The sequence below is a fragment of the Vanellus vanellus genome (assembly GCF_965231255.1).
Source record: "Vanellus vanellus genome assembly, chromosome: 1".
NCBI classification, from domain to species: domain Eukaryota; kingdom Metazoa; phylum Chordata; class Aves; order Charadriiformes; family Charadriidae; genus Vanellus; species Vanellus vanellus.
The window spans coordinates 91801821-91945999 of record NC_138905.1 but is presented as its reverse complement, the minus strand read 5'-3'; the positions used below and the strand labels follow the sequence as shown (position 1 = coordinate 91945999).

Here is a 144179-nt window from a genome sequence, read left to right as displayed (position 1 = left end):
TAGCATGGAGTCCCATCTGCATGTAAGCCTCTGGCAGAAAGCAAGCCTTTCCCTCATTGTGCTGGGGGTCTGTAAGATATCCGCAGGCCAAGGAGGCTATTCCAATTTTATGAATTCCTGTAAGACTCAGTGGATGCAAGGAAGTTGGGGTGACTTTTAGACAGTGGGCAAAGTTAGTTGCATTGACTCAAACTTTTTCTTTAGTTGCCCTAAGTATCATCAGAGCTTACAGCTTTGCAAGGAATATGTGAGGTACTAGGATTCACTTCTGGTTTATTCTCTTCCTCTTTCCTCCTCCTGTTTCAACAGGGTTTGGGGCTTCTATCTTAAGGTCTACTGCATTGTTGGTTTTGGATTTTTTTTTTTGTGAGGAGGAACAGTTGTACTTTGAGGAGAGGACTGGACAAGGGACAATGGGCACAAACTAGAACACAGGAGATTCCATCTCAGCATGAGGAAAAAATTCTTTACTTTCAAGGTGACAGAACATTGAAGCAGGTTGCCCAGAGATGTTGTGGAGTCTCCTCTGGAGATATTCAAAACCTGCCTGGATGTGTTCCTGTCCAACCTGCTCTAGGTGAACCTGCTTTGGCAAGAGGGTTGGACTGGATGATTTCCAAGGCTCCCTTCAAACCCCTACCATTCTGTGGTTCTGTGAGAGGTCAGTGGAATGACAGACAAGTCTTAGTTCCTGTAGGAGTTCCGTTCATCTCAGACTAGCTCCTGTAAAGTGTTTGCTTCCTTCAGACAGAAACTTAGGCCTTGGAGTCAATGATTCCTGTCCAGCAGCATGCATCCTGGCTCTGCCTACACCTTCAGCCACCGAGGCCTAAGAGGACAGCCTTGAGATTAGCCTTGCCTAGCTTCCGCGCTGCAAGCTGTGAGTGTAGCCTCAGGCACAGTGGAATCATGACTCCCACCACATGTGGGGCCACAGGCACCCACATATACTCAACATGATACCTTGCTGCCAGGCACAGCCTCCAGAGCAGTCCCACGGATGGACTGTGAAGGAACCACAGAGCCCAAAGCCAGGCAGGGTGCAAGGCATTTGTGCTTCTTTGCACAACTCGCTTTCACTGAGGAATAGACAGGGCTTGTGTCAGCCCTTGCTCCTGCCTTTATCCCATGGGTACAGAGCAGCGATGTGTTCAAAGAAATGTTGCTGGGCTCTATTCCCGGATTCATCTGTATGCTAGGGATGATTTCCCCAGTGGTTTTCTTCTCCAATGCTGGTGAATCATCCCCCCACCAGATATGACGTATCCCAGTAGCTTCTAAACATGCTTTGGAAGAGCATATTTTCTGTCTTTGGATTATGCCAGATGGCGTCAAGTGATTAGTGAGTTTAATATAAGAAGCTTCCCGGAGGAGGAAACTCCTAGATCCCACTAGAGGGTGTTCACCACCCCTCTGGTCTTTCCCTTCCCAAACTTCAAATTACAGTAGCTGAGCCCCTGCTGCACAACTGAGTCCTCTGCTACTCTATCAATACACTCTGAACATTTTTCAGGAGCAAAGTGGAAAGCATTTCCAGCAAATGCTTTTAATGTCATTTTGTTTGCCAAGAGATGCTGCCTCCTGCTTTGGTTATTATTACGAGAAAGCATTTTTGCTTAAATAGGAAAACAAGTGATGATTTTTCTCTGAGTTGCTGATATCTCTAGCTAAGCAGCTTCTGCACTCCCTGGCAAAGGGACATGGCCTGTGCTGAACAGAAGGAAATATTTGGAGTCCCCTTTTTAAGAAGCACCCCTTTGTAAACATCACCTCACCACTTCAGATAAAACCTGTTGTCAAACATCTGTCTCCCCTGTCTCCCTTCTCTCAGATGAGATCAGATAGATTGTGTGACTGGTATTTTTTGGGCTGTAATCCATGGTAACATGCTGTGCTCCTTGCCTCTCTCTTGTGCCTAGACTCCACCTAGAAACATATTATGCCCTCATATTTCAAGTCAGTAATTTTGGATACATTTCAAGCGAGAGGTACTGAGGGAAAGCACAGCTCCCTTCACAAGTTTTCAGCAGTTAACCAATAAGCTGAGTACCTTGCTAACTGATCCATTGCCTCCTAGGAGTAGTTCGGAAGGATGGTGCTCCTCAGTTTCCCAGTAGGCCCTTGAGGGGACGGTATCTCCCATCGTCCAGTGCACTCTCACCTATGGTACAAGGCACTAGAGCGTGACCATTTTCTTCAGATTTTCTACTCCTGGCAGTTTTCCAAGCAGTTTTTTTACTTCAGAATAGCCTCTCTGCTCTAGTAGTAGCTTCCTACACCTTCCAGTCTTTGTTACTCTTACCTTGAGGAAACATTTAAGCAAGCGCGAACATCTTTCTTGAGAAGGAGCAGAGTGACGACCTCCCCTGCATTAAGCAGAATCACCATTGCCACACCAACTTGCAAGTCCCAGGGGCAGCCTGGGTGTGACATTCAACAGCCATTTAGCTATGGCACTTTTTCCTCAGTGGGAATTTTAGAGCTTGTGACAACTGAAAATCATGCCTTCTTCCGTTAAAGAGGATGATAGTACAGTTCCTGCCTCTCACAATCTGTCTTGAGGGGTTGACTGAAAACTGCCTGCGTGGACAGCCCATTCTCCCATATGGTGCCCAGGGTCAGAGATTCTGAACATTGCTGTAACACAGAAGCCAAGTGATCACAAATTCAGATTTATGGTACATTTGCAGACAGTTCCTCTTTTACTGCCACACTAGCGTCTTTTTACAGATCGAGCCAGCATAGTTTAAGAAGATAGCAGTTCCTGCTGTTTGTTACAACCCTTCATATGAGAGGACTGCCCTCACAGCTGAGACCTAAAAACACTCCTCTAAGCATGCCTAAGGAGTTGTAGCCTTTTAGTCTGCTCCAGCTAGGTCTGCCAAAGACAACTGCCTGTGCTTTCACTACCAGCTCTGTCACATGCAACTAGTGCCAATCAAGGATTTAATCATTGTAACACCTCACCTTTTCTTCCTGCACCAAGTTACAATCCAAAATGCTCAGGCAAGTGCCTAGATTTGCCCTTTGCAGCATAAATGGAGAATGTGACATCTAAAATGGCTTCCAAAATAGCTATCAAGCTGAGCAAAGAGAAAAAACTAACATTGTATGTAATAACCTTGAAAGACAGAGACCATCCCTGAAACAAAATGGTCCTGAAGACATAGATCATAATCTATATCCTAAAAGGTATAACAAGGGCATATGGTCCACCACATCTCCTTTCACATATCTCTGTGTCATTTAAACAGCTCCACTGGTCTGGAAGCACCATGACACTGCACATCTAAACATCCCATGCCCGTTTAGTTGAGGAGCCATGAGGATACCACGGAGAGGACTGTGAGCTCATACCGTGTGAAGGGGGGCAGCACACAATGGTGAAAAGGGACACGTGTGTCATATCCCTTTTTCAGAAATTCAGGAGGGAGAAAACAGAGGTGCGAACACTGAGAGCAGCCCTTGGTGCACATGCTATTGAGGTCACCCCTCCTTGCCCCATAGCATCACTGTATCTGTCTTTTGCTATGCTTGTCCCTTGCCCCCTCTCTGCCTTCCAAACTGTAGCTTCTTTCAACAGAGAGGAGTTAGTTTCTAAAAAACAAGGTGGTCATGGTCATACTTCCCAGACACTGAATCCTGCATAACAACCGCATTTTCTTCAGCACAGTATCTTGACAGCCACATCACAGTGAGGATCATGTACAAACAGTTTTTGTGTAAAATGTACATCCTGATACTGCACATCACTTCTGACTCAAACCTGAATTTTGTCAGTGTTCGTGCAGCCTCCCCTTACCTGGTCACCCTTCTCAGAGAAAGCTGTTGTTCTCATTGCCACCTGGTTCCTGTTCTCTCTTTTCCCCCTGCTGCTTCCTCAGAACAGTTTTGTGCCGAGAGCAGCCATAAATGCTTATAGCAGGGTGTGTTCTTCATCACCTGAAACTCCCTCAGTGGTTGTCCACACTGAGAAACGGCTGAATAAACACTGAGCCTTTTCGCTGTTCACTCAGGATGCCTCACTTTTTGCTTCATCTTTTACTGGTTCTTCCTCATCCTTGCACCCATCTCCTTCATCTGTGCCTAAGTAGAAGTAATCCACTCGGCAATGCTACTTAACCCCAATTCCAGCCAAAACCTGTGTGAAGCTAAGGTCTGGCTGGAGGGTGCATGGCAGGGGCTAGGACTAGGTCTCCAGGCCTCTGCTCTTCTTTTGCCCGTTTGGCTAAAACCTGTAGCAGTACATAAATGTACTTGCTGAGTGTCATGGCCAAACTGCTCCTCAGTGACCTTCCTACTCCTTAGCTCTATTCCAAACTTCCACTTCCCTGCCTTATTTTTTTGATGTTACCTGTAACTACATCTTCTCCTTTCAAGCCTGGCTCTCAATCACCCATGCCCCACTGCTTGCATGTCTCAGGCAGGTGCGCTGTGCAGCCACTTCACCTCTCAGCAACCTACTGCCAGCCTGCTGTGGAAAATAGAAGACATCAGTCACAGGCCATGCTCTGCGAGCATCTGCAGAGGGCAAGAAGTGAGGATGACCCTCCAGTTCAGGTGGCAGCACTGTTCAGGCAGGTGGTACTTAGCTTGGTACTTAGCTCTTTGCCTGAGCCATCAGACTGTGGGTATTTGCATGCAGCCCAGGATACTTATAGGCATCTGGGAAGCTTCAGAATAAACAAAAGTTGAGTAACATGAGTTTTACCAGCTGCAAGATCTGGACAGTAGCTGCGACTACATGAGAGAGTGACTACATCCTAAATGAAAAATCAGAATTTCACCTTAGTCCTACTCTGGGCATCAGATAATGAGGACCATAACATGTCTCTGAACAGCACACTGAAGAAACCTCTCTCCCTCCCATGACTCTAAAAGAAGCCAAACCCCTTTCCCTACAAATTGTCTCCCCTGATGCAGAAAGGTGTTCGGGGGATTCAGCCTGACACATTTTCCAGCCTCACATCCATTGGCACATATTTGCCCTGTCTCTGCCACTGGCTGATGATGCCTCTCCAGCCAGGCAGAGACATATCAGCCTTGATAGGATGCCCGTGGTAAGTAGGCTTGGAGTCACTTCCTTACAGCTGGGCAGCCAGCAGTGTTTGCTGAACATATCTGGCACAGCAGAGTCACCCAGCTCTCAGCTACGTTTCCTTCGGGTCCTATGCAGGAGGTATCCACGGTCTCTGAGCTGGCACCAGGAGGCTGGTTGGCAGGAATCTGCTTCCTCATGCCCACTGTGGTATCTGCTTAGGTCCAAGCCACAGTGCCTGGAGACCAAGGCTCTCACCTTAATGCTTTGCAGCTTGATCAAGGTGAAATCTGATCTGCTGTTCTGAGGCCAAGGAATGCCAGGATGGCAGATGGCAGGGAAGAAAGGGGAGCAGAGCTCTTTACTGGCATCCAAGATCCAGGGAGAAACCAAACTGCTCCTGTAGTGGTCAAATACCAGGGCAAGTAAGAAGGAAAAGCTGCCAAGAAGTGTCTTGATTCTGTTAGAACAGTCAACAGTGAAATATTGCAGAGAGATTAAAACCCAATATAATGACTTAATTTATTGAGAGTTAATGTCCTGGTCCCTTATTGACACGGAAGAATCAGAGGGAGGTGAAATTTTCAAGCAACATAATTGCCACCAGCTCAGGCTCAAGCTGTCTTCTTTCCTTTGAGACTTTCACAGCTGAGAGAGACATGAGCTGCACAGCAGAGATGGACGTCAGCAAACACAAATGCATCTGTGCTGGTGTGTGGGGGTGGGAGGGAGGTTGGGCAGGGCTTTGCCCGAGGACCTGGCATCCTTTCCCAGCTCCAGCCACTCCTCTAGGCAGCACTAACAGCTGTACCGTTCAGTGCTTCTATCATGTTGGCACACATGGATCTCCAAGCACTTCACAGGAGAGGGAACCGCTGTTGTCTCAGTTCACCCAGAGAGAAAGACTGCAACGAGCAGCTGACCTCCAGGATCACCCAGCAGTTTAGGGAGGCAGAGAATCATAGTCACAGGAGGCCATTAGCGCAGAGTGCTACCTGCTTCACTAGATTGCCTCTCTTCTGGTAGAAAAAAAAAAGGCAAAGATGAAGCCTCGCAGCTCGTCAAAAAAGCCCAGAGATGAATGGGAACCAATGCAAAATACCAGCAACTGTACAGATCCAGAGAAGAGCAGTAAACATGATTAAAGGGCTGGGGAAATTGATTCCTGGGAAGGGAAAGAGAGCTAAATATGTATACCTGCCTATCTATACCCAGAGGAGCATACTTAACCTGCTACAAGTATTTGATGGAAGAATAATTGTCCTGGGAGGAATAAAGGTCTTACAGCTATGAAGAATAGGGTGAAATTAAAAGGGTGGAGATTTAGCCTCTGATGGGCACACTCGATAATGGAGATGCTGACCTGTCTCCCTGAGGAAAGCCTGTTGCTTTGCTCATGCGGAGCTGTCTGGGAGACAATCATTCTCTGGTACGGCAGTGGACTCTGGAGGTTTTTCCAGCCCTATTTACTTGGTTTCTGTGGACTAACAGAGGTTTCCCGACTCAGTAGCCTGTCACTAGGGGTCAGGTGGGGTTTTGTTTTATAAATTTTGATGACAGCTAAGGGTTACCTGGCAAATCTGTATCACTGGAGAGTCTAGCCAAACATCCACCTCCAGAAACACAAAGCTACAGTAATAATACACAATGCCTGCAGCCCTTCACTCTGGAGAAAGAGGCATTGTTATTCTTGTCAGAAAACCGAGGGACTGAAATCTAGCACTTCTTATCATTAAGGAAATATTGCAGATGGGTGTTTGCTGCAAAACATCGTGGTGGCAGAGCTCAGAATAATGCTATCTGAAAGCAGTAAAAAATATAGCAGTTGTAAGAAGGCGGCATTGCGGTGTATAAAGGAGGTTTCACTACACAGAGCTTCACTACACAGGTTTAGCCCACTCCAACAGCTTGCAAACCACCATCTACTGCTGAATGCAGTGAAAACAAATGGTCTGGGCTTGGGCGTAAGGGAACCAAATACACTGCATTCACCTACCTCAGAGAGTGGAAGAACACACATTCTTTGAACATTCAATGATTTACTCAATAAGGATGTAGAGTGCTGGACAAAAACTGCTTGTCTAAAACGTGAAATTAAATATCTGTACGGAAGAGGCAGAGGGCAGAGGTCAAAGACATTGCTGAGACCAACTCTGTGCAAGGCTTTCTTCATAGATCTCCAGGCCTCAGGTTGTCTTGCACCCCACACTTGCAGGATGGAGTCTGTGTCATTACCCATCTCCCCAAACCCAGAATACTTTCCACATACACTGGCATGGGTTGTCATTATAACCTGCTGTCTCCTCTGAAATGCTCACTGTCTCCCACTGGGAAAAGTTACTTTTCCACCTATTTCTAACCTTCAGTCTCCTCTGCTTAGAACCAAGACAAAGGAACACAATGATTTTGCAAGAGAGTTGCCCGTTTTCTGCACCTACTTCCCTCTGCTTTTGGGCTTGTTCTCATAGTCAGAGGAGATCTACTTTAAGGACGTATCTGTTATTCATTTGCTTTAACTAAAGTATCCTGACCTGAGGTGCATGCACACTGCTTGTCGAGGCTGACTTCACTGTACGTGTAGGGCTCCATGTTCACTCCTGTTAACCTTCAAACCTTTTAAGGGAATATGCCACGGTACAAGATTCTGCTTTGCTCTGCTCTACACTCCTTGGACTAATGTATACTGAGTTGCACATCAGATAACGCGAGAAATGTGGGGCTGGAGCAGGAACTGAACTAACAAACTTCCAGTTGTCACCTCCTATGACATCATGAATATTTCCAGCACCATTTTCAAAATATTGACTGATAAAATAGAGGCCATGCAGATAGATGCTGTGATCAGAAAAGGCAAAATATGGCTGTGAGGGAACACAAGTATGAGAAATCACAAAATGAGTAAATTTGGATTTAGGTTTTCATTTGGTTTTCAGTACCACAGAGTATGAGTGAGAAGCAGGACTTACCATTTACTTCTGCTAGACATGAATTGGGATTGGCTTTTCTTGGCAGAACACTGCTTCTCACCTGAAATAATTGTGACTATAGCAATAAGACAGCTCTACAGGACAGGGATGACCAGCCCCGTCTCTTCAGGGGGGCAGTGGAAATTTCCCTTCAGAGGTCCCTGCAGAAAGAACTGCATGATATCTCACCTAGGCAGTTGATAACTTTGCACAGATGTTCCCAGACTGTGTAGAGACAACCTAACAGTTCTCTATCCTTATTTTCTGTCCCTCACACATCAGGCAAAAACATTATTGGACTTATAAGGTCTCATAGCTCTTTTTGCTTGGGTTTGGTGACACATCCACACTCACAAATATCAGGGCTGGGTGCCATGTCCTCTTCCAGCTGCAGCCAAGAAGACATTGTTGCTTGGTCAGATCTGCTGACCGAGATGCTCCTGAAACAAATCCCTTCCCCGTTTCAGGCAGAGGAAGCTGGTTTAGCTTTAATAACAGGTCATTGCTAACCTAGTTCAGACAGTTAAAACACATTGTGGGATCCTGACAAAAAAGCCACCTCAGGAGGTATGTATGAAAAGAAACTTACCCCAGGCAGGGGGGCCATGCCAGAAAGCTGGAGTCATCGTGCCCTTCGCCTGGCACAGCAGCAGCCAGGAAAGGTGTGTGGTCTGTGCCTCAGCATGAGAAGGTCTGGAACTGGAGGCTCATGACTTCAGGAACACTGGGAACAGGGGCTGGTCTGCTGTAACAATCTTCGACAAACTACTTTCTTTCTTTCTTCCTTCCTTCCCATTTTTTTCTTTGAGTGTATGAAAGCCAGCCCACCTGGTTTGCAGAGCCTGTCACTGGGCCTTTAGACTGAAGGAACAAGCATTTCCTTGTAGAATGTCAACAGCACATGTTTCTGGGAGACTGAAGGGCAGGTGGTACTGCCTTATAAATCATCTAAACATGCCTGGTGTGATAAATGCCTGCTGTATTTTGCATAACATCTGGGACAGCACAGGAGAGACCTTGGGGGTTGGGAAGGAGCAGAAAGCGAATGTTTTCTGAATGTTTTGAATTGACAAAGACAGAGATGGTGTCATCATATGGTCAAAGAAACAGTCAGAGGTGCCCAGTCTGCCTCCTCTGAGGGGAAAGGCAACGGCTGGGGCATGAATGTGCAGCAACCAAAGAGTATTCGTTCTGTTTGGTTTTGTCAGGATTTGACAGCATTAAAAATAGTACAGTCTCTGTGTGGCAGGCTGAAAGGACTGAGGGAGGGTGAAAGAGGAGGAGGAATTGTGTGGCTTTCAGATGGACTGGTTGGTTAATTCCTCTGGGGTTAAAAGGAGAAAGATCAGGAACAGCAGAAACCAACATGGGGAAAAGGACTTGCAGGAATTACTGTAACAGTAGCAGCGATCAGGACAAAGGTTTAAAGAATGAACTTGAAAAACAGTTTGAAGCCTGAGCACGATTTTAGCACCTTAGTTTGACCAAACTATCTTGAACCATCTCCATCTACTCCTGAAGAATAAATGTGATAGGACACCTCTTGTTGCAGAGGACACCTCTTGTTTCAACCTTCCTTGCTTCTGGCCCTCCCCCTAACACCTAGCTCTCATCACAACTGGAAGAGAACCCACCTGAGAATTTTTTCAACAGGCATTGGAGAGCATTACTCAGCACAGCTCAAGGGAGCACTGAATCAATCTTCTTATCACACCTTGTGTGATTGGATCATTCTTCTTGCCTTTGACACTAGTGCTCCAACCCATATATGGAGTTGATTGAAGCTGAGGCACATCCGGAACCACAAAGAAAAAAGGCACGGAGAAACCTCAGGAAACCACCTAGCTTGTCCTTTGCTATGAGGTAGGATGAACTAGAACTAAACCACTCCTGGAAAATGGCCACCTAATCAGCTCTTAAAAAGCTTTCCAGTGATGGAATCTCCACTCTCTCCCCAGGCAATCCATTTTGGTCCTTCACTACCATGGCCGTTTTATTTCTAGCCTGAATCTTCCTTGCTGCAATTTAAGCCCATTATTTCTTGTCCTATCCACCATGGATGAGAAGAACGGTTTATTGTCTTTTTCCTTGCAGCAGCCTTTTATATACTGGAAGACTGTTACCACCTTCCCCCTTCAGCCTTCTCTTCTGTAGGCTAATTAACCCAACTTCATTCAATCTTTTTTCATAGGTCATATTTGTCAGAACACTGATTACTCTCATTACTGTCATCTGGACTCTCTGTTCAGGCTCCTGCTTTCTTTAAGAGTGGTGCTGAGGAAAAAAAAAATTTAAAAAGGGCATGCCCACATACTTCTGCAAATGGGTGTTTGGATTCACAGAATCACAGAATCAGAGAATGGTCAGGGTTGGAAGGGACCTCTGGAGATCATCTAGTCCAACTCCCCTGCCAGAGCAGTGTCACCTACAGCAGGTTGCATAGGATGACGTCCAGGAGGGTTTTCAATGTCTTCAGAGTGGGAGACTCCACCACCTCTCTGGGCAGCCTGTTCCAGTGCTCTGCCACCCTCAAAGTAAAGAAGTTCCTCCTCATGTTTAGATGGAACTTCCTATGTTCAAGTTTGTGTCCATTACCTCTTGTCCTGTCATTGGGCACCACTGCAAAAAGACTGTCCCCATCCCCCTGGCACCCTCCCTTCAAGTATTTATAAGGATTGTTAAGATCCCTCCCTCAGTCTTCTTTTCTCGAGACTAAAAAGACCCAAGTACCTCAGCCTTTCTTCATAAGAAAGATGCTCCAATCCCCTAACCATCTTTGTAGCCCTTTGCTGGACCCTCTCCAGCAGTTTCCTGTCCTTCTTGAACCGGGGAGCCCAGAACTGGACACAATACTCCAGATGTGGCCTCATCAGGGCAGAGTAGAGGGGGAGGATGACCTCCCTCAACTTCCTGGCCACAGTCTTCTTGATGCACCCCAGGATGCCGTTGGCCTTTTTGGCCACCAGGGCACATTGCTGGCTCATGGTTGTCCTGTTGTCCCCCAGGACTCCCAGGTCCCTTTCCACAGAGTTGCTCTCCAGGAGGTCAGTCCCCAACCTGTACTGACCCCTGAGGGACACCACTTGTTACTGACCTCCAACTAGTCTCTGCACCACTAACCACAACCCTCTCAGCTCTGGCAGCCACATTGCATTTCTACTGAACCCAAGTCAGCACCATGTTTTTACTGAATTATTTTCTCTTGATTTCTCTTCTATTACTGTTTTGTTGCTTCCCAAAGATGTTGATGGTAATTCTTGCCTCTTCACAACACAATAGCCTGTACTGCCTGCACAGGCCCTTATAGCACAAAAGTGGACTTCCCCATGATTTTACAGTGCCACACACTGGACAGTAGATGAAATGAAGGTTTGCCAGCCCAAGCTTAAGTAATGGCAAAGTAGCCCTAAAAGACTGCGGTGTCTGAACATGTGTCCTATTATTCAGAATTTTGTTTTATCACCAGGTGAGTTTTAGGGATAAAAGGATATGTTCCCTTAAAGACATAGGTTTGCAATAATGAGAGTGAGTCATAAAAAGAGAGAAAAATGTTATTAGGATTGTACTTAACCTAAGAATTCTCCATTGTGGCTTCAGGGTAGTTTTTTCCAGTCCCTATCCCTTTAGGTGAATCAGAATTGGAAGCAAAATGTTTGCAAGATGAGCAGTTCCAGGAAAGTTGTTTTGCTCTGTATTGTTTGTACCAAAATTGAGCACTATCATTGCTGTAAGTTCTCTTTCTTTTGACATCTGAAACATGTCACAAAATTAATAGAATTCAACAGTGATTGTTCTACAGTCAAATACCTTGTAATGCTTTAAAATCTTTATGGATTTTGGAAATGTCTTCATGGTCCAATCTGGGCCATTTATTTCCTGAAATATCAACATCACTAGAAGCAAAGATGAACAAGAGTATGAGCCAATTTACCTCTTGCTGTCTCTGTTTCTATTTCTGTTGCTACAGTAAAGTCTGCTATGCAACACACTGGATTAGTTAACCCCCCGTGAGGTCAACATCTGGAGCAGGCCATGGAGGTGATGGGGCACGTGAACCACAGTGGGTAGATGAGGAGGTGGAAGAGTGATCAGGGAGCAGTAACAGAACTGGGACATGGAGACAACTATGGCCAGTGATTGTGAGGGAAGGAAGGTTGAGATCTGTCTGACAATATCATGGAAACAGAGGAGCAGCACAAACCAGTATCCGCACAGTGCAGTTTACTCCCTGTAGACACTTGTAATGAAATGTCACTTTATATTTGTTATTAATCTCCACCTCACACACAGGTAAGCTGCTCCTATAGCTTTCCTTCACATCGCCTTGCAATGGCTGTGTGCAGCATGTATCTCCTCCCTGCTGAACTCGGCTTAGAAGCTTTCAGCACATTTGGGGTAAGGGAGCAAAAGCAGGACGGGCTTTGCAAAAAGCGTTTCATCGCATCACTTGAGGGTGCTTGCAGAAGTGTTGTCCAGGGTTTCCAACACGGAACAGGAACATTTTCCGTTTCATCCCGGGTCATCATTTTCTGAGTTGCTTTGGATTCAGTGTCAGCTCTTTTCCTTGGATTCAGTGTTGGCTGAGCTTCAGAAGCCAGCTCCACTTCCAATTTTGCCAAAGCTAAGCCAGTTCCTGCTGCAAGAGAGAGTGTTATGGAACAGTTTCTCTTGTCTGTGTCATGTAGAAACATTGAGGTGGTCTGACTCCATACTACTTGCCAGGGAAGACAGGCACTCAATGCTGCTCATAAGAATTTGGATAGGTGGCTAGGAACCAGCCAAAGGGACCCTGCAGTAGCAGAGGGCACGCGTGGAAGGGGCGAACTGGTCCGTGGGGCAACGCAGCGTGGAACCGCATCTAGATGACCACTGAAGAGAGGATAGTTAGGAACATGTCTACATGAACCTGAAAGCATATTCATTCAAGGTGTAGTTACTGTTTTCCCAGGAGGACTTGTTAGGATCAGCACCGTGTAAAATGCTATGGAATAGAGGCATAAAGGCATGCTATGCCTAGCTGCGAGGCACTTCCAGGCAGGCGAACATTTAGTGCCTCGAATATATAAATACCCTTGTTATATAACAAGGTTTGAGTTATGTTTCTTACAGCCTTGGTGAAAATCGATCACAGCTCAGTGTCTCAGAGAATATCATTGCAGAAGGGAAACGACTCTCTCAAATGGCTGCCAAACCTTCCCATGCATAAGCCCCAGTATTCACCCTTTCTGTTCTCAGTTGCTGCAGTCAGCAAGGAGGGCTGATTTCAAGCCTTAACTTCTGTTCTGAAGAGCCCAGGAGCACTGCTGGAATCCAACAGTCCTTTCTCAAGCACAAGCCCTTTAGCAGGCTCCCTCTGCGGCATGTGACATTAACACTTCTCCATATAGTTGTTCAGAAAGGAATATTTTTTCACAGGCTATTCATTGACATATAGCTCCCACAGCTAATCCTAAAGTGCTTTCTAACACCATAAACTATACACGTTATAGAGATTAGAGCTGAACAAATATTTCACTATAAATCATTTATTCAATAAGTTTCATATGTTTTTTTTTTTATTATTTGTGAACTGTCTGCAAACTGAAAGCCAAATTCCCAAATTCATTCATTAGTCAAAATTGCCCATGAATTTCTCCTGCAGATAGTTTTTGCCCTGCAGGCCATTCATGGACAGTTTGTTATGAATAGCCTCAATTCAATGCTTGGTTGGTTTAGCTGCAGCAGTCATGTGGACGTGCCTCTGTTCTGAATGAAAATTCACTTTCAAATATGAACCAATATTCACAGTGAATTTCTCCTTCTGTTCACTCAGCCCTGGTAGGAATCACCCTATTCAATAGAACTGGGTGGGTTAAACTGTCCACATCAGCACAACGGGCTGGAAAAAGAGCAAAGTGATGCCCAGTTGAAATTGTTCTCTGTAAAGGCAGAATGGGAACACGCTGCTGGACAGTTATGAAGTGTCAGAGTAGATGTCCTCACTCTTCCCTGAAGGGTGACCACCAGATATAATTGGGAAGATGGCTACATCTCCAGTGCAGCATCTCCTTGTGGAGCACAAGGATGTCTGTTCTACTGTTATCCAAGAAAGATGGACGCTTTCTCCTCACTCAATATTCTCATAATGAAGTAACATGGGTGAGTTTTGAGTCACAGCCAGACCTAGCTCCCTCTTGCCAATGCACTTCCCAGAGGGTTAATCCATTCAGCATGTTTCCAGGGTGTTTGTAAGCATCCTTTGTCTCTCTAGAGAAGAAAGTAGATGAAGTAGAACGTAACGTGTTGTAAACAGTAGTTTGAAGTTTGACTTACCATTCAACAAGCCTTCAGGCTTCTCTCGTCCTGTTATCTGTCTCCAGCAGATGTTCTTCACATCAGATCACTGTATTACAGTCCCTGCTGCTGCCAGTACTGCCAAATCCAGCTGCTACTCGCATGGGGGCTCTGAGCAGCCACTGAGCTGCACCTGCTGGTCCTGCGTCTCCATCAGCAGCACATCAGGGCAACAACACCCTGAAAATCTCAGGCAGGTAACAACAGGGGCTATGTGTGTCTCTCAACACCACTGGTGTGCCCCTAGCAAGAAATTTCACAGGCAATAATGTTAATTGTAAGGCTTCTTTTCTTATTTCTAAGACTTAAATTGCTCCATGTAGCTATTTGATGAAAGAAAAGCAAATTCAAAGGCCTTCTTAGTTAGATAAATACATCAGCAGCTAGGAGAGAATAGTAAATGTCCCCAGCTGGAGAAAATGTTGACTATATGTTGAGAAACTCAAAGCCAGAAGAAACCAAACAAGGTGGTGGGGAGAGGGAGGAAAAAGAAAAAAATGCCCAAACCCAGTAAACAAATGCCAAACCTGAAAGCTTTTCATTTTATGATATTTCTGTTCCTTCCCATGAAAAGCAGGTATTTGCTGTGAAAATATGTCATAGAAATTTCTTATGAACTTTTTACCATCTTTCTATGTTTTTGCCAGACAGTATTGAAGGAGGTCTACTACAGACTGAATAATAGTTACACATCTCCAAGCTGCCATTTGAAAGGTATTTGTAGTCTTTGTACAAGAAAAGCCCTGTTAGAGAGCCTTCAAAATGTAGGCAAGGTAAAACCTTCTCTAGGCCTGTACTACCTTGAGGTTTGACCACGAAACACATTGAACCTCAGCCTATTCAAGACACTGCTACCATTACCCTCTCCAACACCTTTTGCTCAAAACACCTCCAAGCCCTTCCTTCAGGAGTTTTCTTTCCCCTTTGCAGTCCATTTGAAGTGTTTTGTCCTCACCTTGACAACTCATCTTCAACCCACTTCTCTGCACCTGTGTCTTCATTCAGCTCTCTAATAGCACCTTTGCTGAAGTCTCTTGAGTAGTCACTCTCTCACCTCTTCCACAAGGGTCCTGTGACCAAAGATGCATCCCTGATCCCTTCTGCAGAGCTCTTTTTTGCCATTCTCCAAATCTCTCCATTCATGAGATTTGGCTTTTGAAGGTCTTTTCTCGAATGTCCGTGAGCAAAACCAGCATTCCTCTGCTTCTCCAAGCACTTGTACATTACTGAATCAGAAACTACAAAGGCACACATGAAATGTGCCCACTCATTCATCTTACTGTCAGTCTTCTTGCATCCTTCAGGAGAACAGACTCTGAACTCCTTGGAACAACCGCCATGGCCTTTTTCTATCTTTAAAAGTTCCTGCCACTTTTATCATGATAAGAAACAAACAAACAGAAAAACAACAAAGGAAAAAAAAAAAAAGCAGTACTTCACCTAGGATGGAGATGAAACCCCCTTTTTGTTTGCAGCAGCAGCTGTTAAACAGTGAACAGCAAAGATGCATCGAAGCAGGGAAGAATGAGAGGGAAAATCCTATGGCTGGTTAAAACTACTTTGGGAGGAATTTATGGAGGTGAAATAATTTACCTTTCTAACTATAAAATTTAATCAAATTTCATGGGTTTTACTTGCTGGGACACCTTGAGAGGGGTCATAGTTGTGATTCTTGTCAAAACCAAACAAACCAATCTGCAAACAAAGCACATGTCCTTTTTTAATAACTTGGAAGAAATCATGCGCTCACTCAAAATCGCACTGCTTCCCTCTGTGTATTGCCTGCTGCCATCCCAGCTTCGTAGCAGCTCAGCACAGCCCCTCACCCAGGCAGGCCCTTTTCTCTATGAATGTGGGCGGGTGATGGACCCTAGCTAGGAGTGCATCTGCCACTCAATCTCCTTCACCCCTTCCCAGGAAACCTAGAGACTTTTTCCAAGGTATTGGCCTTGGAAGACATGAAGGTTGCAACCATAAAACCTGGAGAAGGGAAGACTCAGAGGAGATCTTATAGCAGCTTTCCAGTATCTGAAGGGTGCCTACAAGAAAGCTGGAGAGGGACTTTTTACAAGGGCATGTAGCGATAGGACGAGGGGTAATAGCTTCAAACTGGAAGAGGGTAGATTTTTATTAGGTGTTAGGAAGAAATTCTTTACTATGAGGGTGGTGAGGCATTGGAACAGGTTGCCCAGGGAAGTTGTGCATGCCCCATCCCTGGAGGTGTTCAAGGCCAGGCTGGATAGGCCTTTGAGCAACATGGTCTAGTGGGAGGTGGCCCTGGCCATTGCAGTGGGGGTGGAACTAGATGATCTTTAAGGTCCCTTCCAACCTAAACCATTCTATGTTTCTATGAAGGGTGCCAGGTCCTTCCTATGCAGCAAATGAATGATTACAAAGCTATTGTACTAGAAGGGGAGGGAAAAAAAGGGCATTGCTAGCAACTCTCTTACTTGATTTTATTTCTCCCCTCCCACCCTTCCTTTGGAGCTATGTAAAATGGTAAGAGTAGGGAGACATTTAGCTTAAATTAGGTTTACAAATAGCCCAGTGAATAGGGAAATGAGATGCATATGCTGCACGTTAAAGTGTCACCGCCACGCAGCCCGATGCGACCGGGATTTGGAAAGAAGCCGGGTCCTGAAGATTAGGCGCAAAACACTGTCAGTCAGGAGCGTGCTGGAAGGTTTCTTGGAGCGCAGCTTCCGAAGCGCTTGCTGCTGCTGCCCCCCGACGGTCCCTCCTCGCAAGCTGCCTGCCCGCAGCCCCGGCTCCGGCCGCCCAAACCGGGCGGGCACGGCGGGCAGCCGCCGGGCTCCAGCCCCAGCGCTGGCACAGCAGCCCGGCTGGGTGAGCCGGGGGCGTGCAGAGGTGACCCTGGAAGAATTCGTCGTTTTCAAAGGTTTTAAGTGCAGTCATGGTCTGGAGGAAAAAGAGTCTATTAAAAATGACGACTTGGTGCTCTCTATTTATTCCCTGTCACTGAGATTTATTTTCTGTCCAAAGTTTTTCTTTTCTTTTCTTTCTTTTTTTTTTTTTTTTTTTTTTTTTCCCTCCAAACTGCAGGCTCTGTCTGGCAGCTGAACATCAAGCTCTGGTTTTGATACCTTGCAATAAAGGTCCATGTTGATAATTGAAGCTGCTACCTTGCAGCCCCAGAGACCAAAGCCCTATGTCCGCAGGGCATCCACATTGTACAGTCTGTCCAGATAGTATCGCAGCTAGCTTGCCCCAAACACTGGCTCCTGCCAGCTCACTTCACACTCTTTTCTAGCAACAACCCTCTGTCCCAGCTTACAAGGGTAACTGGTCTCCATGGCCAGCCTGACCTCCTGGCTAAGCCTGCTGGCAGGGGAGGCCCAGAACAGGGGATGGCTGTTTTCATTACTCCTTTTATTTACTATCCTTGATGAATGACAGGTGACATGAAGGCTGTTTGTATCGCCATTTACATCTTTCTAGAGGAGGGGTGGGGAAGTCTGGGTGTAGATTCTCTCATCGTTTGGGTCATCGGGGATTGTTCTCAGCATTCATCCATAAGCTCTGCACCTTGGGGGCAGGGCAAATATCAAGAGATAAGCAGCTGCCTATTACACAGGGCAACACTGTCACTGGGAGATGTGCTGCCTTCACCATTCTACCTTCATTCTACCTTCTCTCTCTTAAGAAAAGGTAGAATGAAACCATTGGGTGCTGGTGAAATCATTGGACTCTCCATCTTTACAACCTGCCAGCCAGGCTCCCAAGTTCCCTCAGAGACTTACACTGGGGCTAACTGGGCCTCACAACAGAAGTGGGAAAACTGGGAGAGCTGAAGGTAACTGGGAGGAGGCAGAAGATGGATGAACAGAGGAAGGAAGGGTGAGGGAAAGCCCACAGAGATGATGAGAAGCAACAACAAAGGAGAGAGCCAGGGAGTGAGGAAAAGGAAACTGGACAAGAGCCTTCAGCCTCATGGACTGGGGAGACAGGACTGAAGAAAGCAGGGGACAGGGAAAATAAAGGGGGAGAGAGTGGAAGAGAGGAATGGCAGGGTCCACAGAGAGGGAATGGACCTGTCAGCAGTAGGAGAGATGGGGGCAAGAGAAAAATCATCTCTGAGGCAAACACCGAGGGAGGGAAAAGCTCAGAGAGGGTATATGGACGGAAGAGGGGAAGAGATGGAGAAAGCCAGAGGAGCCTAGGTCTGAGAGCAGGAGGTTGAGGGAGTAGTACACTATGCCTTTGGGACTTGGCTTAAAAAGACCTCTGCCTTGAGGATGAGGCATATGAGGAGGGAGAGCACCAAGGAAGATGCAGCTACCCCTGTCTATGCTGTGGCTGTCACAGTGGAAAGGAACTGTATTCACTGTGAAGGCTCTCAATGACTTCTCCACAAACAGCTGTTTTCACCAGCTCACCTCCGAGCACACTCCCTGATCGCAAATAACCAACATGCTGGGAAGCTGCGAATGCTGCAGCCGTCCTGTCAGGAGCACCCTGGGCAGCAGATGCTTCTACCTGGTGTCCTGAGAGAAAGCTGAACCACCGCACAATGCAGCATTGGCAAGGTTCTGACACCAGTTTACAGAGAAGGGTGGCCTCTGCGCCACTCCACTGAACAAAAATGCTCCTTCAGTCAGCAGGGCAAGTTTTAAAATCCCACCTGTTGCTCCCCAAACCCAGTGGATGGTCCCTATTTGAACACCATGCAACATGGCAGCCAAAGCTCTCCGTTTCCTAGAAGGAGTACCAGAAACATGAAACCCATAACTCCCTCTTTTTCTTCAGTTAGCAAAAAAAAAAGGTTTGTCTTTCCATCCAGATCTGAGGAGGGCTCTGGGGTTAGCTGGGAGTATGCAGCTCCCAGCCATAGCTGGAAGTGATAAGACTGCTAGCCGGGTGTACGCTAACCACAGCTCTGCCTGTAGAGGTAATACACAGCTCTCCTGTGCTTAGGGAACATCCCTGGGATTGAGTTCGCTTGATGCTAGATAAAACCAGCCCCCATGGCTTTTCTGTCCACTGGACAAAGCCACCAGGTTTGCCAAAGGTGACTGGAACTGAATTAAAACCCTTCTTACATCTCTTAAGACCTAGTTTGAGTGTGGCTGGTCATCTACTTCAAAGATCTGCAACCTTGACAGAGAGGAGTGAAGGAACTAGGCAGTCTTGAAAACACAGGTTAGCACTAAAGAAAATCCTAGTCTCTGGTTACAAGTAAATTAATGAGAAGTACAGACATCTGCATATTCCTAGCATACCCTCTCTGCAACATCTGGCAAAGTTAACACCCAGGGCTGGCAATGTGCATATGAAAAAATACATAGATTATCCTTAAAAAATAAAACTCTTATAAGGCAGTCAGTCAAAACCAATATTGGAAGCATTCCCTTTTATCCCTGTCCCTAGTAAGACTGCAGACTCTCTGAGCAGAGATCCTAAAGAGCAAGTTAACCATCTTTCAGCAAGGGATTAGATAGAGTTGAACCTCTGAGGTTGGACCCTGGGGGGGGTTCTGTGTGCACGTGCGCATGTGCATGTGTGTGTAGATTAAGTGATTTTTTTTTTTTAAGTCATTCTCAAGCCTGTTCTTTACAATTATATCAATTTTCCAGCTGGGGAACACAAGTTTCAGGGAGACTGAAGCGAACATTTTCACTCTCAGGCTCCTACGTTCAGATTAAGCAACAGGTCTGTCTGCCATGCACTCCAAGGGTCCAGCTGTGGCTCCCCAGGATGGGTGTCTGCATCCCTGCTTACCTCAGGTCATGCAGGAAGTCAATGACAAGCTGAGAGTTAAACCCAGGTCTGACTGGTGACCCAGCAGCACGGTTGCTGGATCACAAGCGCCCAATGTATTTGTCTTCATTTAATGTGCATTTTTCCTATCCTCTTGAGTAATTTCCTTCCCTTAAAGGACATAAATCACATACCTACTAACTAAAGAATTATTTAAAAAGCATTTATATTTAAGCTCAAGAAGGAGTACAAATTTAACTCCCTAGTGGCTGAGATGTGACTGGCTGGTGAATATAACTTGGCTTCACTATATGAAGATGTTTTATGGCTTCAATAACAGCTGGCCTGCAAACCAGTGTTCGGTACACTGGGGTGCTACTGTGGGTGAATATCCTTGCTGCAAGTTAACTTAATGCCACCTTCATTCATTTCACTTAAATCAAACTACACCGCTCTCGGCCCCAAATGCATACACGCACACACCAGGCTTTGCCCCAAGTTAACTCAATCAGTTTAACAACTCCATTTCGTTGCATGCCACTCTCAGATGGAGACAAGGTAACAGAGGTTTCTCTTTTACAAGGTAACACCAAAAGCCACACCACAATTTCATTTTGTCCCGGATCCTATTGCTGCTAAAGACTGGGAGAGAAATGTAGGAGGGGAGTCATTCCCAGTGACTTCAATAGCCTTGAGAGTAGCAAGCGTTAAAGGTAATCTGTTAGTATGAGAAGGGATGCTTTTCCTGTTTGTTAAGCATAGCTTAGCAGCAGAAACACCACCAGAAGCTTTAAATGAGCAACAAGAAGGAAGTAAAAGAAATTAATTCATTGGGAAGAATCATAGTGACCATGTTCTAAACAACCTAGCACCTGTTCTGTCCCACTATGGCCTTGTGTAGCAGTTGCATTTGTGTGAGGGCTGTTTCCTTCCCTCTGTGCATCACTCTAACAAGCAATGGATTTGCAACGGCTCTGAACACAAGTCTAATGCTGAGACTTAAGTTTATGAAAACTGAAATATAATGCAAGATGCATGGCCACTACAAGACAGACAGTCACTGATAACTTCCCAAAACCTTTGTAAAAAAAAAAAAAAAAAAAAAAAGACCAAACCAAAAATCTACCTCCCAAGAATCCTCTAAATCATTTAAAACTGGCAGAGACTGATTTGATCAATTTTAATGCAAACCTTGAACTCTATGCTCAGAAATATGCAGTGCAGCTCCCTCCCAGCCGGTGGACAAGGAACTTTGTGTCAGTTGAGAGAAAGGTTAGACCTACTGTGTATATCTGGTGTGTGCTGGGGAGAGATGGAGGCACAATGTTTATACTAAAGCCCAGCTGAAAGGCTACCAGAAGAGCCCATTGGCTCTATATTCTTGACTTGACTGGCAAGAATAGAAATGAGGGAATGCCACAGAAATCCTGATTATAAGCTACATTTCAAAGGCAATCAGTATTTGTCAACTAGCTGGTCTTAGAACTGTGGTTTGGAACATTTCATAGACCAGCTTTTGGCAAACACACATCTGGAACCAAGCTCTGATTTCTAACATCCCAGGAGTCCGCTGCCTGGGGCTGGAGAAGGCTCTGTGTAAAGTGAAAAGATTTGGAGTCTTGGTCACATCCAAAATCTATTAAGGTCGTGTTTTCTATTTCCCATCAACACATAGCTGAAAAGCAAATCAAACTTGTGAGGTTTGCATATAATCACCATGCTTTTTGAACCAAAGCCTCACTAGACTTGCCTAAGCAGGTACTTTACTCCTGTATCTGAACCCAAACTCTAGATGTCCTTGATGTTGCAACTAATCTGGGCCCACTACTGAGTATGGGCATGGGCGCTGGTTGCACAAAGTCACTGAAGCCTCGGATCCCCAGAGTTGGCTGGTGGGCACTTGGGCTGCAATGGCTTCTCCGCTGGGTGCTCTCCTAAGCTCTGAAGCATTGTTCTGGTGCGGAGGCAATAGAAAACACAGCCAGGCAGCTCCTCTCAACCTCAACAGCAAAGCAGAAGGAAAAATTTAAGTCAGTTGAAAGCCCATAAGAAGTCAGCTGCATTGGTGGATACAGTTAAATAAGGAAATAGCAGCTTTTACACTATTTGTGGCCCATCTGTTCCCCAGCCGTGCACATGCCTCTTCCCCATACCTTTGAATCACAGACCATCAAAATAAGGAGAGGAGCTGGGAAGCAATAGGCAGGCCGTGGTGAAAACCATTTGCTTCTGGGACACAGACAAAGCACTCAGGCCTCCCTGCCACAGCATAGCAGACACCACAGTACTAAGTGCAGATCCTCAGTAACAATCGTAGGAGAAAGAAAGGAAGAGCTGTTCATACTCAAGGCACAGAGCACTTTGTTCTTTGCAGAACCACAAGGGAAAGAAACCAACCTATGAGCTAGTAAGGAGGTGAAGCCTGGTGCAGACAAGCTGAACAAGTGAACACAGTCCAGAAAGCCAACTGCATCCTGGGCTGCATCAAAAGAAGTGAGGCCAGCAGGTTGAGGGAGGGGATTCTGCCCCTCTACTCTGCTCTGGTGAGGCCCCACCTGGAGTACCTCATCCAGCTCTGGAGCCCCCAAAGTGGGGGGGGACATGGACCTGCTGGAATGGGTCCAGAGGAGGGCCATGAAGATGATCAGAGGGATGGAGCAGCTCTCCAATGAAGACAGGATGAGACAGTTGGTGTTGTTCAGCCTGGAGAAGAGAAGTCTCAGGGAGACCTTGTAGCAGCCTTCCAGTATCTGAAGGGGGCCTAAAAGAAAACTGAAGAAGGACTTTTTACAAGGTCATGTAGTGAGAGGATGAGGAGTAATGACTTCAAACTGGAACAGGGTAGATTTAGATTAGGTATCAGGAAGAAATTTTTCACTCTGAGCGTGTTGAGGCACAGGAACAGGTGCCCAGGGAAGTTGTGGAGGCCCCGTCCCAGGAAGTGTTCAAAACCAGGCTGGATGGAGCTTTGACCAACCTGGTCTAGTGGAAAGTGTCCTGCCCATGGGAGGGGGGTTGGAACTGGAAGATCTTTAAGGTCCCTTCCAACCTAAACCATTATGATTCTATGAACACGAGCCGATGTAGTTCTTCATCCCTCCAGAGGATGTCATCGTAGAGCCACCAAAAAAGGCGAGCTTTGTGACCCAAATCTGGCGAGAGCGTGAATAAATGCCTAGTGTTCAGCCGCTCTTCGGACAATAACCCCAAACCTCCCTATTTACTTTCCCAGAAGTAACCAACTTTCCCTAGGCCAGCGTGCAACTTGTGGAAGGACAGGAGGAGCTGCAAAACCCACAGTGATTTGAGAGATGTGCAACAGGTTAGTCTGAAAAACAAACGGAACGCGCGGTCTAGGTGACTGGGTTGAGTAAAGGCATGGGGTGCTCACATGCTTTGCAGTCGCACCTGCTTTCAAGCTCTTTTGGTGTCCCTGAGCATGGATGGCTGCGTGGAGGACTCATTCACACAAAAGGAAGACGAGAAAAGAAAACTGTGAACATGGAGCTGTGTTCATGGATAGCAGGAACAGACTGTGTTCTGCATGTACTGCGCAAGTGCACCTAAGAAAGAGCTGGTGCAGGGGGTCTATGTGATTGTTTATGCCGTTCATTCATTTCCCTGGTTTGTGTCACAAAAAGGTAGTCTTTGGTTTTGTGCATATTTGTCCCAACAGCAGTCTACAGCCAAAAGGAAGAAGCACTAATGGCGGTCATGGCACATTTCTGTAATAGTTTCTAGCCTAATGATGCATTTTAATTTTGAGAGTCTAATGCCACACTGGCTTCTCTGCTGACCTAATTCTACTCTCTGCTGCCTTTGGTCCTTAATGTGGGACACAGGGACATACATACCTTTGCCACAAACCTCAGTCTAAGAAGACAGGAGAGGATCACGAGCAGAAATGCCACACCAGTGATGCAGCGCACTATAAAAGAGTCTCTAGGCTACTCTGCAATCTTAGAAACTGACACAGCTTAAAGTACTGCTGCTGCAACCCAAATCACGCACCTTTTCCCAAACGTCTCAAATGTCTACATGGACAATGACCTGATGATTGCTATACTCAGCTCGCCAAAGTGTCTTGAGATCCTTCAAGAAAAATAACTACCTGAAAGAAAATCTGCAGTTATTGATAGTATCCAGGATGCTGGAAGGTAGGCTGTGTGGCTCAGCCCCTGTACCAAACCCAGTGGGTTTACATACAAGCAAGATAAACTACAGAGCCCCTGGGCTTTACTGTATCAGGCCCCTTAGCCATTGCTTCTCTGTGTGCATGCCCCGCACCAGTTTTCCCATTAAAGCATATCGACTGGAAACAAGCCATCATACCTTCCCAAGTATGATTTAATAAGTCCAAATCCAGGAGCTGACCCAGACTACATCCAGCGCTAAAGAATCACTCGCCAGCCAGCCATGCAAGCTGCATCTTAATCTCCTCTCTTCTTTGCTGCTATTTGTTTTGGGGGGGTAGTTTTCTTTGTTTTTTTTTTTTTTTGTGGTTTTTTTTTTTCCTTTTTTTTTAAACACAGATAGATTAAATTTCCTGCCAACCCACTTTCTCATTCAAACATGTTACAGAGGAAGTGGGGGGAAGGAGGAAATCAGGAACAAATGACCAGCAGAAAATGCCATTAGAAGGCTTAGTGAAGAGTCTGATCCTTAGCCATGTGCACTGTCCCATTCCTACACATCAGCAGTGCTCTCTAAAGCAAGGCAGCCTCTACCACAGAGAAAGGAAAAGTGCTTTTTTAGCTGTCGCTGTCTATGGAAACTCACCAAAGAAAATATGCCAGAGCCCTAGAATTGGGAAGTCCCAAAGGCTACCAAGTGTCTCCTGCCCAAAAACCTGCATTCACCAGTCCCTGCCCAAAGCTATTGCCACATATTATCTCCCACTCCCCCTCCATGGCTGTGTAGGTGACCTAATGAAACCTTTCTTTGCGCTGCCCACCAGCTGACAAGAGGTCTGGGCTAGTGCCGGGCTCAGGAAATGCCTCGTGTGTGCCCTCCCTTGCTTAGGAGGTCACAGATTTGGTAATTCTTGGTAACATCCTCCTGGCACTTACAACGTGAAGAGACAGACATGGAAGAAAGCAGGCTGAAAAAAAGAGCCATAGCCTTTCACTCTCCCTGCATTCAAGGTGTTCTTTGTCCCTGACGCTTACCTACTCCCCACCTGAGGAGAGACATAGTTCAGTGACACTGAATTCCCTTTCTCAACACCCATATTCCTGATCCTTATCAGCACGTCTTGCCTTACTCACAAGAGCAGAGCTGTAACAAGGGCACAGTGGTGGAACTCATGCTTTGCTGGCATCAGGAGAACAAGCTTCAGGCAGGATCGCCAGCTGCACCTGGAAAATGCACAGGGAGAAGGGCAACTTGGTCATCAAGATACCTCACAACAGGTTGCCTCCGGGCCTCCCTTTAACAGAGGCCATACGCATTAGTAAGAGGGGCTGTTGGGTTTGCTCTGAAGTCAATATGTGAAAGGGATCTGTTTCCTCAGTTTTCCCTACCCTCTGTCTTAGAAATGTTCAAGACCCTCTTAACAGAATCTGCTGAATCATTTTGGGTACACTTGGTGTCGGCACACGTACGCACAGAGTCATCCACTTGCTCACAAACCAGCAGCACCATGGCTGGGAAGATCCCAGTTAGAGTGCAGACACAGAAAGGCACTTGCATGCCTAAAGCAGATGAAGCTAGGATGCAAACCGTTGCTTCCAAGAGAAATCCAGTAACCTGCAAAAACTTACCAATGTGTTTGACAAAACCAGAAATTTATCATGAAAATTCCCCCAACACCTTTCCTTTTGGTGCAGGGAGGGGATCAACAAATTTCAGTTTAATTTCCTCTGCCCAGTACCAAATCAACCACCCAGTTACCTCAGTCCTGGGTGTCATTTGAGACTACCCTGATCTGAGGTACTCTTCATGAAGACCTAAACCATGACACAAGGAGGACTGATCTCCTGAGCATCCCAGGTCCTCATGGGGAAGCCAGGCAGTCTTGGACAGGACACCGTCTGGTAGACTGGCTTCTGCTGGAAACTTATCTGTGTTCTAGCAAGGCTTTGTTGAAGTGCATGCATCTGAGTAATTTTTTTTTTTTTTTAGTTCAGATGAATCAGCAGATCCAAGTCCAAAATCTGTGTAAGTTAAAAAAACCTTCTGGCAGTCTACAGAACAGATTTCCCAAATGTTTTAAATTGAGTTCTCATCTACACAAGCCTCTAAAAAGATGTCCATATCTAAAGTGTAAAGCATGCTCTCATGGTTATTTCTCTGTCTCAACACTCAAATGTACAGTTAGCCCTTGTGCTAGAACAAGTTTTCTTCTGATATTCTTTGGTGGAAGGTGATACAGCCAATAGGTACTGACATTTAAAGTAACATCTGTGGCAGCCGCTGTGATGGACAATCCGTACTACACAGCTGGGGTTGAAGGCTGTCAGCAAACCCATGAATTTCAGCAGTGACTTCCACTTACAACTATAATAGCTTGAACCTTTGTTTGCTTTTTAATGATAAACAGTCACTCTGGAGCACTATCAAGTCATCTAATTGGTATTATTTTTGGCTAGATATTTGTATTGATGCAGTGCCTCACACGATACAATTTGCAGGCTGAAACTCCAGCATACTGGGTGCTGCACAATCCTTGTAAGCTCTCCTGTATCGTAGGAAATTCTGCTCTAGATCAATAGAGACGTGCAGAAGAATGACGTAAGGGGCAACCAGTGGCAAGGAATGGATAGTACAGCAGAATACTGACAGGGCTATCATGGGAATAAAATGCAAAGGTGCTATTAATGTCACATCAAGGTTGCACAATCAAAAGATGAAAAACGCCAACATTAAGATTCCTACAGCAACTTTCCCCAAATGGCAATGTAGTCATCTCATTTACTCTAAGGTCTATAGCTGAAAACATATTTACAGGAGTATTCGAAACTAGGTGTTGAAAAATACCAAGGAATGAGAACACGATGCATGTACAGCGGGGCTGAATTACCACTGCTGCCGGATCTGTAGGTTTCTGGTTTTAATAATCATTCTCAGAATATCTGGGGGATTTTAGAGAAGAAGCAGGGAAAATGAAACATGGAGAGAAAAATGCAAAACCTTTGGCAAAACTTCAGGCTGCCCTAACTAATAATAACCTTCTGCTAGCAGCTGTTGATGTGGACTAAGAAGTGTGTGCTTCCCAGTCCCCTTATGCCCTGGAAATGTGAATGCTCAGATGCTGAAATTTCCCATGCTCTGTCTATGGAGATTAGCACTTTTGTTAATTCCTGACAGTTTCTCCCATCAAACTTATTCAGAAGGAAGAAAGTCAGTGAGGACCTTCCCGGTGTCTGCCTTAAATTTTGGGTCTGGGTTGAACACACCATGTTTCAGATTGGAAAACCAACACATGAGCAAAGTTAGGCAATTTTTAATAACATTTTCCCATATCACTCAAAGCAGCAAAGGAACTTTTCCATGAAATGACGGAAAATAAAACTCACCTTTGTCTAGAGAAGTAGAGACCTTGCAAGCCTGGGAAATTGTGCCTTCAAGGGCAACGTGTCAGACTATTATGAATGAGAAAAACAAGGCTATGGTACCGGGGTTCACTACCAAACTGGTTGGCCTAATATTGTGCAGGTCTTGGTTGCACGGTCGCTGCTGCCAGTCACATCAAGGATCAGTATTAATGGCCGAATTCATTGTAGTTACAGAATTAGGTGAGGGAGAGGAAAAAAGCAGCAGCAGGCAGTAAGAAGTCCTTTTTTTATATGAATAAAGTTTTATTGAATTTTAGACAATTAGAAAGAACAAAGAAAGAGGAGCAAACAGTCTTATGGAGGGTAGGAACCAGAAGAGCTTTCCCAGTAGAGGAGAGGGCCTGCTGAGGGCAGTGTTCCTATAAATGTCACACAGGGGTTGTTACAAAAGCAGAGAAAATGTGTCTGGCCTTTTCTTTGATTGTTTGGGTTTTTTTTCCTCCCACATTAGGGTTTCTAAAGCCACCCTTTTTCCCCCTGTCAATCCTACCACCCAGCAGCAATGTGAGCAGACAGGCAGGAAAGAGGACTGCTCTGGTGAAATGTGTGTGCATACACGCAGAGCAACCACCCGCCTGCACCACCATGGGGGTTTGCACCCATTCTGGATGGAATTGTGTAGGATGGGGAACGAAGGGAGGTTGGATTTTTTTTTTTTTATCCTTTGTTTTTTCTGCTCTTTTTTAATTTAAGCAAAGAAGGCACAAAATCTCAGCCAAGCTTCAAACCTAGTGCTGCCTGGGAGCCCTCAACCTCCCAAAAAGCCACTGTGTCCATGTGGGAACCCAACCCTCACCTCTCCCCCTCTTACTCAGAGTCTGTGCTTGCATTTGAAAGGTACCGCTCAGGCAGAAGGCCCTGCCCAAGGTTTGTGCACTGCTAGGGAAAGTAAAGCCGTGCTGGGACAAGGAAAGTGAGGATGAGGAAAAGTCTGTTGGCTTAAACAGACCCTTTTACCAATGCGAGAGCTACGGAAAGTCACCTGTGACTCCCCACATTACTTTTCCAAAAGCAGACCTGGGAGGGCTCTGGTGCTTTTGGAGGGGACCACTGCTTCTACATGTGCAAGGGTTGGTGTTATGCAGGAGGGCTGAGATACCCATCCAGGCACGGCCCCTTCGAGCCAGCGCTCTATAGGAAAATGAGTCCCAGCCCTCAGTCCAGCCCTCCAAATGGCACCAGGTTCCTTGAGCAGTTTCAACTCTTGGCTTTGATTAAGGCTATTTAGTTGCAATAGAAAAAGGATAGGTGCCAGCCACAACCACCACCCTGGCTGTGAGGAGATGGCAGAGCCACTGGCAGATGCCACCAGTACCCAGGCCCAGGACATTGCAGGATGTAGGGGAAGCAGAGACATAGCACGTGGGCTTCCACAGGGTTACCTCCTCCATTAAGCCCCCGCTTTCACTCTTTCTAAGGAAAGGGATTTGGAAATGAATCCTGCATCTATGAAGTCTGTGCGTGTGGGAGAGCAGGAATGAAAACTGTGATGCCTCCGTGTGAGGACTCCAAGCACAACACGTGCCCTGCCATGCCGGCCAGCCATGGATAACCCAATAAAGAAAACCCACCATGCAAATACCAAAGCTGTGGGGTTTGAAGCCGCTTGCCAAACCAGAGCAGCCCAGGGGCAGCAGACATCTCTGGACCTGCCTGCTGCTCTGCCACGCCACACTGCTCCTCTCTGCCTCCTGAATAAACCCAGCAACACCAGAAAAAAAAAAGAAAAAAAAAAAAGCCATGAGCCCTACAGCAGCAGTAGCAACAGCAGCAACGCACCCTTGTCCTGCGTGGAGTGTCTCGGGGAAAGACACTCAGACAGCTGTGTCCTCCACAGCCATGAATAGGGCTCTGGTGGCACCCCGAGCTAGTGCAGGAAAAAAAAACAGTTTTGAGGAGGACCTGTGTGTGTCTGTGTGTGTCTCTGTTTGTGTGCGTGTTGGGGTGGGGGAAGAACTGCAGAAAATAAAGACAAACACTCTCCAGTTCGCGCCCTCACCCAGCCGTCCCCTTGGCTGGCCTGGTGGCTGTGCCTCCATCTCTCCCCTCCAGCCCGACCTGTGCCTCCTCACAGCCGGCCCCAGCGCACTGGCGTCCCTTCTCCAGCAGTGGGGCTGAGGCTGTGGGGAGGGGACCAGGACCGCCATGTTGAGGCATACCCTGCCTCAGCACCCCTCCCCACTCGGCCCTCCCTGCCCCAACGCAGGCTGTCGTCCTCTTGGAAATAAAACAGCAACAACAACGGAAAAAAAATAATATATATATATCTCCCCAAACCTCCCTGAAAGACCCAAATGGATGGAATCCATCCCCAACAAAACCAACAGGAAACAAAAGCAAAAGTCCCCCCTGAGGGCAGGGCTGGGTACACATCCCGGCCTGAGCCCAGCAGCCGGGGAGTGTATCCCCACCTCCCTGCTCCTCCGGCCTTGGCACATCTCGGGCGTCCACCGGCGTGAGGAGCCCCGACAGCTGGGGGGGATGAGGCATGGCCAGGACTGTCCCCCTGGCCAGCAGCGGCCTTGGGAAGGGAGGGCAGGGGGGAGAGGTGAGTGTGTGTCCCCCCGTCGCCTCGCTGCCTTTCAGGAAGGAGTAGGGTCTCTTCACCCCAATAAGTACAAGAGGGTCCTTGCTCAGCTCTTGGCTGCCGGCATGGCCCTACACAAGGGAGCCAGCCCGGCTCTGGGCGGGCACCATGACGGGAACAGCCCCGATCCGCTCCAGCGTGGCCTGGCTGACAGCATAGGAGCGGGTGTGCGGTGGCCGCGGCTTCCTGCTGACCGAGCCGTTGCTCCGGATCACCTCCTGAGGGGACGGCGCCGTGCTAGCCGTCACCACCAGCGTCTTAGGGGGAGCCGGGGATGGGTGGCCACCATTGGCATAGACAGGGCGGGTGCTCGTGCTCCCTGAGCGGGAGAAGGGGGGCTGGTGGGCGTCGTTGCTGTTGCTAAAGCGGGTGAAGGAGTCTGTGGCGTGGTTGGCTTTGGGGTCGTTCCAGTAGCGGCTGTTGTAGGTGTTGGAGGAGGTGAGGGTGTCGTTCTCGGATGAGGATGCGTCGGCGTGGAATGTCTTTGCAGCTGAGGAACATTTGGGTGGCAGGTCATCCTCCCTGGGAAGGAGAGGGTGTGAGGGCACAGGGAGGATGCTGCCGCACTTGGCCAACATCCCCTCCTGGCCCCTGCCACAACCTGTTGGGATCAATGCCATAAGTTCAAGGTGAAGGGCAGCTCCAACATGAGCCAGCATCGCTCCTTGGCCCTTTGCTCATCCCTCTGCGGGACCCACCTCTGTGCACATTAACTGCTCCATGTGCCTAGCACTGAGGCAAACAACCCACACTTATGCATCTAGAGGGGCAAAACCAGTGGTTGTCACAGCTGCTGGTACTTCACAGGCAGTCAAGTATGACTGTACAAACAATGAAGTTGATCCTACAGGGAGATGCAGGAAACTACCAGAGGGAAACACTGTGGCTGTAACACCAGAGAAGATCACAGCTGTATCTCCAGAGCTTTTCAGCTATCACTGTCTGGTATTGTGGGTCAAGGTCCCCACCACACCACTCTCCTCCAGAGCTTAAAACATCAAGTCAAAAATCTCAAAAAAGGCAATACTGAAAGCAAGATCTGTCATTACCATTCTTCATTTGTTCCCTCCATTTTCTGGACATATATGGACATCTTCCCCTGGTCCAGGGGAACACAACCAGGATTAGCAAGGTGAGCCAGCTGCTGCTTTTGTTGGGCAATCAGGGGTCCCCTGCCAGCAGATTTCCCTCACCCTTACCTTATCTCATTGGGAATCTCCTCCTCCTCTTCTTCTTTGTGTTTATTTTTCCAGTAAAACAGTGCCACGGCCACCAACACAATGCAAACAACGAGCACAACAGCACCTGTGGCCACCGCTCCTGCAATCAGGCCAATACTCCGGGGGTGGGCTGTGGGAATGATTCAACAGAGAATGGAGAAGAAATCAGGGCTGGGCTGTGGCTGTCCATGAGCATTTGAAGCTACCGTGGCTTGGGAGGGGGGAAAAGCAATGTCCCCATTCCAGGGCACAGTCATCTTCTGATAGAGAGGCACATGGTGGCTCATAGCAAACTTCGTTACACACTTTACTGTCACAAGACAGAAGCGGTGGCCAAGCCTCCCTTGGCAAAATACTCACGTGCAATGACTTGCAGGTCCAGAAGGCAAGTGCTGGTTCCAATGGCATTTGAAGCCACACATTGGTAAAGACCTGAGGACACAGTGCTGATATTTCGGAGAGTGACAGTGCCCTGGACTTGGTCTAGTCAGAGAGAAAAGAAGGATTTAAATCCCTCCCCCCCCCCTTGAGGAAAACCATGAAAAGGCAAAGCCCGCAAAAAGAGAATTTTGGTGTGAGTCTCTCTTAAGAGAGAAATAAATTAGGAAATAACCTTGAGATGGAAGCATTGTGCACACGCGCACACACACACACACACACACACAAGATTAGGTCTTAAGGAGATTACACTAGATGTTTCTTTTTCTTCTTATAGATTAATTTCTGCAAATGAAAGCTTGGGACTCTCAGTGTTGTGTGAGAAAAGGCAGGAAAGAAGAAATGTGCTATACCCAGATCTATCTGCTAAATTTAATTCTGCCCTACAGAACTCCTGCTCTCCCATCCCTGAGCTCCCCACCCCCTGCTCTGCCAATTTTCTTCATCCCTGAACTATGTAAAACTAAAATGCTTGTGTATTATTTAAACACAGCAAGATAAAGGGCAAAAGTACAGTTATCACTACTTGGTCAGGACACCTACACCAAGAAATCTTATGAATAGGACTTGGGGTTGGGCAATACCCAGTCTGATCAGAGCCTTGCTTTTACACACCTCTGAATAGCAACTCTGGCAGTAACTTATTGGAGAACAGTGACCTCAGTGTGAGAAGCTGGCAGCATTTTCCTGGGATGAGTCTGCCTCCCTTCTCCCAGTTTCCAATCTATGAGATTTTCATTTGGTTTAAAATGCAGGTGAGTCAGCAGCTGAAATCTCCAGCCACATGCCAACATCTGGCAACCATGTTCTGTCTCTTGCATTCAAACAGACCCTTGTTCTTCAATGGGGAACATGTTTCTGTACCAAAACCCCATGAAAATTTAAGTGGCCACTGGAGGGTACCTGGTCCACCATGGGCTCTAGGAATCTTCGTTCCAACAAAGTGACCATGCAAGTGGTGGCAGACACTCAATGAGCCATGCCACCTCTGGCGGCTCAGACAAAGGAAACCCCAGGCTGTCACCTGGGAAATAAGAGGATAATCAACAGAATGAGCACCTTGTGTGGCAGTTGGGGGCAACTTGGGAACATTGTCCAGTTTCTCCCAGAGGTATGTTGGCCGAGGGATGCCTTCTTCTGAGCTGCAGGTCAGTGTGATATCGCTGCCCACGTCCAGGGACCCCTGGATTCTGCAAAGCGGGGCAGAAGGAGGAACTGCGAGAGAAGAGGGGAAGGTGACAGCAGATCAGGAAATATGACCAAACAGTGGAGTGCAGGCTCTGTCTGGACACATGCTACTGGGGAAAGCAAGGACACTGGCATGAGCTGTCAAGGGGACAAAAGGGAGGCAGCAGACAAGAACCCATTAAGGTTTGGGAGGTGACAATTCACAAAGGTTCCTGACCCACCAGCGCATCAAGGTTACAGACTACTGCTGACTTTCACAGGACACAGTTCTCTTAGATCCCTCCCTACCTGGTCCCCTTAGATCCCTTCCTAGAGAAAAAGAAGGTGAACATTTCTGTCTTGGAGACGGCAAGGATGGTGAGAGCTAACAGAGCTGCAGACAAAATTTTCTGTGGTTGGGTTTTGTTTTCATATCCCTATATTGGCACACACTCTGAAGTATTTAACGTCCTACAGAGCATCCAGTACTAATTGCTTTCATGAAAAGGAAGCAAAGATCTGAATTCATTCTCGTCTTCTGTTGCTATGCACAAAACTCTTATGGTCCCTCCAGCTCTCCAGGACGCCTTCGCACTTTATTCATGCTTCTTTGCAACTCCACATCACAATGCTGCCACAAAAGCTTTCTCTACACCATATTTTAAAACTCTATTTTACGCTACCTGCATACAAAGGCTATGTGCCCTACAAACTCCCACAATACCCACAAGGCAGCCCACTGCTCACCACAGGATGTCCATGGGCTACAATACATACACGAACATATTGCCCTGCTATGATGCACTATCATGCATAGAGGATCCCCTTGTCCCTGTTCCTCCCCTCTCCCCCATAGTCCCAATAAACACACCCAGGACAGTAAGTCCAATGACTCCAATATTCCTGACTCCTCGGTCGGGCAGATTGTTCACCAAACACTGGTATGTGCCAGTATCCGATAGCTGAGTGTTGTTGATGAAGATGGAGGCACTGGTGGTTGGCATTGTCACAGCAAACCCCACTCGCCCATAGAACTGAGGTGCGCCACCAAAGATCTGACCCCCTTGGTAGAGAATAACCTGGAAAAGAAAGGAAATCTCAAAGACCACCCTGTAGGAGCTGAGCAAGGAGGAAGAACAGCAAGCAAAACATGGGCTTCCAAAGATGAAAGGACCAGTTCCTAAAGCATCTCTAAATAACCAGACCACAATATGCAGTCGTCCCAGGCAGACCCATCATAGTCGAGGTCTTTTCTCTAAAACGGGAACACAGTCTGTAGCCCGATTTATGTCAATAAAAATGCTCACAGAGGTAACAGACCAGATAGACACCCAAGTCTTCCGGCATAGCTGAATTGGCAATACCAGCCTGCTTCATATAATAGTCATTACCCATCTGGACAGGAACAATGTAAAGAAGCAGAGACTCTCTGGAGGTCAGTGAGTACTTTTCTGGAGAACACCTGCCAAGTGGGCAGTATCATTTTGAATCTCAGCCAGTAAGATCCTGGCATGATTTGACACTTCTTATTGAAGACCATTGGGGTGAACTGAATGGCAGGCAACGCAACTCTTGAACCTCTACCAATCAGACAGCTTATATGGCAGTTTGTACTCAGACCAAGTCCCTGAGGAACAAGTACTCTTCAGTGCAGGTTCTCACAACTGAATAGTAAATATGATGGGGGCAGCGTGGCCCAAGTCAGATGCATTTCAGAGCAATGGCATTATTCTGCTTTCAGAGTACACGGGCAAAAAACCAGGCCAGCAGATCTCAGATTATGACTCTTGTATCCACCATGATGGACTCTCACTTGCCAGTGTTCATAAGAATCATCTTGCATAAGTAGCAGACAGTGAAAAAGTAAGAGGGGAAGTAAAAGGGGAAATGAGTCTATGAGAGGCCATGTGTTCTGGGCACATTTTACATACATGTCACAGGTTTAAGCCTGCAGCTGCTCCCAGATCCTCCAAATCCCGTACCCAGAGCACCAAAACCTGGATTACTTCTCCTGTGCTCTTTTGAACACACAAAACACCAGAGATCCAGGGCAGCCATACAGTATCACATACTCCTGCCCCAGTTGCACTTCCAGCCAAGGACACAATGCGCATCAGTTAACAAAGCATTGAGGAAATCAGATTCATGTAAGAACCAGAGGGCATGTTCAGCAATGAAGGGAATGTCCTGGGACAACCAGACACTCAGTATTGCAAAGGAACTACATCCAGATCAGTGTGAAAAGGGTGAGGAACATGAAAGCCCCAAATAAGTCCATGCTCCAGTGAGAAAGGACCTACCTGTTGAGGCTGGTTGGCGTTAGAAAGAGGAATGACCATCCAGATGACATTAAGGTTAGTGAGAGCAGCGTTAGTTGTGAAGGTGCAGGGCAATACTGCTGTCTGGCCTCGGGCAACCTGGATGCTCCCTGAACTGACTGACACCTCCAGAGGACACACCAGACCTGGAAAGAGAAGGACACCCAGTTCAAGCATTTCAGGAGAAGGACACCCAGTTCAAACATTTCAGGTGGCCCCATACACATGCAGGTCATGACAGCAGCATCCTGTTGTTACACAACTGTCCCTTACCAATTACTTCAGGCTAAAAAGAATTATATTCCTCCCTCAACAGATCAGGCCGCTCTCATGAAAATGCAGATAGGCAGCCCTTTTAAGTGTGAGCACTCTAGTTTCAGAGCCTCTGAAAACAACAGGTTTTGTTTAGGCAATGGGGAAAGAGCCATAAGAGCAGCCAAGCTGTGCCTAAGAGATAATGAAGTATGTTTTCAAACCCATCAATCTTAATGATACCCAACATCGCTGAAACAGAAAAGGAAGCAGCATTCTAAAAGTCTTCACCAAGGGATAAGAAGAGAAAACATGTATCATGAAAGAAGAAACACAGTTCTCCCCCCACTTCTACCCCTTATAAAGTCCAGTATGAGCAGAAACATTTCAGTGTTATTTTTAATTTAAAGGGTTAAAAATCTAAATCTTTTCCAGTCCAGGTATTTCTATCTAGCTAGTGAAAAATGACTACTGATAATGAAGGATCTCATCAAAGCTCATTTGTTTTCCAGCATTTCCACCATTCACTTTGCATTCCACGCAGGCCAGACAGGGCCCAAAGCCTGATAAGCCCCAGCTTCCCAGTGCAGCAGCTCAAGGCTGTGGTTTTTAAACTGCAAGTCACACAGGGAAATATCTCCATTCCTACTGCCAAAATCTTGTCATATGAAACTAACCAACTAACCACCTCCACCATTTTGAGTAGCACTAAAATTCTTTAAACCATTTTCCCAACAAAATCAAACTATTGACTACAAAAAACATATGTCTCTATGACAGCTCACTATCTTCTTGTTCAACACATGTGGAAGGCTGCTGGAGGAGAAGGCAAGGAGTTTTCAAGCTCCAAGGCTTGAATATTGCTAGCACCCAAGTGCAGTCTGAGGAGCGTCCTGTGCTCTTGCTGACTCCAGGAAGAGCCACCAGCAAAGTTTCTATTTTCTGCCAAGAGACACTAGTTTGCTGAAGGTGAAATGCTCCATGAGAATAGGGTTCTATCTGAACTACGAAGAAATCAAACAGGCTAATTTCTGAGAAAAAGGTGAGTGGTCTCCTACACGCTTGTCTGCTGGGATCCCTCCCAGCCCACCTAATGGAGAGATGGGGTTCTCAGAGCCTGGAAGCGCTAGGTTTCAGACACTACAGATGCAAAGTTTCTAGCGCCTGAACAACTTATGATGAGTTCTTGGGTTAGGACTGACTGCTCTGGAGCTGCAATATCCCAGGACCTTGCAAATCCTCAGCAACTTCCTCCAGACTTCCTTTCCCTCCTCCATATCTTCCACATCCAAAGCCCCAGGTAGTTCGGGGAGGCTCAGAAGTGCTTCAGAACAGAGCCAGACAAAATGCCATTTTAATCTTTTCAAGTGAAATTCATGAATTTCTTACTTTGCAGAAAAAACCCTAATTCTGATTTTCCTCACAGGGTTGGAACATATTTAAAAATTTGTAACACTGGAAATTCCTAGGGAAAAAGTTCATCTCTGATGCTAACAGCTTCAGAGAATTAGATGCCTGGATGACAAACAGCTGGTGAAAGTTTAATCCATCCATCTCCTATGCAGGGCTGTCAGCAGCAAGTGGAAGTAAATAATTTGAAGATGCAGTAATAAGCATCACCTTTATTACAAGGAATCTGCCTTCCAGTTGCATCTGTGGTCAACAGACTGGGAATGGTTTGGGAGTCCTCATTTGCTTATGGCTGGCTAGGCAGTGGCTGTAGCCCAAAAACCAGAAGTGATCCATGTCAACTTTGGAGATATTCCTTGCTGAATATGACCCTGACAAGGGATTGTCTTTTCTGCAGGCCTAAATTTGAAGGTTACCTTGCCATGACTACTCATCCAGTCTAGCATCATCCATGTGCTAAACAGTGTGCAGGGAGTCACAATAATTTAGACATTTGTTGGATTAACCTCTCTGTCCAACATGGTGCAGAAAGCTCTTCTGGCATGTTCAGCATAGATTTAATGAGATGCTCTCCAGGAGAGGAAAACCAACTACTCATCTGATTTGGAATAGCAACAAGTGTTCTTTAGCCCCATCCCTTATCCCCTCCACTTTCCCCTCCAAGAAAACTCCCCACATTCAAATTCTTGTCATTCAGGAAAAGTAATACTTAACTGTGAGTATTCACTAATAGCAAATTTACTGGACAAGTTAGAGTACAGTTTGCATTGCAGGGTTAGCTACATCAATCATTTAGTCATGAAAATGATGTGATTTTCATACCTAACCACCCTCTTTCTACTCCTAATATTTACTATTAGTTGATTGCAAACATCCTGCCGAATAACAAAAACACTAAAATAGAACATGCATAATTTCCTCACTGTAAAAATAATTTTCAATACATTTGAGAATTTCCCAATCTACTTATGAACAATTCAAAAAAGGAAAGAAAACACATATTACTCCCTTTGCTCCGCCTATGCCCCACTCTCTCCTTGCAGCACCACACAGCCCTCATAATCTCCTCTCTCTTTCAAGGCACCATAGCATCCCTTTTAACTTGAATGCCGTGGAGTGGTTTCTGGAGGGGGCTGGGGTGGGTGAAGGACTAGGGAAGAGCTGAAGTCTCCGTCCATTGCTCTGGCCAAGGGGAGCCGCTTTGAACCTGGGCACGCAAGACGAGCACCCGACGCCCACCATGCTGTCCTTTCTCTGTCTTGTTAAACCACCGGGGAAGCTCCTCAGACTTGCCTTTGCCTCATGCGTCCCAGGCCAAAGAGCAGCTGAGAGGCCCTGGGATGCACACGAGGCAGGCGGCGCTTAAAGAGGAGGGCTCATTTTGTTAGGCTAAGTAGCACCTGCAGGGCTACAGCTGGGGAAAACAAACACAACCACTTCTGACAGGTAAGATCAAACAAGGCGACAGGGGAGTCAGGACACCAAATGTAGACAAAGTCCTCTTCCACCAGCATAAACAGGGAGGTAACAGAGCACCAGGCGGGCATTACTACAACGCGACTCCTCTCCCAGGGAGACAGCTGAAAGAGCAAAGATCAAAACGACAGCGTCTTTCTTTATATCTCAGACTACTAGAAAATGTACCACACTTACACATGCACTTGTCCATCTATGAAAGTAGCTACGTGACTGCATCCTTCCACACCAATACTCATGGCCCAAAACACAGGTGGATGCACACAAAAACACATGTTTAAACACTTCAAAATTAGGAGTTGCAAAAATGTGGCTTTGCATTAATGCAAAAGGAGAGAGGCAGGGGAAAGAGGGAGGAAGAGATTTCAAATTTAGCATATCTATTGGGATAAGGATTTTTCAATGCAGCCTAAGGAATGAGGACTTGAATTCCCTTGAGTAGATATAAATGCAAATATAGATATATGCACACACATACAGCCCAGTGTACTAAGTAAATTATATATAAGAGGTCAGAAAAATCAAGGAAAGGATATTGTAAAGGGTCTCCTTTTGCAAAAGTACACAATTCAGGCCTTTTCTAATATTTGTGAGAGACAACAAGAATCGATCACTACCAAATCATCTTTTAGAATTGGATTACAATGGCTGTTACACCATCTCTTGCATGCGCAGTCTTCTCCTTACTTAGTAATTAAGCACCCCCGTAAGCAGCATGCCTGGAGGAAGGGTACACCACTATCAGCAGAAAGAGGAACGGGCCCTTCCTGTACACAGGACACTTTGATCTTAGCTTGATGCTGCCATCAGTTTTCTCCTTTGATCCTGATGCAGCAAGTTCCCATCGCTAATTAGAACGGATGCTCCATTTTTTTTGTCCCCTATCAGGGAACCAGCCAGCAGAATGATGTTTTGGCTGCAGAGGCTCTTTTAGAGTTTCTTCATATTTCCAGGACCAAGTAATTATTCTGACAAGAGATCACCGATTTCATTTTTGATGGGTCACTATTGCTTTTTCAAGTAGCACACTCAGCTCCCTCTCCTGCATCCATGAAGGAGTCCATGTAGATAGTTCATACAGCATGACACAAGCACGTAGGGCCCAGTCCCGCAACCAGCGTTTGCCTCCCTGCTGGATATGAGGAGGAGGAAGATGCTGCCACATTTGCTAGCTGCCCTGCAAGGCCTGCAAGCCTGAGAGGCTTCAGAATATACCAGATGCAGCAAAGCTGAAAGACATGAGCACATCTTAGCACTTTGATTCACACTAAGTTGACTGAAAATGTTCCCAGCTCCCGCTCACTGCCACACCTCTCTGCCAGAGATCACCAGCAGGACCAGAAAATCACCTCAGCTGACAACCCCGTTAGTGAAATGAGGAATTCCACCACAATCACTTCACATCAATAGGCCAGATTATAACATGAACAGCTGATGCACAAAGCACCAGTCCGTATCAACATGATGACAGATGGTCACAGACCACAAGGACCTCACAGGTTGTGCCTTCAGGAAACACTGTGGTCACACTGTTGAAGTTGTGCTAAGGCCACGTCCTTCTCTACTGCTGGGTCATCCCCAGCACCAGGTTTGCAGAGGCAACAGTGCTCAGCGAGATATCTGAGTGTTACTGGGTGCGTTGCAGTACAGTGCACAAAGTCCTTCCCCCCTGTATTTAGCTTAGGAGTGTTGATCTCCCACAGAAAAATAGAAGTTTATTTGCTGCAGAAGTCAAGTTCCTGCCCTGCCTCACCTTCTGGAGGACACAGTCTACTTTGCAAGTACCCCCAAGAACTGTTGGCAATTCGGCAGCATTTGGCACCTGATAGCAGCAACCTCTTGATACTCAGTGGCGTGGGAAGCTGGGCTAGCATGACTTTGCATAGGCTGAGGCCATGATACAGGTTCACTCTGCAGTGCTGGCAAGCCAGGGAAGCAAATGGCCAGGGGAGAAAGGAAGGAGGGAGATGTGAAAGGGATGAAAAAACCCTCAGCTGCGTGCATTCTGCATGTTCAGACCTCCAGGGAAAACATGCAGAAATGTGTGTGGCTGGGGGGAAAATGAGAATAAAGCTTCAAGCTGTACCAGCTTGCATCTGAAACCCAGCGAATGGCTCCCCCCAGCCCAGTGCAATTAACAATCCTGTTGCCATGTGCTGGGGAAGATGCCTTTGGCAGTATGACATTTTGGGTCCCTTGTTAGAGAGGCAACGATGAGGTCACTCAAAAGTTTCAAGAACAGGGAAGGAACACAATGTTCAATCTGGCAACTGCAGGCAACAGAGGGAGAAACTGCAGAGTAGTCTTTTTCCTGAGATGAAAGGAAAACACAAGTTGCTGTGCCTTTGGCTTGCCTCACATCTGTGAATCTGGGACCAAAGCTGCCTTCTGTGCTAAAGAAGGGAAATGTCTCCCACCTCAAATAATCTAAGTTACATTGCTGACTCAACACACTGAGCAGCAGCAAAACCCACAGCCCAGGAAGGAGTGACCTACAGCTGCAGGAGACAGTAACAGATGCAGGGAGGACTTCTGCCACGGGACCTGCTAGTGCAGCAACCATTCAAAAGCCCCTGAAGGAGCCTGACTTGCAGTTGTAAGCACTGATAACACTGAAGTTATCCAGCATGATGTGACAGCACCCAAACAGGCTGCTCAACAAGCTGTCTGAATACTGGTCTTGTCCATTCTCACCAGGGGCTGAGTAACCTCCTGTCATTCTAGATGTGCTACACTTGCTAGTTCATAATCTATCTGACCAAAAGCAGTATTTACCCAGCCTAGTGTCAGGAGGCAGCTTGCGGTAGACTCCATTCTGCTTGTGGAACCAGCATCACCAAGCACTCCAAAGTAGCACAAGTCTGAGTTAATGCCCACTGTCTTGGTAAAGACCTCCTTAGAACAATTATACTGGGAGCTGGGAGCAATGGTGAGAAGAAGGGAGGGCTCCACCACACTACAGACCTTCTGCCAGCTCACAGCAACGAGAAGGCAAACTTTGATCGAGAAACAAAAGTGATTGCCTCCGTGCCCCAGATTGTGGGCACATCTTACACAGGTGCTACAGTGACCCTTCTCAGAGAGCCTGCAGGGCATACTGAGGACACCCAAGAAAACGTCATTCTTCTGTGAGAAAAGAGGGACAGAGACTTTCTAGCATAGCTCCTCTTCAAGACACAATCAACACTGCCTAAACCACTCCCAACAGAAGTTTTCCTAATTTAGTCTTTAAAGCCCCAAACAACATCTGTACTGTGCAGCACAGCTTAGCAGTCTGGTCTGGAACTGAGCAGCCCCTGCTTTCTTGTAAACCCCAGAGCTCTCACCCGTGGTGCCTCTGGGCCTCTGCCCTTTCCCCTCTGCAACGCAGCCATGCAAGTCACACTTGCCAACCTTGCCCCTTCCCATTGCCCTGTCCAGCTCTTTCTGCATATCTTTCACTATTCCCATCACAATGATGGGCAAATCCGTAGCTCAGAGCTCAAAAGAGGAGGTGTGATTGAACAGAATTTGCCAATTTTGTTCTGTGAAACAGCATCAAACTTTGAATATACCCGAATTTATTGGGAGTAAGCCCATTCCCTTTATTTGGCTAGGCTCAATATCCCCAAACAAGGCTCATGCTGGTACTTTCTGGCTCACAGGTCTAGCAATATGACAGTAACCTGACAGTGTACAAGACAAAATAATTTCCAACCCTTTCCTTCCTATCTTTGCTGGCTCTGCAGGACAGACTGGAACAAACAGCAGGAAAACTATCACGTCTAGCATGGTTTTAGAGACAGACCTCTAACACAGGTGTTAAACCTACACTGATGCAAACTTTTCCTCTGAGGTCTAGACAGTGTTACTGTCTCTGTTAAATGCAGGTCAAAAGCCAAGTTAACCTCTAAGCACCTTTATCCCTGGAGAAATCATCAGACACAACTGGTGGTATCTGGTCATCCCTCCAGCACAGAGCCTCCCAAGTAAATAGATCCATTTTACCACAGTAAGAGCAATCTCAGGATTGCCACCCACCCTGTGGGACATGCGGGCTAGCAGACACTAATCCAGGGAGAAAACACAATGTCAGCGTCTTGAACTTGAGCCCTGCAGTGTTTCTTGCCAAGAACTCCACCAGCTGATCAGAGACATCGGCTACCTGTAAATCTGTGCTGATCACATGAGCCCTTCCCCCTTATCATTTATAACCTCATCTGAACTAGACAGAAAGATAACAGTGAAACTTCCTGCTGACCCACTCTGCCTTGGCCTCAGCTGTTGGCCTGGCGAATAATGGCCACTATCACCCCTGCCGTCCTCCCTTTTAGAAATAGGTCTTTCTCTGCAGGCCAGCTGGGAGGAGGATTTCAAACTAATGTCTGTTCAAGACGACACAGAGCACATCTCCCTGCTCCTGACCTCCTCAACCTGTAGCCGTAGGGAGGATGAAAACTGTACTTTAAGGCCAAAGAAAAGGCAGGAAAGCTTTCAGCTATACATGCTTCAAGAATGGTGTCAGTTCCCACCCATGTCCTTGTCGAAGGAGCTGGACTAGCTCTTGCAGGGATAAAAAAGGGGCTGTCATAACACATGGGCAGCTGAACATCATGAAGGAATTTGATTTCTTCCTCATTTCTGCCACACAATCCCTGGGTCCTGCTGAGGAGATCAGTCAGCTCCAGGTATCCTCAGATACCTATTAGAGCGAGATCCTCATTTGCTCAGGTTTAGACCTCAAGGGTTTGATTTGCTGAACTGCTGAGCATTCAAACCTGCTAGGGAAATCGAGAGGGGCTGTGCTTTCCCTGCTTTGTAGCAGAGATCACATTATGTTAAGCTCTCTGTGTAACGTGAACAGTGTTCTTCCAACATATCTTAATGCTTCTGTTTAATTGGTCACAGTCTTGAAATGCAAAAGAGGCTTTTGAACTGTGAGTAGAGCACAGTGCTAGAGCAGCTTGCTAACATGTACAAATTTGGAAAAAGATCCCAAAATGGGTTTACAGATGCCCTGGTGCTAACAAGGTCAGGGGCCCAATGACCGAAATGGTCCTTTCCAATTCTGGACCTCTTCTGTGCTCCCAGTGCTGGCTTCTCTTCCGTGTCTCTATCCAGCCTGTCTGGAGCCGCTAGGAGAGCCACCTTCTTCACAGCTCTTGTAGCTGGGATAGTTGCCTTGCATCTCTGCTGCCTGGGATGCAGTATGCATTCAAGTTAGTGAGAAAAAAAACAACTTCATTTTATTCTAGCAAGATTATAAAAATAGGAAGGGACGTTGATAGGAACAAAAATAGCATCTGCAATGACATTAGCTAGGATAAAACTAATCAATGGCTGTGCTCTGGGGCATGCGTTAATCCTCTGCCCATCGTATAGTGTTGCACAATTAGGTACATTATGGAAGGTCGGAAGGTTTAACACTTCCCTCCCATGCATGCGGCGTTGGCTGGGAACAAAGACTGCTGCACTCTGAGCTGGCAGTTCTTGAATTCCCAGCATTAGCAGAGGACTCGAAGAGCAGCTGCACTACTGAGGTTGGGGAATTTTTTGCTTTAGCAGATGAATAAGACCAGAGGGGACCCAGAGGCAATCAAGAACTCACTCAAGTGCTCACTCATTGCTCCCCTGAATTGAAAGAGGGGAAGGGTGTGTAAGCCTAATTCAGACCACTCTGTGGGACCACTTGGAGCCAACTTTTCCCATTCCTGACTGTGCCCAGCATTGGAGTTATCAATGACTCATCCCTCCAGGACTCAGGTGGGCAAATCGGGAGTGTGCAATCTTCTACAAAAGATAGCTGAAGGCCACAATGAGGCAGCATAGCCAAGGTACAAAGAGAGTGGTGTGTCCTTGCGACAGGGTGCCAGTTGTTTGCTTCCCTCCTAAGGCCCTCCAGAGATCCTTGAAGCACCATTTTCCAAACCATGGGCAAGGAGAAAAGTGAAAGTTTAGCTGGGCACAGAAAGGTCTCTCTCTATTCTTTGTCTTCTACAAAGCTGAGACTGGCAAACATAGTCCTTCCTTCTTCACCCCTAGTCCTGTGATAGATCAGCTCTGGGGAATCCTGCTGCAGTAACTTAAGATGTTGTCATCTTCTGCTGCTTGCCTTGTCGCTCAGCACAAGGTTATTGCCCCAAAACCAACAAGAGCAGAAAGGAAGCTGTGCCTCCATCTCACAGCCAGGAATTAATTAGCATAACCTGCTGAGGAAGGTGTAAGGACAGGCTAACTTGCTTTGCTGTGAAAGGGGAATGCTGCATTGCAGACTCGCTGTCCTGTTCTGCACACTGCTACAGTGGAGGCATCATCCAACAGTAATAAATGTCTAGGGGTGGGAACATTTTAAATGATCATGGCCAGTTACTTTAGCTGAAGTTACTCGGCAATAAAAGCTTAACAAATGTTCATACAAGCACATTTAAGGTGGGAAGCTCAGCTTGAGTTTGCAAAGAGCCTGCAACAACAGCTCAGAGTTGCAGACTTTCCTATTCGTCTAACTCAGACGCCAACATTAACTTCCCACATCTCTCCTCTTAATTATCTCACTGCTTGTCACAGTACATCAGAAAGGAAAATGTACCTTTTACAACAAAGATTTGTATCTAAGTTTCCTAAAAGACAGAAAAGGCACAGAGTTGACTGAGAGCAATGAAGGCATAGGCTGGGTTCATTTTCCCGAAGCAGGTTACAAAACCTCACAGGAGCCAGCTCTTAGCATTTGGGAAGCACCACCATGGCCAGTCACTGTCTCTGAAAGCATCCTCAAGCACCCCCATGGGTGTCTATAACCACGCCTGAGGCTAGCTGAGCCCACATCATGCAAAGTACAGGATGAGGCTTCATGGTATGAGATGAGAGCTGTACATAACTTGCTTACCCCAGAGCAGGAGTCTAATTAGAGGTCTTCCCAGGATCTAAAGCAGAAATAGCCTCGAGTTCTCCCCCGCCCATCCCATTTCTTTGCTGGTGTTCTCCCAGCACAGCCCAATCGGCAGAGATGTGTTGCACTGCGGATCATTGCCAAGTGCTGGCAACAGTACATGACATTGCTGACACAGCGAAGTGGCCTCCTTCAGGAGAAGGTGTCCACTGGTGCCTCTGCAAGAGAAATGTATCTGCTCCCAAGACTGGGGAACAGAGAGTCAGGGTTAGGAAGCTGAAATTAAAACAGGTCGGCAAAGCTGTACTAAGACACTCACTCCTATTTTCTGTTTGCCGAGCCATAAAAAATACATTAATGGCCCAGCAGCTTTGTAAATGATTTATGGTCAAAAGAATAAATTTCTTCCTTCTCTCCTGGTTTAAAAAAAAAAAAAAAGCACAGCATAGTGATAAACTGCTTAATAAGGGAAAACAACTTGAGTTTCAAATATGTTCAATGGTATATTGAGTGGGAAGGACAGAACCCATAAGGAATAAGATTAAAGCCCGGCAAGGGGAGCTGGCAGAGGGGAAGGCAGGACAAATGGGTGGGCAGGTTAATAGGACTCGTGGGTGGGTGTGGAGAGGCAGGAGCGTGGGGTGCAGCTGCACGGGAATAGAGGTGAGGATGGGGAAAGGAGAACCAGCTCGAACCAGCTCATTAGTGACTTTTAACACTTTAACACAGCATGCATTGAGAGATATGCAGAACACATATCCCTCTACCTCCTGCCCCGTTACAGAAAAAATGCCTTTCAAACACAAGACTGCAAACTCACATCTGAGCAGCTTTTTCACTTACCCTGACACAACCATCATTAGATCTAACATCAGTGCAAGCAGCCACAACCTACAGTTCAACTATGGTTCAACTACTTATACCCAAATCACCAAGATCTATGTCCATCCTCCCCAAAAAAGAGGAAGATCAGAAGGTGATGACCAGAAAAGGGACAGTGCCTGCCCTGTTAGGCACAGGCTGGGTGAAGATACAAGGACATGTCGCTGCATGGCTCCCTCCCTGCAGACACCACTGACATCCTCTGGGAGTCCTCCAGGACCCTCAGGTGGCCACATGAAACCCAAGCCTTGTTGGTGATGCTGCATCTTCCAGAAATTATGAGGCAGGAAGATAACAGCAACGTGATGCATTCACCCACCCAGATGTTGGTGGACTCCACCCATGCATGCAGGGGTGCATGTATGACACAAAGCCACTGAGGTCACATCAGGGCTTGCATCAGCAATGAGGGCTCCAAGGAGCTGGGACTTCCTATGTGAGAAACTTCCCTGCAGGAGAAAGCAAAGGCTGGGCCAGGCTGGGCCAGACCTGGATCAGTCTGGAGAGGGGCTGAGGGCAGCCCCAGGAGGGAGAGATTGGGGGAGAGGAATGAGGGGCTGTGGTAGCAGCATGGGAGCTGGGATCGGGGTTAAGGAAGTGCAGGGGACCATGAACAGTGGGGCCTGGGGGTAGGAAATAAATCTCCGAGAAATGGACCCACATCTCTCAGCTAAACACAGGGGAGGTCCCCCAAGGCTTCCTAGGGTACCCACCTTACCTGCCTTCCCCTATTACCAGGATATTCCAGCACCATCATCACCCCATAGTTGGTTATGGTGGCCCATGGGGGGTTATGATGGGCTGGTGCCTCAACAAAGCTGTGCCTAAGGCAAAACAAAATAAAATCAAATTTGAAATAAAAGCAAGTCACGAAGAGATGGAAACTAGCCATTTCTGAGAAAACAAAAGTTTTCATTTATAGACTGATCCCATTCTCCTTGAAGTCAGGAATGACTGTCACCAGGATGAGTATCAGATTCTTAAAGGATCTGGTCCAGCAACCCACAATTTTTGGCTGAGGCAATGCCAACCAGTTGACTATCTGCTTTCCACCCCAGTTTTGTGTCTCATGTATGAAACGTTCTTAACCTATGCAGTACACAAGCTTTGCAAGTGGAAAGATATTTGGCAGATGTTCTTTGGTGTTCTCCGTGCCTTTGAGCTCCCCTAAAAATTTTCCTGCTCTGTGACTTGGCTGTGAGTCCTACTTCACCTACACTGCTGCCTGCATGGCCAGCAGAGTGCCCACAGCTGCTCAGCCAGACACCGGCGCCCGGGCTGATTTGATATGTCCTAGCAATTCCACTAAAGGCAGTTAAATCACTGGAAATACACTCGATGTTTAAAAATTAAGCACATGTTTAAGTACCTTGCCAAATCGGGGCTTAAAGGTCTAATCACATAATGCACATTTGATAACAAAACTCCTGTGGCCCGCTGGTATGAGAGAGCCTTTAAGTGAGAACACGCACAACCACAGTGAAACTTCCCTGTCTCATACATGATGCTGAAAACAAGCTTGATAAAAGCACACAAGCATACCTTTCAGTCTCCAAAAGCAGTCAGACTGAAATTAGCTTTCATGGGGATGTTCAAAGACATTAGACTTCCATATCTTAAACTTTGTTAATCCCAAACTACTTTGGATTTAAAATTATTAAAATTATTAAAAACAAACCAACAGAAAAGAAAAAAAAAAAAAGGAGGCTCCTTTTCATTTAAATTTAAAAGAAAGGAAAACCCAAATTTGTCTTCTGATCTGGCAAATGTCAGGTCAGTAATTGAATGTTTCAGATTATGAGCTGAGCTGTCTGAAAGAGGTTGTAAAAAGACAATTTTCCACTGGAAAAAAAAAGATTTTTCATTAAAATCAAAATAGGTTGTAAGAATATCAACTTTGATGACATTTTCAGTGAGTGAAGACAAAACGAATTGCTTCGACTTTCCCATTTAATTATGGTAATATTGGCACACTTCAGTTCAATAAGGTAAAAACACTTTATTTCAATCCATTTAAACTTTTGCCAAATATTTAGATATTACATAAATTCTGACTTCATATAATTTTATTCAGTAACGGTACAGTTATATGCATACACATACTTAATACGCTATGGCCTCTCAACAACATGTGAATGGTATCTTTACCCAATAGAAATTTCCCCTGATTTTTGTTCCACCCACTAAAAAATCTGGACTCTCACTGTGATGTGAAACAAAACAGAGAGGACACGTTAGGACTCCCCTGGGACAGATGACCAGTTTGCTACCAGCTTTAGCTACAAACAACTGCAGCCCAATCTTCTCACGGGAACACCCCGAGTTCAGGAGCTGCAGGTGTTTCCATGTGAAGTTTGGTCCTGATGTTGCTCAAGTGGCCAGCATCAGGCACAGACACTTCCACACATGAGCCACAGGAACACATCTACTTAAGCACTTTGCTGTCCTTTCCCCAAATGAGACTCGCTTCCTCCTCCCCATCCTCAGGGAGCGCAATCTTCCCCACCTCCCTGCCCCGAAACCCAAAGCTTTGGCGTTGAGCGTCGCTGACTATAAATCAATTCCCCGCTCTCCAGCCATTCGGGCTAATCGTTCCCACATTGCATGGTGGAAGTGGTACCAATAAACAAAATGCTCATGGCGAGATTAATGCAAATCTGCTCTCCGTCTGCTGCGTGCCCTTTTGACTTGTGGGTACATGTCAGCCCAGGGCACAAAGGGAAACACGTCCTAATGCTGGGAGGACCTCCCTGCTCACAATGTACCCAGGACTGAGGCGTCTGCAGCAATAAGCGTCCAAGCTAAGATCATTGAGCCTATTTTTTCACAAATGCTGAGCTTACTCACCTCCAGCAGGTGCCAGCCCTCCTGCGCACTCTAGTTGGGTACCCAGCACCATGCTGAAAAAACTCAAGCGCGGAAAGTTGCACCGGTAGCTCTAAAATACGCTAGCGGCTAAGAAACTGGGGCAATGCAGAGAGTCTCCATTTTGCAGTTAGGAAAACCAAGATGGAGAGGGTATAACTCATCTAAACACCATGTAGTGGGTCAATGGTGAGAGAAGAATAGGACTTCTGCACCTGATTCATGGGCCTTGCTCTGCCTATTAATCACGCTCTCCACCACTGTGCCAAGTATTAGTATTGATTTCAAATTAACACACACATTTCTTATCAAGGAGAAAAAAATAGCCGAGAAGGTTCACTATGTTCAGCTCTGTTGGAGGCCAACATGATTGTAAGAGCAAACACCCTGCCCCAAAGTGCTCCAGGCTGGGAAGCACACAGCACCACCCTCAAGGAAGTGTCGGATGCCCACAAAATGCTCCAGACAACTTAATGAGGTTTTAAAAAAACATAGAGTATCGTCATAACATGCTTGAAACGCAGGAAAGAGGCTTTGTGAATGCAGCTGCTGCTGTTATTGTACATGACAACACGCCTCCCTCCTTACCACCTTCTTTTTGATGCCAAGTCCTGAGAGTTAATTAACACTGGGTGACCAAGCCTCACAGTGCTGTCTGATTTTATGCTTGCCCTCTCTTATTCCCTTCTCCTGATGTCCTAAATTCCCTTTTACAAGAGCTGCTAACTTTTGCAAACATAAAGCTGCCACAGGCTTCCCTTGTCTTTTAGAGTTAGGGTCTGAGGAAAACACTTTGCACATTTTCCCTCCGTAACAGATGCAAGGAGCTGCTTATGGCCAAGCAGCAAACCACACAACTGCTCTGAAGTAAGAAAGATTTTCCTCGGCACAGCTGGCTCAGTTTTTCACACAGATGTTGTCACTCCTGCCAAGTCTAACAGCACACAGAGCAGCATTAATATGAAAGAGCCCGATTGGACACTGGTTTAACAACAAGTTGAAAATTCCCCAAGCACAGCCTGGATGCTGGGTTTTCCTTATCCTTTCTTTTTTTGCTTTAATGCACCCAGGGGAAAAAAAAAAAAAAAAAGAAAAAAGTAAAATAAAACAAAACCATAAGCAACCACTGAAGGAAGTCTTATCCTTTCGGGGGTAAATTCCCTTTTCGAAATTCAAAACACACGTGTTAATCTTTAATGTTAAACCCTGGATTAAAAATTCATTCAAAAATCTCATAGTTTGGAACACTTACAACTCCATTGCATTATTAAAATCCCAGATCAGTGCTACTCTGCATGAAGAAGTCCCTCCAAACTCTTTCCTTTCTCTTGACCCTTCAGGTACTCGGTGCTCTCCCCATTTGTCCTTTAAGCTCAGAGAAGCCTTATTGTGGTTCCCAAGAGCTGGGAAAGGTTCACACCAGGGGTCTCCAGGTCCTGTTTCAGAGTACTGCCACTCACTCCGTGGTCTGGGGGAACAAACCCGGAGCCAGCAGGAACAAGCGGAACGCTTCCAAGCAGCAGTCCCCTGTTCAGCAGGGGTTAGTGGTGGTGCAAAGTCACAGATTGACTCAACCTGTCCACTTATGCCTTTTTGAAGCCAGATCCTATGCACAGGTATCAAAAATGTCACCGGCCTCAGCCTTCATCCAAGTGCCTTGACAATGCTGGATAGGACTCACACCAAATTCTGCAGGTCAGTCCCAGTGTTGAGCTTGCTGGTGCCTGCAAATATCCCCAGTTTAACAAAGTGATGTGGGACGTGCAGCCCCAAGGAAAGAACCACCTGTGCCTGATGTGATCCAGGCTGCCACAACTCACTGTGGTAGAGGACCTTTTCCAGAGGACTCACCAAAGTATTTTGTATCTTGGAATGAAGAATTGCTCCCAAACTGCCCTGTGCCTTCTTGCTATCGTTTCGCATTTAGAAACACAGGGCACAAGGCCGAGCCCTCAGTTTTACTCACTTTTTTGTGCTTCCTTTTTATTTGCCTGAGGAGAGGGGACCGAGGGACCAGGCAGCGTGTGCAGAGGTGTTGCTTTTTTTTACAAGTATTTTTGGAGCCATTTGCTCTCTTACAAACTGTGGTCTTACAACACCACAGTAGGCTGAGAAGGAGGTTTCCATCTCTAGAGTCTGTGGTACCACATCGTTTACCATAAGGGGTAAAACTTTCTTTTTAAGCATCAATGTTTTGAAGAGCCACCTCAGCACACTTGTGCTAGCAGCTACCATCATGAAGCAGTCTCTCTCCTACCCCCTTTCCTGCACTCGCAGGCTCGTTTCCTTCCAAATCCTCCACCTGAGACCATCCCCAGGAGGCTGCCCTCACCTGCAGCCAGCTGGGTCCACGCCGGATGAACCACCGCACCAGCCGAGGCAAGCGCTGCCCACGCGTTTCCTGGGCCAGGAAGGTGCATGGGCAGCGAGCACAACTCTTGGGGGGTGTCCCCCTTGGGGAGGTGCCGATGCCACTCTGACCCTCCAGATGCCATCGGAGGAGAGGACCTCTCGTCTGCAATCAAGACTGCTACCTGCTGTGCAAAAGGTACTGTGTGAGACCAAATATGCTGTGCTGCATCATGTCACCAGACTCTGGGCGAAGGTGATGCAGTCCATCCCTAGCTTTAAAGCAGCATTTGTCATCAGGGAGAAAAAGAAACAAAAGAAAAAACACACAGAAGAGATTAAATGTGTACAAATCGCACTTATCTCTCCCTTGTTTATCATAACTTTTCCTGCCATAATTGCTAATAGCAATAATAATAATCACTGTAGTAGAATCACGCTTTGGCGTCTTTCCCAGATTCTCCTCTTGTTCACCAGGCAGTGAAGTCATTGTATCTCCAAAATTTCACAGAGACCTGGTTTTGCAGGAGCATCCCCGCTGAGAAAGGTTTTGACAGCTTCCTGTGGAAGCTGAGAAAACAGAAGAGGAGTGGAGGAGAGTCCTTGTCTCCAGGACAGGGGAATGATAGGCAGGATGGAAAAAAGGTGGCAAATCTCCACTATATTTGCCAAGAGTGGAAAGTAAGGAAAGCAATAATTATGAATGAACATGCAATCCAGCACACAAACAGTCCTGTTAAGATGTGCTCCCTCAGCAGGATCTGAGCACCCCTGGGATCCAGGGGAGGCAAGGAGCAATAAGCCCTTGTGCAGAGCTAGACGTGAACCCTCACAGTCCAGAGCCCAGCTTGGTAGTTCATCTCCCAGATCATCTCTCCTTCCATCAATTCAGTCTTCTAAACTCATACGCCCATCAAGTCAGATTAAAATTAAGACTCTGCAAGTATGGCAAAATATATTCATGAACATCTGTTTGAATAATAAGCCTGAATTTGCTTCGACAGTATTCACCTGACCTGGTTTCCTTGTGTTCCGCAAGTGCTCACACCAGCTCTCCCCTGTTCACAGATGACGACATGAGGGAGAGGCTGCTACACACTCTCACATAAACATGAAGATGGTTCTGGCTGGTGGAGAAGGGCTTTCCAGCCTCTGGTCTGCAGACCTTTCAGAGGTTGCAGGCTACTTCTTGGACTCTGTAAAAACCGGCCTAAAGTCAGAAGGCTAAAACTTACTGCACCGAGACATGGTCTGCCACTGGAAAATCTGTATGCGGGTTTGAACCCTAAGCTTCGCAGTTTGGACTTGCTGGGAGAAGAGGGGTATTCACTTATGGTGAGACCATACCTGATGCTCTGTCTGGTTGCCCCCAGGGGTGCCGGTGAGTATCCCTCCCGCGCCTCATCCCATTCTCTCCCCCTCAGATCTGCCCGCATAACTGCTGCTGTAATAGCTCTCCCACAAAGATCTGACAAAAAGATCCTCATTAGTGGGTAAGAGCAAGTTTTTTTCTACTGTAGGTCATACTGAGAGGATCAGGTTAAAGAGCAAGAATGGAGGCAGCCGTGCTGCCTGCATTGAACTGCAGTTCCTGCAGGAACTGATGTCCCTCCCTGAACAGAAGCAGGGGCAGCCTCTGACCTCTCCATCCACCTCAGCATCTGACTGCAGCCTCGCTCCCTGCCTCCATTTGCCTGGCTGTGAACTGGGGCAGTGTCCCGTCACCACACCAGCGCTCTGTGCTGCTCGGGCACGTGGTATTGAGGGAAGGCAGGCAAACAAGCAGAGAGACTGATGGAAGGAGCAGAACCCATACCCTGAGGTGTGCGTGCAGGTTGAAAGTAATAGATACTCAAAGCAATAGATTGCAAGCTAAAACATGATCCTGGGAAAAACATTTCATGAAAAGCAGAGAGGAATAAACTCAACTGTATACACTTGATGACCAGCCAGAGAGAGATTGTGGAGTTAAATCAGCACGGCTTAAAACACACACCGCACAGAGATAGATGGAAAGGCTGCCCACAGGACACCTCTGCAAGAGCCCTGTATCTGCACAGATATTTTCGCTATCTCTAAGCAGGACGTGGAATGGCTAAAGAACAATACCTCAGGACAAGAGTAGTCTCTGAGCAGGACAAACCAAGAGTCTGAGGAAGACCAGCACTACACGGGATAAATCCTAGAACAACAGAAGCTCAGAAGGAGTTGTCTTTTGAGGCTGCCACAGGGATGCTATTTATATTCACAGCAAACACAGGCCACAGGGAAGGAATTCAGCTCTAATGACAAGGTGGTATTGTGGGAGGCTGTGCTGTACTGAGACTGGCACAAAGCTGCTGCCTATCCAGGGATGACTTTGATCAAAGGAACAGCTTTTTATAGCCATTTGCCCAGCTCTCACTACAGTAGGACCTACTGATATGTATTTCTACACTCATGTCATAAAATGCTCAAGTCTTTTCCAAGCTCTAGAAAGCAGTATAGTAGTGGAGGAAAGCATTTCTGCTGGGCTGGAAGACAGCATTGCTTCAGACAGAACATGCAACAGCAATCTATAACCACAGAGGACAGATGAAGAAAATACAGCTACCTTTGGAGCGTGGAAGTCTAACAAATGAAAACAAGCTCCCATTAGTCTTTTGGCATGAACATCCCTAGCTCAAAGTAATTAAATGGGTTTGGTTCATACTTTGTCTTTTAATTGATCAAGAGGAATGGTGATGCTGCCTCCACCCCCCCATTACATCTAAAATGATGACTAGCAGCTCGGCAGTCCCCTAGCAGAGAGAGAAAAGCCTTGGGCATCCGCTCACCTACCCTCTTTCCTACAGTGACCCTCATAAATCTCCTCTCCAACACCAACGTTGCCCCTCACCAATGAGACCCAAGAGGACACGGTTAAAAGCAGCGTTGTGCCCACCACTGCAACAGCACAACTGGCCGTGGCTGTGAGAACCACAGGAAGGGGCTGAGGGGAAAATTCACGCCCCCAAATCGAAGGGCGTCATATGGATCCTCACTCCCCGGGACCTGTGCTCACTTTTCAGGCCATACCTCCAGCTCTGCGCCAGTGAGACGGCAAACATGGGGGGGTGGGATGGGGGGTGGCAGCACGCAAGCTCCCTGCCATGACAGCACCTTCTCCCCAGGGCGATGGAGTCGGGGTGCTTGCTGGAGCTGACAAGGCCATGCAGCACCGATTCGGTGTTTTGCATCCTCCGAGAAGCGAAAAACAGGAGGTGGCAGGGTGGTTTTCCCCCTGCTTTCTGGATGCTTGGGTTTCTGACAGATTTCTCTGCGAGGGGCTACCCAAAAGCTCCACGGAGCTGGAGTGTCAAACGTTAACACTCAGCACTTAATTTGTGGTGCAAATCCTGTCAAACCCGATCGCGTCTCTTCGCCCCTCCGAGGCATCCCAGGCCGTCTCCACTTCTGCAGGGGGCTGAGGCTTTAAGGAATGACCAACTGTTAAAGTGAGCCTGCAAACCGGCAGGATGCACAGCGTATGCTCCAGCGCCAGGCATGCCCTTTCCCCTCTCCTCCCCTCCCCTGGCTCCATGTACGTACACAGTGGCCAGTAAGGAATACATCCCAGGAGGCTTAATTAATGAACATATTTGAAAGCTCCAGGCATCATCACGCTAGAAGAAAAGAGTGATAACATTAGCATCCAAGCATGAGCTGTTTGGGTTAAGAGAGGAGGGAGATGGGGCCAGAAGTGCTGGGTGGCTGGCTGGGAAGCGTCCCAAAAGGACAGGACCCTCTGCAGAGATCTACCACACTCAGCTGTACCAGACACAAAGGTACCAGAGGTGAAGGAGCCTTCTAAAAATGGGGGATTGGGCAGGATTAAGTGGGAACCCCTAAAACACGGCATATGCTTCTTTCTGCTCCCTGTGAAAGGAGAAAGTGATCACTGTGGAGGAAGGGAGGTAGGAAATGAGATAGAGATAGGGAGATACATCAAAGGGACAGAAAAGAAACTGAAGAAAAATAGATAGAAAAATGCTAAAAGATAAATGTAGTATGTTTTTAATTTGCATGAGAAAAATAGTTCTCTTTTCCCCACCGATCATCTTTATTAGCAACAAAATTTGCAGCGAGATCTCAGACTAGCTATCTAGCTATGACAACAGCAAAGCTCTGAAACAAACTGCTCTGGGGAGGCTGTGAAAATTCCACCTCGGGCAGCTTTTAAAGGCAGGGTTTAGGGCTGACTGAGATTTAACCACGTACTTTGTCTGGGCAGCACATAGACCAGAAGAACAGTGTACCTGAACTTTTTGCCTACTATCCACTATCTGATCTTTGGACAGCAGCTGCATGAAATCACTGAGTTTCTAAAAGCTACTATTTACTACAGTTTACCTCCATAGTGCTCACCTCAGTCTCCCCAGACCACAGTCCACATATCAATGGCCTAAAAAGGTGCTCCAAGACCTTCTCAAGCTTCTGCAGCTCTACTTTTGTACGTGCTTCAACTGCAGGGACAGACTCCAGGTGATGTGAAGGAGGCCACAGAAAAAAAAGGATGCGTAGGAAGCCTGCTTCGCCCCAGGGACCTACAGCTTGCTCAGCAATAGTGCATGTGTTGTATGTAGCCACACTGGAAGGGGCAATCTCCTTGGTGCTTCCAAACCCCCTTCTCAGTCCAACAACCCACTGTCCACCATCCACACCAACATACAACACTGAGCCTGGAGATGGAGTACGTCAGGCTTAAACTGTGTCATTTTAGGTCTTGACTGAGAGCAAGGAAACCAATGACAACACCCTGAGCAAGGGAAAAGTTTAGCTGCAAGCAACCTTCCTTCCTCCCTCTCTTCGTGACACTTCAGAGAGAAGGTACATGAGAAAAGATGCCACCTTGAGCATCTTTCTCTGAATATCTGCTGTAATCCAAATTCCAACCAGTAGCCCAGTTAGAGGGGCAGATGAGCCTGAGGCAAGACCCAGCAAAGACACTGCTATTAAGAGAGTGGAAAAAGCAGAGGTTGATCTTGGGCAGAGAACAAGCATGGCTAAGAAGCCTCCTGCTGGGAGCACTGGACCATGACAAAAGGTCTTAAATCTCCCTGCCTGGCACCATTCCCGTTTAAAATACTTCTCACTTCTCAAGCCAGCAGACCTGATAGGAGAATACCACCTTTCTCCACATGCGGTAAGGAAAAGAAAGGGGAAAATCTGCTTTTTCCAGGAGAGGAAGGTGGGTTCTGCTTGCTCAAGCTTGCCCGCTTACATGAAGCTGTAAGCAGCTGAGACGTGATGCTCTCTCCAGCTTTGGTTTACCAGGCTGACACCAGCACAAAGCCCATCACCAACTCTTGGTTCAGCAGCTTGCCAGACTGGTGACTAGCTTCAGTGCTCAAGAAGAGGTCGCCAGCTTAGCTTGCACGGCTGATACCAACACACATTTCTACCTTAGTCACTGTGTTTTCCTGCAAGTTTCCCTTCCAACCTTCTATGCAAATATCAGCACTTGTGGCTATTAATGTTCTTGGGAAAGCGACTGCCTGGGATGAGGGAAACTATGAGAAAGGAACACAAGAAATAAAGGGATGAAGAGGATAACAAGGAGTATATAAGAGTTTTCCAGCATGAAACCGAGATCAAAAAGCAACAGAGTTTCCTTTCCTCCCTTGACTTCTTTCCAGTCCCCTTTTCCCTCCCTTTTCATCTCAGCGAAAATTGAAAGCTGTGTCAGAAAAAAAAAACAAAACACCTGTCCCACTTCTTCCTCCTACCCTGACCATTTCCCATAGAAAAAATGAAGACAAGAATGTAATGGAAGCTTCTGTGAAAAACAGTCTTTGATTAAAACAGCTATTTCTCATCAACACATACAGCTGAAGGAGAAACCTGGACCAGCTCCACACAACATTTTGGAGATACGGGCTAGCCCCAAACCCACAAGTATTTATCTTCAGCAAAAGGAAAATTCAGACACAGCATGAGTACTCATGTCTATACTAGGTTTAATCCAGTTAGCATGCTAAAACAGGCAGGGATGCCATGCTGGAAAGGACATTGTATACTTTCCTGATAGCAGCTCACAGTGAGACCTGTGCTACTAGATCCTTCCTCTGACACTCATGCTGAACAGAACGGATGCAGCAATGCCATCACACCCTCCTTTATTCTGGCAGACAAAATCCCTAAATGCAGTGCTATAACCTCGTCCAGCTGGTATCAGAGCCCCAGCTCCTGGCCAGGAGCAATAGAGCAGTTCATGTGCATGGGGCTGCTGTCAAAGGCACACATCTCTGTGAGGTTTATTGGTTCTCTACCTCCCACTTGCTGGGAGGAAGCCAAGATGCAGGAATTTGTGAACTTGCTGACTCAGCTTTTCTGCCTTGCTGGCGCAATGTCTGGACACGGCCTTCTGGCAAGACTTATGACCACTTGTTTGTTGCAGGGCTAATGCTCAAGACCAGGTCTTTTGCAGCTGTTGCCCCAGAGCATCAAGGCTTCACACTATAGTACTGGCCACGAGATCAGCACCACAAATTTGTCAGGGAAAGAAGGCCTGTGAAGGACCCACAGGGCATAGCCAGCGTGCACCTCTGCCCACCCAGGCAGCCACGCTTAGACACCGGGCAGCTGGGTCACAGTGTACCAGAGTGGCTGGGGGAATGCCGGAGGCATGCCAAGCAGAGATGGGGTGCACCGACATTAAAGGGGTCCACATGTCCTCAAAGAGCTGAGTGTGTCTGCTTGTGTATATGCATAAACAGAGGAATGGCACTGTTTCCTCTGGATCTTCCTCCAGAGCAGACTGAGGAGAACCAGACGTGGGCTCTCACTTTTTCTCCAGTGCAGTAGTCCAGCAGGAGTGACCAGAGGAAGGGAACTGGCACAAGGGCACATCCTCCCATGGAAGTGATGATGCACCAAGAACTCTCTGGCCAAAGTGCTCTGTTGTTCCCATTTGGGGCAAGTCCTGCTGCACTGTTAGGCTGCAGCCTTGTACTATCCTCATGCCTCCTGCTCCCTCACAAAAAAAAAATCCTCCTGTAAAAACATTTACCCACCTCAATTTCTTTGTTAGCCAGCCTCTACTTCACCCATGAAAGCACAAAAAGCAGCTGAGCTCTGATATTGCACTGCATCCTCCCCTTTATTCCCATCCTTTTCTCAGCACAATTTGAAGAGTAATGACCTGAACCAACCCCAGCTTAAGACAATGGGTGTCTGTGTACTGACTTCAATGGAATTTGGATTAGCATGGGGTTGCAAAATCTCCAAAATTAATGCAACTGTAATGCTGTTAAAACAATGGCTCAAAGGTTAGGAAATCCCTAAAGTTAAAGGTTTCCCTTGAAATTAAGTAAGGCACACCGCCCATCCTTCATACAGAGAATGAAACCGAGTGCTGCACATCTGAGAACAAAACCCAGGAATATAAAACACCGTGCACGAAAAGCAAATGTTAAGGGTAGATAGCAGTAGCTGTCTACCTCTTTCATCATCCCCCAGTTGGTACTGATATCTTGTTCACTGCAATGCTTTTCGTTCTCGTGCTTTTCTTGAAAAATTAATAAAACAAAAATGTTAGAAGAAGACAGTGCATGTAGAACAAATACTCCTCTGACAACAGTTATTCTACAACAACAGAGCTCAGAGAGCAGCAAACTCGACCTCAACCTCAGCTCCATGTAGCCACAGGATGCCACCTTTGAGCCTCCTTTCCAATTCACCAGGAGCCAGGCAGGAAAGCAACAAGGTGTTGAAGAATATGCCACTAACAGTGACACCTTCTTTCAGAGTGTCACTCCCCATACAGGTAATGTCCCTGTGCGTATTATTATCCCAACTACGCAAAAGAGAAACTGAACTGCCTGGCTCCAGTTTTAATCAGAGCACCCACTAAATTGGGACTGCTGACAATTACGGATGCTCATCTTGAGACAAGAAATGTTAACCAGAAGCCAAGTTCCTGCTGAAGGCAATGAGGGCTGGTGGTTTGAAGCAGTCCTTTCTCCAGTCACTGTGATAACGCCATAATAGTGCCATGTCTCAGTGCGGCCCCACAGCTTCTCCTGCGGGCTTCAGTGGAAGAGGGGGGAGATGAATGCAGCCGGTGGGGGGAAGCAGGCAGCCTCTGTAACCACTATTTGTTCACCTTTTGGGACCTGCCTATTTTCCCCAGAACTTTCCAGGGAAATCCTGGCTACATTTAGTTTGGCTGGGGTACAAGGTTATTTTTAGGGAAACAAATAAAGAGCCGAAGATCCATTTTTAATTTTCATTTAGATCTAGGATTTATATTTTATTTGTTAATTTTGCTTTAATCTCCTTGTCCTTCATTACTCCCTGACTTTCACAGCAGGGGAGAGGAAGGACACAGGGAGGAGGGTGAGGAGCAGGACCCAGCGGGAACAGTGATGAGGAAGGTACTGAAAGAGGGAAGAGAGTGAGGGGGAAAGAGTATTGTTGACAGCATCTGATCCTCTGATTAATGTATTTCTAAGCAGATTAACCGAATCCCAACTGCTCTGTGCCAGGTTTCTTCTCTAAGCTTCTCTCTCCCCCATGTAAACAAAAAGACATTTCCTCTGAGCAAACATCCAATGTACTGACCAGAGCTCTGGCAGACTCCCTACCCTCATGTAGCACAACACTCTGGGGCACAGGAGAAGGGGGGAAGTACTGGTCTGTGGGGGTAACCTCTATTTCCAAGCATATTTTGTGCTCTTTCTTTCACCTCCTCAGGATTTTGCGTGACTCCTGACTTGTCCATCTTCAGGAAGCGTGGAAGGATGCCAATAGTGATGGGGGAAGATGAAGAAGCATTGGCTGGCACTATTCTGGTCCCAGAGGCACATGAGAACTTGTGATCTCATTACACTTTGCTTATCCGTAGCAGCTCTCCATGACATCCACACAGGGAGGAAGAAAGGGAGAAAGGTGGGTAAGAGCATCCCCAAAACATGGTAAGAACCACTAAACACAACCCACTTCTTCCTGCACTGCTCCACCAAAACCTTCATGATGACTCACTACAAGAAAGAAACATTGCCATTTCAACCCAGGTTCTTGGAGCATTTCTCAGTCAGTAGTTGGCCAAACCCCCACAACCCTGTATCACTGTCCCGATTTTATAGATGGGGAAACTGAACGTAGGAGAGACTTCTCCGAGGTCAGAGAGCAGGTCAGTAGCACAGCCCCATTCACATGAGCTGAGTTACAGGCATCTTTCCAGGTCACAAGATCAGCCTTGGCTGAACAGAGGTTCTCTAGTGAGTCTCTGAATTTAGCCTCCAAGTTTATGTTTCCACACCTTGTGAAGCAACCCCTCTGCCAGTCAGCCTCCATTCTTGCTTCCCAAGGGCAGGTTTGCCATCTCTGCTAGCAACAGCTAGCACGGTGGTCATGGGATGTTTCTGCCTGCCTAACGTGCTGATGGAGCTCAAAGACCACGCCTGTCTTAAAGCATTGAAGCATTGCCAACCTGTCTTGAAAGGGAGCCTGGAAGGACAAAAAGACCTCCTGTCCCCTCTCCCCTCTTACAGCTGCTCATTTTTTCAGTCCAGGTTTCCTCCTGGAGCTCTGCCTTCGCCTGAGCAACAAGTGGCTGAAACCCCTACAGACCCTCACAACTCTCTTCGGGTTAGAAGAACTCCCCTTGAAATGGGAGGTTTTTCTATATCTCCAACCAGGGAAGGAGAGCAGGTCTCGTAACGAGCAGCCAACACAGCATAGCTGATGAAACCACCCAGAAAGACGAGGAATTCCTATTTGCTCAGCTGCCATGCTCAAGTCATGATGAATGCTTTAAAAATTAAGTCAAAGACACGCTAAAACTAAAATGCTTGCTTTGCCATACAGTGACTGTTCCTAACATAAATTCTCCCTAAGACTCCACCACACACAACTTTTAAATGAAACATTCCAGATCTTATTGCACTGTACAGCACGGTGTTTTCCTACTGATGCCTTTTCATTAAGAAAATCATAAGAAAAGTCCTACGCTGCAAATGGAAGTGGAGATTGTGACTAAATAAGAATATACGGAGTCAGTTAAGGCTGTAGGAAAAGGATAAGGGCAAGGAGAAAAAAGCAAATGAATTTATGTTGCCTAAGGCACTGAAGGGAATAAGAAGGGATTTACAAATTCATCAGGAAGAGAAGCAGCACCAGAAAGAAGGTAGGTTCACTAATAAATGAGGATGAGGATGAAATTAATGGTTCAGAAATGGCTGAGCAGCTGTTTTAAATCTGTTGTTAGCCAGAAGAATAAAGAGAGGAAGTTTGGACTAGAAAGGAGGAAAAAAAGCAAATTTTTAAAAAAGCAGAAGCATAAAGAACTTGAAGAATGATATGTCCACAAACCAAATAAAGCAAAAGACATCGTAGAACTTAATCTAGAAAAGACAGAGGCATTTTTTAAAAGTGTTTTTCACTTCAACAAAATTAATATAGGGCTGAACGTTAAGCAATCTATACATATAAGCACCTACATAAATGTATGCAGGACCAGGAGCCTAATTTGTTATGGCAAGACATTGACAAACGTATTATCCCAGTGACAAATAATCTGACAATTTACATGGAACTAGGAAGGCTCCACAAAACCAGCAAAAAAGCAAACATAATAAAGATTTTCAATAAGGAATAGAGCTGGCAATGTTTAATTCCAAGTCGATATCTATCCCTAGTGAAATAATGAAACAAATATGAAGGGTCATTAAGAATCTAAAGAATGAAAACACATGCAATACACAAGTGAAAATCTTTTGCTGTTTAATACACGTGCACAACTAGCAGTAAAGGGAATGTGAAGCTTTAGGAATTTGAAGGATTTGACATTGCCCCACTGCATCAGTTTGACCAGAACCAAAAGACCATGGATCAAAAAACTGGCCAGAGGTACCAAAAGAAAATACGCTTTGTTGTACTGGGAAATGACAAATGATGTGCCAAAGGGTTTACATCCGTGTTGGCGTTATTAAACCAGTGTCACAGGAAACCAGCACTAACTGTCCATGAAATTTGCAGCTGACGCCCTACAGAGAAATTGCAAATATAATGGAAGACAAAGAAACAGGCCCTCGACGAACACAGAGTTCCTTAAAATTAAGCATGTGTTGGCAATGGTCCGAAAGTTAAAGCAGAGAGCAGCACGAGTGGGACAGAGGATGATTGAATCTAGACTCATCAAAGCCACAAGCAGAACCCAACAAAATAGAAAAATGCAGGTAATGTCCCTGGAGAGCAATAATCCAAAAGATGGATACTCAGCAGGAGGGAGAAAGCACCGAAACTATTTTGTGCTCTGAGACTTGAGGTTACAGAAAATAGCAAATAAAAAACCCTGATGTGTTGTATTAGCAAAACAGGCTCTTGCAGTTTTGGGTGGGGAACAGAGGGGCACCCCATGACAACAAAGGGAAGGAGGAAAGAGTTTCTGCACCGTTTCAATGCAACCAGCCCAAAGATTCAATTTTGTTCATTCCATCAGTTTTTCCTCATCAGCAATAAATGAACAGCAGACTAGAAAAATATCAGAGGCAATTGATAAACAGACCTGGAAGAATTTATGAAGAAGACTAAGAAGGGTTAAATACGTACAGCTTATTAAGGAACAACCCCAAGGAAGTAAACTGTAAAATATACTTGATGCATGTGAATACTGCAGAGTGGGAGGAGGTAATAACTAGGAGTTAAGAGATTGAATGAGAAGGAAAAGGAGAAGAAAAAGAAGAATTGAGCTTATATCAGGAAATAACTTGGCTCGCTTCTGCTTCTGCATCAGTGAAAATTAGAAGTAACTCAACAGAAAGGAAAGAAGGGGAACAGAAAACAGGTACTGTGAGCACATCCAGAGAGAGCATTTTGGAGATCCTTTTCCTCTCTCCCAGTCTTTGCACTGAGATCTCAGCTCCCAAGCTCCAGTAGCACTCTTGGTTGCATTGATTTGTTCCTTCCTTTCAGGAAAAGCAGACACTTTACCCAGTATACGAGCTCTGGGCAGAATTCAAACCACTGCTGAGGCAAAACAGCATTGCTGGGTGTTTCAGCAGCTCTGGCTAATCTTACGCCCATTAGCAACGTGCATAGTTACGTAAAAGAGATACTAAGGCTCTAATTCCACTATTCATTACCATTATTAATACCGTGACATACAAATACATAATGAAGACCTCCTGTCCCTAGGGAGGTCATGTTTCCAGATGCCTGCTGACCACAAGAAGAGCTGGGAGAGTGGCACAGTTTCTGAATTCCTCTAAGCACTGCCATGCTGCATAAACAGACCTGACCTCTTCTGCTGGACAATGACGAAAATGAACATTTTTATCTCTCAGCGAAATTTAAGTCAGCCTAAACTGCAGGTAGGCCCACAGAGCACTAAATCCTGGGAGAAACGTCCTCGGGGGTCTTACATATTTTCAAAAAGACAAATCCAGTCCCCAAGTCAGGAGATGTCCATGTCTGTTCCTTAAGAGCCAATGAAGGAGAAAACAACAGTAATAGCGCTCAGCAGCCCCGAGGGCCTTCATCTAAGCTGCTGCGAAAGGTCTGCGCTACCGCAGGCACAGGGAAGGACAGAGCACACTGGAGAGAAAACTACTGGAAAGCGCCACTGCTTGGTGGTAACTCATGTGACAAATTTGGCCACCCGTTACGCTCCTTCCCGCAGGATGAAGGAGTGCTGTGACAGGGCCTTTCGGAGTCATTGTCCATTTACTGAAATAAATCGTCATCGCCTGCCTGAGAGGTGTCTTCTGGAGGTTAATACACTTAATATCCTTATATATTCATGCCTCATTTTCTGACGGCTAAATCCTGGCTGGCCCTGCCTTCATATGCTGTAGTCTCAAGCAGATGGGATGCGTATGGGCATTCCCCGCCATGCAATTTGGGCAGGGCCAGATGCAGCACAGCGTTAAGCCTCCCCAGGTCACCCAGAGTCAACAATACTCAGTCACACCCCGTGGTCCCGGAGAAGTAAGCTCAGCCGTTTGGGGGCTAGGACTGGAGACCTGCCTTCCTCTTAATACCTGGCAGAAGCACTTCAGGAACCGCAATGCTTTTATCCAGCAAGCATAAAAACTTCTTTACAGCTCACTTGCCCCACCCAGAGGCATTTTGCTCTGCGTTCTGCAAATACCGAAGTTCTGCAACTTCCAAGTTCCACAGGAGAGGGGGGCAGATAACAGCCGTATCACTGAATTAAACCCAAGAAGCAGCAATGACGGTAGTGAGGGAATCCTGCAGACCTTGACAATTATCAAGTTCAGGCCCTCTGGAGCCTTTCTTCAGTCTCTCGGAGTTGTGGAATTGATCTGGAAACCACTCTATTAATGTTCTTTCTTTTCCTCCCCTTCTCCCCAAGCAGCATCATCATTTATTAATTTATGATTAAATGAATTATTGATTCTCACTGCACCTGCAGTATTCGCCATTGTCCTTCTCCCCTGGAGACATCTTTGACTGATATGAGGATGGCAAGATGTCAGAGAGACAAAAAGAGGGAGAGAAGAAACTCACTGCGTATGGGACCTCGAACAAGTGTGCTCCCCACTGAAGTGCTGAGCTGCAGAGGATGGACGCAGTGCACCACGGTATGGCAATGGTGCCACCTTCTCAGATAGCAATGAATAAAAAACGAAAGTGCAAAGTCAAATTGCTTCTGATGGGGAGGGAATGAGTAGCAGAGCTATTCATAGACATTCAGCATGTGGGGAGGTATTAAAAGAAAAAAGAAAAAAAAAAAAAAGAAAAAAAAGTCTGACCCAAAGCAGAAGCTTTTGGTTTTATTCAGAAAAGTCAAGCTGCAGTTCTTTGAATACATCACTGAAAAAACCTTCCAGGCTTTTGGCTTTTGCCTTGCGATTACAATCAACAGATGGTGATTATTTCAGGCTGGGGCATCTGGTCAGCTCCTAGCCAAACATAAATAAAAAGACCTTTGCGTGATTTTATCGGGCATTCTGGTCCCGAAACAAAAGGAGGGTTGGGAGTAAAAGAAAAAAGGTAAAAGAGAAAAGGTATTTAAAGTTCCCTGGTTTTGGAGATGTTTCCTTTCCAAGACACAAGACGAGGGGAGGCGGGAGGGGGGAAATTCAGTGTCTACAGAAACGTGCCCCTTGCACAGATGACCAGAGCTCAACAGTCCTGAAACTGATGGGACTTTCTGACCCAGAATCTCCCTGTCATGAATTAAACCTAAACCTTGGCCTTTGGGCTTTGAAGGCCAGATAAATCTTCACCCGTTTTTATAGCACCTTTCGCCCAAGCATTGTAATGTGCCTCCCCCTAAAAAGCCAGGCAAGTTTTACTCCATCTGAGAATGGGAGGAATGCATCAAGGTACTGCTCCTGCTTTTCATCAGGGAAAAAGGGTGACCAAGCCACTGCAGGGAAACATCCTCTCCCCGTGCATCTTTCCCGACCAGAAGACCTGCAATATTCTCCTTGAACTAACCGCACAGAAAACACGCCTCCCGAGTTTTGTCTTTCCTGCGGCCCTCACTTCCCTGTGAATCACCGTCTGCTCCGACTCCAAGTGGTGCACACTGGCACTGTGTGCCCGACCACTGCCCACCAAGGGGATGAACCCACAACAGTAAGAGAAGACCTAATCGCAGCAGACAAATCACAAGCTCTTAGGTGGGAGGTGCGGGGCTGTGTTTTGGAGAAAGAAGTTCCCGGATGACAGAGGTTTCAGGTTTGCATGTGTGCAAACACTACCCCGGAAGAAATGCAATGACCACATCTGTTGTCTCAGGGAGGTAAGAGGAGGTTATTACTTATTACCTACATCTCACCCAGCACCCTGACAGGTTCCCCCGCTGCTTTGCTGCATATGAAAGCAGCTTTTTACCACCTCCCGGCTCTCCCCTTTGCTATGGGTGGCACCGCGGGCCTGCCCCACCCGATCTGCAGAGAAGCTTCAAAGCCCTCATTGCTATTTTATACTACAAGACTATGGCTGAAAATCTGGAAGGCACTCAGCCAGAGAGCAATTTTGTTAGGAAAACAAGGCAAACACTTTCTGTTCCTGCCTTACACATGCCTCTGGGTTACTCAGCCATTATCTGCTAAATTAAGGCCAGCACGGCTGGCCTTAAGAGCCTGTCCTGTACCAAAGTCACGGCCAACTGTGACTTCCCAGCCATCGCCACAGGGTACACGTGGCTGTCTTGAACTCTCCGGCAGCTTGTGCAGAATACTCGCCCACCACTTGCGAACACATAAGCCCTGCTCTCACGGGCAGCGCTAGGAAAGAGATGAGGATCTCCTCCAGGTTCCCCACCATCACAGCTCGCGTTACGACATACCGCTGAATGGTTTCTGACTCCCTCCCAGGGAGAATTGGCGGAATTTGGCCATTTCATTACGTGCTCGGCAGGACTACAGGCGAGAATGGAATTAGATGCCTGCTCTCTAGCTGAGGAGGAGTGCGAGGGACACCCTCCGGCCCAATTTATACAGCGTCATCAGAAGGAATGGCAAAACAGTGCCCAAGGTGGGGCAGGGGACATGGACAGGTAATACAGGAATGAAATCTCTGCAGAGAACACACATACTTCGTGGGATGAAGGAAGGAAATTACATTACGCTCTACACGTACAGGGAACAAGCTTGGCTCTGAAATAAAAGAGCAGCATGCTACCCTACCGCCTCCTATTAAATTGATGAACTGCATGGCTGTGCCTAAGGCTTCTCAAGACAAAAAGGTTCATTTCCTTAGAGAACAAGGTTTTGACCTTCACGACCTTACTGGGCCTGTGTGCATTTACCCATTTTAATTTCAGATTAGCATCTCGCATTTTCAGTACCTAGGGGATTAACTGTTTTCGCCTGTGCAGCAACTGCAGTTCATAAAAGTATCGGTTACCCTCCCCCTTGTTCACAAAATCAAGGCAGATCTGACCAGATGGCACATGCTCCTGCTCTCTGTGTCAGGCTGCATTAATTCAGGGGAAATGAACTCTCCTCCAAAACTATATTTATTTCAGGCACCGCCATGCCCAGTTGCTGGGCTGTCCTCAGCAAAACCTATAGCCAGCTCTTTTCGATGAGCTTAGCAGGGGAAAAAGGATGGCAAAGGCCTTGTTGGAAGTCTCGGTTGCCAGGAAGGAGGAGTACCCACAGGGTCCCAGGCGGCTGGAAGTATTTCAGTGCCTCTTCCCCAGGACTTTGAGGCAGTAACTCTTTCCCTAGTGCTCAAAGCATCATGAAGCAGAACGTGCTCCCACACCTTGTTGGACCAGCCCGGTAACACCTTAAGGCAGCGCTATTGGAATAGCTCAGCCTTTTTGGGAAGGTTGCATTACATGGCCTTGCTTGGATCAGGAATGGAGCAAGCAAGGCAGAAAGGTGAAAGCTGTTCTGGTATGGTGGAGCGTGTGCGACTTGAGTTACTATCTAGATCCAGCTCTTCGACAGGTCCACTTCTGCAGAGTTTAGGCAAGACATTTCACCTGCTTATACCCCAGCCATGCTGCCCACTGATGGCCCATTTCCTCCACCTTCTGCTGGAATAATTCTCCCCATTGCTGGAGGCAGTATAGTGTGAGTGCTGGAAAGAGAGTTTGATTGGGTAAGAAATGCCTTTTGTTCCTCTCTGTAAAATGTTATTTACCGTCTTATATAGCACATATAACAACACCTAAGTGCTATACTATAATTAGTAAAATCACGCAGAGAAACTGTTCATGTGGATAATGATACTTTGCGTCCTCCCATGTGGGTAGTTTAAGGTTGAATTAATTCATGTTTGCCCAGCTTTGCAAGATCTATGGAAGAAAGGCTCTTGTTATGCAAATAATTATTAATAATGACTCCTCCTGTGCTGCTCCCCATTAAATGTGTTCAATTTATAAGTCAAAGGGTGTTTTTTTCCTTGCTGCAAGACAAACTGGGGTTCCACTAATGGAAATGTTGGTGTCAGCGTACCTGATAAGGGAGGACAGCTCTGAAATGAGGGTGCTTTTCTGAGTTTGAAGGCTCAGCTTCTGGATCCTCCCTTCTATGCTACAAGCAATATACTCGACCCTGGAAGTCACCTGGAAGAACAGTTACACTGCCTACTCAAGGCATCAAACTCAGGCACAGTTCAGAGGATCTCAACACAGAGGCAAGCCCATGCAGAGGGAAATTCAAACCACCAAATACCATATAATTTGCCAAGGGCTGAGTAATTATCCTCATTTCACAGGCTGAAGCGCAAACACTTCTGACAATAAAGCAACTCTGTGAGCTATGGTGAACATATACACCATACATACAATGTTCAAATCCTACATTAAATAAGGAGAGGTGTCTAACAAAGACAATTTTTAAGAACACCAGGGTCTCAATGCAGGTTTGGTATCACAACCACAGTCCTTTGGAATAGATGTGCAAAACTGCTCCACAACTGGCTGCTAAGGTCCCCGGGAGGTCTCCCACTCTGGATGAAGGCAGAACAATGCAGAGTAAGTAGATAAGGAATTTCATATTGGAGAAGGCTTCTCCCAGGTTGCAGGGTATATTGTGAGTGACGCAGGGCTCACACCAACGCAATACCCACAGGACTGTTGCATGACCAGGTGTCCCTCAATAAATTCTCTTTTTTTTTTCATCTAGTAAAACTGTAATGACAGAAAAAGAGAAATTTGGCTATTACCACAGCCTTTTTAGAGCTTCATCAGCCCTGTACAGCCTGTACAGAAATAGTCCGATGATTTATAAAAAGAACAATTTTGTCCGCGTGCTGTGCAAGGCTGCTTGCACTTAGGACACATCAGCTTCACCGTGCTATCTCCACACAGGAAACAGCCATGGGCGCAGCAGGTTTGATGCACCCCAAGCGCTCACGCACACTTACTTTGGTGAGGGATTTCTCAAACAGAAACACAGAGAAGCAAGAATTAAGTTACGTATTTGGCTCCCAAGGCAGTAGCTTGTGTGCACAGGGCTCCTGGGCAGGATAGGCTCTGACAGAGGTTAATGCACCCCCCGCAAGCGGTCACCCTCCATCACTGGCAAACATTTTTGCGGGGTTCCCACTGCACCGAAGTTCGCAGATGCCTTAGGCATGACACAAGGTAGTAAGGTTTGAGATGGATGTCTTCCTGCATTTTCAGCAGCTGCAGACACAAGAGAATCTGCAGTCAGAACTTAGCTCAAGGGGGGTTTGAGGACCACAAGGGACAGAAATGATGCCTACTCATCTCCCTGTAGTTCTGCAGATGCAATCCAGCTAAGCATCAAGGAAAATTGATTTGCGCCACATGAATGAGCAAGTATGAGGTGAAGGCACTCCTGGAACTGATGTGGTAGAAAGAAGGTCCTTCTCCATTTTATTTATCTGCTACCCTGCCTTCACAGTAGCTGTGATAAATAGATACTAATCATTGCCGCAGACGGTCCAGCATCCAGATGTACGCCCTTCCCTGAGGCCCCTAGAAGAATGCATATTGTGTGTATTTGCATGAGAAATATAGCCAGCCCCACTGCTTGCACAGGCCTGCAGATTTGCTCATTCAGTCATCAGTCCAAGGCACAAACACTAGCAGTCCACCTGCGATTACCCAAAATCTTCAAGAAACAGACCAAGGTGTTCTAGTATATGGATGCTGGTGTAGCTGCCAGGAAGAAAAGTACGTGCCTTAAGCTCTGCAGAGCAGCATGTCTGGGATCTGACGCTTAAAGGATTCCCTAGTGATTTCAGCAAGCTGATAAGAAACATCCTAGAATAAGTCTTTTTTGAACTGTAGCAAATTTAACCTAAGAAAGCTCTTCCTCGCTGTCTTGTTTTCAGCTGAGGGAAAGTCAGATCTTTGGGTAAGGTTTCCAGCCACCAGGAGTGATGGCTTCATGTTCTGACACACATGAATCTTTTCAACGTTAAGGTCACAAGTTGCAGTAAATGGGGTGGGCAGTAAGGACATATATTGCCAACATTGTAGATAGGTCTCAGTAGTTCTATCTCATGGCTTTTTATTCCGGCCCAAACAGCTTTTCCTTAGGCTGTTTCCCACAAACAGGTTCGTGTCACTGGGATCTGGTGTAGTAGCCGACTTTGGCTAGGCTGACATCTCTGATTACACAGGACTTCTGTAAATGGACTTATCTGAGGACTGAGATCAGTCTTTAGAACATCACACCTGGTCTCCCCTAGAGAAAGTAAAGATCATAGGGCACTTTCTGTTGGCCAATCAGTGTCCTCGGACTGGATGAGGAATTCAGTTAAAAATCTTTAAAGATTCAAAACCATTATACATCTGAGCAAAGCATTCTCTTACCTACACAGCCACATGTCTTTAGCTAGAAACTTGTGTCTCTTGGGAGCTTTAAAGGCTTTTAGGTCCCTTTGTTGAGAAGAAACTATGAGACTGGCACAAGAGACAACACAAGGGTGGTAAGTCCAGGCAGATCACAAAGATGAGAAATTCACTTTTTTTTCCCCCACTTGTCTCGAGCAGCAAAGAGAATATTCACAGGCAAGAAATATAATTAATTTTTTGAAATGGCAGCAAAGATGTCAAAACTCATGTGCAATTAGCCTACAGGTAAAGCTTAAGGTTTTCAGTTTACCATCCCAGGTTAGGATGCTATTAATGATCTTGTATTGTGCTGGTAAATCACAGAATTTATGTGATTGCCAGGGTCACAGCAGCACACCTACTTCCTCAGCGCTCTGGTTAAACTTATTCTTTCAAAGAGGAAAAAAAAGCTTCTTGAGCAGCAGAATATCCAAAAACTGATGTCCTACAACTGTCTGGTATGTGGCTTCTCAGGCGTCCAGTTAACTCGTCTGAGTTCCCACTGCAGCCGTTGCAGAACTGAATAGCAGCTTCCCACCCCATCTCCAAGGACCACAAGTTCCCCGTCTTTCTTCAACAAGTTACTCGTGAATGACTGATCCTTGGTGACTTTTTGGTTAGCTCTCGCTCTTCCTGTAGAAAGCAACTCCTCCGCAGAGGCCAGTTTTGCCACTGGAGCATATTTGCTACCTGGAGCCTGTGGGTTTCGCTGGTAGCGGGGGGACATGCACATGCAGTTCCCATCAGGGCACAGGCCTGAACAGAAGCATTCAAGAAAGAAAGCGGCAGGCTCTTTCTTGGATGCGGTTAGCTGTCTGATTGCACTCTTGTAAGACTGGCCCTGGGGGATAGTTGTGACATATGACTGCAGTGCAAACATTGCAGGTGTTCCCTAAGATGGGAGTTATGCAGGATCTAGTACAACTTCCATGTTACAAGTAATATATGAGCAACACCAGGAGAAGAAACACTAATTAGATGACTTATGAGCCCTGAAAAGACCAGGCAAGAGGTGAAACAAAAGACTCCCTTCCAGACCTGGAGACTAGTCACTGACCAGTGAACTGGCATCAGTCTTGACAGTCACGTCCATCAACTCCACCATCAGCTCTGCACGATGCAGCTTGAGACTCACGATGGGGCACTTTATGTAATGGACACCCCCAGCACAGATGAAGGCCAAAAATTTCCCATACCGCGTCTGCCAGGTTGTGAGAAATCCCAATACTTTGTGCTGTAGCAGAGGCACAGCCCAAGAGGAGGAAAGCGCTTTCCAGATTTCACAGTTCAGCGATCCCTAGACCGGCTGAGGAAGAACATCTCTGCTCTCTGCAAGTTTTGAGAAAAAGGAGAAAGACCTATAATGTCCCCTGCTAGTCCATCTGTGGAGGAGATCCCACCACAGCCCAGTTACAGCACACATCAGAAATGCAGGACTCAAATATATGGCAAGATGCTTTTCCAAGGGAGGAATGTGCAGTTTCACTTATTTACAGCAATGCTCCACACTCCTTTCCTACTCTACCAGCAGCTCAAAAGACTCAGAGCCAGAATGAGAACGCTGTTTCAGGATCAGCCTTTGTCACAGAAAAGATGCTGTGAATAAATCGTATGCTTGTGGGTTACTCTGGCCAAGGGGATACCCCAGTATAATTAAACCCCTCATTTTACAGACGGTTAAATTGAGACACGAAGCATTGGCCTGACCTGCCATGATCCCGCAGGCAATGAATGACCAAGGCAGGAGCAGCGGCTCTCCCTAGCCTGCCAAGAAGGCACACGGACAAGCAGGAATAAAGAAGGCACGTCTGCTTTCTTGCTGCTCTGCGTCGTCTTTTTGAAATCCCTCCTGTCTGCAGGCTTGCGATGCGCTCTTGGCACTCGTGTCAGCCCTCCGTATACACCACTGATCACAGACCAGGCTTCACAGGACACTTCCCTCTTGTTTGTTCACTAATGGATATTATTTTTAAAAAGTAAGAAGTCGGGGGGAGGAAGGATGAGGGAGCCCGGACTAAAGGCTGCCGCTGTGTTCAGTCTCTATGGAAATAATCCACAATGCTAATACGTCCTAAAATGGTAATAAAGCCTGTGTTCTCTTATGTAATCCCATAGTAAGAAAGAGCTCTGTCGGCTTGCCTGACAAATGATATCTCTGTAACCTTGGAGGGGATTATTACTAAAAAACACAGGGTGGAAAAACAAAGCGACACACACATACACACACACACACACACAGGCACATGCAAATCCATCGGATGCAGCAAAAGGACAAACAGCTCCAGCTGGGCTCCTGTGCATTGGCCCCACGATCTGATGTCTCTGCCACCAAACAGGGAAAGGACCTCCTGGCAAAGCGGCAGCCCTGCCCCGGCTCCTCCTCTGCTCACAGTCCCCCTTTCCCTTCCCAGACACCTCAGCACCAGGAGCAGGCAGAGGGCAGGTTTTCCCTTCTTCTGTCCTCCTTCCCTCCCTCCCCTAAAATGAACATTCAAAGCCCGGCCAGCTGGCCAAATCCAGTTTGCCTGCGTCACCGATGCACGTGGATTCACATCTGTCCTGCCCAGTGGTGATGGAGCCAGGGCTACGTGCGTCCCCGAGGAGGATTCATGCCCCCAAATCCATCAAGTTGTGTGGCAGCAAGGGGGGAACCGCACTTTTCCTGGGCACAGCTGCACGGCACTGTAAGGCCACCCAGTTTGCATTAGAGGGATAGGGAGACAGGAGGTTTGGAGGCAGGGTTACACTCATTTGGGAGCTGCCTTTAAGTTTGGCTGGTGAACCATAAACCAAAAGCAGGCAGCTCTTTGCTCTTGTGCCTCCAGTGCAGAACAGAAATAAGGCACCATCAGACTAAAGCCACGCTTCACAAGGCAAACCACAGTGTCCATCCAACTCAGGTAGCCCTTTCACCAACTCCCTCTGCTCCTCTCTCCCCCCACAGACTGTGCCCCTCTGCAAACGTGGAAAGGGGTCCACCACACCACCCTGAAAGCCCATCAGAGGCACGGGTCTAACCCAGTAATTGCTTGAGCAAACACTCCTGTCCTCACGTGGACCAGCCAGCCCCAAGCTCCCTCCTCCAGGACACGGCAACCAGACAGTCAGGAGGCTGACCGCAGAAGACAATTCACATGCGATAATATAAGCACCAAGCTCTTATCTCAGTGCCAGCAAAGGACGGTGACTACTCCAGTATCTCTTTCCCACAGATGAAAGCATGGGAACGTTTAGCGGAACGCCAGAAAACTTTCTTGGGAACAAGAGATGACATCAGGCGGGTTTCCATGGCTGATTGAACATTCACCCTTTCATGATGGGCTGCATTTAAGAGACTTTTAATGTTTTCTCAGACAGCAGGAGATGAATGAATAGGGCGGCTTAAGTCAGAGAAGATTCCTGAAGGCAAAAGAAATCCAATACTGAAGAAAAAAAATCAGTCCCAACATTTAAAAAGCTGTTATTATGACACTTAAAAGAGATATTTAAGGGAGCACAGCCTTTACCAGTCAGTGCATGTAGAGAGCTCTAAATCATACTAGATGTATGCAATGTGACTGCCAGGGTTACAATCATTATTTACAGCAGTCACATTTTTTTAATTAATAACCTTGTAATTGGTATCGACTTAAACCAACCAATGACAGTCTTATGATGAGCCATTCCCAGCCAAGCTTCCTACCCAATTGCCCTCAGGTCAGGAAAACAGTGAACTCCATTATCGGGCAGAAGCTTTCCGCCCCACACCAGTCTCCTTCCTGGGCCACAGAGAGGTCAACCCACTCATGAGACGCAGCAGCCACCCATGTCCACAGCCTTCCTCCAGCCCTTGCTCGCTTCCACCATGGCTGTGCTGAGCCTCTACCATGCTGCAGCCTGGCTTCCACAGGCCAGCGTCTAAAACACCAGCACTTTCTGGCCTGGTGATTTCCCTATGGGGAACTATGATATAAAAAAAGGTGATCCCACAGCCAGGGCCACCAGAGCCCCTTCCCAGTGCCACCCCGGCAAAGAAAGCAAAGGCTAATCCACCTTCGGGCATTCATTTCTAGGAGGCAGAAGGAGCAAATCTTGTTCCTCTGTTCAGACACAGACTCAAGCAATGGAAGCCGGCCCTTCCCCCAGCCTCGAGATCGACAGGATGTGGTAATTTTGGACATCTCTGACATAACAGCGATATGCAGCTTGGACATGCCTCTCTGAAGCTCAGGGAAAGGAAAAAGGGCAGCGCTGACAAAGGGCAGCGTCGTCTCCGCAGCAGCTTTCAAGCCACGGCCTCACCTAAGACAGGTCACAGCTAAAAAGAAAGCCCCGGGGCAACATCTCTGGCCTGAAGCTCATTTACAGCAAATTTCGGGAGAAGTTTATTTCCGAAAAGAAAAGCAGAAGTCACCTGGGTACAGGAGGCATCGCAGCAGCCTCTCTGTAAGGCTCTCCCCAGCCGCGGCACCAGGCACGCCAAGGGGATGGAGAGACGAAACTACGGGGTTTTCATCAGGGCTGGGCTCGGGGCGTCCCCCAAAACAGTGCCCTGCTTCCTCCCGCTTCCCGGCGGGACCGAAAAAAAGCCCCTTTTCTCCCCTAAGCCTCCACAGGGCTCCCACGGGGTCGTCCTGCAGCCCAGCATCCTCCGGGGGGTGGGGGTTCCCCTCTTCCCCCCTCCACTACCAGGGAGCAGCATTAGAGGGCAGTGCGCTGCCTTGAAAGCGGGATGCGTGTGTGTCCCCCCCCCATCCCCGCGCCAGGGCCACGGGCACACCAGCCCCCACCCCGGGCAGGGTGTCGTCCCCCCCACCGGCTGACCCTCAGCATCGCCGCCGAAGGAGGGGGCCACCCCTAGCCCCCGTCCCACGTCCCGTCCCCCGTGTCCCTCCCCCCCCCGACGGTGGCCGCTGCGACGAGCCCTGCCCGCCGCCTCCCTCCACCCCCCTACCCCCCCCCCTCCCCGCCTCGCAGGCAGCAGCCGGGAAATTCTGCAGGGGCTGCGTTTTAATTAGAAAATGCCGGGTTTTAATTAAATAAATGTGAAGCTGAATAATGCAATCAGGAGAATTGCCTGTGCTCTTTTATTTCGCAATTCAATTTATTTTGTGCTGTCCCCACACTTTTTTTTTAGTTTTCTTATGCCAAAGACTTTTGCATTGATCACTCGGAGCTGCATTGCAGAATTCGCCAGGACAAAGCTGGAAGCGCTGGCTGTTGACAAAGGACAGTTGGAACTTTTCACAGCTGGGGATGCATCGGAGGCAGCTCCTGTCTGCAGCAGAAGAACTGATTTTTCCAGATTTTTGAGCACCAAAGTTCCCACTGACTGTAAGCGGAGTTCAGCGACACTCCTGAAAATCAGGTGCCGAAGAAGAAGACAAGAAAACATGCTGTCCCATCTGTAACTAGGGAGAGCAAGTGCGTAAGCGTGCACACACGTGTGCACGCAAGCAAGCATATAAACCGACAGGGTATCTTCGTTCTGCAACGCTGCAAACACTTAATTGATTTCCTGAGCACGCAATTGTTAATTTTAAGGTTCTAGAAACCAAAATTACAAAACAAAACCAAGATTTTTGCTTTCAAAAGCCAGTTCTGGTTGCTAAGAGACTACAATATACTTCTCTGTCACATCATTTGAAAAACCCACGCACTAAAAGCAAGGAAATTGCTAGGTTAAGACATCAGGAATGTGCCCTAGCAAGATGATGAATTTTATGTATGTATTTGTACAAAAGTAGTGCTTAGAGACCCCAGGGAGCCTTTGGTAACGTTAAGAGTAAAAGATGGTTCCAAGGAGGTCTTAAACAAGCTAAAACGGGGCACAACAAGTTGGTGTAAGAAACCGTAGAGCAGACCTGGGAAAAAAGGAGGGCAAGGAAGCAGCTCTATCAAGACTGAAAAGAAAACCCACCATGAACAGAAGAAACTGTAAAGAGAGATATCTACAGGCAGAACTGGTGACTGAGGCTGTAATAAACTATATTTGGACAGAGAGCTTGTGGGGGGCTTGGGGAAAAGAACAGAAAAAGGTAAAAGCATGAATGAGAGGCTAAGATAGGAAAGTTTTAAAACTAAGGACAAATGTTTAAGGGAATAAGGGACACCAGAGGAGCACCCTGCAGGAAAAAAGCTCATAGTTGAGGGTACAGACATAGTCACAGGTGAAAATCTGGAGGAAAAAATATGAAAGTTTGATAGACTGCAGGCAAAGATATAGTAAGAGCTGAACCTATCAGCTGAAGCAGCATAATCAGTAATAGCTGCAAGACAGCAGGCACTAGTTCTGGTTACTGTAGCAATATATGCAAAAATGCTCAAACTGAGAGAATATGATTCCTCTGTGCTTTGTCAAGCATCACATAATGAAAAGTATGAAGCGACTTTACTTCCCTTCCCTAATAGCTCTGGAATTTTTAAAAAGGACTATTGATTTTTATTTCCTAAATACTTTTCTCCAGAATGCTTGTCCATAAGAATTATTGTCAGTGAATAAATTAATCAGCTGACTATGCCTGTGAATAGTCTGTCTGCTTGCTGATTCTTAGGAATGCTGGCATCGCTGTCTGGTATAAAGTCTGCATGTAGCTATAACAAACCCCGTTGTTTTGTAAATACCCTTTTATTCATGAAACAGTGCTATGCTTTCCCATAGGGCTCTCCCACATCCCTCCCAAACAGGAATTCCGCATGCAGTGCCAAGCAGGGAACACAGACAAGCAGGCACAGATATTTTGCCACAGACTTCAGAGTATCCACACGCAGGGTATGTGTATGGGAAGTGGGTAGGGGGCTGGCCCATCGGTCCTCTAGCTACGTACACACACGATGCCTGGGGTCTTCTCCAAGCCAGAGGACCACAGCAGCACTGAGACCTGGGGCTCCGGTCCAAGAGAAACTGCCCACTAAATATCCACCACAGAGAAGCTCAGAAAAGACCAAGAGAGTTTGCACGGATAATTCAGAAGGAATAATGACAAAACTTGATTGGTAATGAAATTAGAGAGGTGGACTTGCTTTTAAGCCAAAATGCTATGATTACTGTCTATATATACAACACTTATGTCATTTATTGAGATCACACTGTGAGTTTGTGTGGGTGTACGTCAGTATTTTGTCACCCACACAGTTTTCAAACCTGCTGGTCAGAAAATTTAACAGAGCAGTAGACACCTCCAAGATTTAGGTTCCTGTAAATTTTGTGACTTTGAGGGGATGAGTAAATTTGTGTTGTGACAAACTGTTGTAACAACTCAACAGACAGCTGCCTGGTTTTGCCTGCCAGGCAGTCAATCACCACACAGATCCCAAAGCCAAGTACTTGCCAGACCAGTACCTGGTAAAGCAAATAGGAAGGAGAGGAGAAAATAAAGGATATTTCCAAAGGTCACAAGAGATGTAGGAAGGAGCTGAAGGTTATCAGTTGGGGGTGGGGGGGTGGAAAGCTTTGGCAGGGCACTGGGTGTCTGAAGATGCATGGGCTCTGCAAATGCTGTGGTGCTTGATCCTGGGGATGTCAGTGGAAGACAGCATTGCAGGAATGTTGGGGATGTAGGACAGGAACCTGCAGGCAGCCAGGCTCCCAAATGAACTCTTTTTTTTTGTGTCAGCAGGTGAAAATACCATTTTCTTTAGAGGTCTATAAAAGAGGGGTAAGTACCAGCTACCAGGTAGGTACAGATGCAAATCGATGTAAGCAAGTTCCTTCTAGGCATGCCCACACACTGCACAGTGATGTTGGCTACCCATGTATGTACAGCACTGTCCTCATTCACCCAAATGTTGCCAGCAAGCGCAGAGAAATCAGAACAAGCCCACTTGCTTACCACATCGCTGCCTCATGCCCAGTCCCTGAGGTCATGAAGTCTCTTGTCTCTATTTCCAAACCCAGCTTCTGAACCTCAGGGCCTTATAAAGTGTGTTGAACTGCACTTTGCACCTGAATGACGCCTGATCATTATCTGTAGAGATATTCAGAATAACTGAGTAACTACAAGCAACCTCTGCAACATGCGTTAAGGTCTAGCAGATAAGTTACAGACCTGCCAGGCCATCTATGGCTGAGGCTTTGGTCATCCCTGCGCCACAAACCACCCATATCCTCAGAAAAGTCACTTAACCATGGCTAAAACCATATCTGTATCCCCCCCCTCATTGCCAAGGAAGCACAGCAGTGGGGAGTCCATGAAGAGGAATAATCTAAGGTTAACAGATGAACTGCTCTGTGCTCTTTCAGTGTCACTACTTCCCAGTCTTGAACTGACATGTTTTATCTCTGTAATCATCTGGGTAAAAAAATGGCTCAAGCAGCCCTGCGGGTCCTTGGCCATCCTCTCCTGCTCCCATCTTGCAGCTCCTGCCCCCCTGCCCCCGTACCACGCGGCTCCCTGCCAGCGATACCCGAGCGTCTCTGGCACGTCGCGGGTTCGGAGCGGTAACCGAACACGGCTCCTCAGAATAGACATGCTCCCCCCACGGCTCCCACTCCCCGCATCTTTGGTAACCCTACCCCAGCGGGGCAGGGGCTGGAGGCAGGAAACCAGGCGGGCCAGCAAAGCAGGAGCCGCTCAAGACTCCAGGGATTAACTCTATCCACCAGGCGCAACTGTTGCCCGAGTCCTTCTCCCCACCCCATCCCCAAATCTTCATAACAGGTGGAGAAGGAGGGGGTGGCCACCACCCTCGCAGGAATCCCCGCATACATGCCGAAGTGCTGGATATAACCAGGTACGGCTGGAGGCATCCTGGCAGAGGGGCGAAGACAGCGAGCCAAAAAAAGGCATGGAATTCAGCACCCAAGTGGAGATAAAAATACATGGACTTCACCCCTGCCCTGAGCAGAAGGAAGGGCCGAGAGAGCTCGCCACCAAACCCAATAAATTTCATCCCGCCTTTCCCAAGATGTTTCAAAAGACACAGCAAATACGGACTCAGCTACAACATGCAAGTCAGGCCAAGCGTGCCAGGAGCCCTTCAGCAGCACTGGCAGACACTGCTCGCACACATTGCCAGCTCTGCGCTCATGGGGTGGCTGGCCTGGACCTCTCACAGGGGCTCCTCTCAAGCCCGGGGCCAGCAGAGTAAACGTGACTCCTGGGACACAGCTCCCAAAGGGTAAGACTGATGCCACATCACAGGTAAAGGGCAACAAACAAGCTCCGCCAGGTCCCTGCGGGCTCGGAGGATGGGTATCTGCACGACACCCTGGGAGCCACTGCCCAGGGGGAAGAGCTGTCCAGGGCTCATGGAGGGTGAGGGGATGCGGTGTCTACGTTAACTGCTTTTACATAAAATGCACTTTAATTCACCTCCTTCTTATATTCCTCCGCCCCGTAACTATCGACGACTTTACAAGAAGTCTCTGAAGCAGAGGAGCTGTCAGGAGGCTGTAGCAGCCGAGCATGAGACAACAGGGCTCTTCACACTTCAGCAATATGTTGGAGGAAGTTAAGAGTTGCAGTATCCACATGTTTGCTGGGTATTATTGCTCAGCGACTAAGGAGTTATCTACACCAGAAGTTACATTTTTGGGGTTTAGGTCACCCCCTCCGAGAGCAACCCTTGCAAACGCCTTTTGCAACTCGTTGCAGGAAACCTGCTGCAAACTCTGGAGCCCCCCACCACATCCTCGAACATCCAGCTCTGTCTCTAAGGAAGAGGAAAGGAAGGGGAAAAAAATAACAGAAGCTGAGATTTGTCAGTATTGCTGAAATTCTGCAAGCCTGGCGGCTGCCAGGGTCATAAAGATGGCAGCAGCACTAGGAGAGCGGAGATCGGGTAATGGCCTAATGGGAGGGGAAGAAGGAAGAAGACAGCTGATCTGAGAGGAGATAAAGAGGGGCAAAACAGAGCACAAAGCAGAATATAGTAACTGATCTTGTCTGGAAATATCATCTCCACAGGTGATGGTAAACCGTCACAGAAGGAGACAAAAAAAACACGTCCTGGAAAAGGTGTGCAGAAGTGCTGTGTTTGGCAAAGGAGTTTCTCTGGATAAAATCATTTCCACCTTCAGCCGTCTCTGGCCACAGAATAATCACCCAGCTTCGGCAACAAACTGGGGCAGCAACCCAGCTGGGAGGACTGATGATGAGAAATAGATGACATGCACGAATCAATACATACATATATGCATGCACACAAACGTACGGAAGAAATTCTGCAGTAATTTACCATTGCATATCTTAGGCTGCTTCAAAACCCTTTCCAAGGCAGATGAAGAAAGCTCTGCCCTCCTGTGTCTATCCTGTGACATGTAGACAAGCGGGGCTGGTGGGGGGGCCTTTCTACAAAGCGTCAGGCGCTGGCCGTTTTGCTGGAGGCAGGATGCCTAATGCTCTCACATAAAGGAGAACAAGCCCCTGTTTCTACCCAGTTCTGACTGTGAAGTCTCCCCAAACCAGGGGACAGTCATACCCCTTTCTTGGGAGTGAAAGACTGATAACCTTTGTGCAAAGCAAACAGCCTGAGGACATGACTCCAAGAGGCTGAAGTGCAAGAAAGAGGCCCCATAAAGGGACAGCAGCAGAGGTCAAAGAGCTCTTACCATCACGAGCGTGCAAGGCTGCACGATGGACTACTCAGCTTCCTATTTCAGTGCCTCAGGCTCAGTGGCCCAGATGCTTAGGAGAGCCCGGTGTCCCTTACCTCCCCACAGATGAGTATCTTTGCTGCAGGGCTATCGTCAGCTCTGCTGTGGCTGTTGCCCCGCTTACACGGACACATTTTGGACCTGACGTGTAAGCTCAGTCCTTGCTAGAGGCCCAGGTTAAAACCCAAGTGCTGGTTCTACTTCTGCAGATAACTCCTACCTACTCAGCAGTGTGGGCAAGGGGTCGTTGTGGTCCTGCCCATAACTCTACTGAGATGACACCTCCGTGCCTTACCTACCCGCTCCCAATGTGTCCATCATCCCTACAAGCCTATCTTCCACAGATGAGCCTTTAAAGACCACGTTTTGCCATGCTGTCCCCTACATCAACACCACTTCCAGAGCAGCAGGCAAAGGAAGCTGATGGGAAATCATTCGCTACCTCCACCACCACCTTACCATGCGTCAGGGCCAGGGACCTGCTGGACCCCCAGCCTATGGCCAGGAGGACTTTGAGATCTGCACTCCATTCTGCCACTGCACAATGGCCTTGTGCAAGCCAGGTTTCCAGCATGATTTCAGGCCAGGAAAAAATCAAAGCCCTCAAGAGATAGAAAGATTAAAGATGATATCCTTCATCCCCAGAGTTTACAAAAATGTGTAGCAGATTCAGTGGCAACTTCCAGCTGAGAGACTGACTGATGACCTGCAACGAAGACAAAGGCACCTGAGAAATTACCCAGAGCACGAGCCACAACATGCAGCCATCTCTCAACTGCTGTTGATTCAGGAAAAACATCATTTAGGGTAAGTAAGCTTCACTTAAGTAAACCTCCCTGTACTATGGGAAGTCTCCATAGCAGGACCCCAGCAGGTACTAATTTACACAAGTTTTCACTGAAGCTTTTTGCAGTGAAATCTTGGTCTGCCATTTAGATCAACTGCCCGTGCAGCCCTTCAGGACTCTTTACGTTGCACTGTGTGTGTAGGCAGGATCTGGGAATGTAACCTCTTCTGCTGTTCATACCTCTCTCAATACAACACACAGCTTCTCTGCTGCCTGCACTGCTGCACAGACACTGGCAAAGCCACTTGGCTAGTGGTCCTCCAAAGCCCCAGTGTCCAACAGAGCAGCTCTATATCCTGCAGCACAGACACAGCAGTGCAATAAGAAATGCCACGCTGAGGGAGAGGTTACGAGGCCACCTAATATAGCTGGGAAAAGGCACACATCCCCTTGCAGAGCAGGAGAGGCAAGCTGCAAGGTACACGCAGGGCGAGAGCCGTGCTTCTGAGGCTCAGCCTGCACCGGAGCACGGGTCCCCGCAGCACAGGGCTGCTGGGTTTGAGTTGTACAGGTGCTTTCCTCTGGCGATGGCTTTGAAGACTGTCCATTCATCTGATTTGTGAGTTATGTAATCTCCGGAGGAAAATAGGGTTGGTTTGTTTGCTTTTTGCTTTAATAGAAGTCATGTAATCACTTTAGGTTTAAGCTCCAGTCCAAATCGGACTATTTTTACATTTCAGGCTTGATCTCTCTGGAAAGAGGATGAGTCCTTTTGCCTGGCTTACAAAGAATGAGTTGTGATAACACAGTGACTGATGGAGGACTACATGGAGAGCAGCGTGTCCCTCCTCATCCTGCACCCTGGGGTGTACTCACTGGTTGCTCTCCCCACAGCTTCCAGGTAGAGATCCCTGGGAGCTGGTGGTGTAACCCAAACAGTGCAGCCTGGGCAAACCTTGAATACTCTTGTATTTCCCAATTCTTGCTCTTTCTTGCACCTATACATCCCACTGCTATCTCCCCAGAAGTAATTAATTCTCTATTTCATCCCAGGTTTTGAGCTCCCCACATGGTTCCTCAGTTCTGTCTAAAATCCAGCAGCCCTTGCTTTTATGATACCTCCCTCGACATTAGCTGTCACTGTGCCTGCTACCTACCACCTAAACACTGAGGTGCTAAGTTTCAACCAAAGGAACCAACGAAAGATTTGCGCACTTTAACAAATCATACCTTCCATTACACAGGTGCTACTCTGCACACAGACCAAGCCTCAATCATCTGGAATAAAACAGGCTTCCCCACTACGCTATGCCTAGTCCCCACTACCACCCCATTTCTCCACGTTTGTAGCAGACACTGCCTTCTGCTGAAGACAATCCACACTTCACAGGTGCTTAGGCCTTGGCCCAAGCTATCGCAGGAACAAAATCTGTGTATAGGCCTTCCTCAAAGTGCAGTGTTTACAAACTGATTTATTGCCCCAGGCCCCATCAGTAGCTGTTTTTGCTCCTTGTCAAGCGATTTGGATTTCACTCAACACTTCTTCTCAGGCAGAAACGCCCATCATGTCAGCAGCAGGATTAAAATGGCATGTGAGCCAGCCAGGGTGAAAATGTCCCCATTAATTTTTCATCTTTCCTCAGGCAACTCTGCCTATAGATCTACACAGGTATTAAGACAGCCTTGTCAACTAAAACTGTTAACTCTTCTTCCTACTGTGTCCCTGGTGCACAGCCAGCAGAGCTGCCGGCGCAGCCGTGGAAGGCAGCAACCCTTTCCAGGTGGCTGTGCCCCCGCCATACTGGGGGGTCTGGGACACCCGTTGAGGCCGAGGGCAGGTCCCCATGGATTGAATGCATGACTTCAGTCATGCTCCTTCCACAGCACCCTGAGTGACAGCTGAGCCAATGGTGGCGTTTTCCATGGGGCTTGATGCCAGGTAGTTCTTTGTGCTGGCTACCACTGGGCAACCATCACTTTGAATCAAAAGTGCTTGCACAGCCCACAGCATCCCGCTGCTGCACACCATCAACCTTCTTCAGTGGGGCCCACAGAGGTCAGACCACGCTGGGGAATCACGTCTGTGTGAATGGGCATCTCACCGGGAGACACCGAGATGCTGCAACTGAAATCCTCCCATGTTCTGCCCCAAAGCTCTTAAGAGAGCGGCAAGGGTCATCCCAACTCCAAGTTCACGGAGCTTCCTCACTCCAACCCATACTCAGTCTCCTCTTCTCTGACACCGTGTTTCCCTTCAGCCTTCTCCAAACAGAGAGGCACCGAAAGAGATGTCAAAAGCAATCATCCCCATAAACATGAAAAACCTGCAGCCACCCTTCCTTAACAGCCCTGATACAGCCAGGCTCCCACTGGCTCTGCTCCTGCACTCGCTGAGCCTGAACAGGCAAAAGCCTACAGCAAAGCAAGGGAAAAAATGGGAAAAAAATAAAATGCTGCCCCAGGTGAGTTGGCAGCAGAGTTTTCTCTCTGCTGAGCCCAGGCTGGGAGAGCAGCTTCTCCCACAGGAGACCCATGCTGTCGGAGACCCAGGCTTTCAGGGATAAAGCTGAGGACCAGACCACTTCTAGCCATTATAGAACCTGTGGTCCTTTTTTTATAAGATTAAAAGCGATAAGCCCAGTGTCATGGCTAAATTCCAGCTCAGGTGATTAGATGCTCCCTATCTTAATCCCCACCCCTGCCCCTTCACGGGTCTGACTGGATGGAGTAATAGCAAGCCAATACTTGTTCAATAATTTACATTCATCTTACAGAGGAGGCACAACAAAACCAACAAGTCAGGCTCAGGGAAGACTCTGTTCAGAGGTATTTGAAGCCAAAAAGACTTTGACAAGTGCAGATAAGCAAAAAAAGTGCTTTATCTGTCTACCAGGCAGAATGCTTTCTTAAAAAGCTGATGAGGAATTTAGAGATTTGTGTGCATTTGATTGCATGTCTGATTATATGTCCTATTGCTATAGATCCAGCCTTAAAATATTGCTAAGAATGCAGCCTTACAATACATACTTGATGTGAGGACCATTAACAATGAGAACTACGTAAGTACTGGGCTTGACCAGATGGCAGAAAGATTTTTGCATTTTCTCATCATACAGTTACCGATGGCTCTGCACCATCATCATAATAGCTTTGTCCTCCAGCTGTATAGTCATAATTGCATTTTATTTTTGTATTTCTTTGCAATTTAGTGCTAAGCACAGCTCTCAAAATGGCTGCTTTTGTTCCATGTAGGACTCTTCCCTCCCCGTGCTGGCTGGTTCTAACTTCTGTTGTGACAATATGTTTGTCTTCTCTAATATTTGTTTACTCTTTTTTATTCCATCTATTTTCTTTTACATACACTTTTAATTAGATGCATTCCTCTGCTTTCATTGCCTATTAACACATTCATTTAGTAAGCACCGTGCTCACTATTGCCGCAAAACTCTGTTGTATGCTTAAAAGGTCAAGTCTATTTCTTGCAATAACCTTTGTCTGGCCAAGTTATCAGTCATACATCACAGATAAGATGATCCCTAAGGAGACCACTTGTATTCAAAAAATTATTCAAATCTTTTCCCTTTGGCGACAGGATTCATGAACATGAGGGTTAACAGTATCACACTACTACAGTAATAATTATTTTTTACTTTTAGAGAGAATACACCTTTCACAAGTGACACTTTTCCTTCTGGAATCGTGATACACTTGAAATTTCTGGAGATTTTGTTCAACACAACGTTGTTCTCTTTGACCTGGCACCTGCTGCTGAGCCCCTGACCGTCCAAGCCTCCTATGGGTAGTGGGTTTGAGGCGTGCTTGCCCTCTGTACGTTTCTCTGAAATTTCTCAGAAAACTAGGAAGCACTGGAGCCACCTCATTCAACCTGCCACCAGAGATAGTGATCTTCCATTTGTTTTCCCCGAGCTGGTGCCCAGGATGAGGTGCAGGAGAGAAAGTGACAGTGCTGAAAGATGAGCGCTCATCCACCTCCAGCCCTGCGAGTGGGACAACTTCAGCTTTGCGGAACAAAGGTACCGGGCTTGCGCAGTCAACTGGAAAACATCTGGGGATATCGACTTCAATGGGCGATACTGACCACACCACCAGTTTGCCCTTTTTCCTCCCCCCGGGATGGCCACAAGCAGCCCTGGGTGCCGCCACACACAAGGCAGGCAGCCCTTCTGGGCTGAGACAACCACGCTGAGGCATGAAGAGGTGACTTGCCTTCACCCAGGTCAGTGGCAGAGCTAGAACCGGGATTTGAGCTGGCAACAGGATCAAACCAGACTGAAATCATGCTTTGCTGGTGTCCCAACTTTGCCTACACCTTGCCACCCCTTCCCTCCCGTCAGCCTCAGCAACTGTGCAGCTGTCTAAAGAGTCAGCTCAGGGGTGCAATCCCAAACGCCAGGACAGGGGAGGTGGTGGGAAGTCATGGATAGGCAGGCAGAGGGCTTCAGCATGGTTTCAAAACAGCTTACACCAACCACAGACCCGCGCCTTGAGCAGCCCTGACTCTCAACCTCGTGCACTTGTTACCTCCTCAGGTGTACAACAGTTGGATGCCTATCTCAAGCCAAGTAACTGAACCACTTCCAAGACAAGCCAGGCTCTCCTCAGCACTGCTTCAGCATTGTAATTAATTCTCCAGCCTTTCCCTTTCCCCTCCCGGTGCCAGGTCAGCAAATTCACTGTTATGCCAGTTACTAAAACTGTATCCCGCTCTCTCTGGCAGTTTATCAGTTTTATTGGCGTGAATATGTCTTCCCCAGACGGCCTTCTGAAGTAAACTTATGGTAGAACAAACAGCTGAAAGCGTGCAGGACAGACAGAGCAAAAAGCTTGCATGATACATGGGGCGGGAGGCTGGGAGAGCCAGATGGACCCTGTACACGAGGTGGAGAAGAAAACATGCCCGAGCAGAAGAGAGACATCGCCAGTACCCAGAGAAGCTGTGGGACTGCTCCTCTGGGATCAGCGGTGGGTAACACCGGCATTCCTTGTGCTTATAGCCATGTGGTGGTTCGCAAGACCCGGGGCAAGGTGTGCAACCCAGGGCCGGCATTCAGCTAGCCTCCGCAATACCTCTCAAAGCACGTGCTTTTGCAGCAGGACATTTCTGGTTTCTGGGATGCTGCAGGAAGCCTACTGTGAAACAAGGCAAAATAAGATGCATCCAGGCTGCCTGTGAGTTATCAGGTACAAGAAGCACTCCTGTATGATGGAAAACAAGTTGCTAAAATAAAGATATCAGCTCTCCAGCTGTGTAACCAGGGGTCCACACTGTGAAGACACATGCATACCAGTCTTCTCCGCTTTCAAAACGCTCCTCAGATTCCATTGCCATCTCAAAGCTGATTATATTTACCCTCCAGGTATTGTCTGCATTGTATTTTAATAATCTGCCCACCTGTCATTATTTTCTCTCCCAAATCTGTCGCTCTTCACCAGTGCTGTAATTTAACTCAGGCTGAAGGCTGCTTGGGTTTGGATGACAATGTTTTCTCTATTAGTACCTGCCAGAGACAAAGCTGAAGCTCATCAAATGATAAATGATCATAATCGCCTTTTGCTTTTCGAGATTTATTTAGATCGTGATGCAGAGAAAAAAAAGGCTGAAACACATTTGGTGACCGCAGCCCCACTAGGGGCAAATGTCTGTCTCCAATCATGACATGACCCACCAGTCAGGGATGCCTACTGGCCTCAAAAGTTTTCTAATTACAATTGTGGCAGCACCACACATATCCAGTGTGTCATTTTCTCCCATCGCTTGTCTTCCAGGGGAAGGTGAAAATCAAGATGCTGGTTTTCTGGTAGTATGGTAAAACGGGAACAGAAAGATGGTCACTACATGGTCTACCACATCTCCATGGTGTCCAGGCTGTATTAAAAGAGAGGGCAACATCCTGCCCTGTTACAACAAGGTAAATCCGATCCTGGTGAAAATACAACGCCCTCACCCCACCCCCAATATTGAATGTAAATATACATGGGAGGAGGGGGTAAGGAAAACTCCTTCCTGGACTTTGTGGGGGACCAGCAGAGGCCCCAAAGGACTTGGGCTCCTTCTGCAAAATTAAGAGAACTCTAAAACAGGCTGACTCCAGAAAGCTGAGGCTCTGCTATCCTGCAAATGCACATTCAAGCTACCTTTTTTGTGCAGGCCTTGCATTTCCCTTGGCCAGCGTCTCTTTCAACTGTGCAACATGACATTTTACATACCCAGCAATACCAGTCAAGATCTGTAGTATCTCCTCCCTGAGAGGAAAGCAGAGGAAGAAAATAATGTATCATTGCACTAAAGTGATTCTGATCTGGCCTGGGGGTATATTATGATGAGGCTTCACCCCCTGGTATGCTTCCAGAGGTTTCCATTTCCTCACTGTCACTTCCTCTCGAGTAAGTTCGCCTGCACTGTTTGCACAGCTGTCAAGTCCACTGGAGATGCCAGGAGACTGACAGCCACTGTCACAACCACACCATCCTGCAACACCACTCTCCCGCCCGGCCCCACATCCCTGCCAGCGCTGCCACCTCCAGCCAGCACGACACCAGCCACCGACCTGCTCCCTGCCTCTGAAGCTGCCTGCGAGAAGGACCCAGCCAAGGAGTTGCCTCGTTCCCTGGCAGGGAGCAGGTGGAAAGAGGAGCAGGACCATCTCTGGGCACAGGTTTTTTCCCAGGTGCAGAGTCAGTCCAGGGTTGCTCCCTGCTGGCACACACATCCTCACCACTGTGCAGTCGCTCTGACTGGCCTCACCAAAGAAGGCAGCACACGGCTCCTTGAGTTGACGTGGGCTTGGACACAGAGCGGGAGGACTACTCTTGTTCTGTACCACCTGTCAGCCAATAAGCTGCTGCCTCATACTGTCCCACAAGACCTTGTGGGTTTGGGATGCCTTCAAAGAAGGGTCTTGACCTTTGCCTGGCCAAGCACTTTAGACTTTTGTGGGGTGCCAGGATCCTTTAGACAACCATCTCATAGCCTTTTCTCATAGACACGTGATCACCATGACATGATGACAAGCAAGCTGGCTTTTCACCAGACCTTGGCAGACAAGGAAGGCAAGACCCAGTAATGAGACCCACCCAAATTTTATCCAGGCCAGTTGATTGAGAGGTGCATTGAGCATTGCTGGAGCCAGGACTCAATCGCCTGTCCCGAAGAAAGATAAGACCAGGCTGCACCAGAAGTGGGCCATAATGCAGAAAGATGGAGCCTCCCAGCCCAACAGGATAGCTGCAAGTCAGCAAACATCACAATGATGTCTAGCCAGTATGTAGTGGCTGTGAAACAGCTGAAACAACTCTACTTGAGAGAAAGATGCCCTCAGATCCTCAAAATGCCAGATCTCAAAACTTGGATGTCTGCATCAATGTCATGCTACAGACCCTGATTTTCTGCATTCTGTCGTACACTGCAGTTATTCAGAGCTGCCTGCCTGTGAGAAGGAGGTGCAGGATCGATCCTGCCGTTGCCGTTGGTTGCATTACTCGGTTCTATGGGCAGTGTCTGTCAGTGGTAAGATTTTCCTCTCTACAGGTGTCTGGAAATTTTCCAGAATGAAACCTTCTATCGCTTAGCTGATACCTCCCTGAAAAGACAAGGATGCGCCCCTTCATTGGTGACTTCTGAGGTGATAGAGGCTGTCAGACCCTAGCAGAGAAGATGAACATAACAATTGAAAGAAACTTGCTATTCTGTCAGGTAAAATGTCTATGTGGACGCTGAAACATCTCACGCAAGTGCAGCTTGACTGCTCTCCAATCAGTCTTGTTAGGAGCTCAGTTTATTACATTTTGTTATTGCTCGGTTGAGTTCATTTCGGGGCCTCTTAATTACAATGCAGACTGCTTTGGAAATAAAAGCTGCAACGGTGTCTGCGAGCAGTCACAGAGCAGAGAATTATATCGGGCAAGCTAAAAAAAGACATTAGAGGCAAACCTTCAGCTGTAAAGGTCTCCAATTTATGGCCAGGCAGGTTACTGCAGGGGCATTCGAGCCGAGTCACTCTGCGTTAGGCTGATGAAGATGGGGAGGAGCCGCCCCGGGGTAAGAGCCGCGGCAGAGCACGGGCACCACGTCACAGCGTTCGCCGTGCTAGTACCTGGCACCACGGCCTTTGGACAGCTGATGCCCAAAACGGGAAAGCGTTCGGGGTGGGGGGGTCGTCATGCAGGTTTGGGGAGAGAGGAAGAAAGGAGCAGAACAGATGAGGTACAAGGTGAAGAATTTGTGTGCGTTACAGACAGGTTCCCATGGGCAGCCGTAAACTTGGTAAACACGTTATGTTTTGGGGATTAATGAGGTGAGATGCTTGCAATGGGAACCCATTCTAGCTGATGTTTCTGCCAGCAAAAACTCTGCAAAGTCTATGGAAAACATGCAGGCAACCAGGGGGGGATGTGTAAGCATATGGAGGGGATCAACTGTATACAGGAAGCAGTCCCCAGCAGTGTACAGGCAGACTTACTATTGGGAGGGGTGGTGGGGTCTATTTTTAACTAGTAAGAAGGCTGCAGGGTGGCCATCACTACAAGAACTCGAGTAGATGTTTCACCTGTCTGTCGGGAGAGTGATGCCGCCTTTTCTGCATGGGCACAATTGTGGGAAAACAAAGGATTAGGTGGAAAAAAACACGCATTAGGTGGAAAAAAACAAAGGAAAACACGCATTAGGTGGCTGTCACTGTGCTCCAACCATGGTCCCTCTGAGTGCCTCCAAGAAAGGCAGAGTGCAAGCCCAGCAGCATGATGGGCACAGTGATTTGGCAGTGCAAACCGAGCAGCACATACAAAATCAACATGGGCACACTCTGAGGCTTTTCTGTCTCCAAGCAACTTGGCGTCACCAGGGCTCCCCCCATTTCACTGAGGAGAGCTGCTCTCAGCAGAGTCGGGGGATGTGTGGTGCTACCAACGTCCACCAAATCCTTCCCAGACCTTATCAAAGAGACATGAGGACCGACACCCCGCTACAGTTTGACAGCAGACAGATTTAACAGTGACAGTGTGGGGTGAAGTGTTACTGAAAAATGTAACATTTGCAACAGGTCTCCACTGAAAATCACACGAAGCGCTGGTGCTGTTTGTTTCTTTGTATAAAAACAAAAATGTGGAGAAGGGGACAAAACATGTGTGTGGTCTCGGGCAGTCCAGCCCTGGCTGTGCAGAGTAATTTACTACTATGGGGGTCTCTCTTCCAGCATTTTCCTGTGCCCCAGTGATGTTCTTATCATTGTCACTTGTAAGCCAGACCAAAAAGTGTCTATTAGAAGCTTTTCTTGATATTCCACCTACATTTCTTTCTCTGAGCTTTATCACATCACTCCTACTTATATACCTCCTGCTACCCTTCTGAGCAGCTCCTCTCCCTGAAGTTCACACCCTTCAAATTACAGGAAGACAGTTAGGTTTCTTTCCCCTCTTAATCACCAATTACCCATGATAAACACACTTAGTTGCTTTAATCTTTCCTCATACCTCGGCTCCCCTCCAGCACCCTAATCATTGTTGTTATTCTTTGAACTCCTTCTAACTTGCCTGCCCCTGTGACAATGAGATGTCTGGAGCTGAGCATCAGGGTTTGGGTGGGATCTGACCAAAGCTGCACGCTAATTTCTTCATTAGCGAGATTAGGTGTCTCTAGCAGGATGCGGGTGTTTGTTCATTCGCACATCTAGTTGCTCATGGCACGGCTGTCCTCCAGCTGTCTGCAGTTTCCTACTCACACTATCATTTGTTAGTTTTATTTAACCAAGGGATTAAAAGCTTTCAGGACTGTAATTACAACGATCGTTTGAGTGCCGGCTCTGAAGCCTGACGGCACACCAGACATCCTCCGGTCCTGTGTGGCATGTCCTCTGGCATGGGAAGTGCCCCCTGGGATGGGTCAGGCAGTGCTCCCACCCTCACAGCCTCTGCAAGTCATCTCCACCCATGGCAAGCTGAGCTCAGAGCAAATATGCATGGCTTGCATGCCATGCCCACGGGCAGGAGAGCCTCAGGGGACCTATTGCAGGAACTTGGTGCCTTCTGAAACTGAGGGCGCTGCCTTGTCATGGCCAGCCCTGCCCAGGAAGATCGCCTGTGCACGAGTCCAATAGCGCTATCCAGAAACACAGACGGAATCTAGGGCAGGAAAGGCAGCTAGGGATGCTCTGAAGTGGCAACTACGATATTTTACTGTCAAGGAAAAGGCAGCATAGAAGCCACCCACACATGGCTGTAGAGTCACATTAGCTCTGGCACACTAAACCAGAATGAAAAAAGTATCTGGTAATACGTGACCACAGTATTGAACGATGATGGCCTGTTGCTGAACTGCTCATACCCAGAGCTCAGGCTGGAAAGTGTCCTACCAGTAGACCTACAATAGTCTTCTGCACTACGCGCACTGGACAGAAATGCGGGGACATCGTATATTTTCAATTTGTTAGCCTTCTGCATATGTTCCAGGAACAAATTTCCATAAAATGGAGCTAATGAGTCTTGCCTGGTTTGAGACACAGAGCTGAAAAGCCCTACACATAAGGAACAGGCAGTATTAATAATATATTAGACTTTTCTGCAATACCATTCTCATAGCTGAGAACATATGTGACCCTGTGAAAGCTTCATCATCTCTCATCTCTGTGCCTTGGGGGCTTCAGGGTAATTTCAAACTTTGAAAGCCTGTCTCTCCACTTGCTCCAGTTTCTGTTGTTCCTAGAGAGCCGTCCGAATTTCACAACATCACCTGAGCAGTAGATAAGTAAAAATTGCCTCAGCCGTAGAGGAGAAATCTAGGTTAATTATGTTGATAACTTAACCCCCGGGCTAATCTCTAGTCCATTAAGGTAAGCAGATGGTCAGCTCACTGCAGGGAAGAGGAAGAGAGGACGGAGTAGCGGCTCCCATTCACAACACGCAGGACCAGACATGTCCCCGAGAGGCTGGGCATTCCCAGCCTGCTCCCTTCCCCCACGCGTGTGTTTTCTTTGCACCCATGGCTGGCAAGGCAATCTGGAAAAGGAAGCAGAAAGCCACCAGGAGATAAACAAAAGCCCACACAAGGCGGGGTTGGTGGTTTGTTTTTTTTTTTTTTTTTTTGTGCGATTCAAGTCATCAGTGCACTGGCATAGATTGAAAGCTGGGAGGGATAGGGAAGGGGAGGTGCTTACGGATGGGTCTTGCTGGCTGGCATACCTGAAACGGAGCGGTTAAACAATATAACCATAAAATAAAGGTCAGACACAATGTGTCATTGCATGAATGGAGGAGTAGTATCCACAAAGTAAATCTCCTGACCAAAGCAGACACTGAAAGCCCTCCCAGGACCACTACTGTGTGGGCTATGTCTCTCCCAAGGTGACAGAAAGGGAGGACCCTGTGGTCAGTGCACAGGGCTAGGAATAGGTGTCCCACCTGCTGTCCCCAATTCTTTCAGGGATGAATGAATCAAGCAGGAGCAAGGCATTTTATTTCAGTTTACCGTCTGTAAAAAACTCCTTCTACACCTTGCAGAGGGATTTTGTAAAGCTTAAATGCCTGTAAAGTGCTTTCTGACCCTTGGACAAAAAGGGGCAGTGACACTTCACATCTGTGTTAGCAGCCTTCCCAGGGATGCCAGGAACTGCTCTGAGTACCTAAGAGCTCCCTGGCTTCCACTGAAATTGCAGAAGATTCCTCTTCATCTGCTTACCTCTGCAGAAACAGCAAATCTGAGGAGGAGAATAGGATGATTATAGGTCTGTATGCAAACAACTGCGGCATACAGAAGGGACTCTCCAAACTGCCCCATCCCAACTTCATCCTCCGACCACCGTAGCAAGTGACTCACCAAACACTGGCACTCTGTAGACCACCCACTAGGACACCAATGCTGTCCACAGCATGGGAATATTCAGCCTTATAGAGAAACAGAAATTAGGAGCTTCACATTAATTATTATTTTTAAAGGTACAGTTCAAAACTAATGGTCATGTTGCAATGTTGCATTGAGATATTTGAGATCCTTCTGTGAACCCATCACAGGATCAAACCACAACATAACTGTCGAGTTGCCAATCCGAGACTAATGTGTAACCCTACATTAACAATTCTGTCTGAAGGAGATGGCACAAACTGGTGCACATTAGAGCCATTTTACTTATTTAGGGGACAGCCTAGGCAGCCTTCCCTTAAACATGCACTTGGAGGTGAACAGCGCTTTGGGAAAAGCAGGGGTTATAATAAGAAGGCGGCATTGGTGAAGGCACAGGTACGTTCACAGAGTGCGCTGCAGGCAGAAACAAGCCCTGACCATCCTTTGAGCTGAGGAAGCTGCATAACTGTGGTTAGCATGCTGAGATGCAAGGTGCATTAGCTCATACCAAGTGCTGCACTGAAGCAGTCTCATGGCTTTCACACCAGTGCTGGCTTGCATCCACTGTCTCAGAGGGCAGGTCAGGGGATCGATCTTCTCCCTGCAGTACATCATGTAGGCACTGCCCACACCACCTGCCTACGAGCCTGTAAATCCCCTTCTTATCTTTCCTTTTTCGCCCTCTCTGTTCCCTTTCTGTAATACAAATTCTTTTGGGAGGTAGGGACGGATGACACTGAGTGACATCTCATCACCACTAACATGCACACACGCAGAGGGATGGTTCACAAAAGAAACTGCCACTTCTCTGAAGAAACCACACACAGCTTCACCTCCCAGGAGCATCCTCCAGGCAGTCATCCTTTCCCCCGCTGCACCTCACAGGAGAGGCAATGAAAGTGCAGCTTCTGTCAGAAAAATGACTGTTGCCAAAGGACCTCTTCTTGCTGATGAGACCCACTGCCTCTGTGTGTGCCCGCACGCCCAGCTCTGCTCACCCAGATACATTTTAATGGCTCCTTATTCCTGCTGGTACTGCACAACCAACTGAGCTACTCCCCTTCTGGTTCAAATTTCAACATTAATAAAAAAAAAATCTTAAAATAATGCCTATAACCAGCAGCACCAGTCCCTTACAGAGTACTGTTGGCTCAGGCCCTGGCATGAAGAACCAAGCATCTCCCTGGGTCCTCCAAATAAGATTGCTCACCTCCTTCTTCCCCCACCAAGCCATCCAGCATGCTGACTTCTCCAGCCCGAGGGACCCCAGGCACATGCCGTCCCCCTTGGCATGGCAGCACTTATATGGGCGGCATAACCTCAGTGTCGCTGACAAATGCTTAAGCCGCAGGTCCCTAAATCCTCTTCCAGATGCGACTGTGAAACACCAAGGAAAAGCTAGCAGCACTCACCGTGCATCACCCCTCACTGGCAGTACCAGTGGCAGGGTGAGAGCAGGAAAGACACGTTCCTGCATGTCAGAGCCCTGCATGAGTTGGTGGCACAAAGGCACCCGGGACACACCAGCAGCACCGTGCACCAATCGCTCTGCACTGAGCCTCGTTGCCCCATTTTGTGTCCCCTGCAGAAAGACTGCCATCAAGCAGTGGAAAAAGGAGGGAGGTGTTTTAAGTAGCAAAGAAACATCTGATAATGGTAAACATGTCACAGCAATAATATGGATGTTGGATATGGTGCATGGGAAGAAAGCAATTTGTCTCCCTCCTCGAAATATTTGGTCTTGCAAAAAGACATAGAGAAGATCAATTTCTCCTTCAATTCCAGGGAGTCAGATTGATAATGAGCAAGGGCAGGGCTCAGAACTTCTCCCATATGCACACCAGCACTGAGCACGTTGTTTGGCAAGCCAAGGTCAGAGGAGAAACAAGTGATTGTCCTCCCCTCCCTGCACTGGCCGCCCTCAACCCCAAGTGCCATCCCCTCCACACCTCAACATGGCATGGGAAGAAGATACCAAGATGCAAAGCAGAAATCCAGCTCTACCACTCCAGGATGCTTCACGCTGGGGAGGTGACGACCCTGTGGGGTCCTGAGGAGGAGCAGGAAGACACTGTATATCAGCGAGGCTTCCCTCTCTTGAGAGACTTGAAGGAGAAACACTGCTTCAGATTCAGCCCAGCCCTGCGATAATTTCTAATCCAGCATCTGAAGGATTACAGAAAGTTAGAGGAGACAGATGGTGTTGCAAAGACAGAGAAGTCTTATTGCTTGGCAGCAGCCTGTACTTCCCGAGGTTACAGCTGGGATTTCAGAAAGCTCCACCCTCTGTGTAAGCCGCCTCTTGCCCAGGGCCGGAGAGCCCCACCGTACCAGCGAGACGCTGGCTGAGTGCGGGAACAGCAGAGGCTGCCGGCAGGACGGTTTGCAGATGGGCTGCAAGGAAGAGGGACCCCTCCTCTGCACAGCCTCACAGGGCTTTTGGTTTGGGGCCAGATGGGGAAAAAGGGTATTTTGCGTCCATTCAGCGCTTTGCAGAGGCACAAGCACAACTCCCAGTGATTTGCACACTGCCTTCCTGCACCACCGGCAAATGTCACCCTTCCCAGTTTTACCTGCTGGAAAATGAGGCACCAAAATTTTGCAGAAAGTCAGTGGCAGAGCCTAGGACAAAGTGATGGGGGCTGTCCCCCCCCGGCTCCCTGCAGCCTGCTCTGCTCCCCTCCAGAAGCACCTGCACCCATCTCACTCTGCCCCTGCCCTCAGTGGGGCACAGTGGTCACCCGGAGAAAGGTGACAATCACGTGCCAAATAGCACCAGCCCAGCTCCCAGCAGGGCTGCCAGAGAAGAATGCTTTGGCCTTTGGATTTTGATATTTATGAGTTTGCAATAGTCTGGGGCTTATGTGAAACTTTATGTATGGATGGGTTTTTTACATCTGCTTTTTTCTTCTCTTTGAGACGCACTAGAAATATTAGGTCTTAGCTTCCTAATTTTTTGCCAAGGTCATCTCCAGTGAGCTAATGAAACAGTAACATCACAAGGAACAGAACTGACACCCGAGCCAAGAAACTGGAAGAACCATTGAAAGATCACCCTCTGCTTTATGTTAACACTTATTTAAACCAGTTACCTGACAAATGCTTGTGAGAAAAAAACACTTTTGCTGAAAGCCAATGCAAATTTCAGATGAGGATGAAGAAACTTCATGTAACACCTTTCCAATCTTCCCAGAAGCTCTCCAGGAAAACCTGGGAAACAGCTTCCTGATATTTCTTATGTGAATAACAAGTAGAGAAAAGAACCAAAACATTCTCCGGGGGATTTTAGACACCTCTGGAAAATGGCACAGTCATCAGCAGCACTGCAGTAGCCTCCACAAACCAGCAACGGATCAGCGAAACCTGCAGATGTCTGACAAAAGAAACACCTCTGCTTCTAATGGCAATATATTTTACTTTTTATGGGACACCTTTAAAACAAGGCAAAGCGAACAAACCTGAGTCACAGCACTTGGTTCTGCTCTTGGCCCTCTTCAGGCTGCACGAACCTTGGCAAAACCTCTGCCTTTCCTACCCCCTAGTTTTGCCTGCTGCCAAACAAGGCTCCTGGGGACATTTTTGGGGCCTACCAAGGTACTTTGACAGGTCCGGGAGGAATAAGTGGCACCCCCTAATTTTCCGCTAGTGCAGCCAGGACACAGGCTCCCCTTCCTGCTCACTCCGTGATATTGCCAGTGATGTCCAGGACAGGGGTGGCACAGGCTCCTTGCACAACTCCAAGCAGTTGCAAACTGAGCATGCATCCATACCCTTGATTTAATTAATAAATAAAACTCTAGAAAGCCCACACAGTGCTCCCCCCCCCTTCCCCCTCTTTAAAAAAAAAAAAAAAAACAACCAACAAACACCTAAAGCTCAGTGGACCAAAAACCCAAGTGGTGAATTTGAGCGTGGTCTGAGGCCAGACAGTGCTTTATACCTCCATCTTCTGCTTCAGTGGAATGTGCTGAGGGCGTTATTTACAGCAGGGGCATTGTTGCACACCAGTTACTCTTTCTTTGGGAGCTGTGGAGGCTGCAGGAATAATGAGATAATTATCCCCAGCAATGGTGGGAATGAGACCGCCTTTGTCCCGTGCTCCAGACTGCACCAGCTCGGGCGGTTTTGTTCGACCAGCAGAGCCACCTTTGCGGAGGCTCCCGAGACATTTTGGCTGGGGCATTGCCTGGTTGCACACGTGGGGGCACGAAGACCACAACAGACCCTGGATATCCCCGCACGGCAGAAATCCTCCCCGTGGGACATTTCAGCCTACTGAGAACCCAGCGCGTCCCTGCTCCCCTCAAAACACACGCCATGCCCTACTTGGGCGAGGATCGTCGGGAAATGCAGACAGCAGATGGGAGGGAATTAAATGCAGATTGAGGAAAGACTCTGGCCCCCCAGAACTGAGACTTATTCCTGGCAACGCACAGCTGAAAAGCACTTAGATATCAGCAGCCCTTGTTAATTCACCAGAGAGTATTATCCAAGCTTGTTACAAGATTGATGTTCACCGTGGTACAGTCATTAATAGTTACCCTCAGCACTTGGCCTGGATAGGGACGCAAAATCTAGTAGCCAGAAGTTGTTTCTCTTCCTCGCTTGATCATTTTGCTGATCCCTTGGCCTGAGCATAACGATCAGATTAGAAGGCTTGCTTTTTTTTTTTTTTTCTTGCTTCTTAGTCTCCTTAAACTAGATTCACACTCCTGCGGGCCATTTGTCATCACTGCCAGGAGCATTAATTAGAGCCGATGGGAACCTGCATGACCCGCTATGGCACAAAAATTGCGCCATGGAGAAGCAGCGACTCCAGCAGAAGACTTAAACCAGGAGATCAACAGAGCAGCCACCCTCGCCTGACTGCCCAACACATGCAATGGCTCTGCATGCATTCAGGCAGCAAAGAAACTGCTGGAAGGCGAAAGAAAGGTGGTGCAGTCACCAAACCCGACAGCAAGAACACAGTTGAAAGTCCTTAACGCAAAGTTAGGAGCCGTGCTGCTCCACCTGCGGGTGGGCTAACCTGGCCCTCCCACCCTAATCCCTTTCACTACCCTGTGTTTCAGGGAAGACACAGGATTGTAGGCTTCATCGACTGCAAAGCAGCCATCATTAGGTAACACCTTTCTGCAATATTCCTTTTATTTTGGCGAGAGCTGCAAGCACGATGGCTCAGTGCTCTCATACAGCTAAAAAGCAGCAGCCACACCTCACGCTGGGTGATCCTCACAGCTGCCAGGCTGTTTACGAGGGATCACCATCCTTTGCCTCTTCTCCACCACCACGTCTGCCAGCTTTGGACAACCGCTGGTGCAGAGGAGCCCCTCTGGGCCTGATGGCCATGTGGGGACGAGTACAACGGAGCCGGTCATCGCGGGGCCGCACACAAGGGTTGCATTTACAGACGTGACTTCTCGAAGCTATTTCAGTTGGAAGACAAAAAGCTTTTTTTTTCCCCCACTCCCTCCCTTGTAAATAGGCGCCAGGCATGTGAGAATGACACCGTCTTTGCACGCAGCTGTATCACCCATACCACCAGCAGCAGCAAAACAGTTCACTGTGGCACCCACTGCAGTGGGCACTTAGCTACGGCAGCACAAACCCCATTTACACCCTCAGCTGCCCGGAAGGGGCAAACATCCTCTGGAGGGCTCCTGCCTACTCGCTGGGGAAAGCTGCCAGGTACCAGCATCCCGCACATCCCATTAGTGGGGCAGCAGAAGAAGGGAGGTGAGGAGGGACTCTGCACAGCAGCAAACGGGAAGCAGAACACAATTATTTTAGGCAAATAAAAAACACAAGCAGAAAAACTGGACAAGGTGCAAAGATGACCAGAGGGTAATTAATTTAAAAAGAAAAGGCACATCTACTAGCACTGAAGTATTCCCTTCTGGCACACACAGGTTTCCCTGTTCCTCTCCCCCCAAATAACTCAGGACAAAATAAAATATGTTCTTTATGAAATCCAGGTAGGAATTAGCTCATGAAGGAATGAGGCAGGGAAGTTATGGATGCCAGGGATGAAACAGGAGCTCAAACTCGGAGCTTTGTTTCCACTCCGCTTTCCCCCTCCTCTCTGCCAGCCGCCCATGCCTAGGTAAAGCAGCAGCCCGCACATCCCCTCCCCGGCCTGCCTTTTGTCTCTCAAACTAGGTGAGAGCTGTCAGCCTTCCAGTTTGATCCCAGCAGGAAAATCCAGCCCCAGTGCCAGGAAAGGCTTGGCCGGGCAAATCTTCCCCTCCGAAACCCTCTGCCACCCCGGCCCACGGCCACGTTAGCCACGCGAAGCTGGGCTGCTGACCTTTTCCTGGCATGAGCCTCTCCGTATATTTCATAAGGAGATTGTTGTTTCCTCGTGGGTTACACGTTTAAGAACATTATATTTGGAGCACGGATAGAAAGGATCTGTTTAACCAGATCTTTTATTCCCTCTTTCACCCACACATACACACTCACTGCTCCCCCACAGCCAGCTCTCTGCGCGCACACACACACCATGCATTCCTTCTGGCTGCCTCCATCACACCGGGTTTAATTAAACACCCTGGAGGCTTGTTTCTAAACCCAGATTATTGATATATTATTTTTTCTTTTTATATATACCCTGAGTGCTGCAATTCAGAACTAAATGAGGTGAACAAAAAGATTCAAATGGAAGGGAGGGAGGGAGGGGTAGCTCAGCAGTACTCAGACTGGAGCAGGATGAGGAGGACATAGGCTGCACTTGGAACAGGACGCAGGAAAACATGGCAGCAGGCCCCGAGGAAGTCCAATCCCCACCGCAAACTGCAAGCATCCCACCAGTCCTCAGATGAATCGCATCCCAGTCGCTAGGAAAGAGAGACCGGAACGGGCCATCAGGGTCACCGAATGCAGCGCCATGCAATTGCTGGTGGTCTGGCAATGGACTTTTTAATACGGAAATGTCCCACAAAGAGTAACTTCACCTTCCTCCCGATGCCCTGTGCCCCTGACAGTAGAACACCCAAAGGGGTCATGTCGTGGTTTAGGCCAAATCGGCTACTGGGAACGTGGGGGACCCCAGATGGGACCGACAGATGATCCCCTCTACCCCTCTTCAAAGAGAGAGGCAGAGGAGGGAAAAAGAGACTTATGAGTTTAGAAGGAACTAAACTATTTTAATGAAATATTAATAATAAAATAAAAGGAAATAATGAAATATATTCAAAACCGTGTCAAGCTCACAGGATGACAATCACGACAGCAGCTGGCACTGGGGCAGTCCCAGGCTGGACTCAGTGACGGATGGAAACTGGATTCCGGATCTGCATTCAGGATCAGGACCAAAGGCAGACGAACAGATAGAGTCCTCCTCAGACGCCGGCCATTGAAGAAAAAAAAGAGCCAGCGGACCCTTTGATCCCTCAGCTTTTATACTGAGCATGAGGCAGATGGGATGGAATACCCTGTTGGTCAGTTTTGGGTCACCTGTCCTGTCCGCTCCTCCCTGCAGGTAGGACCCCTCTACGCTTTTCCGCTTCCGACCCTCCAACGGGGCAAATAACAAAGTTGGTTGGCCTTGGGTGTTAGAGCAACAAGTATAAGCAAGAGCCTCTCCGCATACCATGCCTTGGCATCAACTATAAACGTAGGTCTTATCACTCTGAGAAAGCAAACATTGTCTGCACAATATGCTGTTATTTTCAGTAGTTAGAAGAGTCCCAGCTAAGAAGTAAAGTTACTGAACATAATTGGTACTGTTTTACCTCAGACTGAGACAGGTAACTACAGACTGGGCAGGGGCAGGAGGGCAGATGAAGTGCTCCACTAACACCCTGCAAGGCGCTGCTGTGCTTCACCGTCAGGAGGAACTTACTGGGCAAAAATGCCCAGGAATTTGAAAGAGTGGAATGTGCCTCAAAGTACAGAGGAGAGGAAAAAACACCCAAGCAGATTACAGTAGATTCTGCTGTGCTGATCAGAGGGAGAAATGCCCTCCTGACCCTACAGATCACCAACAGTCAGTCTGAAATGTGAGATTAAAGCATGTGCAAGAAAGGATGAAGTTATGAGTACTGTCCAGGTAAACTGAGAAAGCCCAAAAGGAAGTCCCTCCAGGGATGCCGGCACTCAGGCTGGAATCCAGCTGGTGCAGGCTTTCCTGCCTAACTGAGGCTCTGGTTTCCAAGACACCTAGTGCAAATGGCACAGTGAGATGAATTGGGGGTATTATTTACTCCAAAAACCTGCCCAGGATTTATGCTGGCTGCTCATCTTCATGCTGGATCCAAGTCCAATGCCCCTACTGTTGCCAACACTGAAACAAGAAAAAGGTTTTACTTTGTGAGACGGCAGGAAAAAGAAACCACAATAAATCACATGCCACTGCTGAATATCTCTGGGAGAGCTCACACCATCCCTGCAAAGACACAGAGGAACAAGGATACTGGGGTGGGGGAGAAGGAGAGAAACTCTAGCCTAATTTTGCAGCGCTGGATATTAGTTTAGCAGGAAAAACACTTCATTCTCATTCAGCAGCTGCTGCTGGACGGGCCAGAGGGGCAGGTGAGGAGGAAGCTGCAGCCTGGAGTGGCCAAGCCAACATGTAAAGAATGCCGGTAGTCTGAGGGCCGCAAAGAGAGGGAGACTGCCAGGAGCCTGCCCCTGCTGTGCCCACCCCGGGACCCCCCAGCTGTGACTACACGTGCTCCCCCAGCTTGTAGCATACTTGACCTACCTCCTGGGTTTCTTGCCAGACTTAACTCAGCATCTGCAATGGCCCACGATGAAAAGCGCTGCCTAAAGCGGTGCAAAGTACTGCGTGCACCAGTTTCTGACAACACTTGCCAACTGTTTTACTCCATCGCAAGGCAGACAAAGGCTCACCACACACAGCAGCAAGACTCAAGCTCAGCCCAGTCCAGCACCCATGGCAACAAAATTCTCGCGCCCGAGTTGACGCTGGTTTTAGCGACACAGCACAAACTCCAGTTTATGCTTTAGCTAGGGAAACGCAAGTCTTTCATACCATACTGCACCTTATCCTCAGATAGCCTTCTCAGTCCTCCCACTCCTCCAGAGAACACGCCTCTGCCGTGCAAAGTTTCATGCCTTGAAATAAATGGGATGGCTTTGTTGAGCACAGGCGCAGGTCAGAAGCAGCATCAACCCATGGTACGGGCTGAGCAGCACCTGCGGGACCTGTGCCAGGGCCAGAGGGAGCATCTCATCTTACCCCTCAACGGAGAGCAGAGGATCTCTCGTTGCCGTCGGGGCTGCCCAGGGGATTAGCCCACAGTTGTTCGTCTTTGATGAGAGAGAAGGCAGGCATGTGAGCCCAGCGCAGCGTGCAGGGTACCCTCTGTCAATCAAAGGACTGAAAGATGCAGCAATCAAGGCGAGAAAGTGTCTCAGCTGAGCTGAGCTATAACTGGTAACTACAAAACACAGCGACATTCCTGCTTTGTAGTCTTGTACAAGCTCAGAGAGACCTTAAGCTTTCCACACACACCCTCACCCCAAATACTCAAGGAATCCCTGAGTAGCAGGACTGAAGCCTAGATTCTTGCAACCTGCTGGTTGGGGTTTTCTTACACTTGATAACCTACCTAAATTCACATTACAGAGCTGCTTTCCCATAGTGGGGTAATTAATTTGGTTTCCTTTCCTAATCTGGTTATAAGTTTTCATGAATTCTGGCAAATGCAGTGTTTTGGTGTCTCCTGACAAACAGGGCTGAAAACGGCTAACACGGTACAAAGCTATGAGGGTGAAGCGGACAGTGCAACTTCACAGGCCTTCCCTCCCAGTAAAACTAGGCTAAAAATGGATCCTGCAAGCACGCTGTTTAGTTACTGCACCAAGAAAAACTGAAGAGCTTCAAATCCTGTTTGAAACGCACAGTTTGGGCTAAACAGCCCTTTCCATTCTTGGCTTCATTTAGGCAATAGATTATTCAGGGCTTTAAAATACTTTAAACATTTGAAGTGAACTGTATAAGAGATTATCGATGCCCCTTTCCTTATCTGACTTAACTCCTGAATCCTTCCTGCCCATCCCAGCATACACATGACCATTAGGATGTGGGAGCACAGGTGAGAATGGAAGCACTGCAGCGGCATGCCGAGGCACCACTCCCCACCTAAATCCCAGGTACAAGCCCAGATTTAGGCTGAGGCTGGAGCTTGAGCTGTAATTCCAGCTGCTTCGCTGAGAAAACCCACGCCATCAGGCTCATTCCTGGTCGTGGCCCTCACCCCACTGCCCTTCCATAGTGGCACTGGTGTTGTGCCGGATTGCCCCTGTGGCCACCCCGCAGGCAGAGATCAGCTCCCATGATGGCTACACAAAGCATGCATGCTTAAGCTTCTTCCTCTGTAGTTCTGGGGCCTGCACAGGATGATCTGGGATTCAGGGTCAAAGCGTCAGTAATTCTTTGGTAAGCACCCAAGTGCTCCAGGAGGACCAGTAACCCAACACGCGGAGCCTGATGCCACTCCTCCACACTGCCCAGCAGCTACTCCTCGATGCCCAGACACTTCCCAAGCCCCACTGATTTTCAGCAAGGCAAAAACCCGAAGGACAGAGGCTTAGTGAGCTGAAGGTCAGAGCTAAACATACCTGTGCCTGACTCCACGGGGGCAGAGAGCAACCTCACGTCGTGGCACAAGGTCACCACTCCACGGGGCATCAGCAGGGAGAAAGGGGCAACCTCCTGGCAGGGAGCGGGAGCTTCAGCCCAAAACCCCACACTGCCCTTCTCCCCGCCAGAGGTCAGGTATTAGAGCACAGGCACCACAACCCGGTCACTGTATAGGCCCAAGAGCTGGAGGTGAAGGCAAAGAGCAGAAACTATTTCAGGTTACGTGACCCCATGTCCACCAAATAGGATTGCCAGGCACAATCCAATTGGCCGAGGCGGGTCACGGTGCTGAAAATAGTTTTGTACTCTTGCCCTCTTAGCCGGTAAATAGCTTTCAGCCCCCAAAAATGCTGAGCTGCGCTATGCATTGGTGGAAACAGCTTGCACAAGAGTGAGACGGCTTGAGGAGGGAGAAGAAGAAACCTGGGCAGCAGCTGAAATGCTGCTATGGCATATTCAGGTCAAAAGGAGACCCTGAAAGAAACCAGTGAAAAAAAACCCACACACACCAACAAAAACCCCACAAGAAATGAATTCAAAGTTGCAAGCTACTTAAAGTTTCATCTACGATTTCTATTTAGGCACATCTTATACATAAAGCCTGCATGGTTAATGTGGGACTAGGAACATAGGAAGTGGCATAGGACAGAATCTATTAGCACACAGAGCCTGGCCCCCGTCATATAATCCCTTTCACAGACAGATCAAGACTCATCTTAAAGACTGTATGAGTGTTTTGCTCCTGGTACTCCCCTTGGAAGCTTCTTCCCGAACTTCCCTGACTTAACAGTTCAAAATTTTGCTTTAATTCCCGGACTAGGTTACCACAACTGATTTATAGGAACCTGTACTGCTACCAGCACCTTCCCTTAGCCTTAAAAAGCTTTTCCCCCATCACACTGTTTACCTGCTGACATATTCACAGAGCTCTCTCATACTCCCCCTACCATTTTCCTCAGGCTAAACAGTCCAAGCTCTTCTAATCTCCCCTTGTAGGACAATCTTTCCATTGCCTCATCACCCTGACAGGCACCTGCTTCAGCACAAGTGCAACTTCTGCTTAGCAAGATCAGCTAAGAGCAATTCCGTCTGCCCAAAGGAGAACACAAGGTTTTGGGAGGTTGCGCTTTTTTTGTTGTTGTTGTTGTTGATTGGTTTTTGTTGGTTTGTTTGTTGTTGGTTTTTTTTTTTTTAAAACAAACTTTCTCCCTTTGTGTTTTATTTACTAGATTTTTCAGTGTCAACACTTCGGTGTTCTCTGATCCCAAGGGAGTTGAATTCTTTAAGCCCTTTAAAAGCTCCCTGCACTCAGCTGCCAGGACAGCCCCACGTACAGCCCATGGGTGGCCTGTCCCCACCATGGGCATTGGGATGATGGGAAGAAGGGACTGATGCCGGAACAGTGCAATTTCTGCTCTTCGGAACAGGCGATTCAAACAGGAATGCCATTCCTAGCTGTCAGCACAGGGCAAAAGATAAGAGTGCACACAGCAGCCTTCATCCACCAAAGTCATCAGGATGGAGGAGAGAGTGGGGCTCAGCAGGGCTGTCCCCCTTCCTCCTGCCCCTGCCCTGCCTGGCACTTACAGGACACTGATGGCGCTCCCTCCCTCCTGCTCCATTTCCATTAGCATGGGATGATGCAACTAGACTTTAACTGCAATTCGCGGAGGAACGCTGCTGTCCAAACTGATAAAACAGCAATTCAGCAGAGGATGCAGGAGGCACTTTAGAGAAGTGGCAGTGACACCAGACAAGCTTTCACCACATTTATCAAAGTGCCTGCAGATTCCATTTCAAGGCAGCAGCAACACTTATAAATAATGAGCAGAGCTCTTCTGCATCTAGAGCATTTTAATAAGTAAAAGTGTAAAAAAGAAGCCTAAACAGCACAGTTAGTTCTGCTTCTGCAACCTTTTTGGTCTTTCAGAAATATATATCTCTCTCAGTGATTTTCTCCTTTGCAGTCCCTGAAAGCACGACTCTCCCTGGGTGATGCCCCTTTAGCACAGACATGATCTTTCATACACAGATGCCATGCTACTACGCTGTTACTGACAAATGCAGAGCTCTAGGTTTGTGTGTGTGCGCACACGTGTGCGCGTGTGTATGATTTCACTCACCAGCTGCTTGCTCAGGCTTCGGGCACACAATAAACCAGTCCAGCCCCTTCCCTGCACACTCTAACTTTACGCGTACGCTCTTCCTTCCAATCACTACTGGTTTTAAGGATGGCATTTTGGAGGGGACTCTGTTTCCTGCCTCATCATCCAATTTTAAGTCCTCGTCAAGAACGACAAAGGAAAGAGCAGGAAAAGATTTCCTGAGACCCAGCTCGGCCAATGTCCCACGTTCCCACCTCCCAGCATCCGCACTGCCTTGCACATGAGCCAATTTAAAGCACAGATGATAAAATTCTCAGCGGTCTTCCAGCACGGGCTCGGAGGACAATGTGGAGCCCCCCGCCAGCATCAAATATTTTCAAATATTTCCAATATTTCAAAAAAAATTCCATTACCACATTTCCGTATACACCATTAAAACCCAGCCTGACCTAGTAGGACAGCAGGACCACGACTCGTGTACACATCGCAGCACAGGCACACACGCACCCTGCCCAAACCACATCCCGCTCTGCAAGGATGCTCTGCCAGAGCACTCACGTCTCTGGAGGTCCTGCACGATTCTGGCGACGCATCCTGCAACCAGGCTGGAACAAGGCGCGCCGCTACAAGCGTTGCACTTTATTCAGCCTTTGCGAGTCTCGGGGAGCAGAGTCCGGATGGCTCGGTCTCTGCTGCACACCCTGCGGTGCCTGCCCTTTCACGCCCAGCTTGAGTGATGTCCACCGTACGGCACGGTAAGTATGCCCTCTCCGCTAATGTGATTCACAGCCTAATTAAACCCCTGCAGAAAGAAGACATTTTTCTCTGCGCCTTGCTGCGAGTTATCTGCACGGACTTGCCGAGATGCAGCAGTGGCTGCTGCCGCAGCATCCTCTCTGCAAAAGAGACAGGAAGGTGCCGTGGGGAGGGAAATGGCTTCTACTGGGAACAATTTGCTGAGGAATACTTGGAAGCGCCAGTCCGCCAGAGCTTCCCAGTCCCCCCTCCCCCCCCCCTCCAGTGTGGCAGGCAGCATAAGCCAGCAGCCAGCCCACTGCAGCTGCTGCCAGGGTCCCAGGTTTGCTGGAGAAATACACCTGCTGTGCTGGTGGGAACCCACCTCTCCTTCCCAGGCTGTTCAGGCAAACATATCTGAGTCTAAAACAAGGGGCGCACTGTTACCGAAACCATGAAACCCTAACAAGCGTCAGCGGTTTGTTCTCCCCTCGCCGCCCGCTCACAATGGTAGTCCTTGCGGGTCACACGGGAAAGCGAAAGAGGGCAAACAAGCAGTTCCCAGAACCCTTTTCCTTTGTGGGTCCAAATGGGACAAAACACCCAAACAGAGCAAATCAAATACAAATGTCACCAAAAAAATTAATAAAAAATAAAATAAAATAAAAGAGGAAAATAAATAACCTGAGTTCAACTGCCCAAGTATCATTGTGCAGCTGAAGAGTCTGCTCCTTTTGAGAAGGGCTTCCTTTCTTTGTAAAAGTGTCCTGCTGAATTACGTGGAGATGCTACTGAAGGAAAGCCCCCTTCCCAGCAGGCAAAGTGCAAATTCAAAGTCGTAAAAATGCAGATTGTAGCTGTCAGAGAAAACACGTTTCCAGGGCCACATTTATGGCTGGATTTAGAGGGTTTTAAACAGTATTTAGAGCTACTGTTGGGTTTGTTTTGTGGGTGTTGGGTTTTTTTGGGGGGGGGGGGGGGGATTTCTGCATTTCCTTTTACTTAATTGTGAGTCATTCAGGTGATAACCATGTGCAGTTAATAAAACTGAAATGCAACGATCTATCATCACAGTCTCATAGCTAAACACTCCTAAGCTGGAAATGAAATGCTGAAGGTTCTCATAGTAACATTATCTCAGCATTTTACATATCCAACATCCAGCAAAACGGTCTTTGAAAAAAAAACACGAAGAAATACTCATACTGAAAACACAATCTTATCCAAGCACAATAAAGACAAGACAACATTTCCCAAATGTCACAATTTAGAAACCTCTTCATCTGAGACATTAATGTTACAGTAACGCAAGCATCTGTATTTTTCTCTCCTTGAATTGCCCACAACCTTCCTTATTAAAAAAAAGTAAAGGATCAGCTCAGTTATGTTTTACCAGTTACGTATAACCAGAGCTGCTCAACTTGAACAAGTTCCACTGGCTTCTCCAACATAAACTCTGTAAGAGGGAGTGCAGCATTTAAAAGCTCTCCGGTAAGAAGGTCCCCTCCTGCAGAGTTTATACACTCCACAGAAGTACAAAGATTTCAACAATCTGTTGGCTATGCTAAAACTTGCCTAAACTTTCCATGCTGAAAATTGTCATGGGAGCCCAAGAATTCCAGTGGGACTCAGAAAGTTATTTTCCTCTGGGCCCCTCGCGCTTCGTCAGTTGGTAATGTTAATGTAAGGTCTGATCCTGCTGGGCTTTGAGCATCCACAGCGCTCCCTGGGTACATCCACAGGGGCTGTCGCCTATCATAACTCCACTGAAGTGCTGAGCATCACAGCACATCAGCCCCTATAGACTCAAACAGCATGAAGCGCTTAGCGTCCTTGAAATGCATAAACATTGTTTAATTCAGTTTGTTTTCTATTCCTTTCTTCTTCCTCACGGCAAAGAGCAAGAAGGGCTCTTCTAATAATGAAAATGTGACTGAGTTTCTAGATAGCTCATTTTTGACCCTTTCATGTTACAAATAACCCCTCACAAAAGATTAAAATAAAGCCACCATCCTTAACAACCTTCTTCTTTTCAGAGCATAGTGATACCACTACATCATAAAGATGCGCACACACAAAACTGCCAAATCGACAACTGGAAATCCCCTCCTCTAGGCTGAGACCAAAATGGGAGACTCAATCCCAGTAAGAAAGCTCTTCTTACTAGTCATGGGTGTATGAAAACTGAGAGTGCAATGAGATTCCCAGCGCTGATACAGGCAGACGGAGGACTGCTCACGGGAGAAGTCATCATCCTGCAGTTGCACCACCCAGCTGGGAAGGTGACTTGGTACCTTCTCCCAGGTACTGCCACCAATTTGCTTCAAGTCTCCGCTAATTGTTTACGTCCAGGTGCTGTGAATATTTCAGTGCCTAATTCCCAATTAAGTCAGTGGACACCAGGATAGCAGCTAGGAGCGAGCTAGGTGCCTCCATACCTCTGTGAGTCTGTCTCTTACTCTCTCTTCTGCCCCTTTACCCATGAGCATGGGCAGGCAGACGCAACAGCCCATCCTTCACACAGGGCTGGCTCCACGGCACGAACTTTGGGGTAACCAAAGAGTGTCAGTCAGGGCACTGACCCCCAGAGCCTGGCGAACGGGAAATGCTGGATTTCCAGTGCTTCTGTTGGCAGTAGAAAAGCAGTTACCTACCTGCTCCAGGCCTCCTCCACCAACTTGAATGAGCTCCATACTGCTCGCAGACTTCAGTGCCACCCTTACACCACCAGTCCCAGCCTGCTGCCAGAGCTGGGGTGGAAGTGGAGCTGGGGGGAAAGGCAAGACCCCTGGGACCCTGCACACCCTCCACCATTTCCTTGCTGCAATTCACTTGAATTAATGTCTCCATTAGCAAGGGGAAAACAGAACTGCACAAGCTCAGGACATGAGAGGGCGTCAGTGGTGGACAAACAAAAAGTACTTGGTGGAAAAAACAAGAAAGAGGAAAAGAAGTGCCACTAAATTAAAACGTTAAGAAGTGACCAGAAGCAAGCATTACCTTTCCTTATCAGCAGTTTACCCACACTGATAGAAGAGAAAGGTTTCTCATTCTCGTCTGCTGTCAACTAGCGATTTAACACATTATAACGGGTTTTAGTGGGCTTTGTTTGCTGCCAGCCTTGGCAGAGGTCTGCCTGGCCTCATCACTGTCCCCACGCTCCAGCTGGCTCTTCCTACAGCAGCAGAGAGGGAAGCCTGCTCTGCTGCTGCCCCTTCTGTGCCGGCTCTGCAGAACTTAAATGTCATCAGTGTGACACTATTTGGGGAAAAAACACAAACAAACCTGGAGTCCCTTACCTCTACCCAGAGAAAAAAAAATAAAAAAGGAAAATGGCTCAGAAAAGCAGTGCCTACAGCCACCCTGGTACGTCACAATGCCAGGAGCTCCTTTGTGGCTTTGCACTCGGTTATCCTTGTGCCACCAAAAGCTCCTGGAAGCTGAAGGCAGCAAGAGAAGTAGCCAAGTTCCCCACAGCCTAGCTGAGAGGAGGAGGTTCCCATGGCAGATACCAATCCTTTGTGACACCTGCGCCAGCGTCTGCTGGGGGGTAAACTCCAAAAATATTACCAGAGGGGGCTGTCAGCCCTCATCCACATCTGGCTGTGGTAATGAGACTCCAGCACTTCAAACCCAGCCAGCTCACTGTGGGGTCCTGTGTGGAGACATGCTCAGTGTGGTGGGATGGGGCAGGAGGGTTTGGTTTGCCCAGGCTCAGAGGTCCCAGGGAAAATGGTTAGAGGTTGCTCCTCTGTCCTGCCTTTACCCTGAAATCTTGGAGATGGGGACCCGCAGCTGCACGTCTGGAAACAAACGCCAATACAGAAAGCTACCTGTGTGGCAGGATGTGGTTTTTTAGAAGAAAACACCAGGGAGGAGGCACAGGTCAGCCTCTGACCCGAAGCATCAGTGCGAACTCACGAGGCAGGCGCCCTGGGCACAATGCACGCTCACCCCCGTATCATTCAAGCTGTTGGCCGAAGACCCTATCTCATCCTCCATCCCTTGCTGCCACTCCAGTTTAACTTCTCCCTCCTTTTTTTATTACCTCAGCGCCGCATGAAAACCAGCTGCGAGTCAAACAAGCCTCTGATAGACCATAAAGCCCTAAGTGGGGACAGGCTGGGCCTGCTTAAAATGAGTGGCGTGTTGCCCAAGGCCAGGAGCCTGCCCCCCACCAGCCCGGCGCCCAGGCTGCAGCAGAAGGGCTGAAAAGCCCCATTGAGGACGGTGGGGACGTCAGGGCTGGCTGAACATTCCGTCTGAGAACAGTGGGCTCCTTGTTTGCCCGCCTGGGCGGTGGGGAAGCCTCCACAGAAAGCCTGCTATTGAAATGGAAATCAGGGCCTGGCCAAGCCAGGAGGAGAAGGAAGAGGAGGAGGATCGCTGGCTCCTTGGGAACAACAAGGGTGCTGGGAGACTTTAGACGGGGGAGAGGATAGAGGGGGAAGGGGATGGAGGAGGGGGAGACACTCTCCAGCACACACGCTGCAGAAGTGGATGCTGGAAGGGGAGAGAACAAAACCCCTTTGGGGGAATGAAGGGAATCCAGCCTCCCCAGTGAGGGTGAGGGAGGAGCTGGGTGTAACCACTTGGCTCTCTTGCCCCATGAGGAGAAAAATTTGGTAAGGCTGGGCATCTAACATGCCCGTGATCCCAAAAGCACCTCTCAAATGCAAATGACCCACATTACACATGGAAAAATAACAGCCTCAAGGAGTAAGACCGTGTGCCCATGGACTTGTAGTATGCCTGGTGCGGAGATGTGCTGATAATCCCATGCAAAAATTGTTTTCAAGTCCTAAGAAATTTCTTTCTCGTCTTCAAACAGCAGAATCCATCCCTTCTCACTTTTTTTTTTTTTCCCCCTGGTGGAGGGGTGGAACAAGGCGAGAAGATGGGGGTAGCGTCACCAGTAACTTCTGCTGGATCATTACATGATAACGTGCCTTTCCAGGCTGCAAGAAAATGCAGTGGCTCTTCACACAAGCTGTCTGAGTAAGCAATTCAGCAATGGAATAAATCAAGGCAAACCCTCAATAAATTAAACCTGAATTAAATTAATTAAGAGGAGACATTATTACTTCAATCATGGGAAATTCTACAAGCCGACCTGTGGCTTTAATTTCACAGCTGTGCTTGTGCTACCCTGTGGTGCTATCAGTCTAAATTAAAGCTAGCTACTCACCCAACAACAGCCGGGGAGACAATGGCTGCCCTACAGAGCCCCAAAACTGAGGTCCAGATCTTTCTCCTCATCCCAGTCTTCATCCTGGATTGGGCTTGACCAGGCAGGGAAATACTTCTTCCCCCAGTCTCGATGGCACCCCTTTCCCATGCATGGTTTCTCTGGACAGGGCACTGGGAAAAGATAGAGCCTAAAAATGACCTTTAGTTTGCACATTCCTTTCTCGGGCAGGAGCAAAACAAAAAAGTTGGGTGGTTGTTTTTTTTTTTTTTGTCAGTGTTGGTCATGGGATAACAGACAGGCAGTTTCAGAGTAATTCACTGGGACTTACTCCACAGTTTAATTATTACAGGACACGATCACAGGCCACAAGAGAAAAGAAATGATACATTGAACTCTGGTCTTTAATTGGGCTTACCAGGAACTCCATGTCATCCACAGGAAAGATATTCAAAAGGGAAGAGTAGAAAGCAAGAAACAAAGGAACAAATGAAACATGTGTGTCCTGCCCACTTTCACCCTTCACTTTAGAAAGTAATTGCTCCCCATGTTTTTTATTTGCTCTGTTTCTTAACTACCTAATAGCCAACAGGAACGTACTTGGAAATAAAACTATGGAGAAACACAGGGAAGGCTTCATTTGCCCAGAAAGCTGGCAGTATCTGAACTCCCTCAGTAGGCAAGAAAGTCTAAACCATTAAAATAAAGCACAAAGTGCCATGGACAGACACAACAGATACATCTTTTCAAGGCTCACCGAGGTGGGAGGAAGATTGCTTTGATTAAAAAGATACAATTCCACATTGGGAAAGACTAATGTGTTCTCCAGAGCAATGAAACCTCTCTCCAGATGCATATTGCCCCTAGAAATTAAGAGCCACTACGTGTGGGTTTCTCACAACACCAGTCTCCCTCATACTTTCAATAGCTATTCACGCAGAGCTAAAACACCTGGAGACTGGAGGGCAGGGAAGGGGAGGATGCTCTCTTGTTGTTATTGATTTTTGTAGGAGAAAGTGGTTCGGGTACTCTCCAGGTAATGCCTGGTGCCCATTTTAGCCATGATTCCTTCACAATGGATGGTTTAAAAAATTATTTACTCTCAGTTCGAAAATTATTTACTCTCAATCCGCAATCACTTGGTGAATGATTTAAGGGGGGCGGGGGGGAAGCTTTCCATCTGAGAGAGAGAGTTTGCTTGCACCAGCTTTTTTGCCTGTGACTGGTAGCCTCGATCACAGGGTGCTGGGTCTTGGCATAATCTGAGAGCAACAGACCAGGAAAGCTAAATAGAAAAATTTCATGCTTGCTCCCCAGAATGTCCACGGAACAGCCATCTCCCAAATACTTATGCAACTGAACCTGCCTGTACAAAGACTTAGGAGCAGGCAGACATGGACAGCCAAACCCCACAGCTTCCCTGCATGATAAGGGGTATTTACAGACCCCCTCAAAAGCAGGAGGCCAGCTCACTGGAGCTGATAATTTGTGGTGATCTCGGCACAGGTTTCACAGGCCTTAGGACCTTTTCTCCATGATGGAGAAGCAGGAGCAGGGAGGGATGGAGAACGCCACACCAGTGAATGTTATCAGTGCTGTGTTTGATCAGTTTCCCCTCTCACTTCCAATGGATCTGCTGCAGCCCCAGGCACCACGTGAGGCAGGAAGGACGTCCTCCAGGATCTTCTGTCTCCCTCCTGTTTGCCCCCTCATGCTGTACAAATTGGTCCCTGCCCAAACCCTGAAGAACACCACCATCTGCCTCGCTTCTGAACGAGGGCTTTGAGCAAAAAGCTCACTAAGTTAGTGTAGGTTGAGTGTCTAAATTCAGTTAGTGGGAGTTGTTTCCATGTGAATAAGACCAACCCTTTCATGTTTTTGAGGTCATAGAGGAAGGGATCCCCAACCCCTTAGAGGCTCCAGGTCTAGTCTTCAGCAGGACCAAACATCTTCAGCACCTGCTTTGGGACTAAAACTCAGACTCCCAAGAAAGCAGCTCACCATTTTGAAGAGGAGGTGGCTGTTTTTGACATGCCTCAATACGAATGTAGGTGTCCAGCTTTAGGTGCCCAAGTGTGGTATATTTGGCCTAATTGAACTGGCAGGAGTCCTACCGTCCACCTTTGCAAAAGGCTGGATTAGACAGCCTCCACAAAATACACGTCACATCCAGCCAAGAGACCATTTTGTTCTCAACATCTACTCTTCTGAATAAAAACAAAAGCAGGGAAGAGCACTAATACCCAAAGAACATCTTTCAACTGCTGCCTGGGAAAGCGATGTCCCCGCCTCACTTGGTGGCTCCTCCTCCCCAGATGCTTTGACATCAGGAGAGACACTAGAAGTGCAGGTAACGTGGCATATGTGAGCTCACCCACCACTTTTGGCAGTCCTTGCTGTCCCAGACCCCAGTTGCCATTCCTCCACGTGGGTAACAAACACGTGCTGCCCACCATGTGCAGCTCCTGGGGAAATTCAGTGCCTATCCCTTTCACATCCACCAGCCTCTCCACATTTTCAATCATCATCTGAAGCCATTTACTTTACACTAGAGTCATTTCTCTCCTTTTCTTTCCCATTTTTCTTCCTGAAGGAAGAAACAGACTCTGCCCATACTGACAGCAACAATGATGAAATACTTGTACTGCAGAAGTCCCACAACATGTTTTGCTGGATGGTCCCTGCACAAAAAATCTTCTCCTGTTAAATGGAACAGCAGCAAGTCTCAAACAGGCAGTGAATGACCGTGACACCAGTGAATTCTCAGCACAGAAGCGACAGGAAAAATTTCAGGAATATACTATAACTGCAGGAAAAGGACGAAAGGGGCAATCCACTTTACAGAGATTTAAACCCTCTGGATTTTTTAAGTTCATTGCTGTTTATTGTTACTAATATAACAATTATTAATAATTATTACCTTTTTATTATGTTAATCCATCTCCTTTTTTAACCCCTCTTTTTCAAGTACCAGCCTTTAGCAAGGTAGTATATGAGCAAACTATTGAATCACTCAAGTATCAACACAGCTCAGGTATTTGGCCCAGGTGCCCACAGAAAAGCAACACCACTGGATGCCATATCCACTGGCACTGCTGAAATACAGCTGACCATGTACTAAAACAAACAAATAAATAAAAAACATCACACACTTTTGTTTGTTCCTGTTTCTTTCAGTCTCCGGGATAGACAGAAACTGAACGTATATTTAATCCTCTCTTTTACTGACTTTACACAAAATGTGCGACCACGGCTTTTACATGTGGTATACCCTTAAGTCCCAGCCAGAAAATGGGATCACCGAGTCCCTGTGGAGGTTTTTAGGTTGCTCAGTGGTGTAGCATCCCAAACCCTTCACAAGCAAATTCTTTTAGTTTTTCAGTTCCTCTGGGATGGGACACTGGTCAGCTTGCCCAGCCCATCCCAGACGCACCTTGCCCTTCTCCTTCGAGCCTCATCAGGCCACAAAGCACAGCTCCACTCTCCGACTCAATTCTTCTGTGCAACTATTCTCCCAGAGAAGAGGCTGAGAGAGCTGGGACAGCCTGGAGCAGAGAAGGCTTGGGGGGCACCCCATCAATGTGACTCATCCCCAATGACTCCCCAACTCCACCCAGTCCCATTTGGTTCCGCTTCCTCCCTTCTCCCCACCATCCCTTGTTGCAGTCCCACTCTCACCGTGCTCCTTTGTCCCCGCTTTGGTCACTTCCCTGACCAGGTCCCTCTCTCCTTGAACATGAGCAGCGTGGCTTGCTCCTCCATCACCTCCATGTATGATAAAGGAAGTCCCCTGAGCAGGTAAGGGAGACATGGACCTGCATCCCGCTCCTACTGCCAGAGATCAGCCCTAGCTCAGCTCATGGCATCTCTAGGGGAGGTCTGGGTTTGTCCCGGTACCTGCTCAGCGTGATCTGCATGCTGGGTGGGAGCACAAGGCACAGCCCCATCACACTCAGCAGATGCAAGGGCTTGAAAATTCAGGGGCTTTTGCCTCGCTAAATTCTACGGTGCCTCTGCTGAGCACATGGACAATCAGATTTGATTTTTCAAAGCCTTTTTACTTAATCAAATTCAGGTAGATTTTCCTCAAAGGTGGCAGAAAGAACATCCGTGTCACACAGACCACCCTTCTGTTGCATTTCAAGGTCAGGCTGCGCAACACGGTGGAAAGGCAGCATCCAAAAGAAAACATTTTCCTTCTCAAACACTCAGGAACCCATTTTTACCCCTAATCGTATCCTCAAAAGCAGGACAGAGGTGGCTAACATTTTCCATACAAAGTCAGACTGAGCTCAAATCTGGGGACGGGAAAGTTTCAGCCCGTCTTTCTAAAACCTGGCAAGATAGTTAAGCGTCTCAAAGCAAAGACAGGATAACAGTAATGACCATCAGAGTTCCTCAGGGGGCAACAATTGTAATCAGGGGGATTGGTAGCCCCATTTACCAAGGGTGAAACTGAGGCAAGAAAAGGTGAAAAGTATAACTGAAAATACCAGGCGTCCTTAAACACAAACAGCACAACCAGCCTTCTTGATAGCAGTATTTATTTTATTTTTTAAGTCCTAAAAACACCATTATCGTCTCCAGAGACGATCTAACCAGCTTGCAGATTAACCATGCTGTTGGTGCAGAAATATGGCAGCGGCTCCCGTGAGGGTTACCACAGGTCCGTCTGGCCGACTAGCCCTGGCTCTGCGCAGCGTGAACGAGGCGAAGCCGCCGCGAGAGACAGATCGAGCGCGCAGTGGCTCTCAGCCTGAGCGAGGCGGCTCTGCCAAGCCGGCGGCTCGCAGAGCCAGCGCGGGGGTGCCTGTATCCCTGAGCTGCTGCCGGGCAGGAGTACTCAAGTGCACGGCGCAGAGATGCTCGAGTGACCCTGTGCTGCGCCAGCCAGGTTTGATACAGCCACTCGTGAATCAGAGCGCACAAACCGTGCCAAAGCTGCTCTCCTGCAAAGCCAATTAGGTGTCTGTCTGCCGTGATCCCTTATACGCAGTATCTGGGAGAGCTTATCCGGAGTCCTGAGCAAACGTGTGGAGGCCAGCTCAGGTCTGGCACTGCAGCCAAGCTGCAAAGCCCTCTCCTGACCCAGGCTCTAGGGAGCACAGCGCAAACATAAGCATGGCCCCAACGGGGCTCATTATATGTGGAATGACCCCCACCTTGCCAAATACACACTATTTCCAGGGGGAGCTTCCAGATGCATTTGCTTTCACTGCGCTACCCAGTATCTATAGCATTCAGGTGCTTCATGGTCCGAACAACGCTACTCTGCGTGACCTCAATGTAACAGGAGAAGCACTCTGCCCTGAAAAGACCGGAGGTAACAATTCCCTGTGCAGCCGCCCTCAGGAAATCACCAGCTTCATCCTGCTGCCCCAAGGCAGGATTTCCCACAGCTCTGTCATCCTGCCAGCTGCTGGCTGAACCTATTCTTAGAGGTCTTCTTCTGTGGTGGAAACTCCACACCTTCCCCAGCCAGCTTCCTCCAACGGTTGTCAACCCCTCCTGCATGTAGGAGACCTCCAAGGAAGATGCAGATCGTATAGAAGCCAATGGCACCTACGGTACTCTGGCACCCGGGATTAAGGTTGCAAATGTTTGGGTTTCTGCAGGAGAGCATGAGCACACAAGCAAAATGAGCCCTGGGAGCTTTAATAAACCATGTGCTATCCTTACATGGAGAGCAGCCCATAAGATAAAGAATCTCTTCACAGAGTCTCTGAAGTCTTATTCATGGTCTATTTGTATATCTGCGCTGATGTTAACGTGGATACATCCACAGAGCACAACACACCCTTGTACATAATGACAAGGGAAAACCATCGCAGTACTGCTTGGCTGGGCCCCAAGTCAGGGCAGTTGTGCTACAAACCTTTATCCTCATTATATGTCTTAGGTCACGGTTACAGCGGTAATAGCAATATAGCACCAACGTAAAGTTTTTCCCTGCCAGCATCCTCAGAAATAAGGTGGTGGGGGGAGCAAGGCCCAAGTGTGTGCGCCCACCATGGTGCAAGTAACCAGCAGGGCAGGGGCGAGACACATGGCCTCACGCTCACTCCGTGCTCCTCTGCCACGTTCTGCAGGCAGAACCTGCTCCCGCCTCTCCTTGCCTCCTGCTCCCGTGGCTGGTCAGGGAACAAAAGCCTGAGAACACGTACGAAATTCAGTCCCAGGACAAGAAAAAGCAGAAGGAAAGTAATCTGGAAGATGAACGGAAAACACAGCACGGGCCAGGTGCTGTGCTGTTCCACTGGAAAAGAAACCCACCAGAGTTTCCCTACCCAAGTTCTCAGTACAGCAAAAGAATTCCCAAAATCGCACAAAACACTACCTTGCTGCTGCTTTACCAGTGGCAACCACTGCAGGAGAAAAGGGACAAGGGTGTTCAGGCACGGCCAGCCAGCCCACTGCCAGCAGTCGTCCCTTCGACCTCTCTGCACACTGCATAAAAACCCGAGTGGGGACAGGGTAAAAACAGACCCCGCACCTTTCTGCCCCACACCCATCAGTATGCTTGTGCGATGACAACCAAAATAGCTGCGAACTCCTCCAGCGACTTGAAGTACAGCTGCCCCATCTCCTTACCAAACCATCTGCAGGAGGAGGCGAGGACGTGCGGTTCTCACCCGTTCCCTTTGGTGCTTATTTACTCTGTGTATCTGCATAACCACGGGCAGGATTTGAACTAAAAGCCTGCTCATGCACACATCCCTCTTCCCCTGCCCCACAGAGAGGACAGCTTCAGCCCTTCTCAGACCCCACACTTCCAATGGAAAAAGTGTGTGTGGGCAGGGTGGGGGGGAAGAGTCATGAGCAGAAGCCGTGATCTGACTCTGTCAGCAGATGACTTCTATTTGCACTCGTTAGCACTGCCCTAGCGTGAGCTAACACCACCCCCTCGGGTAATTTAAATTTATAAAAAAAAATAGAGGAGGAGAAAAAAAAAAAAGCCCGTATTTCTATATTTAGGACGTCAGGATAATCGGGGTGGAAGAGCCCATCTGTTTGACGTTCACTCCAGCTGCTGTGGATGCAGAAATTTGCCTATTTTCTTTCCTTTTGCCTGTTTCGACTTGTCCTGGCTGACTGTGACAGACACACAGAGAGCCTGATGTATGGCCACAGCCATTTAGGTCTGAAACTGTGCACCATCCCATAGGAGTCACTGCAGAACTGGTTGGCACAGCCAAGATCTTTCCCAAAGGAGTGTAAAACAGATTATTATTATTATTATTATTATTATTATTATTATTATTATTATTATTATTATTATTATTATTATTATTATTATTATTATTTTATTACTGCTATTAACAAATCTATGTATATAACACTGAAGAGGGAGCAACACAGAAAAACACATCTTAGACCTCTGTAAAAATCGGTTTTAGGAAGGCAGCCTCCCCTCTGCCACATCCTCCTTTGGGGAGATCTCCCCATATAAAGCTGAATTTCTGCGGGATGCCAACTCATCATCAGTGGCGCTAACCACTGGATGGAGACATAGCCACACTTCTTGTCAGACTAACCTGTTCTGCCATTTTCATCCCAAGGCTCTATGAAAGTGAGCCCAAGCTAAATTCAGAAGTGGCCTTTGATCTCCCACCTTCCTCAGCTGACCAGGCTCTGGTCCCAAAATAACAAGGATGCGATTGCCTCAAGCAGTCTCTTGACGCTGTTCCTGTCATAGATACGAGTGCCCACAGCCCCTGCAGGATATAGCATCATTGCCCTGTAAACCTAATGCAGTGCTACTTATTTTGCTGCTGAAGGCATCCCTGGAGTGTGTAAGGACACGTGGCAGACAGTTGGAATCATTTGCTGTTTATCTTGTTTGGTATAGGTGATTGCTTTTTAATTTCACAATGTTCATCACTGGGGTCATTAAAGGTGCCGGGGATGAGCGGTAAGCCTGGATAAATTTTATGCCATTAATGTTCTGAAAGCCTTACAAAGAGAAGAGGAGACTGCCAGTGCAAAATTCAGAATTCCACCGCCAGCTTTTCCTTGCAGCTCCTTCTCCAGCCTGGGAGCTGGAATCGCATAACAGGACATGGAGGAGGACAGGTGGGCAAGGAGCGCAGATTGATAAATAGGAACATAGATGGAGAAACACATCAGTCCAGGGACTCCCCAGTCCTCCTGCAGCACACACTGCCTGTCCAGCTCCAGTGCTCCTTTCTTCTGCCCAACAAATATTCCCTCACCTTCCCAAACTCACAGAGCTGAAACTGCCCTATTGATTTCCATGTCTGCAAGACCAGGATCTAGGCCGTCACCTAAGAGGCAACATATGCATCCGGAGGTCCAAAACCTTCCCTTTGGAAAAAGTCCTCCTCTCGTGTATGTTCTGTATTTCGCTTGCATACAAGGAGTAGATGGACACTGATGACCACATTTTGCAGGCTTGGCCTTATGATATATCTGGTCTGGGTTTTGGTACAGAGTATGGCTTGGATGCATTTCTGATCACTGTGGCATAAGAAACATCTTATTCCTTTGAGTCTCTGCTCTAAAGAGGTCATTTTGGCTCTTGCAAGTCAGCAGGAACAGTCACTCTTCTTCATACAAAAGTCACTGTCAACTTCTGCAGCAGCCTCCCACACATCATCCATCACCTAGAGATGGCTTTTTATCTTCCCAGATTCCCAGACCACACTGGCCTGAGCTGTCTATGGTCTTCTGCTAGCTACTCCACTCAATATGCCCATGGGCATCGTGGCCCACAAACAATTGTTTCCTTGGGACGTGAGGCCCCTACACCCATCCCTCCCCTGCCAGAAGAGTAAAGGCCTCAAAGATGTTGCTTTTATTTCCATAAGGTTCATTAAATGAGGTGAGCAGGTGAGACAGTCACTGCTTGGGGGAAAGACCAGGCCACGCTCAACCCTTTGCTAGACACAAGAGACCCCACACAGGTCATCCTGAAGGCACGATTGGAAAGGAGATGAGGTCTCACTGGTTCACAGATCCACAGAACTAGTTATTTAGCTCTGTTTTTCAGGCAGGCCAACAAAACACCATCTGTGTTACAGAGCTGAGGGGTACCTCACATAACTTCAGAAGCTGCTTTCAACAATGTGTAGCCTCCAAAAGACGCACAGAGTAATGTAGACCTTTCCGGGTTTATCTTGTTATGACAGCCCTTTAAGATGCTAAAGTGACTGATACCTATTCCTCGCAGACCCAGCAAAAGTTCTCCTCTCTGTGAGGGTCACTTCTGTCAAGCATTATTCAATATTTCTGAGTTAACTTTTTATTTAGAGAGCTGATGAGCCAATAAAAGCACATGGTAAAATATTCTGAAACCTGAGAAATCTTGACAGATGAAGATAAAAGATAAAATAGTAAGTAAAACTAATGGCTGGAGTTTTGGTTTTTTTCAATTCTTCATGTTCTTTCCCCCAACATTTAAGGGGGAAAAAGCACAGAACGATACGTGTGGGAAACTTCAGATGAAGTGTCACGGATTTGATAAAATCAGAAATACTGCAAGCTAGTGTAATATTTATATCATCGCCTCCCCCCCACCATCTGAAAGATGCACTACCCCATAACTGCAGATGAGGAAACAAAATTCTTTCCTACGTTCAGTTTCATGAAAGATAAGTTTGCTTTGTTCTATATTTTAGGCCCTAATTCAGCAAACCGCTTAAACATATGCTGAAGTTCATCACTTGCCACTCCACCACACGCATCTACTCAAGAATATGCCTGAAGTCAAGCATATGCGCAGCACACTGCTGACTGTGGACCTTATATCTTTCTGTTCATTTCTGCAACTCTTCTAATTTAGTGATGTGAATGTTCAAGGAATTAACACATTTTAAGCAATTTTAGCACACGCTGGCAAAAGTGGAATTTGAACTTGCCTATCCACATGAATAATCTAACTATTAAAAAGTCATAGCTAATTCTTGATACTTTTCAGAAACAGCTTAATTCTAACAATTACTTTAAGATGTCAGGATAGTGAAATACTATGGCGTGAACTTCTGCCCTGTATCAGTGCCAAACAACCAAACCTGGAGTTGAAATACTGCTCCCCCACAAACAAAACAGAAAAAAAAAAAAACACGCATAAGCATGCAGTATGTCAAATATTATTTGTGGAAGCTATTCAGTAAGTAATTTCAAATAAGTAAAATGCAAAGAAACCACAGGGTGTTCACAAACAATTTGCAAATAGAAATGGAAGAGGAATTCATTAAATAAATTATTTGCTATAAATTATTCACCTACCTCTAATCTTACTACCACTTAGACTATAAAATTCATGCCATAAAAGATACAGGATACATAACAAGGCATCATTAACTTATGCATTTCCCAGTGCTGCTTTATTTTGACTGTCCGGTTATATTATTGCATTAAGACAGCCTTTTTTGTTTAATGTACTTTGAGTGTAATACATATTTGTTATAAAAGCTGAGCTAAGGAGACCTGGTCTGATTTTAGACTGTGATTTGCTTTTGAGTTCCGAGGCTGAATAACTCTTCAAATCTGAGAGAAGAATCCAAGCTGTTCTCTGAGAAAAAAAAAAGGGGGAAATCTTACACAATTGGCTAATTTCATGAGATTTCTACGATTTGTGTTCATTTCACATAAATACACAGTGAGGAGCAGGCATTTTTTTGTGTCCATCAAGCCACACAGTGTACATTTTCATAAAGGTGAGAGATGCAGGAGGCATGCGTCAGAGAGCCAAGGGGTGAGGGGGAGCTAGGAGCAGATCACGGGCAGGGGATGGCAGTGGCTCTCTGGGACCCACTGGCTCTGCACCGCATCACAGGGTCAGCAGCATCCCCACCTGCGTCACTTTTCCCCTCCTGCAGCCGCAAGACAAGCTGCCAGCTGTGCCCTGGCTATATGGCCAGAGGAAGAAAACCCAGAAAGAAACTTAAAATACAGTATACAATTCTTTTTAGCCATGAAAACAAAATCCCCAAAAGGGTTCTTACTCATAACCAAGGATGAAGGCAGCTTTTTCTTCTTGTTTGTGTCCTGACTTGTCCTTAGTGACAGCCATACTCCACTACTTGTTTGGTCTCTCAGCAGTTGTTTTTGGTTTGTTTTTTTTTTTTTTTTATACCATATTTGTTTACTTTTAATTAAAATTATGATGATAGTCATTGAATTTCTCTGTCAAAAACTGATGCAAACTGTGGTTATTTGGTTATAGAGGAAGAGAGTGAAAAAAGGTTCTTGCAGTTGTGAAAATAATCTCCCCGTCATCTCCAGAGTGAATGCTATCACTGCTGTTGGCAACGGGTTGCAATTAAATGCTACACCTCATCACCCATACACATTTTTACTCCTTGGAAATGAAAGAAAAGTTGGTTTTGCGGAGCTTCATCATCCTGGACTGACTCGTAGCAGACTTAGTCCTTGGCCCGGTGGATGTCAGGTGCATTTATCATGCCCCAGCACAGCGCAGAGTAGCTACACACAGGGTTATTACACACTACTATTTCCACAGTTCTTACAAGTGCTTTAAAAGACCCTCAGCACAGGGCCAGAGGATGCAAAGGGCACAGGGTCCACTCACATCGGAGACTTCTTGAAGACTGCAGTCCCAGATCCTGACCCACAGCCCTTAAAGGCTAGATAAGCTTTATCATGGCACTTGCTACATCAAACACGGGGAGAATAGCCATGGCACTGCTGACAGGACTGCTTCCTCTCCTTGCTTATTTTCAACATAAATTCACGTCAGCTAGGCTGTTTAAAAGCAACCTGAGGGAATTGAGTGCTTAATTCCCATAGGTACCTTATAAAATCCCAACTGTAACAGACAATGCTCTATTTTTTTTCATTTCTACAGTGAAGCCACAGCACGGGTAGAGACCAGATAGGGAGGAAAGACTGCATTTGGCCAGATGGAGACTAAGGTTCCCTTGAGCAACGAAGACAACCCTTCAAAAGGCAGGAGGACCAGATCCACTGTTTTCTCTCTAGCAGTGCCCTGGCCAGCACATCTCCACCATCCACGGCAAAACTCACACAGAAACACAAACTGAAGGCAGGCCAGTTGTGCAGCAGCCCGTCCTGAGCCTCTCAAGCCAAGCCAGAAACCTAAGCTAACCCCGGCTGATCTCACAGCAGAACCCAGTGGAGCAAGGTGTCCCCAAGCCACCGATGGCTTAAGATTGCCACCAGCGTCACAGACTGCACCCAGTATGTGAACAGACAGCGAGACAGAGGCAAGGAGGACAGACGTCACGCACATGCTCTCCCCTCCCCAGTGCCCCCAGGACCACCTCTCCACTGGTCCCATGCATGACTTTCATTGTGGAGGTGGCAAAGGCAATGATTTGAGAAGAACCACTTTCAATTCAGTCACTGCAGTTTTTCTTTAAAGACTCAAAATCAATAATAATCCAGAAGCCACTGCCATGAAAACTCCAGAGGGAAAGTATTCAGCAGGCCACTGACTAAATCAGTGGGACGGCAACATGCTCCCGTGGGAAGGCACAGGGCTGGCAGTCAGGAGTTGCAGGCTCCAGCCCCAGGTTGGCCATCCGAATCCTGCATGACCGTGGACAAGGCACTTCCCACCTCTGGGCCTCAGTTTTCCCATTGGCTGCATGATGATCTATATAACATGGCTGTTACCTTAGTCAGTGAAGAGAAAGATTATATGAAGATTAGCATTAAAAATGTGAGTGGGTGGAGCACAGCACAGATATGAAAGGTTCTGAAAAATACACGGGCCTCCGTCTTCATGCTCCTCATCTCCTTCTACAAAGTGGTCACTCAAAGCAAAAATAATATACTCTTCCACAAAAGCAGTACATATCAGACACACATATATTTGGATCACTGTGCAAACAATTATCAACTTTTGTCCAAGGCAGAAAAATGGTACCCTGTGCTACAGGGCAGGAGAAAAACAATGATGTCCGAAATCAGCCTAGACCAAGAAAAAGGAAAGGATCCAAACATCTGGGACAGACTCCGCGGTGGTATACACACTGGTGCTAACCTCGATCAAGAAGGTCAGGAGCAAATGGCAAAGCTCTCATGAACCTGAAGGGGAGGTCCATCAGGTGCTATACGTATATAGAACAAGCACTCATCTTCCTGCATGTCAAACAACTCCCTTCAAACCCCTAAACAAACAGCAGGACACTGCAGCAGAAGCAGCCCTCAGGAAGGACAAGACGAAACACCTTTTCAGTCATTTTATTTTGCAGCATTTTTGGCTTACTAAGCTATTCCCCTTGGCTGACTGGGGGTGCCACACGCTCCTTTTCCTCACCCAGGAGACACCAATCTATCACTAGGGCCACTTACTTGTCCCTGACCCCAATCATGTGTTTTCTACCCCTTCTGCTTGCACAGAGCATGGAAATGGCAGCACAGACACCCACTGGCAGCAGGTGGGAATGGACCCTGCATCTCCTAGCCCCCAGAGCTCCCAGTGAAAAGAAAGGAAAAAGGAAAAAAAAAAAAAAAAAAGAAGAGCTCCCCCTTCCCCTCTCTAGCACTTGACTTCTCCCTTACATGCATAGCATCACTGCTGCTGAATTGCAGCCTCAGAAAAAAAGGAAAGAAAGAGGCCCGAAAGTCAGCCAGGAAACCCACCGTCCATTGGCTTTCCTCCACGCGAGGCGAGCGGGCTCCTTCTGCTGCAGTGACTTGGCAAGCACACCTCGCTCTGACTCAGCACCTCGCCGGCACCTCCTGTCAATTATTCCCACAAACTGCTGACGCCGGAAGGGCTATTTGCAATTAGGATGCAACACAAGCCGGTGGTGTCTGTGGGATGCCTCAGCTCCCCTCCTTCACCTGCAGCGGTCCCCTTCACTTCAGCCCTCTGGCTCAGGGCTGGAGCTCCCAGGGAGGGTGCAGGGGGTGGGGGTTAGTGAAAGAGGGCTGGAGGATGGGGGCCAGGGTGGGTGGGGGAAGTGTTCTCGCGTTGTACCTGTTCTGTGAATAAACAGACAACTGCCATCAATGTGGCAGCCGAAATGCAGTCTTAAAAAAAAAAAAAAAAAAAAAAGGCAAAAAAAAAAAAGGCAGCCACTGGGAACAGGGATGAGAGCAGCAAGAACAGATGAGACTACGCAAAAAAAGCTACTGAAGAACTGACACAGAGCATTCCCCAAAGAACAAGCAAAATGCAGCCTTGCTGCAACTCCATGCAGCTCAGAAACACAAGCCTACACTCCGTGTCTACGGCATTTTCAGCACAGCAGAGGGAGGCGCTGATTGCGGATGAGTCCCGTAATAGGGGCCCAGGGCACACCAGCTGTTTCAGGGGCAAAAGAAAGGGCTGCCCTTGACGAGCCAAGGACATGACGATTCTGCAGACAGACTGAGGCTATTCTGTCCCTCTGCCAAGTAGCCAAGGTCCTCTCAACCTCTCCAAGTCACTAGCTCCCAACACACAGCCAGAAAGCCAAGCAGGCTTGCAGCCCAGCAGCTCCACAACCTACGGAGATGATCAGACATCAAACCATGTCAAACAACAAAGTTCAAACACATGCTCAGCTATGGAAGCAGCCCAGTGGCCACACAAGCCCAGCAGCACCCTGCAGAAGTCCTCCAGCACCTTGTCTCACAGGGCTTCACTAGAACAGGGTCTGCCACCCACCCCTTTCTCTTTCCCCAGGGGTCACAGGGGGTTTCAGGCCCCCCTCACTGGCACAGGCGGTGAGAGGCAGCAGAGCAAGCGATGCAGAGGAGCAGGGGGGACCCAGAGCATTACCTGCAGGAGCACGCAGGGACCTTTTAAGCAAGAAGCAGGACTGTATTTTCTGAGATATCGCTTCACAAACAAACATATCATAGGGTGTGGCTGATGCTGATAGACCCCACCGGAACACGAGTCAGTGTAGGTGGGCATGAAGCTGGAGCAAAAGGTTCCAGGGAGCGCTCAGGGTTTGATGCTGAAGCCTGCAGCGAATTGTTCCCTACCGCATGATGCAACAACCACTTTATACAGTGCAGGAAAGGGGTGAAATAGCCATGCTGAGCAACAATTAAAGTGTCCGGCACGTCTCATAGTCTGTGGTCCCACAGCTGCAGAATTCATCACAGAGTAATGTCCTGCCTGGAAATCCAGAGAAGATAGAAGGGCAGAGACAACAAACTGCAAGATGAGTAATGCACAGATCCCATCTAGATAGCCAAGGCTGAAGAGAGAGAAAAGTTAACTAAAAACCAAATCTCACTACAGCAAGCTGGATTTACCAATGGCCACCTGATCAGGACGGCAATATCTACTGCACGATGCAGAGGGAAAGCAAAGGAACAACAAAGTCAAAGAAACCGGCAAAAGAATGGTGACTTCAGCAACATGTGCAGGAATTAGCTAGGTGTCACAGCGGGTTACAATTTTGCAGTGTCTTAAAGAGCGTAGGTAGGGCTTGGAACAGCCAGTCCCGGGGCACTCAGAAGCTGAAACACTGCAACCGATGCAGAGAGCAACCTGAGTCACAAAGTAACAGGGGCTGCTACATAATCAAATTTAACATCCCTGTAGGAAAAACAGCATCAGAACTTTGCCTCACACCTCTTACGCAATTACAAGCGAAATGGTCAAAACACCCTAACTCCAAAAGCAGGGAAATTAAAGTTGTTACGCTCTGTATGGTGGTTCATTGAAGTAATCTCAGCATCATCACTGAAAAGGTACTTGGTGCCCCTGAACAAAGCAAAACAAAAAAATAAAAATGCTGAGAAGCAAGAAAGCACATTGTGTGGTCAAACAAAAGGAACAAGACGCCATTCAGTCTAAGCAGTTGCTTCATAAGATGGCTGGAAGGGCTGAGAACAAAACTGAAGGCCAAATATCAAAAGTCAAAAAACCAAACAATCATTTCAGTATATTCAAAGGACAAGTCCAGAACTGCTGAGCAGCAGGAGAATGACATTTCTCAAGCGGCTGGGCTGCTAGCAAAGACATGCAAGCTCTTGCTAAGTCAGGTGTTTCTTGAAGTTAGCAGTGCTTTCCTTAAGAGGGTACAGGCTAACCCTGGGAGTTGGAGCAGGGATCAGTTAAAGCGGTCAAATTCCCTGTGCCCCTAAAAGTACACAGCAGGAGACAAAGCAGCTTGATCTCTGCTCAGAGGAACTTGTGCTCCTTCAATCCGCTCACATTTTGGAAGGAAAATGACAGGACTAAGTGGTTAATTTTCAGTCACTTCAAAGCGCGCCTGCTAAACCATTCTGGGCAGGATGCAAGTTCGGTGCCAGCGCCGTCCCCTGCTTGCCTGGGGTGGGAGACCCCCTCCCTTACCTCCCACCCCCCAGCGGGGTTCATGCCACCCAAGTTCAGGCTACTGCCCCACCATTTGGTGCCCAAGCTCGGAGGTGCGGGACCCCCTCTCCCCCTGCCCTTGCTCTAGCCCCGATTACAAGGGATTACCCCCAGGTTTCATACCAGCTCTGGGGTGGTTTAATCTATTCCTTAATATCTGGAAGAGATACAGGGAGCTGGCAAAGTGATTTGGGCTGGCTGAGACAAAAGAAGATTGAGAGAGACTTCCAAGGGATCTGACAAAGCTCGACAAGTGGGCAGCATAATGCAAGATGAAATTCAACATTACCAAACGGACAGTAATAAGAACTTGAGAGAATAATCTGAACTACTCATATACCAGGGGGCTCTAATTCAAATGTAATCACTTGAGGAAAATATCTTGGTATCACTGTGAACGGCTCAATGAAAACATCTGTTCAACATACAATGGTGGTCAAAAAAGCAAGCAAGCTGTTAGGATGTCTAAAGGCGGAGGCTGAAAAGGATGCTGGAAGTATTAAAATGCCACTGTGAACACTGACAGTACACCCTCAGTTGGAATTGCTGTGGTTACTTCTGGATGGCACACCTGAAAATACAGAAGGCACAGAGAATTTTCATCATGCGCCAATCAATAAGGCCTACTGGTCAAGCACGGTTAAAATTGGGACAATTTTAAAATTGGGAGCTAGATAGAAAGAAATTATCAAACGGATAGGAAGTGAACACGGCGCTTCTATGTTTTTTTTTTGGGGGGGGGGGTGTTTTTTTTTTTTTAAAGAAAGACAAAAGGTTGTTCAATACAACTGAAGAGCAGTAAATGTGACCATACATAAGGTTTCTGTTTCTACTTTTTCTGCTTATTCTAAACACAGCCCATAATTAACTACCAGGAATTATTAGCCCATGTTATTGTAAAGTCAAGAGCTCAGCAGAAATCACAGAGGCCTGTACATTTATAAGGATACTGGGAACATCGATAGATATGTCAGGTAAAATGAAAAAAAAAAAAAAAAAAAGAAGAAGAAGAAGAAAAAAAGGAAAAGAAAAAGCATAGCAGCACTACACCCTCATGCTTCCAGGCATTAGCCAACTTCTAATTAACAGGGATTAGGAAGTAATCTCCCCAGTGGGCATGCAGAGAGGGTGTAGCAACCCACTTGCTCCTGGCAGACGCCGCTTATACTGCCTGGCAGGGGAAAGAGCTGAACCCGGGCAGCCCACCCGCAGCCCCTGCCCTGTGGGAGGCTGAGGTCTGGGTCTCCAGGGGACTGTACACCAGCCCCACGCTAACTGAAGAGGCTGCAAGGTGGGGGGGGAGGGCTCGGTTACCCCAGCTCAACCTCGCTCCTGGCGAATGGGGGAAGTTTTGCCTCTGTCGCTTTGCAAGCTGAGGAGGCTTCCCGGAGGAAAGGAGAGGGGATGGACATGTTATTCAGTCCGCGCTGGTAGAAGGAATGCATATGACTTAGTTCATTTTATGGCAAGGAAGTGGAGCGTGGGCACCTCCTGAAATTAAGAGAAAATTGGCTTGAGTGGGCTAGAGCAGCATGTACACCGACCTCCTCCTGGGGCAACCTGTAGCACTGACATGGCACCAGACTCCTCTTTGCTAAACGTTTGGTACCAATTGCTCCCTGTGGGGGTTTCGGCACCCCCCGTTGGAGCATCCAGAGTCGGCCATGCCGCTGCAGACCAGAGGTACGACCTGGCCCAGCGCTGCTTAGACAGGTCGCTGCAGAAACACACCAGGCGTTGTAAACAGTGAGTCCTGTCGTGTCCCTCCCTCCCCCCAGTGACATTCCTGGCTTCAGCATTTTGAGTAAAACTGAAGCCCAGATGTAACCAAGTGGAGTTCAGACTTCAGCTTTCTCCTGCTGATGCTTGTGAAACACAATCTAGCTCATGTTCTCACAGCTAGGTTGACTCGTGAGGATGTGAGGAAAAAAAAAAATGCACAAGGTTTTATCCCTAAGTAAGCAATCTGATCAACCTAATACTGAAATTACACTTGAAATTAACTTCATGCAGGTATGCAAATGCACGAGTACTGCTGTGCTGCCAGGAGGAGAGCTGTGGCTCTGCAAGCGCACGAGTGATAAGAGGCTGAGCTCGATCTGCTTGTCCTGTTCTGATTTCTCCAGCGACTGCTCCAGAAGGGTAAACATAGATTAACAAGGAGGCTGTATTTCTTAAATAAAAACTTGTCTCGTTTCATACACCATATTCTGCTTCTTTTGGTGCAAATAGTGTTCTACAGCATGACAAATAAGGAAAGGACACGGACAATGCACATGGTGTTTGCATACGGGTGTCACGATGGCAAAAATAGTGGACAGGGACTGTGCACAGCTACCACCAATTGCTGCAAGTTGGGTTTTATCACTGCTGTTTTTAAATGCCTGGTAGAAATAAAAAACAGCAACCACTAAGACTTTTACTGTAGGTACTTCCCCTAAACCAAATCTTACCAAATGTGGGATCTTTTGTAAAATCATAACTGTGTTTCAAAAGAAACACAGGGAAAAGTTGTCAGAGATACAGAAATATCCAATTTAAGCATCTTTAGGATGCAAAGTTTTGACTTTTCACATCAAAGTATCTTTTTGTTTAGGCTATTTTTCTGTGTTATAATAATACAATTTCTCAAAGAAACACAATACTTGTTGTCCTAAGATGGAATCCCTCTCAAAAAATTTCCTTTCAAAACCGTCACAGCATTTAACTTTTATTTCCATTCAGAATGAAACCAAATTCCTTAATTCTGATGAAACCGAGCATTTGTCCTTAGCCCAGCTCAAGCAATGAAAAAAAAAGGCAGAAGCCAGAATGGACACAAGTGACCTCCAAAACCAAAGAGATGAAACCATTTAAGAAAAACAAAACAAAACAAAACAAAGCAAAGCAAAACAAAACAAAACAAAACAAAAACAAACAAAAAAAAAAACCAACAAAACAAAGACCCAAACCAAACCAAACCCCACATCATTTGACTGTGCATAATTAATAATAGTGTGTTTTCTCCCTGATGCATAAGACGTGAGACATTTGTGGGGTGGTATATGACTAGGAGCCCTGTAATTGTCCCTGCTGGAAAGGAGAGGCTGGGCAGATGCCCTACCTGACAGCAAGCAAATCATTTCATCTCTGTACGCTTCAGTTTTCCACGCTATAAATCAAACTGACTGCTCTCACAAAGTAAGTTTGGAGACTCTCAATTAGTTAATGTTTGTAAATGACTGTGCAAACACAAGGTAGTATTAACCAGGGAACTGTCTTTGTTACACTACTGTCTGTTAAACAACCAGGAGCTAAATTTCTCTCTGAACATTTACAAAAGGGAAGGCAGAGCATTAATGCTCCACAAGGAGAAAACCACAAAGAACAGATTTTCAGTGCATGCACTTCTCCTTGAAACAAACTGTGTTAAAAGCACTTTACTTAAAAAGCACAATGATAGGAGCATCCCGCTAAATATAGATGACTCACCACAATTTAGTAGTGAAAAAAAAGTACCATTACAGTATTGCTTAACCTGCTGCATAAATTTAAGCATTCTCCTGTGGTTACAGTTTGGACCAAGACACTCAAGACTACTACCAGCACCTGCTGACCTTCAGTGGGTCACAAAGCCTCTCTGAGCCTCACTTTCTCCATCTGTACTATCAGTATAATAATAAAAACATATCTCCCCAATGAAGGCAGGAAAAATGATTTCTAAGTTTCTTAATGAGTTGTTTATACCGTACTTTGTATGTCTACATTACTACTGAGCAGCTAAATATAGCCGTTCTCGAGGCACTTCGAGATCCCTCGGAGAAGGGAATCTTACAAAAGAAAATTGGGCTTTACACAGTACTGAAGTATCTAAAGAATACTAAAGAATCAGTTTCCAAAATAAGGGAAGGATGCCCGCTTCAGAGACACAAGAAGTAGTTAATGCATCTGTGCCTACCGCTGGAGACCAAGGTCAGGTCGCGAGCAAAATGATTTATCTACATGTCACAAAATCACACAGCTTGACACAAATGGCAATCTGTTCCAAAACAAAACAAAACAAAACAAAATAAAATGCATAAGCATGGAAAAGCGAGGGACTGCCACGGTCCTCTCTTGCTAGGGCTGAAGACCTGGTGCAGGGCTGGGAAGGGTATGTGGGCTAGCACAAGGGTGCCGCAAGGCCAAAACTTAAACGCTCAGTCTCAGCTGCGATAATCTCAGACCGGCAGAAGGGTGACTTCAGGTGAGGACTGGAAAAACCAACCTGGGTGAAAAGTTGCGGATCAGCTGTTGCATTGATGCAATACTGCCAGGCACGCGCGCGCACACACACACACACCCCCACACAACCCCCTACCCCGATCTTGCAAGATCCAGCTGACCCTAACCCGCTGACATCTCACCTGTTGCAATACTATGTCACAGGATCCCAACACCGTGCAGTTAAAAAAAAAAAACAACAGTTGGTTCTGCAGTTTAGCTGTACCCGATGTGTGATTTCTAACACATTTGACGATTTGCAGCATGCTATTTCTGGCCACGCAGCAGAATTGATTTGCAATCACAGGTTTGGTTTCAAAGCTCTAAACAGAGTTCCCTGCTATCTTTCCTTTAGCTTCTCTAGGGATGCCAAAAAAATATTATTTCCACAAAAGTTATAATGTTCATTACGCTTTAGAGGGAAAACAGACACCGCTCCTGCCCCGGGTGCATTAAACACGGGTATTGTAGGCCCAAAGAAAGCAGTCAACTATCTCCGGTTAAAAAGAATCATTGCCGTTCTACAAATTGCAAAACAACGTAAGAAATTGGGACTAAAATACTTGATTGACATCTCACTGCAAAGTCTGACTATTTTATCATAGGCATAAAGTGTGAGAATGACAAAATGACCTCCAGGGGCCTTTTTCCCCACCACTTTTCATTTGTTTGTCATTAAGTATTTCTTCCATATAAACACGCTTACAGCTTCTGACCCTTTAACTTTTAAACTTTTCACCTTTCATTTAGGTATCACTTTGCATGTGACCCCATCATTTTTCTTCTCTATCCTTTAAACAAATCCAAAGCCTCTAAAAAGAAAAAAAAAAAATCTCTTCCTAACCAGACTTGGCAACCTAGAGCACTTACAGATCTTCTGCAAATGTTGTTTAGAAGAAACTCTCAATTTTATTTCAGCTTTCATGAGTGTATGTCTGTTCCTTATACCTCATCAGGGTTTTTTCTTTTCAAATTCAAGAATTGCCAAAAACATGGCGACACTGTGTAACACAGAAGTAAGAGCATACTACAGCTGTTTTCATCTACCACCATCTTCTGAAGACCTTTCCTAACGCAAAAATTAAAAACCAAGCTTAAGAAACAGGTGGTTCATTCAGGTAATCTTTAAGCCTTAAAAGAAAGTACAAGAAAAAGCGTTACACTATTGCAGATAAACGTTTCATGGAAAGGTGTGGGTTTGTGCCTCCATTGTCATTGACCCCACTGTCATTGTCCCCACATGCCCTCAGCCAAAAAAAAAGAAAATTAAATATTGAGTCAATCTTTTTGCCTAAAGAGATAATTAAATGCCCCTTTAATTTTCACCTTAAATCTGGTTACTGTTATATGTTTTTGCAGGGCTGTCACATAACAGGCACGCTTCATCACTTACATGCCCCTAACTGCAGGAGGCACAGTAACTTTCTAGACAGTTACACCTCTGCAATGTCTGCAGACAAAAAAATGTGGCATTGAGAACCTGAAAGTCATTGAACTCACTTTCCAAAGTGGGAAAAGTTCAAAAAGTAAACAAATGGCATGAAGCGTGAAACAGCTGAGATTGTTTCTTTCAATTAAATGCTAATAAACTCTTTTTTTTTTTCTATAATTCATTGCTTTAAAGTCAGCAGGTGCAATTTCCATTTAATGCATGCAACTCAGACTCCCAAATGTTTTCTGAGGATGGGGCTCAGGGTGCTTTTGGGGCTGAGGCATGTAGCAAAAGTTCACCTTGTCCACCACAAGACTTGTTTCTTGGCATGTCCTGGGCAGGGAGGAATGGCCTGCTGTGCCTCGCAGGGCAGTAGGAGCCAGGCACTGCTGCCCAAGCAACAGACTCCATCCAGATCCAGACTGCGAGGAATTTTCATCCAGACCTTGCTGAGATGTCCCTGGTATTCTTGTGGGAGAGCCTGTCATTTCTTACTGTCCTCCCGCTCTCTCGAGGGTCACTTGCAGCAGGTTTCCCAGTTCGGCAGCCGTGAAGGGGACCAGCAGCAGTGCCCAGCCGGCTCAGCAGAGCAGAGCTCTGCATCGCTCACTGCTGAGCAGCCCTCCACAAAAATACTTGGTGGACCTCTGCATAAATGAGCAGACCTTAGGAAAATTACCGTGCAGACCTCAGTAAAACATAACTGAGCAAGCCTGCTCCAAAGTTCAGCGTTACTTGAAAGAAGGCATAGCCACCTGATCAACAGATGAGTCCGAACATTTTTGCGCTTTGTAGTTTCTTCTGTTGCCCTTCTCGCGGCACCTCCAGCAATGCACTAAGTGATGTGAGTAGCATCCATCACACGCAACTTGTTCCCTCTCCACACAGAGGACAGGGGTACGCACCTTATTTCGGGAGGGCTTCTGGGAGTGGGAGGTGATGGAGTGGTTTGGGTCTCTCCATACCCCCTGGGATAGGCACTTGTTTTAGAGCCCAAGGAGCCTGCCGTGAGCCTGGGGGGAGAAGGAGGCAGAAGGAGGACCCCCGGGGGACAGAGAGGGCTCCGGGCAGCCTGTCACCATCCCTGCAGAAAGTTCCCTGCTGCCTCAGGGCCTGAGTTTCACCCCCCCCAGGTGAGCTTACCAAGGGGCTAGGCCCAGACAACTGAGCATGACATGAAGCAAGTTTCACAGCGCCGTAAGACAAAAAAATAAAAAAATAAAAAAAATATAACGATAGGAAGAAGGATGGTGCAGAAGGGGAGGCAGCAAAAGGAGCCGAGCGGAGCAGCGCTCCTTTCCCCACGCCTGCCTGCCTGCCTGCAAAAGCGCTCACCCGCCCGCCGCATTTCCGAGCATCACCGGCGGGACCGCAACCAAAAACTTCCCCACCGGCTCGGCGGACGGGGCATCGCCGTGGGGTCGGCGCCGGGGATGGGGCGGGCGGGTTCCCCGCCCGCCCCATCCCCGGCGCCGACCCCACGGCGATGCCCCGTCCGTGGGTACCGCGCCCCGCTCCTCCACCCGTGCAGCACTCACCTCGCAGGGCCAGGAGCGCGGCCAGGGCTACCGGCACCCACCTCCCGCCGCCACCGGGGCGCCGCCGAGTCATGCCGGGCCGGGCGAGGGGCGCAGAGCGGGCCGCCGAGCCCCTGCCTTCCCCCGCAGGTGCCGCCGCCGGTGGTGGTGCCGGTGCCGCCGCCGCTGTCGTCCCGGGACCGCCCGCTCCCGGCGAGGCTCCGCCGTGCCCCAAGCCCCGGTAGCCCGGGGAGGGCGGCAGGCGCGGCGGCCGGCCCGAGAGCGCAGCCTGGCGGCCCCGAGACGCCCCCGCAACCCGCCGGGCTGCGGCTGTCACCCCCCGCACGTCCCGTCCCGGCACACGGTGGCACATCCCACCACCTTCTTTCTCTGCGCGGGACACCCACAAATTGGGGGGTGTCCCCCCCGCGCCGCCAACCCGGTGCCGCTGCATCCCTAGGGATGCTACGCGGTCTAGGGTGAGGAGTGGCGGTCCGGCACAGGCTGGAGATTGCATCCCCCACACACAGCTTCTCCGTATCATCGCGGCAGCGTGGGGGCTTCTTCTCTCCAGGACCTGCCTACAGCTGCATGGAAGAAGAGGGTGGCAGCACACAGCAAATGATTTGGGATGAGCTGCATGGGACTGGGCGCTGCCGCAGCGCACGGTATAAACGCTGCCGGCTTGTTGTTCAAAGGTATGAGCCGCCCCAACTACGCTAGTCAAGAGAGTGGGAGCCATGAGTGTTCAGCACCCCTAAAAATGAGACCAAGATCTCACTGAAGGGAATAAGGCAGGTCTTGGAGTTGGGGCCCCGTAATACTACATAACACAAGAATCACCAAAGCGTTGTGTCATTTAGGGTCACAAGCGGTAATTGCAGTTCTTAAGGCTACACAGAAAAATCAATTGAAATCCAGCACACTAGACATCAAGCATGCATGCAGAGGGTGGGAAGGGAGGAAAGGAGGCCTTTACAAATTTAGGGCTGTCATCTGGGGCAAGGATCAAAGCAGACAGCTCGCACAGATCAACTTCGTCTCACATGCCCAGCTCCCTGTCCAAGTCTGACCACATTAGTCTTGCTTTGTGAAAATAAGCGGTTTGCTTAGGAAAGTCCTATCAATTCTGCAAAACTTATGATTGCTTTGTTCCCCTACTCCAAGTTTCCTCCCCACCAAAGCACAGCCATGCAACCTGTGCATCCTGCAGGCAGCCAATCCACCTTACAAAGCTTTTCCCTACCTCCTTCCCAGCCAGAGGCCCCGGGAGCATTCTCATGCCCAGCCTGCCCTTTTGATCAGCACCTGTCAGGTTTCTGCCTCCTCAGCTGCCTCAAAAGCTGCATTGACCCTTTATGTTGCTGCATTCCCACTGAGAAGGGGGGAGCTGCACCTGGGAGTGAGGAAGACAAGGAAAAGTGGCCAGGGTAGCAGAGCAGAAATGACGGTGCAACAGGAAAAAGGAAGGGGGAAACTGGCTACCCTCTTACCAGCTTAGGTTAAGCTCTGCTTTGCCCAGCATCAAGCTTTTGCACCCTTCTACCAGAAGACCAAGTAAAAATGTCACCCCAGCAGTCCAGGTTTACTGATTCTCTTGGTTCCAGGAAAAAAAAGCCACTAACTCTATTTATAAGGAGCAAGGGCTGACCTGCCCTTATCAGGCAGCAAAACTCCTGCTGACTTCTGTGCGGGCTGAGATGTCATTCGGTGAGGGGTGGTACAACGGAGTGAAAAGGCACTACATGGGGATTTGGGGGATGTAGCCCCAGTCTCTTTCCAGGTTTGTTGGGTGACTGCTGCACATCCTCAGGCATCAAACCTGACAATGTGGACAGCCTCCTAGGTCTAGCGCTCTTGCAAAATACCCTCCACTGCAGCCCTGCCATGGGCAGGAGGACTAAGAGATGGTTTTGCTCCATTAAGGAGCCAGTTCCTGGCAAAGGCTCGAGCAGCTGAAGCATAACACTTCAGAAGAGCACTGAAGGGAGAGTCACAGTCCAGCTGTTTCCCACGTTCTCTGGCAAATATGGGGACTGAATTTTTCTCAGGCTCCTTCAGACCACTACTCTTTCCTTCAGCTGACCTGCTGTATTTTTCATGTAGAAAAAGTGTAGAGGAACATGATGTTCTTATTGATCAGCAGCTGCTCCAGGAGACCTCCACCCTTGCGGATATGTGCAGCGACCACCTGGAGGAACGCAGTGGGTATGTCCACGCTCCTAACTACAATGAAAGCCCATGAATGTTTCTTGCCAAACATAACCTCCTTCAGCAAGTTCGGGGCAGAAAGCACAGAGCACACTGGGCACAGTGGCCTGCCACCACCCTTACTCCTTCAGGTAACTTCTGGGGATGAAAAGATGCAAAGACAAATCCAGTAAAACCAAGAAAAACTGCATATTTTCCCCAGGACTGCCGCACTGCTTTCCTGATCTGCCAAGACTTTCTTGACCTAATGGAAATAAGTGTGTTTTTTTAGTATAAGGACACACTGCATTTGGCAAATGCCATCTCAGCTCGCCTTGGACTGTTTCTTGCATCCTGCTGTGCATCAGCTGGCAGGTAAACAGCGAAGATCAGTTCGCCCTGTACAGTGGCTGAATTAATGTGCTTCCTAAAGAGCGCAGTGAGCATAAAGTGAGTCAAGAGCCTGGTGGTCAGAGAAAGCATTTATACCCAGAATGGACCCAGATGACTCTGTTTTGACCCAAGCTGGTAGGAGCAGGGGGTATTTTAATCACCTTTAGGATCTGGTCACCACAGCAGATACCGTGTCATACCTACATAACACAGTGACACAGCAAGTGACTTTAGCTGCTTCTTGCAGCAATTGCAAGAACAATCTGTGGCCCCGCTCCAGAAGGATGGAGCAGCCACAGGGAATAATAATCTTCAGATGCACCAGTCAGTACTCTCACCCTGGCTCCTTCTCCACCTCACCACCACTTCCAAAAATAGCTTGCAGATTGTACAGAAAGGACATGGACGAGGAGTTATTGTTCCTGGAACTGGGAATTTCTACTTGAGTTGCCCTTGAGCCTTCCCCAAAATATTAGGCTTACACCAACCACCTATTCGGTGAGCGCAGCACACTCTGGCTGGTTGGGTGCTAGAGCTACGAGCAGACATTATTTGCTGCTCCAGCAGTCTGTTTTCCCACCAGTGAGCGTCTACACCTCTTCCTTGGCACTGATGGAATAGCACATCTTGGACAGAGGAGATCTGTTTACAATGTCCGAAGCATCAGATGCTGGCAGGTGACCACTGCAGGACTCAGTTGTGTTACATTCCTCATAAGAACAGACATGGGATCCTTAAACTGAATGGCCAAGATATTAGCCAAGACTTCACATGCTAGGCTGGGCAAGGACAGAAAGAGAAAAAACTAAACCACTCCCATCCACTTTTTCTCTTGAAAGAATTATGATAAGTAATGCAATTCTCATGTCTTAGGGAAACACATCTTTCTGAATCAAATTTGAAACGAAGGCAGTTTTTTCCAGGATGATGCTTTTTGGTTTTTTTTCCTTAACATGGCTCTAAAAAAAAAAAAAAAAAAAACAGTGGGGATGCAGTTGGGTTCAAGAGCTGCAATAGATGCCAAGTCTTACATCACCTTTGCTGTCTCCCAGCTTGTTACTGGGTTATCTATTGCCAGATGGGAATGTATTGAAGGTGACATTGCTTACAAATTGATCAAAATCAGCTTCAGTGAAGTGTCCTTCCAAGATATAAAGAGATGGATAAAATTTACTCAGTTGATCATTAATAACTTCAGTCTGTGGAATTGGTTATCTCCTTTTGACAGAGGAAATAGAGTTTGCAGATTGAACTGGTTTAATCCTATCTGAGAAGAAATATGACAGACCTTCAGAGATACACCCAATTAACTACCTCTGTACCTTTTCAATAAAAAAAAAATAAAACAAACCCCTAGATTTATTTTGCTGAACACCTGTGTATACAAAACAGATGTCACTCACCAGAAGAAGAAACAGAGATACTCCTGTCAGCTCATCTGTCCTAGGAGATTTTTTTTCTCCTGGCCACAGGAATGGTTATGTGGGAATACCATCCCAGGTACAAAGGCTTGTGTTTTTGAAAGCCTGAGTCGTGGAATTAGCAGAAACCTCCAGTCTGGGAGAGGTGGGTATTTACTAGTTCACTCTCATCTGCCCTCTCTTGTCCAGAGTCAGGTGCAGTCCAACTCAGGCACCGTGAGCCCAATGCATTGCCAATGGAGGTTTTTGGGCAAGCGCTCCCATGTGCCGGTCAGGATAACCTCATCCCTGCCACAGCCATGACCTGTGCTTGCATGTCAGCCAGGTAGCGAGACCTCAGGAATGTCAGAGCAAAGCCAGTCCTGAAAGCACAGACAAATTTCCGCACTCCTTCAGTGCCAGATGGCAGGAGCGGATGTGTCCATGGAAACCCGGGTGGATTAGGCGTACTTTCAAACTTCTCAGCACTGAAGTAGGCCACTGCACCGTTTCTTTCTCCAAGGCCACTTTGACCCACACCTTGAGCAGTCTTTCTCTGCCCGTCCCCGCTTCACGGGAAAGGAGCCGTACAGCCAAGCTTCACAAGCACCCAGGGGCTGGGCTGAGGCACTGCTTCCCCCAGACCTTTTCACCCTCGTGAGCGTGCTGGTTTCTTCGTCGCACGCATGTAGTACCTGCCACACAACAACTTTGCTTAGCATACTGCAAGGTGCTCTTTTCCTCAGTAGCATGGGGAACAAATGCATCTCTACGCCCCACCACAGCTCCGGTTTCTAACTGCCCTGGAATATCTCAGTGTGCTTTGAGCCAATCCACAATCTTGCCAAGTCTCTCCATCTTTTCTACATCTGATTTTACCCTGGTTGCTCCCACAGTAAAAAGAAGCCTCCTCAGCTACAAAACCCTCTCCTTTCCCCTCCTCCTACCTGGAGACCCCCTGTGTCTCATTGTACGTCTAGAAAATCAAAGCTTTTTATTCAACATTATGAAATCTTTCATCTCTTTCCCACTCCACTCCCTGGAACCCAGTCCACGCAGACGTGTTTGGAACAAATTGCTCCCCAAGGCTTCAACTAAATCTTTTCTTTGGACATGCTGTTCTTGCAGTGGTTAACAACTGTCCGTTGTACCCTGTCGGACGCACGCTGCCAGCCCTGTTAGGAAACGGTGGATGTTGCATCCACATAAAAGCATTTCATAATACTGCCATTTACATAATAACTTTCTAAATTGTACATCGACAGATTTCCCCAAATCATTACAGTAGGTGAATTAAATCTTCCACTAAACACCAGCAAATGGTGGTAATGACAAGTCTTCTAAGTAGCACACCCCATAAAGCTCAGAAAATGGAAATCAATCACTCTTCCATTATTTTTTTTCCAGAACTGCTGAAAGAATTTATTACACACAGCTGTGACAGAAAATAAATAGATGACAAAATTGAGAAGAAATGCACTAAAGTTAGGACTCATGTGGACATTTTCCTGCAGTTGTGATACAAAATGGGTCTTCAAGAATCTTGTTTAGTAGCAGTGTTGCTGTGGCTGTGATGGTCTAAATATATGTGAGGTGCAATAACTTCTACAGAGAAGCAATAACTTTTACTAGACCAGATGATGTAGCTGAAAAATATCAACACACTTTTGAGCACATTGACCTGGCGAAGGGCTTCCATGCCTGAAAATTTGTCTGTTTTTTCCTTATTACATCTGCTGGTCTAATAATAGGTACTGCAGCTTTCTGCATTTCTTAACTGTTTGATGTTCATTGGCAACTAGTATCCATACATAACATTTTTCAGCCACTCACTTGCTTTTTCCTAGGAAGACTAAAAACGAATAAAGAGGAAAACAATAAAGAGGCTAAAATGCTTGTGCCAGTGGACATATGGCCACTTTGCTTAATCTTGGTGTCACTAATGGTGCTTGTTTCAATAATTTACCAGATTAAACATTATTTTTGCAAGTTATCTAGAAAGCCCAGGGATATCGCAGGTAATGGTGAAAACCCCAGGGTTATACAGGACAGGGCAGAGAATTCCACGTTCAGCAAACACCAATTTTGCCAAGCCCACAGAGCAAGGCAGGTATCTCTGTAGCACCCTCATGGTTGCTCCCAATTCAGGAGGATTGCTCAGCTCAGGGACTGCAATATTGTCCGTGTTACTTTGCAGCTGAGCAAAGCATCTCTGTTGGACTAAGGCAGGAGAGAGCTCAGATCTTTGGTATCCACAGTGCAATGTATTCATAGATGAGATAGAGGGCCCATGCAATGATGGGGGGTGGGGGTGTTACGTATTACTGGCCTACAGGTCAATTTGGGCAAGGTTTCCCACCTATAAAGCATGATGCTACTTATTACCACCACACCAAAGTGACTGAATGTTGGAGAGCATGGGAGAAGTGCCCAGCGTCTTCTGAGTCTGACTTGATCCTTTAACACAGGGAGCCAACCACATTCCAAGGGTGACTCTTCCAAAATCTCGGCAGCCATGTGGCAACAAATGACGTCTTCTCTTTAGAAGCAACATCAGAATAAAATAATATAAGAACAAAACATAAGTTTGCACTTTGACGCAACCTGCTGGTTAACATTTCTAGTTGCCCGTGCTCAACTCAGTTGCTGACAGGAATGCAAGTTTCCAAGCTATCATTGACAGTAGTGTTAGCCATGGGCCACATGGTATTTGTCAGAGTACGTGGTGCCTGAGGAGTTAATAGTATCTTGGATGTGCACAAATTTAGCTCTGCTGAACGTACTGCTTTGGCACAATATGTCATGGCTTCCTATGCAGGGCAAGGTGTGCGCAATTCACATTAGCCTGAGCCAGAAAGAGTTTGTTTCACAGCAAAGAGAGCAGAATTGTCTTCTTTGGAGACCTTACAACAGTCGTCAGGTGAGTCCATCAAGGCCAGGATTTAAGCTAGAAGAAGTCATCAGGGCTGACTTAAGGACAGCAGGAAGGACTAAACTCTGCCCTCATCAGACTCCAGAGCCAGGAGGTCCTCAGAGCCTCAACTAGTAGTTACCATTGGGGAGGGGAGGAATAGCTCCACCTATAACACAAGGCAGATTTGCATCTCCCACCACAGTCACACAATGACAAAAGGTGAATTTTTAAAACATGTTCACCAATGCTCTTTCAAACGCCCATTTAGGGATTATAATTCCAGGGTCTATGTCAATTAACTAACATGGGGCAGAGTACAGCCTCTCTCTCCATTTTGCACTAGCGCTTTTAAATAATTTGGCAAGTGGGATTTGTAAGCACCCTTCTGATGCTCACATAGAGATCCCTGACATTGTAGTCCCAAGCAAAGACAATGCTACCTGCCAGAAGGTTTTGCTTCTGAATCTACTCCCAACCAATTTTTGCTTCCCTTTATGTATATAGAAAATGTCTTGCTTCTCCCTCCGTTGCACAAAACTGTCATTATAGTTGGCAATTACAGCACCAACACTAAAAACTCAACAGGCTCATAGAAGGTAGTGTCCCCTCAGTCCAAATCCAGGCCAACAGAGAAATGCAGCTATAGTCCCGCCATTTGCCTTTAACTGTAAACGTAGGACTTCAGCCTCCAGAGCAGAGTTTTTAGCCCTGCCCCTTCCCTCACCCCTGCCTTCATTTAGCGGTGCTTAAAAAATGTATGCTTAAAAAGCAAAGTTGAGCTGTCTAAGTGCAAAGGAAAGCCTCTTAATTAGCACTCAAATCAAAAGAAAGGGGGGGAATGAAGGAAAAGCGGAAAGTGATTTAACATTTTCAAGCAAATTTCCTCGACCTTTTCCTGCTCCCTCAACCTCTTTTTTTTTATTTTTCCTGAATCTACCAAGATGAAAGCCCCACTGGGCCAGTTGGACTGAAGAGCACTGTCTGTAAAGCACTACATTGGGGCTGCCAGTTCATTTCACCCTGATGGCACTGATTTATACCAGTGCCTGGTCAGGGATTAAACCCTCCATCAAATTTTAACAGCCCCTTGTCCCTTTAACAGTCCGATTTCGAGCAGGAACCCTTCTTAGACGCTGAATGTCTCTATGGTAACACAACAAGATCGTTTTGTTCTCCCTCACAGCATTGTGTGCATATTGAAAAGCGCAGTTAAGATATTTTGAAGTGGAGAGTCCAGATCAGCCAACTCCGAAGCCTTGTAAGAAA

At 47.4% G+C, this 144179-nt stretch overlaps 1 protein-coding gene across 2 annotated transcripts; it reads right to left on the bottom strand.

Annotated features, from left to right (window-relative positions):
- Positions 1–30269: 30269 nt before the first annotated feature.
- IGSF11 (immunoglobulin superfamily member 11) lies at positions 30270–136110 on the bottom strand (the record flags this gene model as incomplete). 2 transcript variants are annotated; one of them, XM_082497537.1, is made up of 7 exons in its annotated part: positions 30270–30720; positions 31398–31548; positions 31779–31901; positions 32916–33071; positions 33895–34102; positions 35324–35487; positions 136038–136110. In XM_082497537.1, 7 exons carry the CDS (start codon positions 136108–136110, stop codon positions 30270–30272), a joined length of 1326 nt encoding a protein of 441 aa, XP_082353663.1. The 2 variants fall into 2 exon arrangements, with proteins under 2 accessions (XP_082353663.1, XP_082353664.1); XM_082497538.1 differs by lacking the exon at positions 136038–136110 and having other exon boundaries at positions 31851–31901; positions 35324–35377.
- Between the last annotated feature and the right edge of the window lie 8069 nt (positions 136111–144179).